Source organism: Lottia gigantea, assembly GCF_000327385.1.
Source record: "Lottia gigantea unplaced genomic scaffold LOTGIsca_10, whole genome shotgun sequence".
Lineage (NCBI taxonomy): Eukaryota > Metazoa > Mollusca > Gastropoda > Lottiidae > Lottia > Lottia gigantea.
Window position 1 is genome coordinate 4,024,421 of NW_008706747.1, and position 114,343 is coordinate 4,138,763.

At 34.7% G+C, this 114,343-nt stretch overlaps 9 protein-coding genes across 9 annotated transcripts; 5 read left to right on the top strand and 4 right to left on the bottom strand.

Moving 5' to 3' along the window:
- Nucleotides 1-2,261: 2,261 nt before the first annotated feature.
- On the bottom strand, nucleotides 2,262-2,582 carry LOTGIDRAFT_109255 (hypothetical protein; the record flags this gene model as incomplete). Its single annotated transcript, XM_009046256.1, has 1 exon — nucleotides 2,262-2,582. The coding sequence occupies one exon, from the start codon at nucleotides 2,580-2,582 to the stop codon at nucleotides 2,262-2,264; it is 321 nt and encodes a 106-aa protein (XP_009044504.1).
- A 4,051-nt stretch (nucleotides 2,583-6,633) lies between these two features.
- LOTGIDRAFT_156243 (hypothetical protein) lies at nucleotides 6,634-9,061 on the top strand (the record flags this gene model as incomplete). The annotated part of the gene is made up of 2 exons (XM_009046257.1): nucleotides 6,634-8,692; nucleotides 8,997-9,061. 2 exons carry the CDS (start codon nucleotides 6,634-6,636, stop codon nucleotides 9,059-9,061), a joined length of 2,124 nt encoding a protein of 707 aa, XP_009044505.1.
- Nucleotides 9,062-16,085: 7,024 nt separating this feature from the next.
- On the bottom strand, nucleotides 16,086-16,499 carry LOTGIDRAFT_98720 (hypothetical protein; the record flags this gene model as incomplete). Its single annotated transcript, XM_009046258.1, has 2 exons — nucleotides 16,086-16,180; nucleotides 16,232-16,499. Coding segments are annotated over 2 exons (363 nt in total), but the record flags the coding sequence as incomplete, so codon positions are not given.
- A 537-nt stretch (nucleotides 16,500-17,036) lies between these two features.
- LOTGIDRAFT_230044 (hypothetical protein) lies at nucleotides 17,037-22,559 on the top strand (the record flags this gene model as incomplete). The annotated part of the gene is made up of 10 exons (XM_009046259.1): nucleotides 17,037-17,295; nucleotides 19,095-19,118; nucleotides 19,276-19,431; nucleotides 19,779-19,946; nucleotides 20,316-20,470; nucleotides 20,738-20,850; nucleotides 21,170-21,270; nucleotides 21,466-21,559; nucleotides 21,810-21,905; nucleotides 22,402-22,559. Exons 1-10 carry the CDS (start codon nucleotides 17,233-17,235, stop codon nucleotides 22,557-22,559), a joined length of 1,128 nt encoding a protein of 375 aa, XP_009044507.1. The 5' UTR covers nucleotides 17,037-17,232.
- A 40,157-nt stretch (nucleotides 22,560-62,716) lies between these two features.
- LOTGIDRAFT_109415 (hypothetical protein) lies at nucleotides 62,717-72,803 on the top strand (the record flags this gene model as incomplete). The annotated part of the gene is made up of 11 exons (XM_009046260.1): nucleotides 62,717-62,797; nucleotides 64,281-64,331; nucleotides 64,700-64,783; nucleotides 66,283-66,465; nucleotides 68,686-68,809; nucleotides 69,257-69,388; nucleotides 69,638-69,731; nucleotides 70,106-70,285; nucleotides 70,995-71,143; nucleotides 71,868-72,103; nucleotides 72,531-72,803. Coding segments are annotated over 11 exons (1,587 nt in total), but the record flags the coding sequence as incomplete, so codon positions are not given.
- A 5,704-nt stretch (nucleotides 72,804-78,507) lies between these two features.
- LOTGIDRAFT_177746 (hypothetical protein) lies at nucleotides 78,508-87,555 on the bottom strand (the record flags this gene model as incomplete). The annotated part of the gene is made up of 12 exons (XM_009046261.1): nucleotides 78,508-78,612; nucleotides 78,834-78,942; nucleotides 79,250-79,421; nucleotides 80,946-80,949; nucleotides 84,882-84,992; nucleotides 85,233-85,341; nucleotides 85,574-85,641; nucleotides 85,882-85,962; nucleotides 86,489-86,509; nucleotides 86,745-86,855; nucleotides 87,035-87,098; nucleotides 87,458-87,555. The coding sequence occupies 12 exons, from the start codon at nucleotides 87,553-87,555 to the stop codon at nucleotides 78,508-78,510; spliced, it is 1,053 nt and encodes a 350-aa protein (XP_009044509.1).
- A 2,530-nt stretch (nucleotides 87,556-90,085) lies between these two features.
- On the top strand, nucleotides 90,086-92,986 carry LOTGIDRAFT_230045 (hypothetical protein; the record flags this gene model as incomplete). The annotated part of the gene is made up of 2 exons (XM_009046262.1): nucleotides 90,086-90,344; nucleotides 90,752-92,986. The coding sequence occupies 2 exons, from the start codon at nucleotides 90,086-90,088 to the stop codon at nucleotides 92,920-92,922; spliced, it is 2,430 nt and encodes an 809-aa protein (XP_009044510.1). The 3' UTR covers nucleotides 92,923-92,986.
- Nucleotides 92,987-105,553: 12,567 nt separating this feature from the next.
- LOTGIDRAFT_109768 (hypothetical protein) lies at nucleotides 105,554-106,182 on the top strand (the record flags this gene model as incomplete). The annotated part of the gene is made up of 2 exons (XM_009046263.1): nucleotides 105,554-105,710; nucleotides 105,986-106,182. Coding segments are annotated over 2 exons (354 nt in total), but the record flags the coding sequence as incomplete, so codon positions are not given.
- A 1,638-nt stretch (nucleotides 106,183-107,820) lies between these two features.
- On the bottom strand, nucleotides 107,821-108,954 carry LOTGIDRAFT_109541 (hypothetical protein; the record flags this gene model as incomplete). The annotated part of the gene is made up of 3 exons (XM_009046264.1): nucleotides 107,821-107,964; nucleotides 108,235-108,315; nucleotides 108,841-108,954. 3 exons carry the CDS (start codon nucleotides 108,952-108,954, stop codon nucleotides 107,821-107,823), a joined length of 339 nt encoding a protein of 112 aa, XP_009044512.1.
- Nucleotides 108,955-114,343: the final 5,389 nt, after the last annotated feature.

The following is a 114,343-nucleotide window of genomic DNA, read 5'->3' on the forward strand; positions in this document are numbered from 1 at the left end:
CCTGTAGACAGCCACAAATAGTTGTACTCTTAAAATGGGCACAATATAAACGTTCAGCTGAAATAAAGGGGAAAATATTATATCCTCTAGGTTGGCTTACATTTATCTTTATTCTAACCCTTTACAACTTCAAGACATGAAGAAAAGAACCTCACCATCACAATTATGTAGATCTTGAGCCAGTCTAAAAGCGAATTGTTTAGCCTCGTTTAACATAGTCTGTTTCTCCTCTGCTGATAATTGTGGTCTGGGTTCTGGAATTCGAACTGGATTCAGGAGAGCAGCTGAAAATACAAATTCATAGTCGATTTTTAATCTAGCCAATCAACAAGCTGGCATGTAGACATTTTAACAGTTTTGTAAATTTGAAGACATATAGGAATTTTTTGAGTAGGGGTCACAGAACTGTCAAAGGGCGTGGCTGGGGGCACAAGCAATTCTGTTCTCTATGGAATAGCCTTAAGAAGGGCAAGTCTCAATTTTGATTAATGACTCACCACAGGCATTACAAATTTCTATTCTGTTACCAGTTGTTGGGTCGAAATGAATCTTCGGACTTGGATTGTGTCTACTTTTCTTCGTTCTACAGCCTCGTTTTGATTTCATTGGGTCAGAGACGTACGGTGATTTACAAAATCCACAGCAAAATGGTGGTTGTTTTGGTACAGCTGAAAGAGTTTGGACAAAATTATGGTAATCCAAAAGCCTTGTGCCATTGAACATGACATGAGACCATTTTAAAATAACAAAACAAACTATTTGAAACTGCTTTAGAAGCAAGGCTGTGACTCAATATAAGGGGTTCTAGGTTGAATTGAAAAAAAACCCACAGACTTCAAAAGTTTGGGCATTGTTTCAAAAATGAGGCATTTGTCTTCATTATGCTATGGTCTTGTGTTTTGATCTAGCTGTAAATGGGTATAGATAATCCAATGAAAGATCAATGCCAAGAGGTTTGGCTAAGTTCCAGCTGGTAGACAGGATCTTCGAGAAACAAAGTTGTTATTTGGGAAAAATGAGAGCCAAGAGATTAAGTTAAGAACCAGCTGGTGGACAGGATTCTGATGAACCTAAGTTGTTATCCTTGTAAGGTCAATGTCAAGAGGTTTGGCCAAGGACCAGCCGGTAGAAAGGATCCTCGTGAATCTAAGTTGTTATCTTGTAAGATCATTATCAAGAGGTTTGGCCAAGGACCAAGGACCAAGGACCATACTTGTTAAATATTGTTTTTTTCTTTTCTTACCTATGTGGAACGAGCTTGTTGCGTGTGAATCTTTGGTAGTAGATGTTTGTCTTTTAGTAGGAGAACTATTTTTATTGGATGGTTTTGATTTTTTACCAGAAGATCTTAATGGGTCAGGGGAGAAAGATTGACGTCTGCGTTTTTCTCTGACGCTCTTTCTGGGTGAGGAGGTCATGGTTTTAGTCTCCTGAAAATTGACAGAAAATTCAAAGTTAAAATCCTGGTTTTATCCAACACTTTCCTAATAAACATCAAAACTTCCATGTAATGCTAGGTTGGAACACTTTCTTTTTGTAACTCAGTTGGTAGTTGGTTGAATTGTCCTCTGCTAGGACAGTGGAGTAGCTCAGTCAGTAGTGAGTTGAATTGTCCTCTGCTAGGACAGTGGAATAGCTCAATCTGTAGCGAGTTAGATTGTCGTCTGCTAGGACAGTGGAATAGCTCAGTTTGTAGCGAGTTGAATTGTCCTCTGCTAGGACAGTGGAATAGCTCAGTCAGTAGTGAGTTGGATTGTCGTCTGCTAGGACAGTGGAATAGCTCAGTCTGTAGCGAGTTGAATTGTCCTCTGCTAGGACAGTGGAATAGCTCAGTCGGTAGCGAGTTGAATAGTCCTCTGCTAGGACAGTGGAATAGCTCAGTCAGAAGCGAGTTGAATAGTCCTCTGCTAGGACAGTGGAATAGCTCAGTCAGTAGTGAGTTGAATTGTCCTCTGCTAGGACAGTGGAATAGCTCAGTTGGTAGTGAGTTGAATTGTCATCTGCTAGGACAGTGAAATAGCTCAGTCAGTAGTGAGTTGAATTGTCCTCTGCTAGGACAGTGGAATAGCTCAGTTGGTAGTGAGTTGAATTGTCCTCTGCTAGGACAGTGGAATAGCTCAGTTGGTAGTGAGTTGAATTGTCCTCTGCTAGGACAGTGGAATAGCTCAGTCAGTAGTGAGTTGAATTGTCCTCTGCTAGGACAGTGGAATAGCTCAGTTGGTAGTGAGTTGGATTGTCATCTGCTAGGACAGTGGAATAGCTCAGTCTGTAGCGAGTTGGATTGTCATCTGCTTGGACAGTGGAATAGCTAAGTTGTAGTTAGTTGGATTGTCATCTGCTAGGACAGTGGAATAGCTCAGTCTATAGCGAGTTGGATTGTCATCTGCTAGGACAGTGGAATAGCTCAGTCTGTAGCGAGTTGGATTGTCATCTGCTTGGACAGTGGAATAGCTCAGTCTGTAGCGAGTTGGATTGTCATCTGCTTGGACAGTGGAATAGCTCAGTTGATAGAGAATTGGATTGTCATCTGCTTGGACAGTGGAATAGCTCAGTTGGTAGTTAGTTGGATTGTCATCCAGCATTGTTATGGTCTCTTTCTATCTTGTTCATATTTTTATATTTACCTCTGTTTTTGACTGCTGTAGTTGTTCTGCTTTGATCATATCTTCTTCCATATTTCATGATAACTCTATAACTAAATAAGAAATTTGATCTTGTTATTAGGAAAGCCTTTAGTTGAGGTGTGAACTAGTTAAATCTTAATCCTTCAATGGTTCCAAGTTAAGAGCACAACTTATAAATCAAACAAATATTATGGATAGATACTTCTAGAATAATTATTTCTTTCAACGTTTCAGTGTGGTTATTACACCCATTAGATATATAATGTAATCTAAAAAAAAAGAAAGCCTTTAGGAGGGGTGTTCAAAACTAGTTTTTTTTATTATCCAGTGTTATTAACATTTATTTTTGTCTTAAAATGAAATTCTTGAATTAAACTTTTCAATTTCTTTTGAAATCATAGTTTACAGCATTACTTTGAAATTTTCAAACTAATTCTTATGTGACAAATGTTAATTTGGAAGTTCATATTTCGGCCGAAAAAGAGCGCAAAAGAGCGACAAAATCGAGAGTCGCGAAATTGGACAATTTGTTGGGAGAATTTCTTACCGGATGTTTTGAGTAGGGAGATTTGAATCCAAATTTTTTAACGTTTCGTGTGTTTTTTGGCAGTGAATGGTCCAAATACAAACTCCTATGTGTTCTCTGATCATTGCTCTTGCATGTTGCATAGAATAAAATGGCTAAAAATGTTAGAAAAAGGCTGAAATTAATACAAACCCTTTGTTCACTGTTCTACAAAAGCCATGTTGAGTTTAGTCACGTGACTGAATATATTACCAGTTATCTCCACCTTCTTTAGTCGCAAACTTCCAGGAATTTTGTACTCTGCTTAAATTTTGGCAAAGTTTTCGTCAAATTAAATAACTAATTCGTTAAAAATTTGAAATAATTTCATAGCTTCAGTTGAATTGAGCTCAGAAATTGCTGCATGGATTGGTTATTCAATAGAAACAATATATTTTGTCTTTATAGACGTAATTTGTACATATTGCCCATAGTGATGTTTGTTGTAAGTCTTTTACAAATCCATTGGCCCAAGAATTTTCATATTTTCAAGAGCCTATCTCAGTTGCCGGGTATTTCTGATACAAAATCCTCATCAGGACAGCTAGTTTTAAATTTCCCAATATAGGACTTAATGTTAGCTAATTGACTAGAGCTCATCTCATACTGCTGACACATATCTTGGATACACAATCTTCATCAGGACATCTAGTTTTGGAAATGCGGAATAAATTTCTTATATATATGACTTAATTTTGAGTCGAGGTGAAGTGCTGCACCATTATAATTTATCAAAAATGGCCCCGATATCCTCCTTAAGTTTCAGTTTAAGTTAAAGCAAATGCAGCATGACACACAAACGCAGTGAAGCCCCCTGTGACCTCTTATCATATCAATACCGGGGCGTATATCGTACCTATATCTCGCCTGAAATTCAATATAGAATCTTCCTTGTTGATTTTGATCGTAATCCATTAAAGGAAATGTTTGGTCTAATTTTATTTTTACAGCTGATTGTTGTTGTTATCGGGGTTGAATTTCTTAATAGCTTCTTGAAATAGAAGATGTCTGTAAGTTCAGACATTTCTCATCGTTTTCTGACCCCAGAGATACTACCCTTAACTGAAACATCTACCTCTGTTCCAGCCTGTGATGAATTTTAAAGCTGTCGACAACCCATAACTGTCCAAATATTTTGGATGTTTCGGACTAATAATAAACGTGTGTGAGGCATAGTGCTAAAGTGATCTGTTGGGTTTTATATATGGGCATCCCCTCCTCAAGAACGTAGATTTGTTATAAACGATCTATGAAGAATATAAGTATGTAATAAATCAATTTTATAACTTATCTGTCGTTCATTAATATACATATTACATATTATCTAAAGTTCAGAGACACGCCTTTATTAAGACAGCCGTTTTCCTTTATTACAGAAAACTGCCAATAATGTCCTTATTACAGCTCGACAATATGGTCCTAACGGTTCCTCAAACGTAATAGACGGATGGGTAAACGGCCTCCGTGTAAGTTAAGCTTGCGCTCCGCTGACGTTAAGAGATCTTTGTCTGTCCCAAAGTAGATTCAAACCCACGGCACATAATCACTCTGGTGAAAACAGCCCAACTCGTTACTGGTGGAGCTCTCCCATTAAGAGTTTGACTTAAATATATTCCCACCCCAAATGAAATATAAAGCTGTGACTTCTGGGAAATACCGTTATTATTATTTATTGTATATATTGTAAGATGATAAACGCAGATAAGAAACTGATATTGGCCCACTTACCCGTTATAATCCGATACACCAGATCTTATTGGACGAATGGAATGAAATGTAGTTTAACCTCCTTTTTGCGCCTGGCAGAAAAGTCTTACCTTTCAGCTTCGATTTTCGTCATCCAAAACCCTGAGTCTGAGACTCGAAACGACGATTCTTTGTCATTTTGATCAAAGGACCAAAGGTTGAGATAAGTTCAGATATCTCGGACTAATTAAGATAAGGGAATAAAATACTATTTAAAATCAATTGATCTTGTGTAAACACCTCCTGATAGCATATTGGGGTCGGTTGGTCAAAAATACCAAGTGTGCCCGAAGTTCCAAAATGGTTCAAGTGGTGATTAAGGATTCGTTAAGAATTGGAAACAAAAGAGTTCCACTGCCCCGACAAACTCCTTTATACTGCACTGTCCAAAATTTCCGTTAAATTGCTATTTCAACTTTAGAATACATTGGGAAAATCGGAATTGAGTAGGCTGATACCGCTGTCGTGACAAAATTTCCCTCATTGCACACTTCATGCCGTTCATCTTAACCATAAGGCGCAGAAAGGTGATCTTAAAACTCCATTCTTTTTAGAATGCTTTGGACAGTGAGACATTCCACACTCTTTTTCGACAGGTGTAAATTTACAATCGCGGTTGGGGTTAAACAGACCTGAATATTGCTGATAAGAGAAGTAAAATGGGCGTGTGCAGACGACATTTTGTCTTAGAATGATTTGTACTATCACCTGACGTAAGGTGTATTCAGACGACGAAAGAGTTGCGAAAGGATTGCGAAAGGACTAAACGTTCAATTCAGAGGATTTCCTAAGGACTATTTCAAACTGAAGGATTGCGAAAGGACTAAACGTTCAAACCGGAAGACTTCCAAAGGACCGACTTTTAAAGGAAATCTGTGAATAAACGGACTAGTAGCTTCAAAGCGAACGCTAACGTTTCAAACCGTATGGTGTATTTAGACCCTCGGTACGGTCCTCTTGTCTGATAGAAAGCACCCTAGATAGTTAAAAACTAGCTAACCAGAGGAACAGTCCAGTCATGTCCAAGATCACCAAAAATCTTCAAAAGATAAGAGCGATATTTTGGATTTTTGTGTTTTAGTTTTTAATACAGTACCCTTCAAAATATCTTCATTGTCTAAACTAATAAATAAGTTCCATTTAGAGAGAACCATATCGAACGTTTCCACACGATTTCTCCAGAACAATTTTAACTTTGGTTTGGTTTGTGAACTCAACATCATCTTTTGAGAGTCCACATACTTTTAAGTGCAGTATTGTTAATATTTCGCAAGGATATTTAGCAATTTTTCACATGAGCTTATCTCTTGACGACATAGATATGAAAATAACCTGACCCAACTTCTGATAAGAAAACAGACCCTTCATTTGATATACTTGAATCGAGCGTTTGCTCGTCTTGCAAGTGTTTGGTTAAGATACCGAAAGACGCTTTGGAATTCGAAATTTGTGTGAAAGGTCAATGATAGGCTCAATCTGACCTGTGCTTGATTTGGAATATATCGCCGAACCTCCAAATAAGCCTGAAACACGTCTGAAATCGAAGTAACGTCCGAATTGAGAAAAATTATCGTTTGAAATAAGCGGACGTATCATCTGAAATAAACTGGAGGCAGCTTTGGCTAGACCGGAAGTAACTTTTGTAAAACCGGAAGTAACGGTATAGATTTACCGGAAGTGACATATAAAGGGATCAAGATGTATCGATCAGATCGAAGAAACGATCATCTTCAATTGGAATTAAATTCTAGAATCAACAAGCCTCTCAGAGGACAAGAAAGCGCAGACGAAATCCGTCAGGACAGGCGAACCAGACGACATGGACGACAGGAAGCATTACCTCCCTTGAATTTAGCAGACGACAGAGAAGGTCCTAGTGACTACTATGGCGACAGAAGTCCAAGATCGAGAGATCAATATGACGAACGAGATGAAGCCTCGAACAATTATCATCAAACGGAGGAACGTCTTGATCGTAGACGTCCGAACAGATATTCTGCCGCTGAGCGTCAGCGACGTCCCGATGAAATATCAGAAAGTCCAAGGTACAAAGACTCTGATGCATATGCTAACGATTTAGGTGTGGACAGAAGAGTGTCGGATCGCCGCCAAGAACCTCGTCTGCCGATAAAAATCGACAACGAAAGACGTTTTGAGCACGACATTGCAGAACCATCGACTCCGGAGTCAACCGTCGATACTTATCCACGAGGAGTGGGGAGGGTCATTAATAAATTCGAAAAGAAGTTGGCAAATCCTGGCGGGAATCCGTCGTTCAGACGACAGGAGCGACATGCAGACGATAGTTTTTCTCCGGAGTCCAGCGGAAACTTTTCTCCTCGAAGCTTCGACATCCGACAAGATGATGAGTTCCGTGGGAATCCAGTCCGACGTACAGACAGTCGCAACCGATACAACGATGTAGGTAAACCAAGAGATCAGGCAATAGAGGCTTCAAATTTTTTGGACGTTGCCACCCGGCTTCCGAAACGGGAACCCAGCATCATTAGAGAGGAGAGTCCCTACAAGCATTCCAGACAAGACTCGGCAGCTTCGTCAATTGTCTATCCCCCAGTGGAAAAGCGACTGTATCAAGAACTGAGACCTCCCGGAGCTATTAGAGTATATCCAGATCGAAAACGGGATTCCGACCTCAGCGAATTGGATGAAGCAGTAACGGAATTCCCGGGATATCCTTCCACTGATAACAGACGCATGCGTTTGGAAGATAAAGCCGATCTTTTGCGAAGGGACATCAGACCGTATGGATCACCACAAACCCAAGTCAATCCAGCTTTTGATGGCTACATCGACGAAGACGTTGAACTGGATATCGATCCATATCGTGAGAAGACCAAACGGGTTTCCCCACGAGAGGATTCCCCAGACTGGAAAATCTATTCCGGACGAGAGGATCAACCTAGAGAATATGCAAACACAGGAGATAACTATGGTACCAGGGAATTTCCCAGACCTAGGTCGTCCGAGTACAGCAATTCTCCCCGAGAAGCAATACAAAACTACGCACCAGTAAGGGTCCACAAAAATTCCGAGGTGCGAGCAATCGAGGAGCTTGATAAGGTCATTGATTATGCGGATCATCCAAGAAGTAATTTTACGATGTCTTCTACTAAGGCTAACGGATATTCCAACATCCCAGAAAACTACAAAGTCTACGGACCAGCAAATGATGGACGTAGCTCGGTATATTCTTCAAGATTGGATACCAGCGTGGTCCGAAGTCGCAAAGAAACGCGACACCAGTCGCTTCATCCTTGTATGGTATTTTTACTCATTGTGGCTGGGATGTTCATCATTTGGGACGCGGTGAACGATTGGCTGTTTTTCATACGGAATCAGAATTGGATTTGCAGCTCTAACGTCAGCCTCTCCAGAGACCCATACAACTTAACATTCGGTAATTTGTCATTGGTATGCGATGAGAAACGTGAACTTTTTCGAGTCCTTGTCGTCATCGCAACAGCTTGGGGCTCCCTGATTTCAGTTCTACAAATTATCAACATTATGGTTACTATGGTTACCGGATTGCGTAGCGGGAAAGTTAGAGCAATGTCCGGTCTTTCGGAACTTCTGCTAGCTATTATTCTTCGAGAGATTCCTCAAATGCTTCTGGTCCTGTTCTTGAACTTTCCTTGTGACTGTGGAGAGGATGCTCGGCTGATAACGACGCTTGTGATCGGAGGCGGATTCCTTAGCTCAGTGGTGCGATTCTTGACTACGTTCCGTTCATGTCTGGGTAAGAACGGACTTGACGATTCTGACGAAAGCGGTGATGACGTCAAAGAACGTGTGTGTGATATTCCATGCCCCACGTGCTGTTTGACCCTTAGAGTTCAAAGTTCAGGGTGCAAATCGAGGTGTTGGTGCTATGAACTGATCAAGTTTCTGCCGTGTTGCCAGACGTGTCAAAAAGACAAAGAACAAAAAGGGCTTAGACTGACGAATTTGTTTGGACTATTCTTGTTACTTGTTGCTTTGGTTGCTCAAATTGTTGTATTGCTTTTATAACCCCGAATGATTTTAACCCTTGTTGATTTCAGTGGCTCAACAACCATCCCTAAGGGGGCGCCATTCCCTGAAACATATGAAGAAGAGCATAGCTTAGAAATAATTTCCCCGATGAGGGGCCTTAAACAGTCCACGGGCCCTGATCCATCTATAGTTTCAGAGATATCGGCCCCCATTCCAAATTGTTCCATCGCCGATCCGTCCACCATAATCCGTCATTAAATGATGGGTCGCTGGACAGCGGTATTCCTCATTAGGTGAGGGCATAACAATACAATTGTCAAGGGGAGCAACAGCAATTTTTTAATTTGTACTATAATACATTTGTATTGAAAGTGTGTAATGTAATGTGCAATATAGAGTTTTGATGATATTCCAAATGATTTTATTCATAACGTCTTTGTGTTTTTTACTCCATGTGTATTTCGGAGGGTGGGGTGGGGCGTAGATTAGTTTCTTTGTGGATGTTCGTTAATAAACTTAAATAGAACCATGCTGGTGCTGGGGCTGACAACCGGTCGACTATCGTAGGCAGTGACCGTGGTATAAAAATAATAATTTTTCTTATCATGAGGAGGATTTGAACCCATGGCATCTAGCCCCCTTAGCAGACGACAATCCAAATCGCTAAATATACCCAAATATACACAAATTGTTTGAAATGTAGAGTTATTTGGCCTCTTTTGCCAGCCTAAAGGGGCTTTTTCTAGTTTCTACTGTATTGATGAGCCCGCAACGCACACCTTCACAGATATCCAGATCCGAAGCTACAGAGGACCAATGCCTCCCTGGAAAAAAAATCTGACAACTAGCCAATTCCATTACTGCAACTATTCACTTTACACCATTGCCCCTTCCTGATATATTACTTGCCCCTTCCGGATATATTACTTGTCCCTCGGGATATATTACTTGCCCCTCAGACTATACTGTATTACTACTTCCGATCAATCAAGTCTGGCTACGGACTCGTAGATATCTGACTGAAAATTTGAATACTGTAAATTGATGATATAAGTGTCCCTGATACACATACATGTATAAAGTTTAGAAAACCTTTTTACAATCCCTTTAAATTTTAGACATAAATAACGATCCGATCTTAAAGATGATTTAATAGCTACTAAGCTGATAAACTTCGACTTTATGAGTCAAAACATAAAATAGAGAACATTACTTGTACATATCACGCAGTGTGTTATCTCATTTTCATTTAGGTAGGAGCTGTTTATAAAACTTGGCTAACGTTCAATTCAAGGGCAATAACTCGAGTTGGATTAGCCGTCGTGGTAAACGGATTAAATGATATCTTGGTAACGTATTAAGTGAATGTTTACTGTCGTTACGGATCATTGAAGGTTGAATTGGTTGACACAGATTTCTATGTACAGTGATTTCACTCAGTGACTGACCAAATGTCATATGGACCTCAATAACGGTACATTTTCACGAAATTTCGTACTCGGCTTAAAATAGTAGGTTTATATCTCGTGTCGAAAGTTCGTGTAGTGTATTCTTCTTTGACACGATTCCTGCAAATGTATGTTATATTAGAGTGAAACTTTGAAGAAATCAGTGAATATTTTGGTTAAAACTTTGGATTTTGGACTATCTACAAGAAATTTGTGAATTCGGACAAGGAAAGGGAGTAAAATGTCTCGAAGTAGAGTTGGACATGGGATCGAAGAAAGTGTAGAGATGCAGAATTATCGCGAGGACCTAGATAGAGTAAGTATTGAGCTTCTATTTATCACGAAATGGGGGTGGGGCGGTGAGATATCACTGAGAAATAAGGCGGGGCTAATATAGTGGGGATCTAAAACGCCTGGATATAGAGGAATGCGAAGGTAACAATGTATCAAAATAAGGAGATTGGTTTACAGGTCGGACAAATATCAGTGTCAAGGTTTCGGTTTACTATAAAGGACACCAATGAATCACTACTCTTTTTTGATGAATGCCTTTGGGATGTGCAACAATGTTGTAACGATATTCATTTGACGTTCGTAACAAAAGTAAACATTGTTGCATTATAACGCATGTAATATTTATACAATTAGACCACAGGTATTGGTTAATGGTCATATCCGGATATGCTGATCCCTTTAAATGGCTGCATTCCATGTTAACAAACGAAATTGAACACACTTAAGTCTCATATCCTAACTTGTTTAGTTACGTGTGTTAATTCCTTTACATATTGACACTCACAGTTTAGTGTTAAAGTTTGTTTGCAAATTCGTGACTTTTCCGTTTAATACTGTCTTTATTCTGTCTTCGTGTTAAAAATCAAATAGGAAATGAATGAATGAATGAATGAATGAATGAATGAATGAATGAATGAATGAATGAATAAATTGCATCCATACTATTGTAAGGGGAGGAATGAATAAAAAGTATATATTTTGCAGTAAGTAGATAAATTGGCTTGTTATGGAATAGGTAATAATGTTTCACAGGTTCGAATCTTCTAATGGAAGAAATTCTCATACCACAGGTTTTGAGTTGGAAGTAGTATCATGAATAATGCATGAATATAAATATCCAACATATAAATATGAAAATATGAATAATACAATAAGTCATATTCAGTATTTATAAATCAACAAATAAATAGAATGAACAATATAGACGAAAATCATATGACTACATATACAGTTTTATACAGCGAGCGTGTTATTCATAAAACCGGCATTTAACAGAATGCACAAATGAACTAATGAATGAATGAATTGAAGAATGAATGAATTAACGAATGAATGAATTGAAGAATGAATGAATTAACGAATGAATGAATAGAGGATGAAAGAAAAGGAAGGAAGAAATACTTGAACGAATGAACTTCATAATAGTGTTGATTGCACTATATGTTATATAAATCAAGTCTCGTTGCATCTTTACAATGTCAAGCTATAATTACCAACTTCATCTGCAATAGCGACTTTTCTTTTGGGGGATTTGATTGGCTGTATTTTCTGGCAAACAATCCAATCAAATCGCTGAAAAGTTGCGTTTAATAAAACTCTAATTTGTAATATAGACTACCATTAAAATTGTGTCCGTTATTATATATGAACTTTATTGATATGACCTGGTTTCAAGTGCAGTATTTAATTAACTTAATTACATGGTTTATAATTAAACACATTCCATACGACTTCTAATATACACCAAACTATTTACAGAGTAAGCCTATATACTCCATACAAATACAATACTTGGTGAAATGAATTGGAGTTTTACGCCCTATCTTTCTGTACATGCTTAGAGCTAATATGGGCAGACAACCTCCTACAGGGGATACAGACATTTTTTTACTATATGAAATAATAAAAAAAACTGAAAGTAGGGGGCCAAAGCCGGTCCAGCCATTTTTCTGGAGAAAAAAAGTTTCCATAGAAACGCCACTGTTTGGATCAAATGTGGGCGGAAGCTAATGGTTTCTAGTATTAAGGATATATGTGTATAATTTGGTAACTTATTGCCTAGAAATTAATCTTATTAATAAGATTTATGATTACCATCTGTTCGTATCCCAAGTAGAACGATACATGACCACCCTCTCACCGTTGGGCTCTCTGCTTTTGGGCTTTCAACATGCCCGTAGCAATCCCAGGGGGATATTTTGAAGGGGCCCCCCTCTGGGCCTGGCTTTCACTGCACTTTTAAATGATTAGGGAAGCATTTAACATCCTCGAAAACAGCTCAACCACGAAGCAAGGAAGGGTAGGCGGTTTTTAGCCCATGCTGTTAATATATCTTTCTATTCAAGCATACTCAATTTAAAAAAATTCTATTCAAACTAATGTGTTTACATAAACTCTATCTGTTGCGTGAAATCTTGTAATTTTAATAGACTACCATTATATATATATTTTTTTAAAATTTGAAATCATAAACCATGTTCTTCACATTCTGTTTATTATGTTCACAGCTTGATCGACGGCGTTACATTTATAAGGGTATTTTTTACCCTGCGCTTCTTGCTCTTAACTAGAGATCGCAGTACCCACGCCCTTATCAAAAAATAAATTGACTGTGGTTCTCTTTAACCAAACAGCTTCGTGTGAAGTCTTATTGAGGCTACCTTTCCTATACCAGAAGTTAAAAATTGACACTTAAGGTGAAAGTGGGTCAAGAATTTCGTACCTTGAAGGCCAAAAATGATTGATGATGGGCCGCTTTCTCTTTTGTATTTTTCTTTTATTTATTCATTCAAGCAAATCAAATAGACATAAACGTATACTAGTTTATATAGCCTAAACTAGTGATATATTTCTGTAGTATTTTAGATGACATTTTCTAGGTTAAAGCTACTGAATAATACACCCACATACCGAAAATATCTTCTTTTTTTTTTTACTTTCTTATATATAGTTTTAGAATATTGGAAAGGGGGGGGAGGGGGGGGGTCAGAGAGTAACTGTCATCCTCAAGTCTTGGAGGAATGAGTTCACCTTTCTTCTAACCAATTGATGCCCTTCGGTTTGCTGTTGGCCCAACCATTCCCTTAGTGTATGTCGGATATTAAATAAAGGAGAGGGAGGTGGTGAGCTTGAAGTTCAAGACTACCTTGAAAAGATTATAACATCGTCATCGCGGGGTCCAGTCTACGATGGTTGGGAAATCTGAATGGTGGAACTTGGCATATTGAACGCCCAAAGCCAAGAAACCGTGTATGCTTCCCTTAAGTACCAAAATGGTATTTGAAACCTTAACTCCAGTCCTTTAAAGCAACTTTTACATATTTTGTTCGGGGTTAAGCCTATTTTATAATCATCTTAGGCTTAACCTCGGCTTAGCTTATCATAGGCCTAATAATAGCCCAGCTTTAGACCAACTGACTGGGCAGTTCTGAGTTGATAAGACATTCAGTCTGATTTTTAAGTAAGCAAATTGGAAAGGAGACAGGCGCAGATATCTTAGATCATAGCCTAATTCTGGACAGCTCTGGATCTTTAGCAACACAAAAATTAGTCATTTGAAAAGAAGACAGACGGAGATAAGTGCAAAGCTGTATAAATTATAATTAGGGAAATTAGTTGATCAGTTTAAAAAAGAGACAGGCAACAGACTTGGGTTGTTAAAGTTTTCAGCAAGTAAAGGGTGTAAAAAATTAGTATTGGTTGTATAGTTGTGTGCAGGAAGTGTTTCAATTCTTGGATACAGCTTCCAAGATGAACAAACAACCAAAACGATATGGACGAAGGGTAAGGCAAGCTTAAAGAAACTTTTTTTTTTTTTTTTTTTGCTTTTTAACCAGTGAATTTCCTTTCAAGAAGTGTTTAAAGCTTTCCACTTTTGTTTGAAACCTGTCATGTTGCCGTTTTGGTGAATAGTTAGAGAGCAAAATCTTGTTTGCGGGTCATGTTGGCATTTTGATCTCCAACAAATCAATTTATTAATTTAGCTGAAAGTGTGATCATTTCAAAGTAGCTTGGTGAGTGATAATCATTATGGCTGATAATCTGGAGTAGTTGACAATTTGATGATCTCAATTTTGACGACAGTGACGATCTTAAATTTGCTGACAGTGGCGATCTCAATTAAGCTGACAATTTGGTGTCACGATCTCAAGACAGCTGACAGTGTGACAATGATGTCTAAATGGCTGATTAAGTAACAAATCTCAAGTAGGCAGACAGTGGGACAATCTCAATTTTTGCTGACAGTGAATCCATCTCAATTTTGTTGGCAGTGTCTCAAGATGGCTGACTAAATGAGGATTTTCATTCTGCTGACAGTGTAGTGGTCTCAAAATGGCTGACTAAGTGACAATCTGCAAGTAAGACTATCTCAAGGTGGTTGCCAGTGTAGTGATCAAGGTGGTTGACAGTAACAAATTGGTTTTAAGATATCAAGATGGCTGACTGTGATGAATTCAAGCTACGTGTGGCGATATCAAAAGGGCCGACTAGGTGGAGATCTCAAGATGGCTGACAAAGTGACGATCTTAAATTTGCTGACAGTGATCTCAAAGGTCTTAGTTTTGCTGACAAGTGTGCCGATCTCAAGATGGCCGACTAGGTGAGGATCTTAAGATGGCTGACAGTGACAATCTTAAATTTGCTGACAGTGATCTCAAAGATGGCGGAAGGTCTTAGTTTTGCTGACAAGTGTGGCGATCTCAAGATGGCTGACTAGGTGAGGATCGTAAGATTGCTGACAGTGACAATCTTAAATTTGCTGACAGTGATCTCAAAGATGACGGAAGGTCTTAGTTTTGCTGACAAGTGTGGCGATCTCAAGATGGCTGACTAGGTGAGAATCTTAAGATGGCTGACAGTGACAATCTTCGTGTGACGATATTAATTTTGCAGACAGATATCTCAAGATGGCTGACAATCTCAATTTAGTGGCAGTGACGATCAAGATGGCGGACAGTGTAGATCTAACGACGAATAATCGGTGGAATATTTTGATGTGGCGTTGCAGTCAATGTTGTGACGAACATCGCACATTTACACTGTAAAGTAGAAAGAAAAAATACGTTAAAAATTATCATAAATATTCAGCTACATTATTTACATAAAATTTATTTTACCAGGGCAAAATACAGCGAAAAAAACATTAAAAACTCAGAATGTCATGAAAATATTAAAATCTTTCTCAAAGTGAGCACTATAGTCAGATTTGAGACACCAAACTAATAACAAACTTGAACAGTAATGATTGCTGTATCCAAAAATATATTCTAAGCTTTTGCCATTTTCATTATGAATAATAAGTTTTAGATTTGGTTATAAATTTGAATGGAAATTTTGAAATAGTTTTGGACTATGTACAGAAATGATCACAGATGAGAACACAAATGAATACATAAAAACAAAAGTGGCAATATAATGTATTTACATTACTAAGTAAGTTGCGACGAATTCAAACGAGATTTTTAGCACATGTTGGATCAAAATGGCGATTGTCTTTTGATGTCAAATCTCATTTGGAGTTAATTCTCTATGTTGGCAACATTTTCTGGATCTATATTTAGCTGCACATTTCTTCAGAATTCAATGTTTCGATGGTGATCGGGATCTACTTCTGCTGTAAGTTGGTGACCGTCTGGATGATCTACGTCTCTCGTAACTTCTGCTTCGTTCTCGGCCCCGACTCCTAGATCTGCTTCGTGACCTGTAACTTCTGCCACTGCGTTTTCGACAATCATAAGCATAATGCCCTCGTTCATTACATTCATAGCATCTATCTTCTGGATTGAAGCCTTTTCCTCCCCCACCTCCACCTCGACTGCCGCCTCTGGGTCCGCCACGACCACGACTGTAACCACCTCTCAACCAAGGTTTAGGTCTGACTTTACCGCTAGAATGTTCAACACGTACTCGAACACCGCACATTGTTGTTCCGTCCAACCCACGCACTGCGTCCTCGGCGTCCCTGTGATCTTCATATTCAACAAAAGCGAAACCGGCAGGATTTCTCGCCACCCAAACATTCCTCAAACGGCCATACGAGCTAAAATGGCTTTCTAATTCTTTCTCTGAAGCATCACTCGGCAGATCGCCGACGTAGATTTTGTTTTCGACATCTCTATGACGTGACATTTTGGACAATAATACTGAAACTGTTCACTATAAATAAAATTTTGTCCAAACTGATCGAAATGAAAATGGCTTCTTAATTATTTCCGGTTGTGCGCACGATTCTAAAACTGTTTTTAGATTATCCGGGCTTAAAACATTTTGATCTAACTTGAGCTTTTCTTGTTAATTTTTGTTGCGTTGGTAACATAATCTGCCAACAAATGTTTTGATTTTCATTTTCCTGAGCTTTTCGGAAAGTTTTGTCAAGAAAGTGGCACAAATTGATCGACAGATCAAATTTTAATATTTCAACTATACTACAAATTTCCAAATTTTACAATGGAAATTTGCGTCTGGAAAAGAAATCTACGTTTTTGCTATGGCCATAAGCGACATAAAGTAACCAATCAAAATATAAATTAAATATTTAACGTCATCTGATTGGTTTACTTAAGCCGGCTAATTTACATAATTGATTGACAGGTATAGAATGTTATTACCTGAAGGAAAGGCAGACGGGCTTCCTCACAACAACAACAACAATTTATTTTATTGATTTCCTATGACCTGCTTATTTATTTAATCATTATGAGTTCAGGTGGCAACGGCTTGAAACAGAAAGTGCCATTAATGTGGAATTAGCTTCGGATTTCTGTAAATTTTGCGAGTTTGATCGATTTGTAATTTGTGAAATAAGAAAAGCGAAAGTAGGAAATAAGGAGAAATCATCAAAATGCAGTCACGATCGAGTATGGAAGAAGTCGATCTTTTGGAAACAACAGGCCCAGTTGGTTCAGTGAGTAAAAACATGTGTCGCAGAGTTATTGCACTGGCTTAGTCAGCATGGCAAACAACCGCAGGTGCTTGATTTCGAAAACGTTCGGTGCATAATTAATGCACAAGGTTTTGAATTTAAATCCATTGCCATTTTATGGATGTCATCCAAATTTCCCATGTAATTTTACTAGGGTAGGGTAGGGTAGGGTTGTCCCTGGGCATGGACAAGGGGCTCAAAATCTGTGTGTCAGTGGAATGGAATGTGGGTGTGGCACATTAATACACTAAGTCTATTATACATCTAGACCTAGAAGATAGATCAAAAATTCAATCAAGGACATTTGGTCACATTTTGATCTACCCTAGTAGGGTCCTTAAGTCCTTAGAGACATTGAATTGATAGGTAAAAATTGCACATTTGCAACGACAGTTTGCATGGAGAAGAAACAATCAGATAGGCCATTTTTGTATGAGTTGTGAAATTTTAGTCGGTTGCTAGAAAGAATAAAGGATATAAGGATGATGAGGCAATACAAACTGTAGATGTGGGGGGAAAAAGTAGTGATAAGATTTTTTTTGTGGGTAGAGAAAAATTGAATGGGGGCTAGAGAGAATAATAGGGTCAGACATAAAATCCATTTGTTATTCAGATCAAGATGATATTATCAGGGTTTTAAACAGTTAAATGGAGGTAGTGAGAATACGTATATGTAAGCTTATCTTACAAGGATTGGGCAATAAATTATGTGGGAGTTAGGATCAGGTATTTGTGTGAGGTAATTAAAATTTTATGGGGGCTAGCAAGAATATAGCTTGGGCATAAAACGAAGCGTGTAGAGTAACTTGTAGCAATAGGTTGACTTTAATGAGATTAGCCCTGAAAAACTTGTAAGACAGGAGCATCAAAAACTAAGGGGAGGACATAGATTTTACATTAATTTGACTTAGTGGCCCTAACATTAAAAAATCAAGACTTGATTTCCCCTTAATGTAATTAGGAATTTGATTAACAAGATCCAATTTGGCTTTAATCTGTTACTAAAGAACCCATTGCCTTTCGATTAATCCAATCTTGAGAATATTTGCTTAGTGACCCTACATTCAGAATCAACCCTCCCCCCTAAGGATATCTCCCCCTCCCCCCTAAGGATATCTCCCCCTCGCCACGTCTATTTGATTAACAAGAACAAGGAACCCATTATCCTTTGAATTTTTGAGCTTAATTAGCTTAGTGTAACCGTGCACTGAAAAAATCCAAAATTTTGACTCTCCTAGAAAAATCATCGCCCGATCATAGCCCAAGGTGAAATTAATAAACAAGTTTGAATTTTTGAATGAGTAAACACCTTAATTAGCTCAAGTCAACCATAACGCGAATAAAAATAATAACTTGACTAATAAAATATCTTACTATTCAGACAACATACTATGTCATGCTTCAAGAAACACGTTATTCATTTACACTCAATAAGCTACAATTTTTCTTTCTTACAATTTGAAAGTTCATTAAAGTACTTGAATATTAAAGTCCATAACTTTGCTTTTCTTTGACTTTTTTTGTTGCAATATCTTTTTTGTTGAATGCAAAATTCGTGCACTTATTCACTTTCATTTTAAGCGCAAATTAAATAATGCAGATGCAGAAATATTTTCTATACACTTGCACTTTGTGTTGGAATGAATTAATGCAAGGATCAGTTTTTTTTACTGTACAGCTTAGCAAGTCATCTTATATAGAATTTCTCTTACAAATCTTTAACCTGAAACCATCTGTGTGTTTATTCACTTTAACTATAACTTTCTTTTTTTTTTTTTCAGAATTTCAAAAAGATCTTTGACAGAGTGAGTATTATTTTGATTTTTTCTTAAAATAGAGATTAATATTCCACTTTTGTCCGCATTAATTTCCACCTTTATAATATAAATCGGCGGTTACTACCACCTTTACCTGGAAACCTTATCTCCTTTCTGTATTGAAATGTTATGATTCTATTTTTAGCATGGCCCTGAAGGAGTTCCACTACGAGATTTACGAACAGAACTGGAAGAGGAAGGAATTGCTGACCATATTTCAGAACAGCGTCTTCAATACATCCTGAAACAAGCTGATAAAAACAGAGATGCTCATATTACTTATCCAGAATTCGTTAGATTGGTGAGTCGATTCATCACTCCTGATCAATGAAATATATGTTTTGGATGAATGGATTAATTGCTTTTCGATTTGAGGCATTGTGACATTAAGTACTCCAAGAACAGTGTAGATATTTGCTTTACCAGATGATAAAGCTTGATTAAAAATGGTCAAGTGTTTGATGAAAAAGTTAATTTTTGATGAAAATGTGTAGGAAACCTTTTTTAGATCCCTTTGAAAATGATATTTATTTCTGGATCTGTATCTAAATACTAAAAGCTTATACACTTATGGTTACAACAAAATTTTAATTCAGAAGTATAACATTGTTTTACGAGATAATAATAAATATTTTGTGTGTATTTTAGATGACCAGTGATGAGAGCGGGGTGTCGAAGTCAGAACGATCTAAATTCCAGAAAGTGATGAGTGCTGCCATTGATAATATTGTTCCTAAATCAATGAAACAAGATTTTATAGCTAACTACAACTGTAGACCTCCACCATTGTTTATACCTATTATTAGTATTACTGAGGTAAGAAACACTAGAGTAGGGTAGGGGAGGGAAAGCCCCTGTGGTAGGGAAGGGGTGGCTCCTGCGGTAGGAAGGGGTAAAACAAGATTTTAAAGCAAATTACAATTGTCAGCACTTAAAGTCCTGTATTGGAATGTTTGACACCATTTCCACCAACTGCGAAAGCTGTCCAGATGAGGATAGTGTATCCAAACCATATATTGGCAGTATGAGATGAGCTGTAGTCAAATACATAATCTTACAATGGTTACACCTTGGAGGTGAAATTAGGCAGATAGTAAAAAGGCTGTTATTACCATTACTTGACCCCCCCCCCCCCCCACCAAAAAAAACCCCTTCAAAATATAATGTCTAATATTTTTATTACAGGTGATAATATTTATAGTATATGCTGTAGAACTACAAGAAAAAGGTATAGAAACAACTGCTACATCTGGTGTAGCCATGTACAGTCCTTTAGTTTACCGACCAACAAGACGTTATGAAGCTTGGAGATTCTTAACCTATATGTTTATGCATCAGGGGTACGTGTAGGAATTTGAATTTTTTTTGTATAACAAATATTTTTATTCAGTAACTCAAAGGAATTGAGAAACAGGCCTCTCATAGCCTTTGTCATTTCCTATTTATTTATTTACTTATCTCCTCATGATAAATCTAAAGATGGGGCAACACCATGCAGTGTGCAATGAGGAACAGTGACATTAGTCAACTCTTTTATTTTCAACTATCAAGGAACTTTTAATGTGCACACTATTAGTATTATAAATTGTGTTCTATTATTATTTCAGATATCTACATATAGTATCGAACATGTTATTTCAACTGGTATTTGGTATTCCATTAGAGTTTGTTCATAAATTCTGGAGAGTCATGACTGTATATTTACTCGGTGTTATCGCAGGTTGTTTTTTTTAGCTTTTGTTTTGAAATTTTTTATGATTTAAGCGGAGGAACCCTGTATTGTCTGTGCATTCAGTTACTAGCCTCGTTAAAACAGGTTTACATTATGTTCAGTGTATCAGAACAGTGGACAGAAGGAAATAAACATCCATCCATCATGGGTTACGAGGATCCGGTTTACCATGTTGTCTTTAACAGAATCTCTTGGCATTGATCTTTCCTGGATTATCTGTATCCATTTACAGCTGGGGCAACTATAGTTTTCACTCTTGCTTTGTTAATTGTATTAGAAGCTGATATATATATATGTATTTTTCTAGGATCTCTTGCCCACTCTATGACAGATCATGCTGTATCATTAGTAGGAGCCAGTGGAGGAGTCTATGCTCTATTAGGGGCTCACGTAGCTGCCATCATTACAGTAAGTTTTCTTTCACAGTACTAAATATGCTTTTTGTTGGTAGTGGGGAAACCACCTGATTATATGTTTAGAGACAGAAAGTGGCATCGGGTGTTTTGTAAGAATGAGCAGGTCACATGACACATGATAGTGTTTTGTAAGGGGAGCTAGAGATTGAAAGGTAATAAAAATGCTGATAATCTTTTTTTTCTCTAGAATTGGAAGGAAATGAACTATCAATGTTGTGGTGGAAGTATAAAACGTATTTTATTAAGTGCTCCAGTCAGACTCATGGTTATTCTTATGTTAGGTAAGTTGATTTCACCTCGTTAAAGGCTTATTAAATAATACTATAGAACTCTTTTCATAAATAGTCTTACAGAATGTAAGTACTCTTGGCTTCAGGCTTTACAATCCCTTTAAAGGTTTTCATTTGTTGTCAAAATATTAGTTATATCTGGCGTTGTTTTATGAATCAGACAAGCTTCTTGTATGTGTATTTATTCGTGTTCCAATAAAGGATCATTGAGCCCTTAATTTTATAATTCTAATGTTTCCAGTGGTACCAGATACGAGTATAGCTATTTACAGAAGAATTACTGCCCCTGATGAATTTAAAGTAGGAGTCACTGCTCATATTGGAGGATTTTTATGTGGTAATTTTTCTTTTTTTCATTGCTAGTCCATCTTCAAAAACTGAATTAACTTTTTGGTTTTGTTTTGTTTCGATAATGTCAGTATCTTCACTGAAATTTCTTGCCGACTGCTGTTTCATCCGCATTTACAACAGGCCCCATTATCAATATATAAATAGATGGAACTGTGGGTCACTTTATCCAAATCACTTCGTATAAGGCAGTTATTTTAAACAATCAAAACAAACTTGATCATACAAGTGGAGTTGTCTGTATTCATATAATATTTAAGAGTTTTGTGTGTAACATATTTTACAAAACAAACTCAAAATTTGATTAATGTAGAAGTTTGTTGATTGGCCAGTTTAAAATCATGTGATATAAATTTTCGTTATCGCAACTACTAAAGAGAAACGCAGTAGAAGTATGTAAAAGAGCTATGTCAACCCAATGATAGCTTTGCAGCCCAAAGATTTTAAAAATTTTGATTGTAAATTGTGGTTTAATTTAATTTCAGGCTTGTTGCTAGGAGTACCTGTATTAAAAAATATAAAAATGTTACCATGGGAACGAACTCTAGGATGGGTGACCTTAGCTATATATCTAGCCTTTGTAGCTATAGCAGTTTTATTTAATGGTTTCTATGACGGCTATCCAGCGACAGATTGGAGTTAATTTATATTCGTGGATCTCAACTGCTCACGAACGTTAATATGAATATTCATAAGTGTTTTAAGAACTATCATCCAACCAGAAGGAACAAAATGACATTATGAATATTAAGAGTGTTTTGAGGCCTATCATCAAATCAAATGTCTTTATGAATATTCATGAGTGTGTTTAAGAACTATCATCCAATCAACTTTAGAACCTAATTTGCATATTATGTGCCATTCATTTTGGTTTCAAACTTTTGTTAATTTTCGTCAATAGTTAGATATATTAGTTTTTGACACGAATATTAAAAATTGGATGTTGGTTTGCATGTCCAATGACGCGGACACGAATATTAAAAATTTGATGTTGGTTTGCATGTCCAATGACGCGGACACGAATATTAAAAATTGGATGATGGTTTGCATGTCCAATGACGCGGTGAACAAGGCTTTGGTCTTATTATGGGATAGATTTTTGACCTTGTGAACAAATATTATGCCTATTCTTACCTATGATTCCATTTTTATATGGTCGCGATTTTACACCACTTTTCAATAAATAGATAGGAAATATGTAATAGTTTTGGACGTGTTAAAGAAATGTAAAGACGTATGTCTCAATAAAATTCAGGGCTTGTTCTTTCGTAGCCAGTATCAGATTAGTCCCAAAATAATTCTTGAAATGAAAATATTAACCAATACATCAGTAATCATGTCCCACGAATAAAAGAAGCAGAAAGATTGAAGAAATTTGGTGCCTATGAAAGTGTAGGACTATTTCATGATATCAAGATTTAAATTTGTGTGAAAAAGTTTGGTATACGTATCTGTAAAATATATTGATTTTATAAGTGTGTTTTTATCTTTTTACTATCATCTGAAATTTTTACGTCATTTTCTACATTTCATAACTTTTTCAAACGGCAGCGACAAGAATTATGTCATCTATTAACTCAATTATTTTAATATGTATGGTATTAGAAGTTGTAAATAGTTCAAAGCAACAGTGTATAGTTATGTATAGATATTTTTACATAGCCTGGTCAATTCAAAAAAATGAAATCTTAGCAGTTTTTAGAAAGAGAATGAATAGTACGAGCCTTTTTCTCAAAAACTTAGAGATGATTTTAGTGTTCCAGTCATCTGATTGGTCAATCACTAAAATTGATTCTGAATGTAGTTTTATTATCCAATCAGATTACTGTATTTCTTAAAATCTGGACTTTATCTTACTTATTAATAATTTTTGAAGAATAAGGACCTGATTGAATAATCAAACAAGATTTAAAATCAATTTTAAAACTAATGAAAGTTTTTGTGAAAAATGCTCCACATTTATTTTGTTTAAAGTGAACTGCTTGGGTTTATGTTTTGAATCTTCTCTGCATTTTCAAAAATTTATATGCATGACTTTACCCACTCCTGAATAACTTTCAGATTTCAAATTATGTTATAAAGGCGCTCATTCGATGTTTCATTTCAAAATATTTTCATCTTCAAAAATATATAAATTAATCATTTGAATATTTAATTATTTTTTTTAAAAAGATTTTCAAATATTTTGGAAAGTATTATAAAAGTGTGTATTAGTGACTTGGATTTCAATATTGATTTAAAATAGTGATGCAGGTCAGATGGGCAGATATTGAGAAGTGTCTAGTCTTTCAGATGGGGCATTAAACATAGGCCATGTCTACTACAGGCTATGCATGTTACAGATCCCTCAACAGTTGGAAATCAAAAGACAGTAGGCTAATGTCGCTGTCTTGGCAAATTCCCTCATTGCACACTGCATGGCATTGCCTGTCTTTATAGCCCAATCAGGACATTTAATTTTATTTTATTTTCTATCAAATATTGAGGTCCATAGTCACTCTATGAAATCAGGTAGCCTAAAAATGGAGTATTAATTTTACGATGTTATCTGCAATATTTTGTGTAATATAAATGATATTTGAATAATTTTTGATATTAATAAATTAAATTTAAAAAGTGTCTCTTTTGGTTTTGATCATGCAATTAGGGAAGAAAAGTTCCAGTTCAAAAAAGTTCTCAGTTGCATTAAATTAGAGTTCACTGAATCAAAAGGGATTCGGATTGTCGTCTGCTAGCGCTGAAGGCCTACTCCCATTGTCAAAGCAGATTTTTTGCTGAGCCTCAATTATTATTGTGCTTAAACCTATAGACATAACCCTGTGGATTTCAACTAATTCCATTGCAAAGGTGTTCCTGAAGGCGCTCACAGTTGCTTTTAGTATGCCAGAGTGATCTTCAAGATTCTATCCTTGGAGCTGCCTTTAGGCTTCTCCTGGAACAGACTAGGAAAATCATAGCTATGATGACACAAAACCCATATTTGTCAATTCTCAGTTCATTTCTGTCATGCAATTCTTGTCAAATTTTCACGGTGTTCCCAGTGAAAATATTTCGGTAGGAACTCTTGATATGTAATGTCACAAAAAAAATGAAATTTTAAATGGGAGACAACTCGTGATCTCTTCAGTGACTCTTCATCTTTAGAAACTACAAAAAGCTGAACCAGCAACAACTGATGATGTCATCAAATTCTGTGTACACCGAGTCTGGCGCATTTCGTTGTTTGCAGACATCAGAACTAAAAATCTTCGAGAAGAAAATCCCATTTCTGCGAATATTTTGTGATTTTACTGCTTTCTGCATTTCGCTGCGAAGCCGAAGTGTGCATTTTATTTGGTAAGTTTGAAATTTTATTCGAATTCAACCGCTAAACTCATAATTTATCAATTTTTCACATTTCATTTTCGCAGCTTTCCATTTCACGGCATTTGCAGAAAATCGTATTTCTTGTTGATGAATGCTGTGTGACAGACGACAAGCTTTTTCAACGCAATAATTTTGGACGACATCGAACAAAGGATGTGGAATAAACTTATTGATTGATTGCTTTATTCAGCTTGGGACAAAATCAATGCAATTGACAATGTCATGCCATGAAGAAAAGTAGGATGCGATACTGCATTCATTTAATTTTCATGGCAATGGCATGGCATGGCTTTGAAGTTGGGAAAGGGTAAAAGCATGCTTGAACTAACTGCAGTAGAAGTCCTGTTGTCTTTTTTACCAAGTCAAAATGCCTTATAACTTTAACTAAGCCCCGAATGGCTCAAAAATGAAATGATTTTGTCTTTGTGATTTGAAATGTAGATGTTGACAGTGTACTGCTAATTAGTAATTTACTTACATTTTGAACTAAACTAGAACTAAACTAGAACTTAATAGAAAACTGTTCTAGATAAAATAAAGTTATACAGATATTCATCAAATCAAACATTACTTTTCAGTAAACAATTAAGACATAAGGTCAAAGTTGAAATTATATCTTCTATTTACATATAGATTAACCTCTGATTGATGTTTATATATTGAGGTCAAGGGTCACAAGATTGGGTTTATTTGTCAATGGGATTATAGTAATTGTATCAAGTACCCTCTTATAATGGTAATCACATCTTTGTAAATGGGTTTGCTAACTATAGACCCAGGTTTTTTTTGGCCTGCTCAGTGTCAGATATGGTAAATCTTATGGTATTTTGCTCGAAAGATTACATCTCAAGTCATATGTAACTTGGAAACTTACTACCACTTGCGAAAGTAGCTGTCCTGATGAAGATTGTGTATCTGAAACACATGTTTGTAACATGAGATGAACACTTGTCAAATAAGAGTCTCTGTTTGCCACACAGTTCAGAATTGGAATCATCATGCACTGTGCTTGGAATAAAGCTTTCATTTTGAAATTAATATTTTAATGTCGTACAAGATCAAAGGCAAATAACAGTTTATTATTTTGAAATTTGAACCATAATTGGGCATGGCTGAAATTTGCAGCATTTATATACCAGTAGCTGATAAAAGTTGATTTAAGATGATTGATACAAGGCCAAGGGGTCAAAATTTGATAAACATGATATCACACCTTGAAACTTACTTAAAGTCTATCTATTTACTGTGAAATGCACTTGTTTTTTTTCACAAAAGTATGTTAAGTTGGTAGTGATGGCCACTATCATGTTTGACTTGAAGATGTTGATATGTTGTTGGTTCAATACTCTTGTAAATCACAGTAGGTCAGTTCGACCTTTCTTACACTGGTTGTAAAGCTTGAGGTTTTTAAGATATGTCTTGAAGAGAAATTGATTCGTAATGTACCATGTACTTGACATTGATGTTATTTTTTCACCCACTGTCCTCGTTAGCCCACATGGTGCAGAAAAGTAGGACGTAGAACTCCATTCATTTAATTTCATTTCATATATCTACCCTGATCCGTTGTGAAAAAATTTCTTGCGTTGCACCATGACATGATGCTAGTCTTCATTTGTCCTATTGGCTGCAGAAAAGTAGGACATATAACTCCATTATAATTCATTTGATTGGTATGAAAGAAGGAAGTTAATTTCAGTCAAGCACCTGTTAATCTGTCCCCTGTTTCTAGGTTTTAGACAATAACACTATATCAATGTCATATTAGTATAAAGATTAAAGTAATGATCTAGAGACATGTAAAACTGTCATTGACTTGTCTTAACAATGTCTCTTATCATTAGACTAGACATTTATAGTATGTCACATCATTGGTGGTAATCCAACTTTGTCTGCCAAATTTCATGGCCATGATAAGGCCTATAAAGGATTCCAATCTTCATGGTCATTTCTCAAATCTGTGACTGCAAAGTAAATGTTGTAGCTTCTCACATGGTCAATGAATGTTACAAAATGTAACAATAATTGTTAGTTATGCCCCAAAATTTTGAATGTACCAAATTTCTTGGGAGCCAATGTGAGTAAAAATGATGAAAGCTTACCCCAAATTACCAAAAAGGTTGTATGGGACGTGCTCCTGTATTTCAAAGGGATTGTAAAGAGTCTTTGAGCATTTTTGCGTGTTATCGGGACACCGAGGGCATCTATTGGCGCCATTCCATTCCTCTTTGGAATCCCTTTATAATCTTCTGAACTAATACACATCAAAATTTAGAAACCCCTTCAGCTGAACTATAGTAAGCAACAGGTTATCGTTATTTTTGCTTATCAGTTAATGATCAAAGAATAATGCGTGTATGGTGTAGCGGACATGAGTTCTTCCGAACTATAGCAAGTGAAAGTAATGATATTATCTATCTTGTTAAAAGGTTATCATATATTCTGTTTATCTATTCATGTTATAAAGGGAAGCTAGAAGATTGGTACAATGTAACACAATAAGATAAACAATCTTCATTATCAGTTATCATTGACTTATTATTACTTTCATTTGTTTATCACAATCTTTCATAACTTTAGCCTTATTGTTTTGGTGGGTCGCTGGACATATCCTTGACCAAAGTTCCAATTGACTTATTATTACTTTCATTTGTTAGTATTATATCAATATCTTTCTTTACTGGACATGAATATTACTGTGACCAATTTACCTTTGTAGCCAAGTTTCCTCTGGCCAATTTTCTGTGACCAATTTGCTGTAACCAGTTTTCAGTTACTCTTTAGTCTTTACATAGTGACCAATTTACCTTGTGGCATTTCCGACCAATTTTCTGTGATTCATTTACTTTGATGTGATCAATTAGGCTTTTATTGAACAGAGCTTTTGATAGGATGAATCTGAAATGACCTAGAACATGAGATGCATAAAAATTTCATCAGATCGTGGATGGTAGTGGAGTAAACTCCAAAAATAGCAGGGAACGAAACTTTCAGTTATCATTTTCATCAGTCCCAAATTTTGCCTGAAAATTGTTCTCTGTAAATCAAATTTTGAAGACATAATCTGTGCTCACTCATTCTTATATTTTTATCAACTCAAAGACATCCAAAGACTAAGTTCAGTACTATTTAGAGGTGCCTGATATTCCAAATCACTTAAAACTAATCAGTTTCAGTAAACTTCAGATAACATGCAAAGAAACTAGTAAGAAGTATGAGTTATAGGTATAAGTAATGTTTATGTATACGAATTGTTATCTATTAGTAACTTTCCATTTATCAGTTTCTCCTCTCTCTCTCTCTCAAAATAGACCTCCACTATCTTTCATACCTTCATTATACTAGGCTACTTTTAAGAATCATTGCTTCTGATGCCGGTACCTGTGTCTTGGTAGATTCTACTCTCAGTCATAATACTAAAATGCTTTTTATAAATTCATTAGTGCTGGCGCCATGGTTGGCATTAGTTTTACAGTTTCAATTAGCATTATATTCTATACGATGTGACTAGAGCTCATCATATGCTGCAGACATGTGTTTTGGATAAATAATCCTTATCAGGACAAGTAGTTTAATGGATTTAATGTTAGATAATTGACTAGAGCTCACCTCATACTGCTGACAGATGTTTCAGATACACAATCATCATCAGGACAACTAGTTTTAGGATTGGAGTTTACTTTCCAGAGCTGGACTTTAGGAAGGAATGTTATCTATTAAGTCTTTGCTGTATATATAGCTCAATGTATATAACAGCTGCAGTTCACTGTATGTATTATTTTAATCCCCCCTGACTTCTTACCCCTCTCCTCTCCCCTTTTACCCCTCCTCCTACCTAATCTCCTGTAGAGGAAGTTTTCTATTCTGTCCTGAAATCGTATGTTGTTTATGAAGGTCTTACCCTACCACCTCTCTCCTTCTTCTTTCTCTCCTCTCCAGCCTACCCTACCCTACCCTACCACCTCCCACCTCCCACTGTTCTTCTTTCTCTCCTTTCCAGCCCTCCTAGCCTACTGACCCTACCCCTCTTCCTCTCCCCCACTGCTCCCTACCTAATCTCCTGTAGAGGTAGTTTTCTAGCGTGGCCTAAAATCGTATGTTGTTTATGAAGGTCTTACCCCTACCACCTCCCCCTCTTCTTCTTTCTCTCCTCTCCAGCCCCCACTACCCTACCCTACCGCTCCCTACCTAATCTCCTGTAAAGGAAGTTTTCTAGCGTGGCCTAAAATCGTATGTTGTTTATGAAAGTCCTGATGTTTTTAACTGATACCTCTACCTGGCAGATGTTACTATAAATAACATTTCTTGCCACTTTCACTTCTGGCTTTTTATTCTCAATCTTGACTCTCGATACCACGGACTTGACAAACCTTGTAGGAGCTGTGATTTTATTTTTCGTACTGACTTTAAAAAGGGTTTTTGTTTCGAATAGTGGATGAAGTCCATTTCTGATTTAAAGAATTTATCCAATTGGTTTATAATTTGTGAGAAGATTCTTGTGAGTTGAAATCAGTTCTGATTTTCTGTGGATCTTAAAGGTCTCTGACCTTAACTGGTGGCCATCTTGGCTTTCTGGCTGAAACCAACAACTGTGAAGGATCAACAAAAAGAAGAAAATTTTGCAAAGTTACTGCTTCTCTGCGAATTATTTCATCTTAAAACTTTGTTGTTTGACGTGAAACTGAGTGAAATTTTCTCAAAATTTGAATATTTTGTTTTCTCCATTTTACAAAGAAGAGTTTGTAAAGTTACTGTTTTACCTGTTTTTTGCTGTAGATTTTGCAATTTTATCCATATATTGCATCTGTGGTTTAGTGGAATTGGGTGAAAATTTTCAAAAATTCATCCATTTGATATTTTCTGATATTAATTCGAAGTGATATACCAAAGGATTTTGGCACATTTTAGAAACTCTGAGTTATATTTAGACACCAAAACTCTGATTAGTTCAACTGATAAGATAAAATAATTTAAACCAGAATTTTGCTCTCATAAAAATTCACTTGACTTGAAGTTTTAAACCAAGTTTTTCACAGAGTTAAGTGCCAATTTTAATACTTATCTTCAACTTGTAAATTCTTAGTTCATTTGGCGAATTTGAGAAACTGTGGAAGAAAGCTTGAAATTGTGATTTTAAGCCAGTGACAGTTGCCCATTCAATTAAGAACTGTGATTGAAAGCCAGGATTAAAAAAATTTCTAAGCAAGTGAAAGAGATAAGGATATTTTAAGCTAGGAATTGGCATTTTAAGCCAGTAACTGCTTAACTCGTGGCCTTCAAAGATTTTCAAGTGCCTAGGAATGATTGCTTGCCAGACATAAAAAGGAAAAATTGTGAAAATTGCAAAATTAGAAGATTGCTGATTTTTGCTGGAAATTTGCAAAAGTTGTTGCTATAGCAACTTGAAGAAAGATTTGCAAAATAAAGAAAAATATTGAGGGATGAAAATTTTTCTATGAAAATTGGATCCTCAAATATAATTGAAAGAAGAAAACTTATGCTGGATTATCTAAGATCCAAGTAGAGGAAATTTTGTTTAAAATTGGATCCTCTATGGATGGATTATCAGGATTAAAAGATTAATGAATTAGGATAATCCAATATGTCTGTTATGGATCTGGATATCTTGATCCAGTCTCTGGATGGAGTCAGAATTTGCACACCGCACCCTTGTCGAAAAAGAAAGGTATTGATTTTTTGCTTGTTATTTTGTGATTGCTGTTGCCACTCTGCTCCCTTTAAATTTGATTTAAATCAGTTCATTTTTGGTTCACATTTTGCAATCTTATTCTTTGTGTTTTGAAATTTGTTTGTAGATACGTCTTTTCAACACAGAATAGACTTGCCTATATATTCCTTTTGCCAGCTGATACAACTTGATTTCATTGACCTACCCTTATTACTTTTCAGATTTAAAATTTGACATTCTGTTCATCTATTTGCATGTTCCTATAATTTCTATAACATGTACATACTTTCATATACATATTATAGAAAAAGTTGCTATAATGCAACACTTCTTTTTATTAAATGTCTATAGTTATTTTCAAATATGATCTAATTCAGAGCTCTGACTATTTCAAATTGCCAACATCCTTGAAAAAATTTGAATTAAAGAAAATTTCCATCAAACCAACAGGTGTAGATTCTAAATCGTTAGGTTCAAGTGTTTGACCAATCAAACGTGTCATCCTTAACTCAAATCTGAGTTCAACACTTCATACAGACGGTTCGGTCGTAAAATCAACAAAAATTCCACTCCAAATTTTTGAAGTTTTGTTTAAAAAAAAATGTCACCTTTCAAACCATTATAACTGAACAGTGTCAATATTTGTTAATGTCATAGTTTGGGTCCTGGATTTTTTTAATTTTTCAAGTAGTTCTTTGTCTTTTTCAAATTTTCAATGACTTTTTCCCAAAGTCTTCCAAGGACCTGTATGTTTTGATTTTTTGTTAAATTGAATAAGGGTAAAGTAAATTTTCAAAATAATTTTTGACAATTCAAATTTATCAAAATAAAACTATATCTTTAAACCACCATTGAATGATGACAATACACAGCAATATTGACCAAGATCAAACACAAAATTTGAATTTTCTGTCTTGCGTCTGATAAAGACTTAAAAGGCGGTAAAAAGTGTATTTTGTCATAATTAGTTTTGGTGAAGGATTACCTATGGTATTTGGTGTGTGATTTTTGAAATCTAGTCGTGAATTGAATTTGGAATATTTAGAAATTTTGAAGAAAATTGTGTGAAAAGGTCAAGTTATTTATTGCGATTTTTTTTGATGGTGTTTTGTTGTTATGGTGACCTTGAATCAGTCATCTTTCCTCCTTTTTCATCCTGGAAAGGTAAAGAGGTTTCAGCAAGGAGAAGCTGGTAGACAGGATCCTTGTGAAACTAAATTGTTATTCATGTAAAATCCTTGGTATTAGTATTGGTCAAGGACGAACTGGTAGACAGGATCCTTGTAAACCTAAGTTGTTATCCTTATAAAATCAAGTTCAAAATGTTTGGTCAAGGACCAGCTGATAGACACAGACGCTTATGAGCCTAAGTTATTGAATTATGTCTTTAATACCATCCATTTACTGTCAAAGTTTTTTCCTCTTAGTAAGTTGGGAATGATCATTAAGTACCATTTAGAACTACCATGTTTATATAATAGCTGATATTGTGTAGTTGGATGGAAGCCAAGTGACAGAAATCAGTGACTAAAACCTGACCTTCACTCAATAACCAGTTCAATATACTTCTACAGATTATATACACCAGTCAATTATCAATATACTTAGCACAGATTACAGAGATTGTAAAGAGGTTTTCTAAATTTACTATTGATATCGGGAACACTGAAAACTTCTATTTGCACCATTCAAATTTTCAATCAGACGTCTGTGATTCCACAAGGAACTTAGCTAAAGCAAAATCTGCCTACAGATATACACCAGGCAATTGTCAATATTCATACCAACCTACCTACATATCCTCAGTGAATAACACGCCTGCCTAGTCTGAAAGTGTTGGATGTGCATAATTTGTATTATTTATTTCTGATTCCCATCCATGATCTGATGGAATCTATTTCATGTCTTGTTCATTTATTATTCAACCAATCAAATGCTCTGTTTACATTGTTTATGATTGGTGGGCAATTGGGTATATATTAGGACAATTTTGGAGTTTAAAAATCGACAGAACTAGAATTAAAGACAAATCTGATCAGAATCTTGAATTTAATCACCTGCCATTGAATTAGAATATTTCTGGAACTGTTTGTCCATCAAATGACATTATGATAGAATGAATGTAGATCAGGTATTCCAAGAATGTGATATAGATTATGATATGATATTATATATATAGTAATTAAAACAACCTAGTGTTACATAGTTCATTATAATATTACATACTGTCATAGTGTCATAGGTCACATTTCTAATTCTTACTCATAGTTTGAGTTATTAGGTGCTGTGAGTTAGAATCTCCTGCCAGCGATATATTATTACATACTGTCATAGTGTCATAGGTCACATTTTTAATTCTTACTCATAGTTTTAGTTATTAGGTGCTGTAAGTTCAAATCCTTCCTGTTCCTATAGTGCTACATAGTTAGATGATAAGTTTGAGGTAATTATGTGCTGTGAACCCCCAACAGGACGCTCACAACTCATATACCTTTCCATGCCCCTCCCTACCTACCTTACCCTATGGCATCTCTCTTACCCCTCCCCTAACCTACCCCAACTCCACTCTACCCCTACCCTTGAGCTTGGTATTAGTGTACTAATTTTCAGTCAGTTAAAAGACACAGCTCTTACCATGAACCTCCATCCTAACCCTTACCCCACACCCTATACCCCACTCACCTCCTACCCTACCTTTCCCTCACCTAGCCCCACCCCTCAAGCTAGATATTAATCTATAATAATCTCTATATCTTACAGTCAGTTAAAAGACACAGCTCTTACCATGAATCTCCATCCTAACCCTTACCCCACACCCTATACCACACTCTCCTCCTACTCTACGTTTCCCTCTCCTAGCCCCACCCCTCAAGCTAGATATTAATCTGTAATAATCTCTATATCTTACAGTCAGTTAAAAGACACAGCTCTTACCATGAATCTCCATCCTAACCCTTACCCCACACCCTATACCCCACTCTCCTCCTACTCTATCTTTCCCTCTCCTAGCCCCACCCCTCAAGCTAGATATTAATCTATAATAATCTTTTTATTTTACAGTCAGTTAAAAGACACAGCTCCTACCATGAACCTCCATCCAGATCTCGAACTGTGACAAAACATGGATTTACATTAAGACGCCAGTCAGGATCTTACGTTTATGTCAGGTAAGACAAGAGTTATTGCCCTTGATTAATTTTCAGAACACATGCAAACAGTTTCTGTACATGTCATTCATTTGATAGATTTTGATAGGCGTATATTTTAACGTATCAGCACAGTTTATAACTTATGAAATATTTTGATCATACGTTGTTTTGAAAAAAAGGGGTGTAGCTTATCAATGGTCCAATGAAATGGCTGGTATATGATTTTATCCATCACATGTCCGTTAAATCGATAACAAAATGGAACATAAAAGATATTACAAAGTGTATTTTGTCCAATGAAACACCAGAGTTGAGTACACATAGAGCATTATATATCTGTTTCAACCTCATTGCCGTAGGTTACAACATCTGTACTTCAGATGCAGCTTAAGGCGCCATGCATGCAGCCAATCTTCTAAAGAATAAGAAATTCCAAATTCTATCAGCTTGTAGAATAAAAGTGGTTGTTTATGTATATAACAAGTATCTTGTAAATATTATGGAGAATTTCAAGGTTTTTTTTAAAAAAAATCTCATTTTTATAGTTTTACACCCACATAGAACCAGGTGTGATGTTTATATTACCTGATATTTGAATTGGCATCAAAGTTCTGAAGTTTTTAAGGTGCCAAATATTTTTTCCTGTGGCTATTTTGCGAGGGAATTAAAGAAATTGTAAAGAGGGTTTCTGAAGTTTGTATGTGTATCGGGGACACTGATATCATCAATACCATTACAATTTATAATCAAGACATCTGTGGTTCATTCCACTAAAACTATGCGTTTTATGACTTCACTTTTATTTTGCAAAGGTCCTTAAATATTATGAGCAATTTTTGAGATGGTGACATCATAAAACTGTTAAGTTCTGGTGGAATTTCTGGAACCATCAACCAAACTTGTTTGAGTGAAAATTTGATTTGAGTCCATTCTAGGTAAAGTAAAGAATTGGTGAACTTACTTTCAAAATAACATAGCTCACTAAAGTAAGAAAATTAAGAAATTCAGCTGAAAATTTTGGCATGGGTCCATGGAGTTGATAAAATTTGTCCATTTACTAACAGCTGGGGGTATTAACATACTTTCTGGTCTAAAGTTATTTTAGTTAAAAACCAGAAAAACACCACCGGAAACAGACTGAAGATATATACTTCTGGTTCTAGTTATATTTAGTAACTGTCAGAACTAACTTACGCTGTTTTAAATTTTAAATAGCAGTTTGACGTCATGGGGTGATATTCTATTATATTGTTACAACCAGATGGGCAATATGTTTTACTCCTTTACACCCTCTAGGATGTCTTATTGCTATAATATTTGTTAAACAAACCTTTTAAAATTGACACCCTCTAGATTGGCTTAATGGTGTGATGTAGTTGAATGATCCTTAGCACTTGGTTTTGGCTTAATTATATGACTGAAAATACCATTTACACCCTCTAGGTTGGCGCTTTACTCTCCAATTATTTTTCATTTTACGTTGAGAATATGTGGTGCTTAGAGTCCTGCTTGGCAGTTCTGTGGCTCTTACTTGTCGCTCCCCCACTCCCACCTAATGATTTATAGAAACATGTCTGGGCAGCTGGTCAAACAATTTAAGGCACTTAGACAATACTCTTATCTGACCTCTTTGTACCTTTTAACTAAGGTCATTCAGACCAGAGGTCAAAGATCAGAGGTCAGATTAAGATAATAAAATCATTTCATTGATGATTTGATGGAATCTTAGATTAAAGCCTGGAAATTCTCAAGTTTTTAGTCATTGACCTTGGTTTCACTTCTATTCTGCCATTTTGATAATGAAAATGATTTAAAATTCTTAAATGTGATGTGGAAAGCAGAAAATAAGCTGTATCAGCTGGGCAAGTATAAGCTTATATTTAGGGAGCTATCCCTTTAAGAGAAGTAGAATCTCCCTTCCACTCCTTCACCCCTCTATTTCTTCTTCCAATCAGCAAATAAAGCAAATATTTTGACAAAAATTATGAAATGCTGATGACTTTCCCCTACTCCCCCTGCCCCCTCCCAATAACTGCTGTTTCCCCTCCCACACTTCTCTCATCACACCCTCCCTCTGTTCCCACCCTCTCATTTTCTCTGTATCTTGTTTTGTCTTATCAAACTAAACCTTGACTCAATTCTCAATGAATAAATATTTACAAGGCGTGATGGTCTCAGCCAAGTAACCTTTGACCTGTAGTTTTGGGAAACACCTTCTAGTATGTTGCAGGAAGTACTTGGAGAATACTTGAATAGTGTTGCCTTTCATAGAAATAAACCCTTGAACCATTTCCTACATTGTAGACTTTATCTTCCATGTCAACATGTCTTCATTCTAATGTAGTTCAAGTAGGCTAACGCCGCTATCCTGACAAAATTTCCCTCATTGCACCCTGCATGGCGTTGCTTGTCTTCATTAGCCCACATGGTGCTGAAAAGTAGGATGTAAAACTCCATCCATTTCATTTTTCTACTGTAGTTGATTAGTTTAGTCGGTAGGGAGTTTGATTGTTGTCTGTTAGGCAATAAAGTGCCTTGGGTTCAAATCCTCCTAAGGTTAGAAAAATTCTGATGCCATAGCCAGTGCTTCTGAGAGTCAGTCGGGTGTTGTCTTTCACTACCTTATACCTAATGCAATGATAACGATAATTTGAGTCTGTTTGATCAAGACTTCCAATAAGCTTAATAAGTGTCTAGTTTAAAAAAAATTTCTCATGTGCACAACAAATTAAATGTTGTAGATTTTGTTTGATATATGACCTTAAAAGTTAATTTGTTTTGAAGTCAACATGGTGGTCTTTGATAGTTTCCTATCTTTCAAAGATTCAGAATTTATACTGGCCCCTCATTGCACACTGCATCAGGACAAATCTTTCATTTCTATTTTCTCCTATATTTGATGTAACAATAAATAATGAATGATCTTTGTCTGAGAGTAGGAGAGAAAGAAAGACGGTCCCTTTGCATTGTGTTGATCTTCCTTGGGATGTAAAACTCCATTTCAAGGAAGTGCTGTTATAATTAAATTAATCCGACTGTCTTCTGCACAAGTTAACATAATGAACTGTTGTAGTAATTTGACTGAGAATAGAGAATGAAAATCAGGAAGATGATAAAGACAATAGATCTAGTCTAGACTGTGATATTGATTATATTGTCATCAGACAGAAATCTTATTTTATAACATTATACACACACTTCAATTTCATTAACTTCTAATTCTTCTCAACTACACTCTTTGTTGACAGACTGACAAAAATTTTAATGAACATCTCAAGTGTACAAGACTGACCTGCCTATACAGTCTGGCTCACTCCGCTATTTATTATATAACAACTTTATTTTGTAATAAAGTGAATAGTGGTCTAGAAGACAAAATTGGTTGCATGTATGCGTAGACAAGTTGTCCATATGATTTGACATCGTCCCAAAATCCTTTGCTTTTCTGTCTAACAGATTGTTAGTGTGCACCACTCTGGGATATTTTTTAGGTACCAATTATGTAATGTTATAAAGTGAACAGCAGTAGGAGAAAGATACATTTTCATTTCTCCAAATCCTGAGAGGTTCTGTCAAAAGATCGCTAAGTGTGCACCAAGCTTTATAAAATGGTTTTAGATTTGGAATTCCGAGCTCTTTGCAGTCATACAATGAGCAGAATCTGGAAGCAATCTGAGGAAAATAGAGAATTTTGGAAAAAAAGAAAGTTCAAAATGCCCTCTCCCCCACCCCCAAATTTAATTGAAATAGTTTAAGGATTTCACAGTATGAAATATTATTATTATATAGTTATTATAACAGGTACATGTGGTTTCCTGATGTCAGGATTATACTTGCTGGGTAATCCTTCCTAATCTTTTAATCCCTTCATTGTTTTTCACTGTTGTTCATTTAGTTTTTCTTAAACATTTCAATATTTTGACAGTTTTAAAACTTAAAAATATTTGGAGAAATACGTCCATTATTATTTATGCTTTAGGATGTTTGTTTAAGAGTTTTATCAGAATTATTATTTGTAGTAATACTTGTATTTATAGAATGTAGAATATTAATACTTGATCTTGAAAATTATTATTTAAAAGTGATTGACAAAAACACTGGTCTAAATGATGGTTAAAGTAATGGTTTGAAAATTTGTTAATTAATTAATTAAGCAATGACAGTAATTAGTAGAAGTGTTAAAATATAATGAAGTCTACCTCTGTTTTAATTGTTTATTTATGTAAGAATGAAGCCAGATACAAACATTGTGTCATAATGTATTATTTGGCTGTGATTTAACTTCCTCCCTTTGGAAATTTCATTATTGTGTTGAACTTCTGATAGTGCTAATTGTGTGAAAAAAATTGTATTTTGTGAATTTTTTCTTTTAATTTATTTAGCTTAGTGCTATTTTATTCCTGACTTTGATAGTGTTTAAGTGACCATTTTATGGAACATTTTAGACAAAATTGTACATATTTAAAGGAGATTTTGTTTTCATTAATTCACCAAGTGCTGTTTTGTGTTTAACTTTTCTAGATTGCTAACTTTTTCTAGAGTGCTAACTTTTCTAGATTGCTAACTGTTCAAGAGTGCTAAGAGTGCTAACTTTTCTAGAGTGCTAACTTTTCTAGAGTGCTAACTTTTCTAGATTGCTAACTTTTCAAGAGTGCTAAGAGTGCTAACTTTTCTAGAGTGCTAACTGTTCAAGAGTGCTAACTTTTCTAGAGTGCTAACTTTTCAAGAGTGCTAAGAGTGCTAACTTTTCTAGAGTGCTAACTTTTCTAGAGTGCTAACTTTTCAAGAGTGCTAAGAGTGCTAACTTTTCTAGATTGCTAACTTTTTCTAGAGTGCTAAGAGTGCTAAGAGTCATAGAACTTTGACAGTATACTGTGTCATACCAAAATTTGAAAAAAAAATATCTAACTTTGGAGTAAAGTGCTATATATATATACGAAGATTTTATGAAAATGAAGTTATTATGTGAGATGTTTGGATGTAATGATATAGATAACGGATGGTAAGTGTTTTGCCTTTTCCTAAATCTTTGTTCTGGAGGGCGAGGGATTGCGAACCATCCTGTATGTCCATCAGCACTGCTAGTTCAGTTGGATCAAAGATGTCAACACTCTCAGGGACTGAGCTACAGACCTGAAGTTATATTAATAGAAACCCAGCTTTTATATTGCTGTTATAATATATGATATAAAGATTTCAACATTCTCATGAATTGAGCTACAGACCATCAACGTTTTTCCCCAGTCAGCCAGTAAAATGCAGTAATGTGCTAGATTGTGATGATCAGATATTAACTGAAGATATATTAATAGAAACAGAGCTTTTATACTGCAGTTATAATATATGATATCAGCTGACTAATCTATATAGGTATAGCTGTAACATCTGGTACAGTAAATAAACAGTTACCTTCAATATTGACAATTTAACACAATAACATCTAGATTGCTTGCTCCTGTATAGTGAGCTCTCTTGATAAATTTCCCTCATTGCACACTTCATGTGGGACATCAACAAATGCCCATTGTTTTGTTGAACACTATACAATCCATTGTGTGAAACTTGCTTGATTTTATCATGATTTTTTGTGAAATTTCCAGTATTTTTGGCTAGATACCAAATGAGATTTAAACAATAGAATCTTTGTGGACTAAAAGAAATTATTTTTATCTGGTAAAACAATTTGAAAGAGTAAAATATCATTATTTATAATAAACAAAGCCAGTGTTGTGTTTTATATTGTTAAAATATGACAGGATTTTAATGGTGCACTCTGTTTTCATTATTTCAGGTTTGAGGTTTTGTAAACTTTTTATAGGTATCAGGGACTCTGATATTATCAATTTGCACCATTCTAATTTTCTGTCAGACGTCTGTGGTTCCTGTAATTATAGAACAGCTAAACCACATTATGTCACAATATCTAAGGTTCTGTGCATTAGCTAATTCGTAAAACAGTTTCAGAGGAATTGCAGGAACCACAGACGTCTGATTGAAAACTAGAATGATGCAAATTGATGCTATCAGTGTCCCTGATTCAGATAAAAACTTTAGAAAAACTTTTTACAATCTCTTTAAAGGTGACATCCGAGATATATGAGCATACAACAGGACATGGCTCTCATTCTCAGGACTGTTTGATACAGAATCGTACAAAATCTTGGTATTTTATATTAGATATTATAAACCTCAAAATATGACAAATTAAAATTGGGATGACTACTTTAAGAGATTAAAAATCAATCAATAATAATGAATAAATAAATAGAAAAGGTTTGTTTACCAGTATATTACAACTGACTGTGTTATATGACCAAAGCTGGTCAGATATTGACCATAGTTTGTTTATTTACTCACTTGATTATCAATATCAAGCCAAAAGTTCAAACTTTCATTTTTCAATATGGTGTATTTTTGAAGGTTACAGTTGTCATTAGCCAAGAGAAGAAGGAAGTAAAACTCCACTTCATCCAGTCTGACTCTAACCTTCAATAATAAGACTTGACCTAATTATTAAACAAAGACAATCAATACTAGAAAAGTACCATACTATTGTTTAGTTTGACTAATGGAACTATGAGAAACAGTCAAGATGTGTTTGACATTCTCTTATTCTAAAGGAATTGTTAAAATCGGTCTATCTTTCTACCTATCTTTCTCTCTTTCTTTCTGTGACCATCAGAACTAATAAAACTGATTTTAATAATATTCAAAAATTTAAATTATGGCGGTAAAAATGACTGACATATTTGGTGTCAGATTTTTGATGGATGATTTTTTATGATTGATCTATTTCAACAGATTTATCTTAATTTAGTTCTCAACATGTCTTATTGATAGGACTTGTCATTCATTCATTCATTCATTCATTTATTCTTTCATTCATTTGTTCATTCTGTCAATTGTTCATTCATTCATTCATTCATTCATTCATTCATTCATCAATTCATTCTTTCATTTAATTATTTACTCATTCATTCTTTCTTTCGCCATCATTTATTCCTTAATTTGTTCATTCCCCTAATCATTCATTCCTCCTTTCTCACATTAATTCAATCATTCATTTATTCATTCGTAGTTCCTCAATATATCACATGCTAAATCAAAGTCTAAGTTTATTTTAGATTGGGTGTGTCGTTCAGTTTATAATTGAAAGTTTAATAGTTATTTTAGTCCCGTATCTTCCTGGTATAATCATTAATAAATTATCAAATATAGAAAATAATATTTAAATTTATATTTCTTATTGTGGAAGAAAGTTCATCATAATAAAATAAGTGATATTTTTACAAGGAAGTTTTGAAAATTAAAACGCAATATCTCAAAATATTGAAGGATCTTTTTCTTAGAGATAAGTGTGGTTGAAAGGTAAGGAGTTATTATTCAACAGAAGGGACTGGCACAGGATTCAATTTTTTTTTAGAGAATTTGTTGTCGAAATATTGTTCTTTACCATCTGATAGACTATCGTCACAATGTCAAGCTATTTCTACCAGCTTTTACCTAACCCTTCTAGCCAATCAAATTTCTGCCTTCTCCATAGCTGGCATTTTGTGAGAGAGTGAAGGAATCTGATTGGTGAAAGCAGATGTCATTAGGTTAATTTGATGAATGTTCAAGAGAGCTGTCTTTAGACCCTAACTGACCCTGTTAGATTCGTTTTCTTGCAAAATTGTAAAAGAAATATTTCATTTAGTTGTACATATATAGCTTGTGCAAAAGTATTTAGAATTTCATACTTTCAAAACAAAAGACAGACATCCAATTTGTTTAGTCTGTGTTATATAGTGCCTGAGGATAAGATTTTTCATTTCTATTCCAGTCATAACAATGTGAATAGCATACCCTTGAAATAAAGGGTCACCATAATGACCTTTGACCCGATGACCTTTTATTCAAGTCCTCTAGACCAGAACATCATGACAATAGAATAAGAAAACAATAGAAACATCAATAGGGTATTTCTTATATAGGGGTGTCTTAACATTTGTTCAATTGTATGGACAAAAATTTGAGCGATTTCCCATTTGACTAAAAGTTTATAACAATTGATAAGAAATAAGGTATCAAGTTTTGGGTTGAATGAATCTAGGAGTTATTTCAATTTTTGTGGATTTTATGGGTTGTTCATGTGGGAATTCAGATAGTGCTGTAGAGTTTTTGTCCAGCCTAATGATAGTGACTTGATCATCAAGCCCACTTATTTGCAATTATTAACCAGCGAAGGCGTGAAGCTATTTGCTACTATTGATGAAGATTGTCCAGCCTTAATGACCTAGACTCCATCGTCAAGCCCATCAATTTGCAGTTAATGATAAAGATCGCCAAGTCGTGTGACATAGACTCAATCAACCAGTCTTGTGACATAGACTCAATCAACTAGCCTAAGAGTTAATAATAATAAAAGGCCTAGAGCTATAGTCTAGAGTATTTCTGATCAATATGAGTATGTCAACTGACTGTCACTGACAGTGATAATACTAAGAGAACAGTTAGTATATTATGGACTGTCTGATCGTATCAGTAACAGTATAACACAATGTAATAAACAGTACTAAAATAGTACTAGTACTAGTAGTGTAGTAGTTAATGTGTCTTGGCTTGGCGTTAGATACACAAAGTGTTTGTGGTACTATTATTCTAGTGGATTTCAATAGTTTGTTTCATGAATTTCTATGAGCAGACTGACTGACAGTGTCTGGTACACAACACTCTGTTACACAACAATTTTGGATTTAAGTGATGGCATCAGAGTTCCAGTGTATGGATTTAAGGATTGCGTTTATATTTTGATATCTGTTGAACCGTTAAACTTTGTGTGTGAAATTATAAGGTGTTGAATTAAATCAAAAAGTACATTTGACCATTTATATTGTACACCTACGATCATTTACTTTGTCTAGATTTGTAGACTGTAATTTATGCTTTTTCTAATTGTGTAGACTCATCACTGTTAAATGACTACATTGGATTACTAAGTATCAGTGTATTTTAAGAAACTATGGTAATATTAGTAACTTATTGACATTATGTAATGTCATAATGAACTTGCATAGAAGTTAATCTTTGAACAGCACTTGCTAGATGTGTTGAAGTCGTAGCTGTAAAGTTACGCCATCAATGGTTTAATAATCGGTGAGCTGTGCTAGATTATTCTTAGAAACTATGGTAACATTAGGAACTTATTTCCATATGATATATCACAGCGAACTTGCATAGAAGATAATCTTTGAATGGCACTTCCTAGCTGCTTTAAAAGTGTAAAATCACCATTGTAAATTTTTGTGTGAACATAATTTCAAAACAAGCTATTTGCTATTAGTGACTTCTTTCCTTATAATAATGACATGATAATGTCTTTCAAAATTGCATAAAAATCGCAACCATAATTTTTTCAGGGAACATAATTACACGACAATTTCAATTTATTCTTGGTAATTTGATTCCTAGTGATCTAGACTACAAAATGACTATTGAGCTATAATGTCAAAAATAGAAGCTAACAAAGGACTGGATGAGTTATAGTGAACCAATGAGGTGGAACCATTGAATTAGTTAAGATATTAATACACATTGTAGTAGATTGTATCACTTTATAGGAAATATACTGAACAGGGAACAATGTTGAAATTCTGAAGATATTTTTAGTGTAATTTGGCAATTTGATTAATATTTTTGATGAAACACTGACAGTTATTGCCTGATAATTTTGAGTATTTGTTGCAATGTTGAGCAATTTGGTGAATATTTCAAGATTAAAAGACTAATAGTCTAATTTTAGAACTCTCTGGATGGAACATTACTATTTACTAATCATTGGCTAATAAAGGAATGATATTTTGACACTAAATTTGGATAATTTTAATATTTTTATTGGAACATTTGGAAACAGTTGATAATCTTTTGTATATTGATATTGATAGTGATATTTGGATTTTTTCTACTATGAAATCTGGTAAGTAAGAATTATGTTAAACTGATAAAGACTAGGCTAGTGCTTCTGTTGTGATAAATTTGCCTCATTGTCCACTGTAAAGCATAGTCTGGTCTTTGCAAGACCTAGCAGAAATGTAGGACATTACATTACATTTTATTACCTCAATAAGGTACAAAACTGTAGGATGTAAAATTCTGTTTCTTTCAGTTCATTTTCACAGAGTTAAATAATAATGTTAATTTGGACGTAATTAAGGTGTCAGTTTTGACCTACTATTTTGGACGTACTATTAACCTATTACTGTTTATTACAAAAATTATACCAATTTAGTTTGTCCTCATTTGAGATTCATGATTAGTACATTTGTAATTTGATCCCTTCTTGAATTTGGCTTTAACATTGGCGGCGCCAGCCTCCCGAGACTGAGGGTACAAATAGCGCCCCAGGGAGCTTACGGACCCTATGGGGGAACAACTGTCGAGGTTTAATTCAAAATGTGGAGAATTACATAGATGCATAACTATGCCTCGTCTTTTTATATTTTCAATTGCATCAATAATCTTTGCATTGTTGACCCCATTGAACACTGCTGTATATTGGAGTATATTACTCTAACCTAATGTCATTGTATTGTAAAATGTGTAATATGGCCTGAATGTCAATATAGAATATTTTAATAGTGATATTATGAACACCATATGTTAGAGAATGGAATGTCAACTATGTCAATATATATATATATACCACTAGGATATGATATATATAAATATAATATTCACTGGTAAAGTGATTTGTATCAATAATGTTTATAAATATTGAAATATCAGCCTGAAATAGTACTGTTTTACCCTTAGAATGAGTTTGTGTTAATGTGCACACATTATCTCTTTGAATTTGAGGAGAGTTTTCAGTCAAGATCTGGTGTTTTCACTTGAAATTTGACTCTGCTGGGAGAGTATTGTGAAGTATATGTCTGTTTTCCTTGACCACATTGTATTTGATGGGTGGGTATGCATTGATCAGCCTTCAATTCACTTCTCAGACACCAGAATATGTAACGTTATGGCAGGACTCGTTCATACTAAATGGTTGGGGGGATGGGGTTTGATTAGCTTTCATGATATTTTGCGTACACAAAAATATGTAACATTATAACAAAGCAACTCGTTTGTTAGTCAAAATAATAAAACTGATTCATCATTGGTTAATCATAAAAGCTTGTACGTATTGAGCGTCAGTAAGTCAGATTCTAGGTTGATATCTGATGATTCATGAGAATCTAGTATTAATAACAGTGATTATTGGTAAAATACCATGTTAGTGGTTGTTAATGTCATGTTAAATCAGTATTAAACACACAGGAAATAGTACCCATTACCTCCACATTCATCTTATTTCTTACTATATTATAGTTGAAATAGACCAAGACTCTTGTAGTATTAGCTTTGTTTATCAGGATGATCAAAATGTCGTTCAGAATTAAAATGACTTTAGAATTGTTGTCCAGGGCCTGTTTTCTCGAAACGATCTTATTACAAGGATGTCCTAAAAACGGTATTAGAAGTTAAGACCATAAGACGTCTTTGCACTAAGATCGTTTCAAGAATACTGGGCCTTCCAGTGAGTTTTGTTAACGTATGCTTTTTTTTTTTTAAACAATATTTATTCAAGAATTACAAATATTACATACATATATATAAACATATGGTTTTGAAAACAAGCTTTAAAGCTTATATAAATCCATTACCAACGTATGCTTGATATTCTGATTTTGGTAAGTTAACCCCCTTTGCTTGAACTAGCTGTCCTGATGAGGATTGTGTATCTGAAACATGTCTGCAGCAGAAGCTGAACTTAATAAGTCAAATAGCTAACCTCCATTTCTAAAATTAGCTGTCCTGATGAGGATGGTGTTTCTAAAACATGTTAAATGGATTGAGTCTAGTCAAGACTTATATTGAAGAGTAGATCTCCATTTAAAAAACTAGCTGTCCTGATGAGGATTGTATGCATATATCAGAAACCTTGTATTCTGCAGCATGATGGTTTTTGTCTAGTGAAAGATGTGATTTGGTAAAGATCCAAGTTCTATAAGTGTAATTAAGAAAATGTTTTAACGAAGGGTAATTAATTACTGACAGATTTATTATATTATCCTTAATTACCCAAGTCTTCATTAATTTCAGTTGAAACTTCTTACATAAAGGTTGGTTTTTATTGCTAAGATTTTTTTGTGAGCTTACTAAATATATATTTGGAATATTTTCTTTCATATGGTTGAAAACTTGCTTTCATTATGTTCAGATTATATGCTAGTGGAATAAGTGTACATAACTTTTCATTTGACCAGTAAATCTTTCGTTTTTGAACAGTTACCCGCAATTGACTGTATTTGATAGTGAGACTCTTAACCTTGACCTTTTTGCCAAGAACTCCTGCTACTGTTGAGAAGTGTTTTGGATATAAAATCAGTCATCAGGATGGAAATAAATATCAATGAAGGTAATAAAGTTTCTGATTTCTGCAATAAATTTTGGGAATTGTATCTGCGCTTTTGTGTACGTCCGCCATCTTGCAATGTGCTGTTCATTACACTTCGTATAAATACTCTGTTGTTTTAAAAGTATTTTGGATTTCCCCAAAAGCTAAATTTTATTTTTTTACCAATTTTATGACCTGTTTGACCAATTTTTTGTGTTATTTGTACTCACAGCCGTTTTTTTTTAGAACTACGCACCCAATTTTTTAACAAATGCACCCAATTTTGCATTTACACCTATATTTTTCAACTCATTAGTCTTGTATTCACTGTTATGTCATCCATTTGTAATGCATTAGGTATTCAACCACAGAAACTTTATACTAAATAAACAACTCTTTGTATTTGTAACAGTCAAGTTCTTGCACCAATTCAAACCAAAATAAACATTACATTTAATTTTCTTTTGAAATCATCATGTATGGCGTAGGTCTGGAATTTTAATCACCTTTTGAATTACACTTTGTCAATATTGCACTTGTTTATTGGTATACTTGATGCATTCCAATTTCTAAAGTTGGGTTGAGGTAGATATGCGATACGATCTGTTAACATCAACTTGAGTAAAACATAACTTCAAGAAATTACTAACGATCAAGTTCATTTGGATTTCTCAATTTGGGTTGAGGTCGATATGCGATCTGATCTGTTGATAACTCCCCCTTTCCTTCATCTCACCTTCTCTATCACTCTCTCAATGAACCAAGGTCCTGATTGCTTTAGGCTGTGCACGCTAAAGATCCCTCGACAGTTGGAAATTGAAAAATAGCAGGCTTATGCCGCTGTCCTGACAAAATTTCTCTCATTCTACCCTACATGGCATTGTCTGTCTTCATTAGCCCACATGGTGCAGAAAAGTAGGACGTAAAACTTCATTTATTTTTTACCACTATCTCTCCTTCCTCTTCCTAAATCTCTCAGTGTAATTAGTACAGTTGATATATTATAATAATAATTATTGTCATTAGAATATTTTATTGTATAGTATATGCGTATATATATCAATGACTAATATTATCCCTCCTCTCTCTCCCCATAGCACCACCCTGACCACCCCCACTTCCTCTTCCTAAATCTCTCAGTGTAATGAGTACAGTTTAAATCAATGATAAAGAATAGTATATATTATAGAGTGTATATCAATGAGTCACTGTATAATATAAAGGTTAAAAAGATAAGAGATTATTACCACTAGTAATACTATATAATACTTGATGATTCATTGTTTGATCATTATATCCATTAGGCGAAGGATCCCCAAATTTCTTTAGGGTGTCCTAGTAGCAGAGCTAGGTTTACGTCCGAGAGGGGGCGAGATATCTTAGATTGCCCGAATCTCTAACCTAGTTATGAGAATCTGGAATTCGATTAACTAATGATAAAACATTGAGAATGGAATTTAACTTCTATTACTTATCAAAGTGAAAAGTAAATATTAATATTATCTTGGGACATGATGTAAGCCTGAATAATAAAGTAAATTTTAACTTGAGAAAGATAAAACTGACAAGACAAGTAAGTTTAAAATATACAACTAGATAAAAAATGCTTGTACCAACATCTACCTTACTCTAGTTCAACTAGGACAACCTTTATCTCTAGACATCTTCATATCAGTCAGTTGATACAAGTCTTTCATAGAGTTCACATTGTTTTTGTGGAGAAGTGTGTTATCATTTTAGAGCATTCACAACTGTATTTGGATTTACCTTACTCTTGTTGAACTAGGGCAACTTAAGATAACTTTGTCTGTCAGTTGATAAAAGTATTTTGGAGAGTTCACATTGTTTTTGTGGAGTTCTACAATGTGATTTTGTGTTTATGAAGAATAGTATATCACAATTTACAATGGAATAGCATGTAGTGATTTTAGTGTGTTCACATTGTTTTTATAGAGAGTAATATATTCAGATTTTGGAGTGTACACAATGTCAAAAAAATAAATTACAAAGTACATTGAGTTATTTTGTGAACTATAATGACATAAATTCCTAGATAATTTTTTATTTTGAGTATTTTTAGAAACTTACTCACTTTGAAGGAAATATTACCTATAATCTTACAAAAAATCACTTTAATAAGTAAAAATTCAAAGTTCGAAGTTCATTTTGCTGAATATTTGTCAAGTAGACAAGAGAATTCCTGGAAATATGTGTCACTTCTTTAAAATGATGGTCTAACATTCTGTAATATTTTGTCAAGTGAGTTTCTTCAAGCTTGCAACACCTTATATCACACTGCAGCTGAGTTTATCAACTCTGCGTCATTTAAGAGAGTTCACAGAGCTGAAATATTATTCTGGAATGAATTTAAAGTATTATGATGAAAAAAAAATGACAAAATTTCAGAGAAAATTGTGTTATAAAATGGTCATGAAGTTATCTCTCTGAATTTCATTATAAGATTTAATAAACATTAAAGATTTAGTGAAAATTCTTTAGAAAATTGTTTTCATTGAATTACTTGAAGGAGAATTGGATTTTTTTATTTCTGGAAAAGTGGAATTTGTTGATAATTCTTGAAATATTTGGATTAAAATTATATTTACAAAGTAGTGCCATGGTTAATTTTGTGTAAAAACTAGGAATCAAAGATTGAAATTATCGAACTTGTGGAAAATCCCCCCCAAAGAAACGAAAATTTTTTTGATTGTCTATGGATTATGATTTATAACTAAGAAAATGGCAGTAAATTTAGGATATGAGAGTAGAAGTATTTGGTGTCTGAAATCATGTTCTCTTGAAGATAGGTAGGATTGCAATTTTATTTTACCCTTAACCCTTATAACATTAGTGGCCGCTCTACCCGAGATATGATTATAATGCAATATATGGGCCTTGGGACCGGATTGAACCCAAATTTTATGATTGTATAAAACAGGATTTACTAGAAGTATTCTAGAGGTACTTATTAACAGTGTATTTCATTCAAGAAATGTATGTTTATAATTGCAGAATATAGGTGTAACTTTTTGACTAGAATCAACCCACATTTTACAGCTGAATAAAACAAGAATTACTTGTTAGAAATATATTAAGCGTATTTATTAATATTTAGTTAAAGTACAAGATATTTATTATGTTTTTTGGGTGTATATATTAGCCTGAAGCTATTCACTATGATAATCATTTAGTATTTGATTTAATTGTACTAGTTATAGGTTGATAACTGTCATTGTTATAAACTCTACTCCTGGTTAACGAGTTCCTTTACATTGCTTATATTTTAGATAAATCTCCTGATTTTAAACTGTTATTAAGCCAAGTGGTCTTATCTTATAAATTTTGTCTTTGTTATAATTCTTCTCCTGATCAACGAGTTCCCTTATAGTTTAAATAAATCTCCAAGTCTAAATAGTAATATAGCTTAAAGCTAGTCATTATGATAAGTGTTAAGGGTTAAAAAGAAGATCATAAATGACAAAGCACAATCATGACCCCTTATGCCTCTTGGGCATAGGGTATTCTGAAAAATATGTGATGTAATGGGTTTTTAGGAGTGGGTATTTTGTTTATATATGGCCTTTAAAACTGTAAAGTTAATGATGACCAAGCTTTTTTTATTAACTACGTAATACCTAGTTGTTTACTCTATATATTAATAGGGGCTTACACTATATATAATTTTTATAGAACATACTGATAGCTACTATAGGCAAGTATGATTTTCAGTTGCCAATTAGATCTATTGTAACTATTCAATGTTTGCTTCCATATCACAGCAAGGGCTTGCATTCAATTTTACTATTCAATATGAGTAATTGGTTAGACTTGACTCTTGATTGCCTTACTGTGGCTTTTTTCTTGTTTACTAATTTATGCTAAATTGTTTACCAATCATAAGCATATTCATTGATAGCCTCAATTGACCTCTGTTTATTTACTGATTTATGCAAATTTGTTTACTAATTAGCATAAACCTTGATATCCATGTTTGACCTCTATTTATTTACTTTTACTGGTAAGGAAATTGTTATTTGTTTACCAATATATGCAAATTTGTTTACTTGTATAGAGTTAACATGCAAGGATTCATGTAAGGAATACTAATTAGCATAAACCTCGATATCCATGTTTAACCTCTATTTATTTACTTTTACTGGACAGTGAATTAGTATTTGTTTACTACATTATGCAAATTTGTTTACTACTTTATGCTTATTTTTCCTGAATCTGTTTTAAATTGGGAGTGGATCATCAAAATGACAAATAGTGACCAAACTTGACCTCCTGATTCGCTTGTTTTTATAATTGTTTACTACTGTATGCTAATTTGTTTATGTTATGCTTTATTGACCAACCTGTACAAGTAGCTTTGTTTACTTGTCAATCTGTTTACCAGTATAATTGCTTATGTAGGAAAATTAATTGAAATCAGCTGATGAGGGTTTTTTTAACGGCTGATATCATGATTGATCTAAAGTATTAGTAATATTTATTAACCCTTTATCAGTCTTATCTTATTACTCCTACATCTACAGCTATTACTATAATATACTTCTTAATACATGAACATAAGGTGGTAATGTGGACCAATTTTCAGAGCATATTTTGGAAATATCTATACATCATAGTTGTAATAAAGAGTTGGATTTATAAAGCAGTGACTATCATATAGGTCTTCTTACTTTAAGTATTTATAATTGATATACTAGTATTTGATATGATATTATGCACTGATTGATATAGTATATGTTGAAATATTTATATTGTTGTAGTGAAGAGTCGGATAAAGCTATTGAAGTATTAAGCAAATCATTATCTTAAATGGTAACAAAAATTGCATCAGTGGTTTTTCTTCATTCGTTCATTTATTCATTCATTCTTTTGAATGAGTCAACTATTGTATAAGAACATAGGATGAAGAACTTTCCTTTAGGACCAACTTGATCTGATGTGTAATATATTCAGACCTGGCTGTACATAATTATCTTAGCATGATTATAATTCATTAATTCTAGATAATTACCAGTTCTCATTCATTCATTTAATTTCTCCTATCTGTCTATTTCAGGTGTGACGTATGTAAGATGAATATACCTCACCGAATTCTCACCCCAGATGATGGGGGTGGGGGAAAATCAATCGTCAAATCAGTGGAGAGTGATAGCAGTGGGGAGACATTTTTATCACCTCATAGAGATACCATAGATGTAAGTTTCTTTTATTTATGCACATGCATTCTAAACAGTGACCTACATTCAGTATTTCATGCACATGCATTTTCTACAATGACATACAATAACTTTTTATCATCCAATAGAGATACATTAGATGTAAGTTTCTTTTATTTATGCACATGCATTCTCACCAGTTACCTACATTTAGTTTTTCATGCACATGCATTTCATTAGTCAGTATGACATATAATGAACATAATTTCACTCGATTTAAAAATATGTTTATACACATGTATTTTACCAGTGACCGTTTCATACACATATAATAAACATATAAATATTTTCAAGAGTATCAACACAATACATACACATTTATTTTTCATTACAGCTACATTTTATGCGCATAAATATACATTCATGAATAAATTACCTACAGATAATGTTCTTTATTCAAATGACGGGATATATATTTGAATAAATGAAAATACAGATACCCATCTTTAAGTGCTATCAGGTGCTAAAGTAGGTTAAATTTCGTGCAGGCATGTGTTAATATCATCAAACAGAAGAGATAGAAAATAAGACAAAGTGCTTTTATGTACCTGAACAAAAAACACAAGATTTATTAGTTTTCATGGTAACATGCAATTAAAATCTCTAGCAGATGTTCAGGTTAAAGGTCAAGGTTGTACACACATTAGGGAAGGAACATTAGTATTATGAGAATGTTAACTCTATAATGTATTTTGACATGTCAGGGTTAAAAGTCTGTGAAACTAGTTGGTAAGATCTGGCAAAGCTTTTAATGTTACTAGTATTTAACATGGCACACGCCTTACTTGAACACATCTGATAGAAACAGATTTGTGTACTGGTTTTGTTATCATTTTAAATGGATGTTGATTTGCATTTTTTTACCAGTCATGTTTGCCTAGAGCTCTAAGACTTAAAGTTTTTCTTGAAAAAGAAACAAAATAGAATCAGTTAGAGGCTCAGATTTTGGCTAAAGAAATCCCTCAAATAACAATATTTTCATTATGCACTTCAACTTCTGTCCTCTAGGGGCAAGATTGAGATTAAATCTATTCAAAATATTTTTATCCCTGAAAGGCACATATAATAGGCCACTAAATAAACCTTTGAAATCCCCACCCTAGGTCGTGACTGAGGTTAAATTTACAAACATTACATACCCTCTCCCCCTAAGGGTTTAAGTATTATACTATCATATACAAACATTATAACTCCTCACCCCAGGCATGTTTATGATTTAACATTAGGGCATGATTACTGTTACAAACATTACACTATCATATAGAAATATTATAAATCAATTAGGTAGAGTTATCTAATCTTGATAAAATCATTACGGTGAATGTTATTAACCCTAGGCAAGGTGTAATTAAATTATAGGTTATTTCATTACTGCATTTGTCCCTACCCTGGGGCTTCATGCACTATTTGCCTTTACTTGTGGATCATTGATAGATTTCCCTCACGTTACACTGCATGGCTTTACATGTCTACATCAAGTACGATGTAAAACTCCATTTCCTTAATTCAAATGTATATATGCATTTATAATCTTTGCCAAAAAATATTTATGAAATTTTTTAAAAATTGGTCGAGATATTAAAGTACATTATAATAATTGACTGAGATATAAACAGATTCTATCAGGTCCTGGTGAAATTTTCCTCATTGCTCACTGCATGGCATTACCTGTTTATATCGTGCCTCTCTAACTTTGAAAAATTTAATAAAATTAGCGGAGATATTAAAGTACATTATAATAATTAACTGAGATATAATTCTATTAATATTGTTTATATTATTATACGTGTGGGAGAATCAGCAGCGAAAAACAAGTCTATATTTAGACCTTGGCACCAGTTCAATTGGTCTATTACAAACCACAATTAAAGGAGTTATTCTGATGAGTTTAAGGTTATTGAACTGTTGACCAATACTGACTACTTACACAGGCCAAATAAAAATCGATACAAGCAAGACAATTTCGTTCACCAAAATCCTGTCCAAAGTATGGCAAAATCGAGAGTACAAGTTGTATAGTAGTGGACTCATCCAAAGAGAAGTACCATCAGTTGTTCGAAAGGAGAAACTACAAAACAGGATGACTTTATTCTAGCCTTTGATAGATTTTTTGATGGCAAAGAGAAATGCAAATCATGATGTTTCATTGCATATTTAAATTCTGTGAGTAACTCCACTTGCCAACCATGATCTGACAAATTTGTCATGCATCTGTTGTACTTGGTAATTTAACAACCAACCAATTAAATAAACTGGTCAATGAAAAATTTCCTTACACAAGGAATTTGAAATTTGCATTCATTTGTTAATCAATTTTATTGTCTAACAATCTATCAAAGTGCTTTTGTTAAGTTAGCATAAACTAGAATAAACTTTTACGCAATTGGACAAAAGTTACTCTAAACTTTATTTCATGAAGAGACATGTCAGATCATGACTGGCAAGTGTAGTAACCCACCAAAAAAAAAATAAAATGAAACATCCAGATAAGCATTTTAATCAGATTTGTCTAAGGCCTTTAGCAAAACCTAAAAACTATTTGAAAACAACATTCTTTAGGCCACAATCTTCACCTTGAATTGACATAAAAAAAAAAATTACCATTTAGGCATTATTAACCCAGTTGATTTGTAAAGATTGAATAGACAATAAAACCATTTTTACTTGTTCAGCAATCATAAAATATGACTTAATTATTCATGCGTGACCTTAGGGTCAATAACTCTCGGTTATTGAACGTGTTTGATTGTTGGCTTCATGTTTGATACATAGATTAGATTAATAGGTCTTACAATATCAAATGTTATCTTCAATCTGGTAATACTGAAGAAGACAGGAAAAAACAGACACACAGAGACACGGATAATAATTTAGGTTTAGGGAGATCCTGTCTATCAGCTGGTCTTTGGTCAAACGTCTTGGCATTGATTCTGTCTACCAGCTTCTGTCTAGGGAACTCCTCCAGGAATCGGGGAGCTCAATATGTATTATGAAACTATAATCTAACGATAATATTTTGTTAAACATAATGTTTGTTATTTAACCTTATCTTCTGATAACTTTTACAACGACCTTCAACTTTGACCTGATATTTCGACTGTTACATTACCTTAGTGTCGAATTTCTCAAGTAAAAAGTTTAACGGTATGTTTTGAATTATCAGTATTATTTAGATTGTCGGTTAATATCAGTCAGTGCGTAGGAGATAAAATTGGTGTGTCTGATTTGCCAACTGAGTAAGAAATTCATTTAAGAAATACCATCCAGTTTGTTTGTTTACAAATTTCAAAATATTCAGAGGGGGTTCAACGTGGTACGTGGAAAAAGTATCTAGTCAAAAAACTGAGCCCCTGTGAGCTACAGGCTGATCACATTTAAGATCCCTTGTCAGTTGGAAATACTTATAGAGTAGGCTGATGATTAAATTAGCGAGCCCCACCCTCAAAATAAGCTGTGCAATACCAGGTCATTGTCACAATTCACACCAAGAATTGCACTTAGCTTAACTTAGAAGTTTTACTGATTGAACATTTTCAATATTAGTGTGACAAATTAGTCACCCCACCCCCAGTCACCCCACCCCCAAAATCAACTACGAAAACCAAAGCTTTGGAAACCCAAATTCCATCAATTCTTAAGAAGATTTACACTTTACTTTACAAGGTATATTCACTGATTGAACCTAGGGAATATTAGATTATAAATATAGATTAATTTGTTACATATTAATTGATGGATAAACCATGTTATCAATAAACTAATACAACTGTAAACTATGTTACCTAGAACTTCTGACATAAACACCTAAATCCTGGTATTTATCATTTCCTGTTCTTGGATGAAAAAATGTTAAGAGGCCACAAGTCTACAGGTTGAAAGTACCAGAAGCTGCATTTGCATCTTGGCGTTCGGAACTATATTTAGGAAAGACTCGTTTAAGTTGCTTTGATTTTTGTCGTGATTTTGTCTTTGCATGGATTATTACTTCTGTTACATGATTTGAACAAGTTATCAATGACGCAAAAAGTGAAATAGTTATTAAACATTATCCAAATATTGTTTTGGATTTTCTCTCTGTCAGGATTCTGTGTGTGCGTGGATTGTTATTTCTGTACAGGAAAATAAACCAGAATCTGATAATTAATCTGACCGAGAAAATAGAAACTGTTTCAAAAGATTAATCCTATCTGGATTATAAGACAGGTATCAGTAAGATCAAGAAAGATCAAGTAAGATTAGTGAAGCAGAGAGGTGGAAATAATGTTATAATATTTTATAGAGTAAACGGGTGACCGAGATAGAGTTAGTTAGGTGTTAAATTCTAGGTTATATAAAACAAGGTGTTGGACTGAAAGGTTAGGTTATTTAACTGTAGTGTTAATAAATTGGTTTCCTATCTAGATTTAACTTGTGAAAATATTATTAACTGGAATAACACACTGTATTACGTTGTAATTTTAGATCTAAGATGTTTCAGTGTTTGATATCACTCTTAACATTCAAAGGAAAATATCTAACTTTTAGTGAAAAATTTAATTTGCCCTAGTTACGGACTTAAAAAAAACAACCCGAAACTGTTTGCTACGTTTTAGTTTTGGATCTAATCTTATTTTAGTGTTTGCTTTTGGTGAACTTTAAATTTGCCCTAATGACTTAAAAATTCTCAAATTATTGAAACATTACATATTTGGTTTATATTTCTGATATAAATGTACCAAAACGTGTAAACGAATAACCAATTTTGGTGAAGTGGTATAAGGTTTTATAAGAGAAACTCTGTTATAGAAGCACTGGCCTAGGAAGTGGTATAAATAAAGAAAAGTAACTCAGTGTTGAAATGTCCAGTAGTAGGCAGAAATAAAACATATTGTGTTATATTCAAGGATTGTGTTGTATTGTGTTGTATATCTGACTGGTTGTGGTATAGTTATTATTAACAATGGCCGTCGTAGATGAGGTAGGACGTCTTTTTTAATAGTTTTTTGTTGTTTAGAAATTGAGTCTTTGAAATACATTCGGAAATTTAGATAAAGGAATGCTTTTTTGGTTGGATTTGATAAGATTTCTTCTAAGAATTTTTATTGTTTTCTTTTCAAATTTTAGTATATAACTAATTCATTTATTCATTTTTGGATTCATTCACTCTTTCTTTTATTCTGTCCATCTTAAAGCGTTGTCATTTAAACATATCCGTTTAAACATTTATTAATACATGAATTAATTTCTTTCTTCATTAGTTCATTCATTCATTTCTTCCTTCATTTATTCACACATTCCTTCATTCATTCTTTCTTTGAGCTCTTCTTTTATTAATACATTCATTTATTCAAAACCTGTTCCCTAGTGAAAATTGTTAAAACACCTACATCACTCTACGTCTTTATCGCAATAACCTTGAAATATAAAAGGTGTGTAAAAAGAAATAAAAAAGGAGGTGAAAAAGACTGGTTATATTTTTTATCAAGTGACCTACTTCTATATAATAAGATGTGATGGGAATTATTTTAATAAAACACTAGGTATATTAGAACAGATGATAAAAATCGCAGTATATCCTTAAGGTCTAATGAGATCAATTTTTATCCTAATATGTAGTCTATCAAAGTTAAATTTCTGTGATTTTTGTGGGGCCCAGAATTTTGATATATATATTTGTTTCTTTAGCACAAGTAGAGCTTATGTGGGTCCAGAAACAAAATTTTGGATATATCTTTTAAGTTCTTTTTTTCTACTATATCAAGCCTGTACCATATCTCCCACTGGACACATTTCTTACATTTATTTTTAGTCGACCAGCCATGATTTAAATATAAAAAGAATATTTATGAATGAATAAAAAGTGCCAAAAATCTCATTAGGCAGAAGTACAAAATATCTATCAGATTTTACGACTTCTGAATGAAAGCTCTAGTAGGTACTTAAAACAAAATGATACAAAGTAGACGCTTATTGTGTTGGCAGGTAATATCATTAATTCACTTTTACAACTTTTTGGCAAAACTTAATGGCATAATGTTAATTCAATTCAAGACATAAAGCTTTTGATGTAAAGTCGTTAAGATATTTGGAAATTATAATTTACAGGTAAAGTGATAAAACAGTTTTACTTCGTGTAAACGAGAAATTATTCTATAAAATCTCTGGAAATAACCTGACAATGAACACAAAATACAGTTTATTATGAACTCTGTTTTATTATGGTGTAGACAGACGGCCAATAAAGTTCAAGGTCACGTTTTGGCATCTCTTCTGCCATTTATAACCTGATAATTCTTGGAGATTAACCTATAGTTTTGATGGTAAAACAAAGAAATGAAACGAAGCTTTGCATCCTATTTTTCTGGACCTGATGGTGCTAAAGACTTTACAAACTCTTGGAAGACTTGATTTGGTAAAGGTGAAAAAGTATAGACAGATGTTAAAACTTTACACCCTGTAGGTTGACTTGATTTGGTATTGTTTACATAATATATAGGTAGATTTTAAGACTTTGCACCCTCCATGTTGGCTAATCTCAACAAAATTTGTTATTTGATATTCTTATATGTCTTTGGTCATCCTTTCAAGAGAGTCCACATAATATACTCCTTAAGATATTTTTTATGTGATATTTGTTTTTGTCAATTCTGCATCGTTTCAGAGAGTCCACATATGTCCGTGTTCTATTTAATTGAATCATTACCTCTTTCCAATTTCCTGCTCTACTTTTTACGCCAATCATCCTGTTTTTTATCTATATCTATCTAAATTCGCAACATTTTTAAGTTCAATAAAACAGCGATAAACCAGAAGATGAAAGCTATAATAAACCTCAGGGATATATTTTACCAATAAAATTCATTGAATCTGAAGATTAGATGGTGGCCTACTTTCTTATTTCTTTTATTTCAGTCATTTGGGCCTCATTCTGAAAAATCAGTCGTAGAAAATAGCTTTTATGGCTCTGGGGTCAATGACTGGTAACTTAAAAAAGACTGGTTGATGCAAACGTAAAAAAAAGTGGTTAAAGGAATGGTGGGATGGGACTTTTCAATTTTTGAAGATAAAACTGCGAAAGATCTTATACTATTAGATATTTCTATCATGTTTCACTTTAGCAGGTTAACCTCGAGATAATATATATTCATGGTGTCACATGACTTTCAAATTAGCCAATTGACGCGCTTGCTTTTATCCATAAATACTCTGTTTTGTAAATATTTAACTTTTCTGATTTCACTTGCAAAGCCACTGGGAATCAAAATGCTTTCGCTTCATTTTCTGTTTTCCATCAAACCTTCCCATCTTTTGTCCCAACAGCTCAATTTTCCATCCCAAATTATATCAATTGTCAAGCAAACCTTCCCAAGGATAAATTAGCCCACAAATTTATACCTGATCACCAAACAACAATATGACAATGTAAATATTAGGTTTAAAAGTTCACAGATCTACCTTCTTTTTGTACTTGAATGATTTAAACCTATCCTTTCATTTATGAATTACTTTACAAGATTGGTCTGGCTTTATTCATGAATGAATAATACTACTGAATGTCCATCAAACCATTTTCTCCCTGTCAGTGATACAGGTCAAAGGGGCTGACATTGAAAAAGCGTCTAGTCGTTCAGATGGAACAATTAGTATATATCTCTTGTGGTACAGGCTATTTTTTGTGAGAGTACAAATGTCAAACCCTTACCCCCACTGCCTGTCAGTGATGTATATGTTAAATATCCTTCGACAGTTGGAAATACAAAAAAGATATGTTAATGCCACTGTCCTGACCAAATTTTCCTCATTGCACACTGCATGGCATTGCCGATCTTCAGAATAGTGGGATGTTAAACTCCCTTTTATTTCTGATTTCTTCACAAGTCTATTTTTACCTCCCAATGCAGAGAGTCCTTGAAGAGAGTAAACAGAGAAGCTGTGAATAAGGCAGAAGAATTTTGAGATTTTAACCCTATTAATGTCAAAGATTGACACTAGCTGGTGTTAATGTGTGGGAGGTGAAATTTGATCTGTTAAAGGGTTAATGAAAAGCCACATTCTTGGAATATTTTGAATTTATTATCATAATAAGTAGGGAAATAGTTTAATGGGAGGTAAAATATAGAATTAGATAGTAGTGTGGACTCTCAAAAGGAAGCAAACTTTGCTCAGCTTCTATATGGACTCTCTGAATAATGCTGACTTATCAAAACTACATATCAAATGAAAATTATTAGCTATGTGGACTCTCAAAATTATGATGCCAAGTTGACAATGCCTTGGTACCATTTTGCTATGTGGACTCAAAAGAGGCTGACAAGCTAGAATTGATCAAGAAGTTTTATTTTCTATGACATTTTCATGGACATGTGTTCCATATGAAGTTTTCGAGGAAAGGCATTGTAATTCCAAAGCTTTTTATATTGAATTTGTGGACTATATTGATAGATATAGTCGTATATTCTATAAAAACGTGTCCACTGGGAAAAGTAGAAGTAGAGTAATCTAGGTATAATATTACTGAGTTGAGTATTTATCATGTAATATTATACTCCTTATGGAACAGGGATAAAGAATGGTTGTAGGTTAGGATATATGATATTCTCTAGGTATTATAGACTAACTTATATCATACTAGGAAGCCCACTGACCTAAAACTTCAGACAGCCCCTACTTGACTAGAGCTCATCTCATGAGACAATCCTCATCAGGTCAGCTTTTACTGGAGAAATAGTCCTTATGAAATCATTGCTATGAGGTTTGGTCAAGGACCAGCTGGTAGAAAGGATCCTCTTGAACCTAAGTTGTTATCATTACCAATAGGTTTGATCAAGAACCAGCTGGTAGACAGCATCCTTAAGAACCTATATTGCTATGCTTTTAAAATCAATGCTAAGAGGTTTGAGCAAGGTCCAGCTGGTAGACAGCATCCTTAAGAACCTAAAGTGAAAAATCATTGCCCAGATGTTTGAGGGAAGGATTGAACATTATAAAGATGTTTTGGCATTTGAAAAAGTCCTGGCGTTACCCTCCTTTGAAGAAAATAAGTAGTAGGTTAAAACTCTGTGTTATTTTCTATCATTTAAAGACATGCACAGACACAATAAAACTGTTTAAATACACCTACATCTCTTTTGATAAAAACTTTCACTGATATAAAACTAATGAAATGTCATGTTTAGATCCTGTCTAACCTTTTAAAATATGCATCAAATATTTCAAGTGTGGGCACTGTACGAGGTTAAAGGGGACATGTTTGCTAGCTGTCTTCATTAGCCCACGTGGTGCAGAAAAGTAGAACGTAAGACTCCATTCATTTCATTTCATTTCATTTCACACAGGAATTGTGAGTTAATCCTTTCTCCCAGTGTTCAAAATATATGAGTTTTGTATTGTGTTGGGCACTGTACAGGCATTAAAGGGAACTACTCATATAATGTTGATTGTCTATCTTCAAGTCAATCTCTTCTTGACAACTATAATATAAATATTGCAAAATATACTCTGTAAATTGGTGCAGACCTCCACTTTAAAGAGTTGAATTCAAATGTGTACGTGTTAAACTTCCATTTCAATTTCTGTTGACGCGTTAAAATTGTCGTAGGAGGCCATTAATGTCATCTAAACCTGGTCAAATTTGATAAAAACAAACGTAGGCAGTGATATCGGGGTGTGGAAATCTTATTGAAGTCATTTCTTGCAGTTTTACATCCTTTTGAATTCATTTATAATGGACTATATAAAGCAGAGATCATAAGGTTAGGTCAAAAGGTTATTGGGACGAATGTTAAAGGGCTGTAGTTAGATCCTAACTGAAGTGGTTGAATTAAAAATAAAATGAAATTTGATTTTACTACTACAATTATGTTCTGAACATGAAGATAGGCACGTTATGGAGTGTGCAATGAGGGAAATTCGGAATTTACTGTGGATATGAATAGAACAATTTATATGTTCAGGGTCAGGGTATATGATGTTTTCAATATTTTTAATTTGAACTTACTAACGCTTTAAATGTAGATATATAGCAGAGCTCGTTAAAAACTTTCATTGTTTCTAGTTCCGTGCAATAAAAGAGTCAACATGTTTCAAACTACTCATCAAATGTTTGCCATTTCACTCTCTAATCTTAAAGCCTACATTATTCAATTTGTAGGACGTCTGATAAATGTTTACTCGCGTATTAGAGAATTGAAATTTTTTATAAACGGTAAATTAGTTTTGAGTATGACATGTTAAATAAAGATTACAATCTTTTGATAGAAATATTACATGATTGCTTGTACTAACTCCTCTCAAGATTCTGATTACAAAAAATCAAATGTACTTTAAGGTACGGATGTGCCATTTTGGGGAGTTGATTTGAGTCTTGAAAAAAAGTAAATAGTTAAAAATTCTTTCAAAAATATCTCAAACTATGAATTTTACACTCATTTTCTATATATATGTCTTTTCTATCACAGAGTGAATGACAAGTCATTTTGTTGATTTTTGAAATGAAATGAATTCAAAATGGCAATTAGTTGAAATCAAACCATGCTTTAGACTGTCTGGTACCTAATTATTTTTATGGCTATAGCTAACTGACATCTGCTGAATACAAACAACTTCCTACCGTATCAGTCACAAGTACAAACACATCACTCAAACTCACTGATTTATCATGTATTTTAAGTGATTTAGTGTGTTTTTCTGGCTATAGCTAATTGACATCTGCTAAATGTAAACATGGAAACCAATATCAGAAAACAAGATAATGATCTAACTTTCTACCATAGAAAAATATTATTCACATATATAACAAATCAAAAACATCACTCAAAATCACTGTTATTTGCTGTTTTATCTTGTTTTACTGGCTGTTGCAAATGAACATCTGTCAGCAAGTTTGAAATAACTCCAGGCAAACTGATAACTAATGTAGAATTATTGTAATTTCAGGGAGTTAGCCATGGTAGTGAAGAATCTCTAGAAAAGCGTTCCAGTCTACCCCGAATGAAAAGTTACGATGCTGTTGTTTTTGATGTACTCAGAGTCTCTCCTGATGATTTTGCTGTAAGTTTCAAATCTTTAATTTTCTCATGGAGCTGCATTGGCTAAGTGAATAAGACACTTGCTCGCTAAACTGAAGGTCCAGGGTTCAATCCTGACATAGGTTGAGATAATACCTTTGGATTTTTCAAAGAGTTCTGCCCGTGTCAATGATGCAGCTAAGAGAGGCTGACCTGGAAAAGAGTCTTGTACCCTGCAGATGACAAAAAAAACAAGGCCCTGTGTGCTACAGGCTGTGCTCGTTGAAGTGTAGGCTAATGTCACTATCCTGTCAAAATAACCTTTATTGCACACTGCATGGCGTTGGATGTTTTTATTAGCCCATATGGTGCAGAAATTTCATTTCGTATTTCAATGTCTCAATTTCACAAGGAAAAAGAGAAGATATGGCTTTTGTTCATTACTTTTCATGATAATAGCAAGTTTTCTTTCTTTCTCTCTAAAAACAGAATGTAAAGTTTGTAACATCATCAGTCAACCTAGTTAATTATCTTTCCTTTATCACATAAAAAATTCTGGCTTTAAATATCATTGTTGATTGATGAATGAATAACTGAATGAATGAATGAATGAATGTATGAATGAATGTATGATGGAATGAATGAATGATGGAATGAATGAATGAATGAATGTATGAATGAATGTATGATGGAAGGAATGAATGAATAACTGAATGAATGATGGAAGGAATGAATGAATGATGGAATGAATGAATGAATGAATGATGGAATGAATGAATGAATGATGGAATGAATGATGGAATGAATGAATGAATGATTGTATGAATGAATGAATGATTGTATGAATGAATGAATGATGGAATGAATGAATGATGGAATGAATGTATGAATGATGGAAGGAATGAATGAATGATGGAATGAATGAATGAATGAATGATGGAATGAATGAATGATGGAATGAATGAATGATGGAATGAATGAATGATAATATTTGAGATTAAGTTTGTAGTTATGACAAGCATTCCTTCAATCATCCAATTCTCTTCATTCACTTGACTCATCAATAAAGGTCAATTAAGTCGCGTGACATTTGCTGATGTTGTAATAAACTGATAATCTATCTAGAGATCGTGTTAGTCTGACCTTCATCAAGTTTCAAGGTCGTCTACTTACTTTATTCTTTTGTTTATTCATCCTTTCATTCATTCATCATTCTAACGATGTTTCTGACAAATTCAAATTCATTCCTTTGCTAATTTATTCATTCATTGCCCCTACTTCTCTCTTGGAATTCATGCAGTGCTTCAGACACATTAAAGATTTCTAAATACCAATTGACATCAAATATTCAAATTCATTCCTTCTCTGACATTTCTTACTTTCTCTCGTGGAATTCATGTTGTACCTCAGAAAGATTTCAAAATAGTTATCAGTACCCAAAAGGCTGATTGTGTGGTGAGAGAGAGAAGGGGGAAGTCTGCCAACATTATTTCTTACCATTAATGAATTTTTTTACATTTTTTCAGAGTCAAATAACATTAATGGATTTACCAGTATTCCAAGCCATCCAGCCAGATGTAAGTAACTTCTTTATAGTGGCACCAAAACTCCAGGTATTGTCATGGCAATGCTTAGGCAGGGGTTAGCTTAGATGAAAAGTTTTTGGAGTTTTCAGCCTGGTTTTCCCATCATTGACATTTGGACATGGGAGAATACAGCTGTAGACTGCTCCTTAAAGATCCATTCACAGTATGCTAATGATGCTGTCCTGGCAAAATTTTCCTCATTGCCCACTGCAAGAAATTGTACAGAAATTGTACTGTGCACGAGTCTAAACTTGGGCGTTTTATTTCATGTGGAAATTTGAAATTCACAATAAGTGAAATACTTTAGGCAAGTTTTCTTAAAATTATTTATGATGTAAAATTTTATATATATTTTTCAGGAATTAACATCGTGTGCCTGGACAACCAAGACTAAATTAATTCGAGCTCCGTACGTGGTAGCCTTTACTCGTAGGTTTAATCATGTAAGTATATTCTACAATTTTTACATCTTCCGTAGCGAAAGTTTTCAATAAGATGGTGGTCCAAAAAAATTACAGGGAAAAACTATAATTGGGCAATGCAAAAAAGTGAGGCGTTTAACAAGGAAATGAATTTGCTGTATCTTGATATCAAACTTTTAATTTTCTGTTCTGATTCTTTAGCAAGGTTGAAAAAGTTAGTGGCTCAAATTAGTGAAAAAAATGTTGTTATTTCTTTGAACTAGAAACTAAATTTTTAAAAAGTGATAATTAATATGTCCGTCTGAAAGAAAATGGAATTGAAACCCTTGTCAGAAGTCAGAAATACAAATGGCATTTATTTTTATCTGTCATAATTGCAAAAACGTGTAATTTCGTTGAACAAGAATTTAAGTTACTGAAGAATAATTATATACATTCCTCTTTCAAGAATATAGAATTTGACATTCTTATGGCCTTTAATAAACACAAATAGAAATGACATTCCTTTAAACTATATATCAAGAATCAGAAAGTATTATTTAGTTTTTAAAAGCTATAATTAATATGTCAGTCATTAATATTATATAATTGCAAACTCTTTATGGCTTTGATAAAAACAGAAATAGAAAATGAAAAAACTAGAGTTTTTGAAAAGCTATGATTAATATGTCAATCTTTAAGAATATGGAATTGGAAACTCTTTATGGCTTTGATAAAACAGAAATAGAAATGGCATTTCTTTTTATCTGTCGTGATTGTCAACTAAGTAACGTTATCTAAGCCTAACAGGCTATATTTAAACCTGTGATACAGAGCAGAACAATGGGAAAATATTGACTAACTGTCCTGAAAATAGCAGGTTATTTTTCAACTCTTCAATGAATATCAGGGAGATAGAAAAGACAAATTTTGTTCTTGATAATTGAATGATATCGTAATGTTATATTAGTATGTTTTATTACTTTGAAAACTCTTCAGTTGCTTGGAGAAAAGTGCAGTAAACTAAAAACAGTAGGATATAAAACTGCAATGTTTGCTTACAGGCATTGTGTAAAATTAGCCTATTTTTATTCTATCAAGATGTTGAAATTTGTATGGTTTCTCCAATCAGAGACACTTTTAAGGATTCTTGAAAATTGGATATTAAAAAATCACAACACTTCTAGAACTTGTTATTAGAAGCCTTATTAATTATGTAGGTAGATTTTATCTCGGTTAGGATTTAGACCACATTCAAAACTATTATATATTTCTATCGTGTTTCACTTTAACAGATAAACCACATATATGGGCTAAAGGGCATGATGTCGCATGTGATCTTGATCTTAACTAGCTAATCAACACATTTCTACATACAGTTTGTTTTGGAAATATGAACAAAAAAACTTGCTACAATAGAAAAATATTTTTGAAATATAGTTTTGAAGAGACAGTTAGAATTCAGATGTTTTTGCCAGTCAAGATCAGTGGCCAGTTTCAAAATATCTGTCCTTATCTCAGACTTTTCTTGTCCTTTTCAGGTGAATTTTTGGGTGCAGAAAGAAATTTTAAATTGTCAGACGCTGAAAACAAGAGCAGAAGTTTTATCCCATTTTATAAAAATAGCCAAGAAATTACACGATTTAAACAACCTCCACGCTGTCATGGCGGTGATATCTGCGTTGCAGAGTGCTGCCATCTTCAGGCTGTCCAAAACATGGATGGTAAGTAGAAGTTTTGTCCAGAATGGTGACGCAATTTGCAAGTTGAAGGGACTGACAGGAAAAACAGTCATTCGGATGGGACAATAAACAGAGGCTCTATGTACTGAAGGCTGTGCGCGTTAAAGATCCCATGACAGTTGCAAATCGAATACATGCCTGTGCCCTGATAGGTGGAATTCTGTCCTACAAGAACGAAAGACTAACTATCTTATGGTTATTTTGATGTAAAACAAAATGGCTATTGAATTATTGAATAAAATGACTGGGACAGCTATTGCTACTGAGAATCCAAAATTCATAGGAAATTGCATTTCTGTCCGATAAAAAAGAAAAAAACCAATTTGTTCCTATCATATGGATATTATGATAAAAAACAAATAAAAGCAATGAACTTGAAGTAAAATATTTTGAAAACGAAACATGTGTTTAGTTAGATAACATTGTTTGATTAAGTAATTGATTAAATACTTGATAATCTAGTCTATTAAGCTTCCATTAACCAGTATTAAGAAGATTATTGATTTAGGTATTGATTGGATTCAAGGAATCATAGATTCTTTTATCCAGTACTTCTCGCACTAAGATATTGATTCGTATGACCTAAGGAGCATTGATTATCAAGTATTCTTGCTGTTGAAGTTAAGGTGGCGAAAATTTTGAAGTTTTTATATCCAGTCTTCTTTGCACTTAAATAACAGTTTAAACATTTTGAAGACTCTGTTATCCAGTACTAAACTTGAATATTGACCTTCAAGATGTAGCTTTAGTTATCAAGTACTGAAGATGCATTGATCCAACATACGCGAAATTTGACGACGAACTCAGCTGTCAATCTTTTTATCCAGGCTGTTAATCTCTCGTTGATGGTTAATTTGAATTGAATGTTTCATCTTACCGATGAACTGGACTGTATTTAATCTCTATCATCAAGCCTTACTCTCTTTGTGAATTGCTACAGATCAAAAAGTCTTTACGATCATGCCTGTGAATATTCTAGATTCTTTTTTCCAGTCCTATTGATTGCTTATCGATTTTCTACTCAGGAACGTGATCTATCATAGCCTCTATCATTAAGTCATTTAATTGCACCAACCTGAATGTGACGATGTTAATTAAGTTTCTTTTATCCAGCCCCATAAGATATTTTGATTGGTTATCGATTTAAACCACGAAACTGGATCGGTCTATAGCCTCTGTTGTCCAGTTTCAACTGTATTACAACGTGCATGATTGAACCATGAAATAGATAAAGCTTCTTTGTTCTTCTATCCAGACCTGAAATTGATTTGGTCTTAAACATATCATTCATTTTAGCCTCGATAATTGGTGCGAATTTAAAACAAAACGTAAATGGCGTTCTAAAATTGAACAGCAGACTTTCCGTTTAATACTTTTTTTAATGCAGTCCTAAAATTAATTTGAAGATTAAGAGTTGATATTTTATTTAGACTCCATTTCCCAGTTTTAATTCGATCAGCCTTGCATGTCCAATCATGAAATAACAATCTTGTCAATTTTCTGTTATCCAGTGCTTACATCGATTTGAAAACTATAGGACATGATTTATCTAGAAGACACCATTAACCAGGTAGATTAGCTAACTAATTGCTGATCAGTTATTCATGTCAGGTTTTTAGAAAGCCACACGTATTGTATTGCCACGATAAATTGAAAGTAGACCTCTGTTATTGATAAACGAATTAATGAACGGAATTAGATTATCAGTATTGATCTCATCAATTTACGTTATATTTACGTAAATGTATTACTTCGTTTCGTGACTTGGTTATAAATGTTGATGTCATTTCATACGTTTTCTGATGCAATATTGTTAAATGTACTTTTGAAAAGATTTTTTTTATGCCTTTTTCGAAATTGCATGATTTAAAAGATTAATGGTCATTATACAAACTTCATGGCTAAATTTCTCAAAAACTAAAAGTATATAATCATCTTCAGCAGGTAATTTCAGCTATCTGTTTAGTCGTCTAAATATTTACTTATCTAGTTCATAGAGCTTCATTTCAACCATCTGTAACATTTTTCATAATTAAAATCTAACTTCCAGTTCTCCTACAATTCAATGAAATAAAAACATGCAGTTGGTATGCAATGTTTTAACAAACCAGAAACTCGTTGAACAGCATGATTTTATCAGTGGAATCGGCAAGATGAACTTAAGCGCCATTGTTATTGATAATTTGACTGTCTTTATTCCAGATGCTATCAAAGAAAGATAAATCTATCTACGAGAAGATGGCTGATCTCTTCTCAGAGAATAATAATCGGCAGAAATTACGAGATTACATGGACAACGTCAAATTACCCTGTATTCCTTATCTAGGTAAGTGCTGCCACCTAGATAACCTGCCCTTGTGACCTGAAAATCCAGTCTCATCCTGTTTTATTAAGTCGCTGATATTAGCAGCTTTTGTGATAGTGAGGCCATTAAACGCTTCTTGTGGAATTGCAGGAATCACAGACGTCTGATTGAAAATTGTAATGGTCCAAATTGATGCTATCAGTGTCCTCAATCTCTCTTTATAATCCCTTATTATTTTGATCACATCCCTTGGTCTTAATGTGAATGGTCTCACTAAGCAAACAGTTGTCAAAAAATAGGATTCAAACCCACAGCACCCAATCTTCTAACAATTACTACCATCTTATATATGTATGGTCTATATTTCAGGTCTCTATCTAATTGATCTGATCTATATTGATGTGGCTCACCCCCATCATGAAGGATTCAAACCCACAGCACCTGATTTATATATTGTCTATATTTCAGGTCTCTATCTAACTGATCTGATCTATATCGATGTGGCTCACCCCCATCATGGAGGATTAGAAAGTCAACCTAGAAGACTACAGATGAATAATATACTCAGAGTTATTGCCGATTTCCAACAGTCTAATTATGGTAAGTGCTGTGACGCTATCCTGATGAGGATTGTGTATCTGAAACTTTTTTCAGCAACATGAGTTGAACTCTAGTCATTTAGCTAATATTACCCTATATTTCTAAAACTAGCTGTCCTGATGAGGATTGTATATCTGAAACATGTGTAAGCTCTTGTCAATGTTAAAGAGAAAAATATACCCCTTATTATCTGCTGTAGATTTATGTAATTTGTAAATAATTTTGTATTTAATATTATTATAATTGTAGAAAACCTAACAGTATTAGAACATGTACAGAATTATCTGAAATCTGTTCGATATATTGAAGAATTACAGAAATTTGTCGAGGATGATAATTATAAGTAAGTTACACTTTTAACATTTTCTTATTTGAATACTCCCAGTTTCTTAGTGGGATCCACGGTGGCTCAGTGAGTTAGACGCGTGCTCGTTAACCTGAAGGTCCAGGATTCAATCCTGGCATTGGTCAAGATAATACCTTCAGATTTTTCGACCCGGTTTCCTCCTGTCAGTGATGCAGGTCAGAGGGGCTGATATTAAAAAAGTGTCTAGTATTTTGGATGTGCTACAGACGCTGTACATTAAAGATCCCTTGGCAATTGGAAATTTCAAAAGAGCAATTATTCGTTAATCTCCATTTCTTTTCACATTCCTTCGTAAGACCTTAATCTCCATCTAATTTCATTTTTATCGTAATTTTTCCATATTTTTTCAGATTATCGTTAAAACTGGAGCCAGCTACTAGTCAGGGTGTACCGTCAACGTCTGGAGAAGACATTACGATCAATATCCTACCTCCCTCTCCAGCAACCGAGCCTCGTCCTGGTTGTCTCTCCGTCGGTGGTTCGTCTAGATACGCCCCTGGTCATCGGAAATCTCGTAGCTTAACGGCCAAGTAAGTTATTTATAAGTTGAATTTTTGTGTTTTGGGATATTGGAGTTAGTACTGAGAATTTGGTGTTGGGATATCAGCGTTGCAGGATGGTTTTCACTTTGTTGATAATATACCTTATAGGAGCTGATCTCCATTTGTAGTAGAGATCATTCAGGTGTTTGGAAATAAAAAAAAATGGCTCTTGTTTGAGGTTCCGTTTAAGTTTAAGTTTAAGATCTCTCAGCTGTTGGAAATATAAAAATAAGAAGCAAATGCTGTTTTTCTGACAAAATTTCCCTCATTGCATACTCCATGGCCCTTCAGACATTAATTTATTATTTCACTTTGTGCATTTTTTAATTCATTTCATTATGTGTCATTTCATTTCATTATGTGTCATTTCATTTCCTTATGTGTCATTTCATTTCCTTATGTGTCATTTCATTTCATTATGTGTCATTTCATTTCATTATGTGTCATTTCATTTCATTATGTGTCACTTCATTTCATTATGTGTCACTTCATTTCATTATGTGTCATTTCATTTCATTATGTGTCACTTCATTTCATTATGTGTCACTTCATTTCATTATGTGTCATTTCATTTCATTATGTGTCATTTCATTTCATTATGTGTCACTTCATTTCATTATGTGTCATTTTATTTCATTATGTGTCATTTCATTTCATTATGTGTCACTTCATTTCATTATGTATCTTTTGATTACAGTTTTATGAGTTGTACTCATCCTCAAGTTGAGAAGAGCTACAGTCTTCCGTCGAGAACGACAGCACCGTATGTCCAGGGTATCAGACATCTTTTAGATGATAGTGTATTAGAAGAGGAATCACCGTGTGCCTCTAGTGATGGCTCTGTTTGTAGTAAATTTACTTCACGTAAGTACATTTCAAGTTTTTTTAAAAGATAGGACAATAAACTGAGATTGTGTGTGCTACAGACTGATTAATGATCCTTTGTCAGTTAGAAAAGTGTCTTGTCGTTTGGCATGGACAATTCATTAAGGCTCTGTGCTATAGGCTGTGCACATTGAAGATCTCTTGACAGTTGAAAAAAGGGTAGTCTGATACTTCCATGGAAACATTTCCCTCATTGCATACTGCAGCCAGGTCTGAAGTGTATCATGATTCTAGATATCTGCCATAGGTGCAGATGTTAATTAGCTCAATCGAATGCAAAAATGTAGGATGTAAGACACCATTTCCTTTCATTTCATAAACATTTTAATTTTGGGTGTTTTGGGCAACAAAGCATGCATCAGTTGTAACAGAATATTTCTGTATTTTACAGTAGAACAACGTGAACAGTTAGATTCAACGTCCAGTGAACAGGAGACATTCTGGCCGGCCAGAAACGAGTAAGTTAATTTATTCAACATGACCTATTGACCTCAGACCTTACTGTCACTTCTCCTGGCAAAATTCCCCTCATTGCATACTGCATGACTTTTAATAACTCCTTGAGATGCAGTCATACTGGATCAGTAATATTCAGAAAGTTACGGTGTTAAACTAGCTTTCAGTCATTTACCATGATTTTGCCGAAAGTTTCACTTTCAGTTAACCATTTTGAACTTCCAGCCAGACATGACCGGTAATAAATGTTATCCCTGTTTCAGGATGCCATGGGGAACGGAAGAAACAACAGGAGAAATTTATCAGGCTGCGTTTACGTGCGAAGGATGTCTACGTCGTAAAACTTTGCTCAAAGACGGGAAGAAACCAACTGTATCGTCATGGTCACGATACTGGGTTGCATTATGGGGAACAAATTTATTATTTTATCCGGCCAAATCACTCAGGGGCTCCGATAGAACAGCGGTGAGTTGTAAAATATTTTGCTTTTGAGGGTGATCTGTAGCACAAGAGATTAGATGGTTGGAACCTTTACATGACATCATTTGCTTGGTTAAAGTGAAGTTTTCAAGAATAAGACCACAGTTGTAAAAATGAGTTTTATGTCCTACTTTTCTGCACCTTGTGGGCTAATGAAGACAGGTATCACAGTTGTAGAGAAATAATTTGAATTATTGTTACTAAGTATCAATTAGATTTGAAAAAAACGATATACACTCCCATCTCCCTAATGTGGTCAAAGGGAGATAATTCGTAAAAATCACAAACCGAAATTGCTGTGTAAGGAGGCAAATTGTCAAGCTGTATCTTAAGTCTGACTCGAAATAAAAAAAAAATAAACACCCATTACTTAAAATATCATCCCATGTTTTTTTTTGCCGTTTATTTTCAGTTTAAAACTAATCCAAGTAAGATGACGTCGATTGTTGGTTGGATGGTCGTATTAGGTGATAACCCTCTACACCCAGACGCCTTCCAACTCACTGATCCTAATCGAGGAAATGTCTATAAGTTACGAGCTGGCAGCCAATCACAGGCTTTACAATGGTGTAGAAATTTGAGCGAGGCGTCGAAACGATTTAATTCTAGGGTAGGTAACTTTGGTGGTTTTTTTGTAAAGTTTTTTCAGCAGAAATTAGATTTGAATTTCATTAGAAGGAGTTAAGAATTTTAAAATTCAATTTTTTCACGTTTTTCTCCCTTTTTTATTTCAGACCCCAGTTAATTTGATGTCTTTCGACTGAACTGTAAAACTGTTGGGGAAAGATAAAGGTGCTCAAAGACTACTTAACTATAGCCATGTGATTGGTTTCTAGTGATCACATGACTTATATTGGCCAATCAGCTGGTCTGATTATAATAATAGCCAATCAGAGATAGTGATATCATCGGCCAATCACAGCTCAGTATTTATGGTAGATTAGCCAATCAAGACAAAGCAGATAACACTGCTGTGATAAATCAACCAATCAGCATAAAGCTGTGGATTTTAAATGGAAATATTTTGTATTAGTCATCATTCCTTGACAACTTTTAGACGTTGTTAACGTGATGTTGTTACCGTGGAAACGTGTTGCTCAACATGGATTGGTCAAGATAAAATAATGAATTTGTGTCGTATTTTTATAATGAATTCAAGATTTTTAGCTAATCGCTGTGCTTAAATTTCATCATGTGCTTCCAGATCTCCTATGCAATGTATTTCGTTGTCGTTGGACACTCGCGCTCCAGATATTACTAGTTTTCATTGGTTTAAATTTAACCAATAAAATCATTGCGTTTGCCAGTAAAAAAGTTGCTTTGGCAAAAGTGATTTTTCAATATAATACTCAATTCAAAAACTTGAAAGTGTGGAAATTTGAGACATTATAAAGCTCGGAAACTAAAGTTCATAGAAATAGAAGCTTGGAAATGTCAAAATCAGGAAGTTTTAAAGCTCGAAAACTCAAGTTCGTCAATATATAAGCTCGTAAAAGTGATTGGAACTTCTAGAAACTCAGAAATTGAAAAGTTTTAAAGCTCTTGAACTAAAGTTCGTCAAAATAGAAACTTGGAAATATGGTATTGGGTTCCCTAAAAGAATTTCTGAACACTTGAAGCATGAGATTGGCAGAGAAGCTTGATTCAATGGAGAAAGATATCCTATAATTCTGAAATTTGGGTTCTGCTTCCGCTAACCGGGCTTATTTCAAGCAGAGGAAAGCTTCAAAGTGGAGGTAAAAAGGCTCTAAATGAACTTAGCAAATTTAAAACCCCTCTGTTTATTCGTGAATTTAAAACAGAGTTTTTAAAGCATTTGGAATTGGAAAAGAAGAAAATGTTGAATTATGGAACCTCAAAATTTATAAATTGTCATGGAATTAACCAAGAAAGTGTCTACATGGAAAAGTTGTTTTTGTAAATCCTCCAAAATTTTAGCTATCGATATGGATTTAAACCTCAAATTCTGAGGAAAAATTGTTTTGTGGACCCTCCAAAGTAAATCTTTAGTGTATGAAATTCCTGACATGGATTTAGAATTCTGAGTCTGAGATTGGAAGAATTATTTTCTGAATTTAATTAAAAATATGCTGAAATCAGCTGTAATGAAATTAGATGATGAATTGTACAAAGAAATGCACTTGTTAAAATTTTCAAAAACTGTAAAAATGTTTTAAAATTGTCAAAAAATTGTAAAAATTTCACTTGTTATTAATTACACTGAAAGCTGATTTTTTTTTTTGGCGCCGAAACATGGCTGCATTTTGAAGTGCTAATGCCTTAAAAGTTTTTTTGGTAGATCGAATTTCTGTCCAATTTTTGCAATTTTAGTCTTTGAAATTGTTCCATCCAGTGGAAGAATATAAAACAGACTTTCATCTGTACTGCGATTTTTTATTTGGAATCAGAATTTTGTTCCTTCAAAAATCTTGCGAAAAAATTTTGTAATTATGAAATTTTGTAATTATGAAATTTTGTAATTATGCATCAAAATTTGATCGTAAGATTTTAAGAAAAACAAGATCCTTGCTTGGTGATTCGAAATTTTTGGTTTTAAATTTCCTAATTTTGTTTCGTTGGCTTAGTTAAGTTTTGTTTCTTTTCTTTTTCGTTTTTTGAAACTAAGTAGAATAAATTGGGACAATCTTGAAATTTGAATAAAATACAAGTTTTGAAAATTAAAATTCACGAGTGAGATAATAAAAGTTTATCATGTCCAAAGAAATAGTAAGATTAGAATGGTAGATTTTGGGGATCTGATTTATCGTAATTCTGGAAATCTCTGACTGCGTTACTCTACAGTAAGACTTACAACTTCATTGCGTTTTTGAAAGATTCAAAAGAATAGATCAGTTCATCATTACGAAATAATGTTGGGAAAAACGAGATACAATTCCATGTTTAATTTTAGAACAGTACCAGCTCAAAGAGAGCACAATTTCGCTCTATTTGAATTATCAATTTTTACGATAATATGTATGGATATACGATTTAAAATTCCATTGTTAAGAGCAACATTAACGAACTTGCTGAAATAGACACAATTGCCACCAAGTTTGTTTTAAAATCCATTATGTGACAGTAGGTAGGATTCCATTGTTCCATAGAGCGATATAAACAAACTCGTTGAATAGGAGCGTTAGAAGTAAAATAAAGGGAGATAATAAGATAGAAACGAGCGTACGATTTTTTTTATTTTTGTGCAATAATTTTGTATAACAGTTATATTATCAGTCAGTATTATTATTATTATTATTATAATTTATCTTCAAGTCTAAACTATGAAATATAAGGATTAGGGGCTTGTCTAGCCTTTATATGCTATCTGTATCATTTATCACAAGTCAAATCTTGCATTCGGTTTTCCTTAAATTCTACAAAAACAAGTGTATCTGGACACTGATAGCATCAATTTACACCATTCCCATTTTCAATCAGACGTCAGTATTTTATGACGTCACTATGGCAATGACCGTTGAATATTATTAGCAGCTTTTGCAATAGTGACGTCATAAAACCATGAGTTTAAGTTGAATTACAGGAACCACAGATATTAGATTATTAATTGGAATGGAGCAAATTGATTCTCTCAGTGTCTCAGATACACATATAGTGTAGAAAATCTCTTTAAGTCATCAAAATTTATACTTTATCCAGAAAAATGAAAAAAAAACTTGTCTTGTACAATCTGTTTGATAATAAATTATAAATTATAATCTAAGAATGCTATAAGAGTGCTTTATATACAGTGTGCTAAGTTAATTAAAAAATATTAATTAAAAATATAAATTAAGTGAAAAAATAAATATATATCTCTAATATAATATAAGGTTAAAAATATAAAAAGTTCCACTGAATGAAATTTCTGAAATTTGAAAGTTTGAAGCCAAATTCAAAATGCCTAAGCATGAGACATAATATATATTTAAAAGGTTGAAAAAAATACTAAAATATCATTTACTAAAGCCTCATCTCATGCTGTTGACACATGTTTCAGATATACAATCCTCATCAGGACAGTTTGATTGATATAAGAGTTGACTTTCAAAAATTGGACTTTTTTGAGCAAAGTAATCAAGCTCGCTAAGATATGACATTTTAAAATGTGTGCTTTATCCTTCTGTACTAATATTTCATCTTGAAGTGTTTTATTTCGTAACTGGTATAGGGCATTATGGGTATTTTACGAGACGCAGAAACAAAGTTTGTATGTTCAAGAGATAGATAATTATTGTATCCCATTTGTACTTATACCTCGACTGCAATAGCCACTATTCTTGTATAATGGAATGCAGTGATTTGATTGGATTGTACTCCAGCGAATACAGTCAATCAGAACCCTGGACAGCTAGTCTGAAGCCATTATGCTCACAGTTTCTGTCAAGGGTTCTGATTGGCTGTATTCGCTGGCCTACAATCCAATGCCAATCAAATCACTCATACCTTGTAGTCAAGGTATGAGACTAAGTTCGTAAAAGCTTGACATTGAAGATGACTTGACACAAACCTCTAATGAACCAAAATCCAAATTTTCCAGTTACGCTTTAAAACAAAAGACTTGCTGAAAAATTCTACAATTCCAAAAGTTTTGAGAAAATTTTTCAGCGAGTTTCTCATTTCATCCATCTTTTGCTTGTTAAAAATTTCATTTAAATTTATATTTTAATAATTCAATGTTCATAAATTCAGTTTTTTTGCCAAAATATTTATTTTTGTCATCATTTTCCATTACATTTCTGATATTATGACAATTTTTAAGGCTAAATCTGCCAAAATGTATCTTAGTAAGTTAAAATGCATTAAAGAAAAGGGTACTTTTTGCTGGGAATGATCTGAAATATTCTGTGATTGTCGTCTGCTTGGTATATTGACGCTATGGATTCAAATCTCTTCAAGAACATTTCTTCACTGTTTGGATATTCTTTGGTTAGCTTAATCACCAATTGCAGTCAGAACCAAAATTTTATTAAAGTTTAGACTTAGATCATTCCTCTTTAAGTAAAAATGTCCGTCTGCTTGGCCTCCATTTTGAAATGATAATTTATAATCTCTGTTATGATTGTCAACCATTTTGTTTCATCCACCATTACTGATATTAAACTGTTATTTTTCAATCCAGTTTTCTTTTAATCCCTGGCCCCTAGAGATTTCTAACTGCTTCCTGTCCCCCTGGGTCGGCAAGAGAGTGACAGGGGTAGAATTGTCTCGAAAATTTCATGCCATGTGTCCTATAGTGTCATTTATATTGGGAATCGGAGGGGTCGGAACAGTGACACAATTCACTGAGTCCCTGTATGCAGTTGCTGTCCTGGCCAAATTTATAAGTGGTCAAGCTTTCAATGATGTAAAACCATGGCTCAGAAGATCAGTCTGAAATCTATGGGAGAAACAGGACTGAGAAAGCTGAAGCTACCTGTGTGTGGGGACAAAACTAATGACTCTAAATGAGGTAGCTTTCAAAAGAAGTTGTTCAGATGGGACAATTAACCGAGACCCCTTGTGCTACAGAATCACTCGACAGTTAAAAATCTTTCAAGAATAGCTGCTGTCATTGCACACTGCAAACCGTTTCCTGTCTTTAGAAAAGCAGGATGTAAATATACACATTGGCACAATTTAAAATAGCAAAAAAATGAAGAAAAAAAACAATATAACAATTTATTTGTAAATGAAATTGCATAGAAAAATACAAAATTACTGTCTTTTGATTCTATTATTAAACAACTTTCTGAATTCTCCTTTAAACTGTCTATACCTTATCAAAAATGCGTAAAAACTTGTTCTTCTAAACAGACAATATAACAACCCACAAATAAAATTTTCCACCAAAATTTATAACAAAGCCCCAAAACCGTAAGCAACAAAAAAATTACACAAATATGTAGACACCCTAAATATAAGAATGAAATTTTAGGTTTTGATACAAAAAACAACTTGAAGAATTCTGCGATTTTAAGGAGATTTTTGTCGGTAAAATGTAATTATATACATGGTTTCAAAAAAACATTTATAGAATTCCATGTCCTTATAGCCCCACCCCCTAATAATAACAAAATATACCAAGTATGAAATTTTAAATGCGTAGTTGAAAATATATAAAAGATTGCAATTCAAAAATACTTGGAATATATGTATGTACTGTGTCTATTTGCTCCTATGGCCCCCTTCGCTACCCCACCCCCCTTCTCTACCCCACCCCGAGATTTTGGCACCCTAACTATATAAGTACCAAAAGCACAATAAGTTTTACAAAATTTTTACACTGGAAATTCATATCTATATATATGCACTGTGTCTATTTGCAAAGTTCTGCCCCACACCCCCCCTTCTCTTCCCCACCCCCAGATTTTGGCACCCCCAGTGTCTCTCTGTACACTATGGGATTAAAGTTATGTTTTGCCGTTGAGTTCTCCGTGACATTGTGCCAACAGTTCAGATAAAGTGCGGTAGAGATTGTGTTCGGTTCCATGGCTCACTTTTATTCCAACTCCAGCCTGTAAAAAAAGAGATAATAGTTCGCTGGATTCCTGGATATCTTGAGGGGGAGTGGCATTGACTCACGGAGGTGAGATAATACCCTCAGATCCCTTGACAGTTGGAAATTCAAAATCTGATTAAATTCCACTGGAATAACTCTTCCAAGTGCCACCAGTTAGTCACAGAAATGCTTATGTTCTCAATCCTTTTTGGAGAGTTCACATAGCTAATTTCTTACCTCTTGTAGTGTCTTCAAGGCTTTGTCGGTTTTCTCCAGAAATAATTGTAACTTTCCAACTTTTAACAGTTGTAGAGACAGGTTCGGTGTATTAGTAGGGTACAATTTCCTAAAATTATGGAGAATATTTTAATCAAATAAATGAATCTCAAAAACAAATGAAAGAGATTGTAAAGAAGTTTTCCAAATTTTTTATGTGTATGTGGAACACTGTTAGCATCAATTTGTACCATTACAATTTTTAATCAGATGTCTGTGGTTCCTGTTATTCCACTAAAACTAAGCTTAACCATCGCAAAAGCCCTCAGATATCATTAGAAGCTTTTATGATTAGTGACGTCATAACACCTACTTGAAGTGGAATTGCAGGAACCACAGTTCACGTTGTTCGCCTCCTGATTTTCTCCAAAACTTACCTATATGGTGCCAGAGTTTGCAGACCATATTCCAGACCTTTCTTCCAGGATTCCAAGTTAATGCAGGAATCAAACGCCAGATCTAGCAGTCGAACTCGGTAGATGTTGTATTCAGCCAAGTTGGAATATTTTTCTAAATTCCTTTCACATTGTGACAAAATGTCAGTAAACTCTGAAAGTAACAAGACAATAGAAAGAACCATGCCAGATTTGGATCACTCACTGAACCACCGCGGCTCCAACACATGATTTTATAGAAGAGTCTTGTAGAAGCTCATCATAGTGATGTTTGTAGTAAATAATTTAGCCTATCTTTAGCTTATCTTAGCCCTGTGTACAGGTTAGAGTGATGTTTGTAGTAAATAATTTAACTTGGATCTTGTTAGTGAAAGCTGAAGACCCTGGTCTCAGAATTAGAATAAACTTTAATTTTGACAGTGATTGTGAAGAAAGCACTGGCTGAGGTCTGAGATTTAGTGATGTCTGTAGTAAATCCTGTAGTTACCTTAATCTTTCTTTAGATCTTTTCTGATCCCAGTAGTAATTCATTTAGTGATCTTCTTTAGCTTTGTGATTGATATTGGTAAAGAGTGCAAAAAGCACTGGCCCAGGCCTAACAGTTATAGTGATGTTTGTAGTAAATCATTTACTCACCTTTATTTTTTCTTAGATCTTCTAAATCTGTGATAGTTTTATCCACAAGTTCAATAGTTTTTAGAGAGTTCACAAGATATTCAGAGTTACTGTTTTCTATCTTACATTCACTACATGCCTTAAACCTATCTTCTGTAATACAAAGTTGCATTTCATTACAAACTCATTCAGAGAGTCCACATATCTTGGCATTTAGGATTAGTCAATTTAACAGTCTTATGACAATGGGAATTCCATGTAGTCTTTGAGCCAAGTGGAGTTTCTGCCATTAAGATGTCATATTTGGTCAAATATTTATTAAATCACAGGATACACCGTTGTTAAACAGAATATCAGAATGATGCAATGGAAGCCAGGAATGAATCCTATACATATTAAAATATCTTGTTTTTGAGAACCTACCTGTAGTGATGCCAAGGAAACCAGAACATTTCTTCTCTTGACATTTAAAACTATACATCAATTCATCCTGTAACAGTAAATATATAAAGTTTTATATCCTGATAGAGCTAATGTAGACCTGCAACGCCATGCAGTGTACATTGTTTAACTTTTTTCTGGATTGAAACCCTGGACCTTAAGGTTAGTGAACAAGTAACAGGGGTTCTCTTGCAGCTGAAAATACTTTGCAATGTGGCTATCTGTATGAATTAAATGGAAATTTCAGCTGTTTGCATTAGATGGTATAAAATTAGTGTGTTTTTGGTAAAACCATTGCCTGGAAAGGTATTAAATAAGTGCGTTTTTGAGAAACTATTGCCTATATAAGGTAATTAGTAGGTTTTAGTGAAAATATTGCCTGGAAAAGTATAAAATTAGTAGGTTTTAGTGAAAATATTGCCAGGAAAAGTATAAAATTAGTAGGTTTTAGTGAAAATATTGCCAGGAAAAGTATAAAATTAGTAGGTTTTAGTGAAAATATTGCCAGGAAAAGTATAAAATTATTGATTATAGACTGCAGTAATAAATTTATTTGAATTTGAATGAAGGTAACATCTGTTTAGTATATTGTCAACTCTTGTCACACCTGGGATATTTCTACCTGCCTGTACCAAGTTAATAGATACATTTGATGAATTTAGAATAGCTTTGAATACAGTTGTGTGATTTTGCTGTATTTGTTCATTGGACATTCTCTGTACTATATTGCAATTAAATTTAGTGGTCTAAATATAGTGGTTTTCCTGTAATTGTTTAAAGGATGTTCTATGGCAGATGTAGGAGCGAAATTTATAAAAATGTAAACATATTTCTGTAAGGAAGTTGTTACAGTGAACTAAATTACTGAAATTTTACCATACAAGGAAAAGAATATCTTGTTTGATCTGTGATCAAAATATTTAAACAGAAGTAATATTTTAATTGCGTAGAGGTTAGCAAGACATACGGACGAAAGTTTTATCAATTTAACGGCTGAATATTAATTCAATAAGACCCAAGTATCAGAATTTTTATCAGTTTTAAGGATTGAATTTTAAGGCCAAAGTTTCATTATCAAACAAGTTTAAGTTGAAAAGTTATATTGGATTGTGATTAAAATTCAATTTTGTATATTATCAGTATAAGGAGTTAAATTCTAAGGGCCAATGTTTGATTGACGATCAAGTTATCGAAAAGTTATCTATAATTTTATCAATTGAAACTTGGTGTATTATATCTTCAGATTATTATCAATATATATCAGGATTAATCAGTATCATATCTGATTGCATCCATTACAAGTCTGGACAAACTAGAATACTTGTCGTCTCAGGACTGATGAACCATGCTCTTCGTCTAAGGAGGTGTGTTTCTTGAATATCGGAAATGATTTTGAACTAAGGACTGCATTTTTAAAGAAAATATTTACCTTTTGAATAGGAATGTGTAAATGGAACATTATTACTAAATAAATTAGTTATCTTGGATTTTAAAAAGGGACAACAAAGTAAGATAAATACGAGATCTTTTATTTTGGATTATAAATTGTGAAACAGTTATCTTGATTACAATATATCTTTTGAATTTTGAAAATAATAGCGTTCATGAAAGAAGGAAAAAGGCACAGTATTTTATTTAAGATTATGAATTGTGAAAATCATCAAGGAAAATTTTCAATTTATGGACAAAATTGTTGTGTTTTGAATGGAAAGGTATCTTTTGAATTTTGAGATGTAACGATTTTGAATGTAGACAGCATTTCATCTATCTTTTGTATTTACAGACTAATTGTGTTTTTATCAATGAAAGTGTAAATCTTTTTATAATGAATGGACAATTATGCAAATAATTCTAATTGAGTAATTTTGTGTTGAATTGACAGAAACAGACGCTTAAAGAATTAAAGCAGAAGTGGAATTTTTAGTTATTTAGTATTGAATGGAGGGAAAAGATTTGGAAAAGCAGACGTCAGATTTTGTGTTGAGTAGATGGTCATTTCTGGTGAAGAAAACTGTTGGAATAAGCTCCAGTCAGACATTTTTGTTAAATTTTGTAGTAATTAAACAAAAGCAGAAGTAGGATTTTTTAAAAATGGTGTCAAAAATGCCAGTTTACCAGTGAGACGAGGGTTTGAAAGTAAGATTACATTTTCGTCAGTCATTGCTGTGGTTGACTGACTGGATTTTAAACATCAAATTTTCAAAATGGAGTCCAAAATACAAGACTTGCTACAGTGTCCTGTCTGCTTGGGTCAACTGAAGCAGCCGAGAATTCTTCCATGCTTTCATTCATTCTGTGAATCGTGTCTAGACACTCATATCCAGACGTCATCTCAAAGACATCAGAGTTACTTCTCTTGTCCATCTTGTCGCGTCGACACTATAGTGCCGTATAACTCCACTCAAGGATTCCCACGAGACTTTCGATTAATTACCTTCATGGATGTTTTGAATTCAGTGGCTGGAAGCAGAAATGCTTCAGTATGTGACGTCTGCAGTTTGGAATCAAATTTTGAAACTGCTGTGTCATTCTGTGCCGAGTGCAAAAAGTACTTCTGCAACATTTGCACCAAAACTCATAAACAGAAGCCATTTTTGGTAGAACATTTGCTCATAAGTCTTCAATGTAATGAATCATCCAATGAAATTCAAGAAAGATGCAAAACTCATGTGAACGAGGCTGTTCAATATGTCTGCCGAACTTGTGACCTTGAACTATGTGTCATCTGCATTCTGAAGGATCATGAAGGTCACAGTATTATTAAACTACAGACGGAAAGTATGATAAGAAAACGATGCTTGACAACCGCTTTCAAAAATGTGCACAAAAAAATTTGGAAAACTCATGAAGAAATGTTCAACCTAACGTGTCTGGATGGACGTCTAAAAGGACATTATGCAGAATCGAAAACTCTAATCCAAAAACGATCACGTAAACTAGTGCAAAGGATTCTGGGTGATGAAAAGAAATTCTTACGAGAATTGGACACAGATTTTTTCCAAAAACGGCAAGAAATCGACCAATTAAAAGACATATATCGTAAGAATCTAAAAGATTTTGAAATCTTCCAATCACAGTTGAGACATTTGATGACGTCAGAGCAGACGGACTCAATTTTATCGAAAGAAATTGTGGAAAAAATTAGGTCAGTGGAGAGCCAGACACAAACTATGCGCCCAAAGTCTTTGAAAACTGTCAAAAAATTCCAGCCAGGCAAACTTTTTGAGATGGGAGCATTTTACTACTTGACCATGGATGACGGAGACATGACAGATTTTTCAACATCAAATGATTCTGGGATTGAAAATTCTGTGTCGCTACCAAATCTTTCCGAACTTGACAAAATTCCAATTGAGCGAACAATGGAGCCGAGAGTTTTACCAAAATTGCCAAACCCTAAATACATTCTGAAGGTTCAACTGATTTCTAAATTTGGTGGCAAAGAGAAATCTAACAGTCAATTAAGTCTTCCATACAATATCTCTTTCTCGCATAATGACGAAATCATTGTGGCTGAAAATGGTGCCAGACGGGTTCAAATTTTTGACAAATATGGACATACAGTTAAAACCGTCCAAAACAATTCCATAATACCAAGAGGAATAACTCTTATTAACTCCGACACCATCGCAGTAACTGACGAATCATCGCGGGGCGTTAAAATATTCAATATGGCAGGCACACTGGAGAGAGATTTCACCCCTGAATGTATGACACTGCCTTATGGGATTGCTGCGACATTAAATGGTGATTTCGTCTTTACAGACATGATATTTGAAACTGTGAGCGTTGTGAAACAAAATGGCGAACTACGTTATCAATTTGGTGGACATGGATGTTCCGACAACCATTTTGACAATCCAGGATATCTATTGGTTGACTCCCGCGATCGCATCTTCGTATCTGATTGCGGAAACCACTGTATCAAAGTTTTCACCAAACACGGACACTTCTTATTCAAATTCGGAGAATATGGCACAGGCTCCGGAAAGATTCGCTACCCAAAAGGTATCGCAGTTGACAAATCTGGCAATATTTTCGTAGTGGATTCTGGGAATGATCGTGTTTTAATGTTTTCAAGGGAGGGAACCTATTTAGGTATAGTTCTAGACCAGTCACATGACCTCTGTCGACCAACCGGATTGGCTGTTACTTCAACCAATCTAATGGCTGTATCTATGCCGGATTCTGGTGAAATTTGTGTTTTTGCTATTTCCTCTTGAAATTGTATTTTCATTTTTTCATATTCAAGACATATTTATCACTTAGCTTTGGGATGTAAGGGTGAATTTTTACTAACTTTTCAAAATCGTTCTTTCACACAAAAGAATCATTCTGTCCTTAGGTTTTTCTTAGGGTTTTTTCTCATTTGGGTTTAAAAAAATTTATTTATATATGATTTAAATATATTTAATATCTGTTTTTATTTATAAGTTATTATTTAATAAATCTTAAATTACTGTAGTCTGTAATGTTCTTGTCATAAATAGAGTTAGTTCCCTTTGAATGGAGTTTGGCATTGGTTGTAAAGCTTCAATAAAAGTTTCTCTGGACTCACCAAATCTGTATCAAGGCATCTAGAGCATTCACAAGAAAAATAATATTGTTCTTCCAGCTCTGCCAATCTTTCTACGGAAGGTTTAAGTTGGTCTATATAACTTATAAACATCTGAAATACACAAAGTTGTATAAATATTGCGAGAAAACATTGATTAATTTTGGGTAAACGGTCAATTAAATGTGCAAAGGTTGTGGAAGAATCTTTCCACACAGTGGCTAAGGTACCTAGTTCTTCTTTTCCTGTTTGTGACATTTCAGAACCAAACCACTCAATTCACAACCAGGTTATGCCCCTTGGTGTCCGTCACAAACTTCACAGCTCTACACCAAATATGAAAAATATTTTTACCTTATTTGGTGTGGTGTCTGGGATATCTTTCAACGCCCGAATAAAAACCGTTTTACCAGAAAATATGGCCACAGCATTGGGGTCACAGGAATGATCTAGCATTGAGGGGCTGAAATAAGAAGAATAAACTTTTATTAATATTTGGTTATGAAAATCTTTTCTATTTTGTGGAGAACACATTTTTGGTAATTGCTAAAAATTGGCTTGATTTTCATGAAACTTAGAAAGATGGACAGAAACTTGAGCTATTTTTTTGTATTCTGGTATAATTTTTTTCCCCCTGCTCAGTTATTTCCTAAATACGCCTCTGATGGCTAAAGGGTTTGGTTTGAAGGACAAACCTGGTATAAATTCCACTACCAATCGGTTGTAAGTCATCATTACAAATACTAAACGTGTTGATCACCATCTGAAATAAAGATAGCATTCATTTTTACCTCTGTTTATAGAGAACATAATATCTTTCCAAAACTGAATTGTGGTTTAAAAAAAAGTCAACGAAAAAGTTTGACCAGCCAAGACTCACTTGGTTTTATTTTGCTATTCATTTTTGTTCATTAATATTAAGTGTAAATGTAAGTCATTTTGATATCACTTTTTAGAATGCCAGGCCCTAAAAAAGGGTCGCTGTCAAATATATGTTACGTACCATTCCAAAAAATGAGAACAGTGTATGGGCTGGTGGGAGTGTCATGTGATCCTTCGTCAGTTCTGTTACCGTTGACAACATCTGCGTGAAAATTTCTGATCTTTTTTCATCTCGTTGAATGTCTATGCTATCTGTAATATCAATTAAAGCTTTAATTAGAGGATCAGAAATTGATATGAAGAGAGCATTTAGTTGAAATAAAATATATAGAAAACATAGATTCATATCTTACCAGAATATCCTAGGTTCTAAAGAATCCTTTCTACCAGCTGGTCCCCTGGCCAAACTTCTTGTCATTGATTTTACAAGGATAACAACTTGGGTTCATGGAATCTTGTCTAACAGCTGGTCATTGGCAAAACGTTTTTTTTTTCATGAAGAGAGAATCCAACGATTTCTTGAATATATTTCATCTACGTATTTGTTAAATGATTTCAATGGTGTTATTGGAAGAGCCTTTAGGCGATATACTGATAGTTTTGAAAATATTTCTTACGTGATTCAAGTTCTGAGAAACATCTCCAACCAGGGTCATCTGGGGTCAACTTTTCATCCTCGCTTTTCTACAAAAAATAAATGATGTGCATGTGCTAAGGGCGGGACTAACCATGTCAATCATCTGCCACTCCTCCAACAAATTTGGAGGCAATTTCTAATACACCCCTCTGTCAGTCTTTGCCAGCAGTTAGCCTAAACAGGTTCAGAAAAGCAGGATGTAAAACTCCAGTTCGTGTCATTTGGAATAAGACTAGATAAAGCCTAGTTATGGTGCTTCCCAAGAAATTACATATTGGTCTTAATGACAACAATTTCTAAGTCTTTCTGTTTAAATTCACCATCTTGAAAATGTTTTTTCTACATACCATATGTCTAATGATAATCCGCAAAAAAAGACGAACTGAATCTGTGGGTATGATTGGTTGAGACTCTTTAAAACATGGACATTCTGTTTTATGGATTGGCCAATCAGCTTTCTGAAAAATAACAAAAAATTTTTTAAAAACTAGATATCTGGCCATCTTGACTTATAATTAATTTCATATTATTCCCATACATTCTCCCTTAAATATAATACACTACAGAAATAACTGAAATTGCCTAAACAATATTTTCAAAGATTTGATTATTGATATAGGCCTACATATATTTTTACCTGACAAACTACTCCACAATATTTCACCAAACCACATGCAGCACATTTCTTTAACTTTTCACATCTAAAATAATATAAACTGGTTGACTTGTTGACTCTAGACTTGGTTTGTGTCATTATTTTTGCTTGCCCATCCAGTAACATTTCTATGGATATGCCCTCTCACAACCCCCCCCCCCCCCCCCCCCCCCTCCCCCCAACTTCTTTTTCTATCCCTTTTCATTTTATCCCAACAATCTTGCAGCTTGACAATGCACCCCTAACCTTTATCGACAAGTTAAATGCCCTGACAAAATAGAACTGTCTGCAATCATGACTCAAAATGTTTTCTCAATTCAATAAGCATGGCGATTGCGAATGAACAAAAAAAAATAAAGGCGGGCAGTTTGTCTCAAAATAAGTCAAAATTTCTAATCAACTAACGGTAGGAAACAAAAACTACAAAGTTTGTCGATTTCCTTGTAAGCCAGGACATGGACATACGGCTCAGCTTTCGCAATCAATTCCCCCTTTTTGCTCATTTTGCGATCAAAATGCGGTTTGTAGTTTGTTTATTTTGGAGAAAGCGAAAGTAAACCGGAAGTGGAAATAGCCGTGCAAGGGGACGTAACTCTTGCAGTGTATTGGATCTAGACCACAACTAGTTTTTTTCAGACTTCGTTTTACTCATTTTATCTTGAAGATCTTTTTCATAGCATATCTATATTATGTATATTTCAATTTTGCATTTAGTTTAGCAAACGATTTGTGTTAGCTTATGGCATTATTCTTTTCATGGAAACGCAAATCCTCACGGAATCAACCCCCCCCCCCCCCCCTCCTGGACCACCCCTTAGCAACTTCAACTCTATCAAAAGTAAAATGTGAGAAAGTCTCTAGAATAGCGTTTAAATAGGTCAAGTCACGGAGGAAGCTTTCGATTCAACTTTAACGACCCCGTCCCGAAGCCGAAACTTGGACCCATGCCCTGACTTGTGTTATGACGTTGACGTCAAAAAATGTTGACGTCAAGTTTCTTTATGTTGGTAAAGTCACCAAGCAATCCAAATTTTGCAACTGACGCAGACAACATGGCCGCACACGGAGATTTTCTCCATTTTTGAAACAAAAATGGTGGGTGAATTTAGTGATCAGGTGGCAGAAATGGAGGCGCAGGATTCGAGAACTTGTAGAAAAGGTTGGAGACGTTTTGTCGCTGATGTTTTGAGCTGTTTTTCTCTGGTCGGAGTTGCCTTACGTCGCGTTTTTACCTGGCGGAGAAACGAACCGGAAGCGTTTGAATTGCAAAATGAACCCATTGAGTCAGTTTCTGTGATATCCGCCGGTGCATCGACGAACAGTTCCTTCGATGTCCGAACCTTGGAAGATTCTTATTCAGCTTTCCATGATTTCGGAGAGACTGAATTTAAGTCGAAAAATGGACGAAAACCGAATTCTGCCAGAGGAAACGCATCACGCAAGAAGGATCCGACTAGAGACCGCATCTGTAATCCCGACGGGAAATATGCTACAATCTCTGAAGAAGTAATTCCCACGAATATTGATGTCAGGGAACGAGGTGAACCGAACTCTAACCAGAAGGAAGAAATTCCAAAAAGTAAGTTAGGATTTTATCCGAACTCTTCTGAGGAAAATGGTACTGCTCTACCACGAAAAGCTGTGAAAGTGGAACACAAAGCTCTTGTTCACAGATCTGAAAATGAGCTCGCGACACAGCACCTCGATAGTCTGGATGTGAAGCTAGAAAGTCTCAAAGGGAGCAAGAAGTCCATAGAATCAAATGCTCAGCGTCCTGATAATTTGACCAGGACCCCCGATCAAAAACCCTCGAAAGAACCAGAGGTGAAAAAGAAGATCGCAGAATCCGTCGTTACTGTACAGAACTCAGAAAACGTGGTAGGTCTAAGGGTCTCAGACCATGAACTCTCAAGGACTTCAGTGGAGAAAGCAGAAGCAGGTCCAAACCATAAGCGTTTCACTTTCAGGCCTAGCAATTTGCTTAAATTAAAAAAATCGGGATATAAAAATTACCCGAACGGTCAATCTACTGGCAAAGACTCCGAACCCAAGCAACAAGACCTATCACAATTGAAACCAAGAGATGAAAAACCGGAAGCCAATGAAGGGGATCCGAATCCAGAACTGATCGAGAGACCGATTAACCATGAATCGACCTCCAACAAAACAGATGCATCGTCCAAAAGCGACAACCAACCATCCACGGAGAGGTTAGATGCTAAACGAAAACCAGTGCAAGAGAAGACATACAAGGATCATAGAGACAAAACTACGGATTCGTCAAAGGCACCTATTAATGTCAACCATCCATCCTCGGCAAAAATAGAGACCAAACCAAAAGACCCAAGAAACCAAAACCACAATCACCAGAAGGTCAACACTGAATCCAATGCTGAAGCAGAAGATTTAAAAAACCCGCCACAATCAGAGGAAAAGACCATTAGACTCACAAGCAATCTTCCTTCCAATCAAAGGAAGGAAAACGTCGGAGCTCAACCAAAATTAAAAGACTCTACCGTCACGTCAAAGAATTTTCCTTCAGAAGAAAAGGCTGAAGATTTGAGGCTAAGTAAGAAGCTCCAAAAGTCTAGAATGGAATCACAAACCGTAAATAAAGACTCCAAGGGACCTATATCGGATGATCCAAGCTCATCCAGTAACCAAAAATCTAAACCGAAAGAGAAGGATGAGATGACCAAAGATAGATCTCAAGCCAAACCTAAAGAATCAAAATTTATCTCGGATAACCAACAATCAAATCTGAAAGAAACGACCAAAGGCGAACCCCAAACCAAGACCAATGATTCTAAAGCCGCGTCACAACCGAAAGCAGAAGTAGAATCTAAAGCCTCGAGTAACCAACACTCAAATACGAAAGGAAAGACCAAAGGCGAAACTCAAGTCAAAACCAAACCGAAAGCAGAAGCGGGGCTTAGCGCTTCAAGTAACGTACAACCAAACCAAACAGACAGGGAAGAGACTGAAGCCAAATCTGATACCCAGGAAATCAAATTCAGAATTGATCCGAACATAATGCCGAGGATGGGAGACGACCTTATAACCATGAAGTTCAAGATGTTCCAGCAGCTGGCCAGTATCGAGCAATTTGAACAGCACAGAGCCGAGGAACAGGGACTACCTGCCGGACCAAAATACCCCTTCTCTCCACAATGGCTGCTCGACAATCCAGATGAATTTATGGCAATAGATGCCACAGTGGAATATCCAAGCCAAGAAGAAGGTTCTTCTGAAGACGAAACGTCGCCGAATACGTCCAAAGTTGAATCGGAAGGTAAGATTAATAGTCAGTTGGGTTTCTACGGGTGGGGGCAGCGTAGTCTGGTTTTGCCATCCACTCCACTTTCACATTTCTTTAGAAACTACTACCCCCTCCCCTCCTCCCAGTGTTATAAAAACGCCCGAAGAGTACGAATTTGACCCCCAATACACAACACCCCTTATATTAAGTAATTCTTCGTCGGAATTTACAATCCCCAATTGGGTTTGAGGTGAGAATGGTTTGTATGAGTTTGTACCATTCTTTCCTATTATAAACAGGCTGGAAAATCTAGACTAACATCACTCTCGCATAGATTATATGAATTTGATTGTAGACGAACTCGACATCGCGGTATTCATTTTGAAAATGTTGCAAAGCATACATTTATTTTGCATATCATTCAAACTTCCCAATTTCAGACACCAAATCTTACGAAGATGATTTTACATCCGAAGATGAGTCAGAAGACGACGAAGATGGTGATGATGATAGTTATGATGATGACGAAGATGATGATGATAGTGATGATGGTGATGATGATTCGAGCTCAAGCACACCACGATCCAGCTCAGACGAACAATATTCGTCATCCGACGATTGTCGTACCACGGTTGAGGAAAGTCAGGAGAAGAATTTGGAAGCTGAGCAATCACACAATGATAACCTGACCCCAATGCACACGAATTGCGCGTGTGGTAAGCGTTCAGACACTGAAACATCTGAGGAGAATAACGGCTACGAACAAAACGTAGTAGCTCAACCGTGGGATTACGAAGAAGACGTAGACGAAGGAGAAGATCAAAAGGAAGTTTCGGAAAGGAATTCAACGACACCATCCGATGAAGTTTTGTCAAATCAGAGACGTATCCTCAAAGAGGGTAAAGGTTTAAATGAGAAAGATGTGAGCGAAAGGCTGATAGAAATGCACAAGTGTTGGAAGCGAGTGAAAAAAATTGAGGTTGTGTCAACGAAATATCCGAGGAGACGATCAACATCGCCTGTATTACCAGTCCAAGAAACTTTACGGGTGGAAGAGGAACAGAGGATTCAACGCGAGTACGAATATGACTCCGAAACTCCGGTCATTTTGAGAGTGGCCTACGGTCAGAAGGTCTACCACCTCAAACTGAAAAACTGCACCATCTGTAGCCTGGAATTTGATGCTTTTGTGCCTCACCAGGAAAGCCTGAGAACAGTTGGTGCAGCTGCGTCAAAGATCCCGATCCGAACGAAGTTAAGCCCCGTTCTACCACGCCATGATCGTGGCTACACCAAAGACGATTATGTTTTCGGGAAGGGCCTCAGTCACTTGGCGTACAGATATCTCCGAATTGTCGTCAAGATCCATGGAAAGCGGTTGGCAATACCTATAGACCTTGAAAAGGATCGCAAAATGGTGCGCGACTTCATAAGGAACCCTCGATCTTCCTTGTTGACGGATCCGCCGGGTTTGGGACAGTTCATATTGGATAAAGCTATGGCTATATTACAAGAACGGCCTCAATGGAGGTTCTGCGGTAAACACGTAGACGAGCAGCTGAAATATCATAAATGGTTCTCACAGTGCAATGCGTCCACGGAAACGGAAACGTCCTCTCCAAAGACCCAGGACGCAGCATCCAATGTATCATTTGGAAGTGAAGGTGAGGAAGATCACATCGAGGAGCAGGGCGATGAAGAAGAGGAGGATCAGGAATCGGATGAAGAACCGGAAGTTCAACCAGCTCGACCTCAAAGGATGCCTTTACCGGACGAAGAAATGCAAGAACCGGAACCGTTCACCGACGATCTTTATGCAGAAAGGACTGAACAACTTTTAGCTGAGAGAGCGGAAAAGGAACGAAAAGTGAAAGCTGTCCAACAAGCTGGCAAAAGCAACCATCACGTCCGAAAGACTTTTGCAGACAAATTCACATTTATACAGGAAAAATACTTCTGTCCAAATCCAAGCAGACGACAATTTAACGAAAGGAAATATAACATCGGATTCGTCCCGAAGAATGAAAAATGGATCCAGGTGGACGTCGACGCCGATCTTGCCAAGGAACATATCCGGAAAGAAGATCTGATAGATGCGCACGCGTATCCAATACAACCCGAAAACTATGACATCGGTACGTACCGGATGGATGAATGCGTCGCTGTCCAGAAAGCCAAAAAGGGCCACCTGGAAGGTCTTGGGGGCAAACAGAAGGTGAAAACTCGGGGAATTCCCAACAAACATCTGGAGAAGCACTACTTTGAGAAAGAATTGAAGAATCTGGAAAAGGACGAAGAAGAAAATGCCGACGAAGAGGAAACAGTTTTTGGAAATCCAGAAATTAACGAAATAACAGAGCCGAAGCCAATCTTTGTTGAAACTGGTTCACCGGAATTGGACATGCGACACATAGAAGACAAGCCCTGCAAAGTTCTTCAAAAACGCCCAACCGCTGCCAATCCTCCAACTCCGTCCAAAAATAAAAACCGTAAGAAGAGACATAGAACCACTTCCGGGGCGAATCCTGGAGCGGCGATCGCGCCCACCAATTTAGCAGAATCCCTTTTTGATTTTTCCCATTCTAAACCAAATCGTGCCAAAAAACGATAGAACGAATTTTTTATATCAAATTTTTTAATGAACTTTTAAAAAAAGAAAATGTATCTACATCTGTAAACGAGTTTTACTTTCTTGTCAAACCATTCCTGCCCCTTGCCCTTTAAATATAACCCTTTTTTCAGAAAAATAAGTCGAGAATGGCCTAGAGTTTGTTTTGGCACAGATGCCCGTCCATAATGCTTATCAACTTAGTCTTGATCAATTAGAGTCTGGAAACACGAGACTAGTTAGTTTCATGTAAACTTCCGGTTTGAAATTCAACCCGCTGGACTTGAAAATGTGTGATTTTATGTGAATTTTCGATTTTTCGGGCTAGAAATAGAGATCAGACGTTATAGGTAGGTAACTAAATATTTTGGGGATGATTCAACGATTATGTTCAACATAGTTGACGTTTTCCTCCACACTTTATCAACGATTAGCAATAATAGTGATCAAAAACAAAACGATAAACCAACAAAAATGCAAAGAGTCAAACTGCACAACAGCACACTACATGACAAGCCTTATAATAACTAGTGATAGAGCTTAATATGTGCTGCCTTGCATTACAAAACCGCTTGTACCAGTAGTAAGACAGCACTTGGCTAGCAATAGCACCAACCATCACTATACCCATGCAAACACCAGATCAATGACGGGTAGAGAGGTAGATGGTGATCTCTCAATGCTTTCATACTAATAGAGCCCTTCTATTTAGAGTTGTGGGGAGGGGGGTGCTGGGTGCTGGGAGGCTTTGTGATAAAAAATTAAGCTAAGCTTGCACTCAGGAAAGGAATTAATTTGAATGCTAATTCTTCCTGATAGGCTACTGGTATGCCAAGGGCATCTTAAATGATTTAAATACAGTCTTGTAAAAAAAAATTCCTGACACTTTTAGGAGTCTTTCACAAGGAACATTTTTTTACTTGTCTAACAGGAAAGGAAGCTAATATTTTCCTGTCAAGGTAAGGGTATATGAGTAATATTTGAGATATTGTAATAAAATACCTGAGAGGATTAAGGCCTGTTATTAATCCTGTCAGATATTCACTAATCCTATTATTATTATTACTATTATCCTCTTGTCTTAAACTTATGATACCCTCTCATATCATTCATTCATTCATTCATTCATTCATTCATTCATTCAATTAGTCTTTCTGTCTATTTATCATTCTTTTATTAATTCCTTTGTTTCTTTTGTAGTCATTCATTCATTCATTCTCATTTGTGCACCTTCATTCCTGAACTTTACTCTTCTTTCTTTCTGTTTTTCCTTGTCTCTATTTTATCATTCATTCATTGATATGGGAAAATAAATCAAGTTGGAAGATTTTGAAACAAATAGTCAAGATATCACAAACAATGACCCCCTAAATACTGAAGTATATTTTTAAACTATTTGTCAAGTTTTTGAGATTGTCATCACTCCCCATTGATTGCTTTATACTTCATACAAATTAAATGTAGCGTAACCATCAAATTTGGGTGTTCAAATTTTACAACTCTAGTCCCCGTCTAACCCTGTTTTATTACGGTTGGTGAAATTTGTCATCATTTCTATTGCCTTTATGATAATGATAGATTTATTTTACCTGAATATTGATATAATGAATAGGTGAGACAGTGGTTCACTTTGTCCAAAGAACTTCATATGATTAATTTTAACCAGTTAATAAAACATACAAGAGGGATTACCTCACACAGGAAAAACTTAGTACATTGGATTACACCCCCTGCAGAACTTAAACATAGGTGGTGGGGGAGGGGGGCATTTTACAAAACTGTGATATATGCACTCAGGAACTGACTATCTTAGTTTTTATCGTTATGGTACCCCTAAAAAGGTGAACATCCCCTGCTTACTTCAAGGAGAGTGTGTTGGGTATTTTACACTAACCAACCTATTAGTTTAGTAGCTATAATACACACTTGAATTCCTTTTCAAAATGAATATCTCAAGACCAATTTTCCTTTGACAAGAAAAGTTTTTAATAAAGTGGATAAATACATTATAAATATTAGCTTGATTGACTGAGGAAGAATATTTTTTTCAAAGTTTTTTTTAGTTAACTTTACATCTGTGAATGTTTTTTTTTTAAATTGTTTGTAAGGTAAAGTAAATGAATGCAATGATGATGGGAAAACTTTGGGCTTTTGTGTTATACATGCTATTTGAATATATGGGGAAAACTTTATTTCCTTGAGAATATATTGAAATAAAAAAGATGTTACCAACCACTTTATTATAAAAGGATAACAATTTTGTTTCACAAGGATCCTGTCTACCAGCTGGTCCTTAGCTAAACCATTTGGCATTGATTTTACAAGGATAATATCTTGTTGACTGGAATCATGAGGACATATTCAAGGTCACCAGGCTTTCACACGCCAACCAAGACTAGAACCCATGACCATCAATTGTTTGATGTAACCAAGAAAATAAGTTACATAAAGTTTTCAACTCTCTTACTGACTGTACTTAAGCCTAGCTCAATCTGTACATTTTAGGGCTTTTTCTGCGAAAAAAACATAATCTCTCACATTGATTGACTGGAGATCAATGGTGGCTCACGGCCATCGTGTCACAATCTGCTAGCTAGGTTAACATGAAAGATTATATCAATGGTGGCTCACGGCCATCATGTCACAGCTATAGCTATATATCACCTAATATTATATTTGTTTGAAATGACAATATTAAAGTGCTAATAACAAGTTGTCAAACATATTAATATCTAAATATTGATGTCAGTTAGATTCGTTAATTATCTTGTTTATATCACTGGTGTTAATTGATTATGATTTCATGGTCAAGAACCTTTTTTAAAATTATTTTTCCTCATTATAACAGTCAATACATCAATGCCAAGGGATAGGAAGTTTTTTTGAATGATTATTTTCTCATAATTACAATTGGTGCAGTTAGTCATTTATATATTTCCTCATTATTCTATATAGACCCAGCAGTAAAGGGGAAAGCTTCCAGATAATCAGGGAAAGATCAAGACTGAAGGATTAAACCATGACCATTTAACCAATACTCGTGTACCTAAGTTAAATATATTTCATGTTTGGCCAGCTGATAGACAGGATTCTAATGAACCTAATTTGTTTCTAACAAAAATTTTATTTGTGTTTTTTTTGATTATTGAGTTAAGTTTTCATAAAGTTTCAGGTATATACCCCATCATCAGTGATAAGCAATTACAAACTGTTCCTTTCTCTTTCAGATTGAAGTGATGATTTAATGTGGAAAGTTGTGTTGGCAGTCAAATGTTATTCTGTAGTTTTGGATAGAAAAGATTCTTAAAAACTAGGCAATATTTAGAAAAGTTGTGGAACCAGTGACATTTTGTCAGTCTTTCTTGAAATAAACATCAATAGGGACAGAACATATGATATGATAAAGATATTAGATATAAGTAAGTAATATTGGAATGGTGCGAGACTTAGAAATGAAAATAAGTTTTGAATGTTAACGACTGTATATTTGCAGACAAGTCAGACGACAATGGAAGAATTATGGAGATAAATAGTAAAATGTCATGTTACAAAAAAAGATAATTGAAATGAAATATTGAGAGGAAACTGAATCCATTGGTTTCGTTTTACTGATTACAACTAAATTAACATCTTCACTGCCGTTAATTAGGACTCACCTGTTGTTACTATGGTGTTGCCATGGTGATATATGGGTGCCAGAATGGTTGATATCAAGCAGACACAATGTCAAATGTCTTTGGGTTACAGTCAAAAAATACATCCATGTCGAAGAGTCGCACAACTTCAGACTTGAGGCAACGTTTGCAGGAAAATCCAAAAATTTAAACGATCTTTTATATGGACATTCGCCTTTCCAGAAAAAGTTCAGTCGGAACAATTCCAGAGAATCTTCGGAATCATCAAATTCAGGAAAAGATGGTCACCAGAATGGAATTACAGACGCTAAGAATTGTGGTCAACAAAATGGTGTCGCAGATGACACAAAGTTTGAGTCAAAAAGTCAAAGACAAAATTCTCAAAATTTTGAAACCACCTTAAAGTTATTTAAAGAAAATTGCAAACCAAAAGAAGGAATTAGAATTGTGCCTGCAAAATCTGTAATTACTCGTCAAACTGTGTCTGCTTCCAGTTTACAAAATGGTGGAACTTCCTTGGATACCAAACAGCCATTGACTGCTGCTGAGAAGAAAAGACTGAACTTTCAAAGCACCAGAGAAAAAGGAACTACTTCTAGTTTTGCAACATCTTTTTTAAGTTCTTCTGCTTTGCAGGCTGTGACATTTTCTGTTGAGTCATCTCAAAAGGATTCTGGGAATTTAACAGATGTCAAATTGCATTCTTATCATGGAGAAGATTCTCAAAGTCTGCTGACTTCTGCAAGTGATTTGAATCATTCTGTGACCAACACTGCCAAAAATGTGTCTGCTGCAAAATCGGCCAATTCTCAAACTGCTGGAATTTTAGAAATGCCACTTATTCATTCCAAAGTTTGGGACGCTATTAAGCATACTTCGACCAGTCATATGACAAATGGAGCAGAAGTATCCAATTATATAACTGCTGGAGTCGAAAAGTGCGATCATGTGACAAATGCCAATGAATCATCCAATCGGGTGGCTTTAGAAATCAAGGCATCTAATCAGAAATCAGAGGAAGCAGAATCATCCATTCAAAATGTAAATGAAGTGCAATCAACGAAATCAAGACAAGACAAGACAAATCAAATTAAATCAAATGAAAATGTGCAATCAAGAAAATCAGATTTGGAAAAAAGTCACAAGATCGTTAAGAAAGGTCAAAATCAATTTAATTCTAAAAGTCTGGATAATTTTCATCTCAAAGCTAAAGAATCATCAACCAGACTTACAAAAGAAACTGCAACCAAAGCAGATGGGTCTTTTCCGAATGAAAAGTCGCATACGAAAAGTTTTGAAAATTCGGCGAGAACACTTAAGCTACTGAATCAGGATAATGAACGACTGTCTGCCTTTTCGCCCTATCAAGGTCAAGGATGTACCGAGGTTGTGGAATCTGCGACTGATAGTGCCGTGGAGATGGATTTGACAAATTCATTCAAGTCTATAAAATCAAGTGACGAACATCCAGATATGAGAAATGGTGTACGGAAATTCTGTGACGAGAAAATTGAATTCAACCAATCAAAACCTTCAAAAGGTAAGTACAATATTTTTTGACTTCTATGAAAATGCTGCTCTTTTGAATTTGTGACGTCTGTAAAATATTGTATTATTTGACTTGTGGAAAGTTATTATACCCCCATGCTTTTGGGGGTATTTTGTGGTAAGAGGAAGGGTGTGACCCACCGCTACAGGCTTGTTCTTTTCTGATCACATGCAGGTCTACTTCAGTTGCGTTTCTAAAGAGGCGTGGTCTGTCTTTGCCCCCACAAACAACTTTCAAATTTCATATCATTCAAAGAATTGCCATTGAGCTCCCCTGACAAGTTTGTGGCCCCTTCTAGGTCCCCTCTCTTAATGGTTCATAAAAACGGCACTGGTCTTCTTTCCTTGGAATGATGTTATACCATTACTTCATTAATACTTATTATACTTTCATTAAATACGGATTTGGTATTAGATTAATAAAATAATTAGTTATTTTGTAAAACTTCATTATACCAAGTTAATAAAGGCTTTATTCTGTTGCCATGGTAATAATTTGAAATTGACTTTTGTCATAATTCCTTCTTTGTTAGATTTTTAAGTCAGCTCAAGTTTTAACCAATATATTGTTTAATCAAAATTAGGGTGACTTATTTTTCTGTTTACTGATTTATCAATAATATACAAAATTTTCCCCATTGCTCACTGAAAGGTGTCTCTTAATTATCTCAATCAGAAGCCAGTTCATTAGTTCAATAAGATACAGAACAGTAGAATATAAAACTCTATTTCATTTCATTAGTTCAATAAGATACAGAACAGTAGGATGTAAAACTCTATTTCATTTCATTAGTCCAATAAGATACAGAACAGTAGGATGTAAAACTCTATTTCATTTCATTAGTCCAATAAGATACAGAACAGTAGGATGTAAAACTCTATTTCATTTCATTAGTTCAATAAGATACAGAACAGTAGGATATAAAACTCTATTTCATTTCATTAGTCCAATAAGATACAGAACAGTAGGATGTAAAACTCTATTTCATTTCATTAGTCCAATAAGATACAGAACAGTAGAATATAACACTACATTTCATTCCATTAGTCCAATAAGAAACAGAACAGTAAGATATAAAACTCTATTTCATTTCATTAGTCCAATAAGATACAGAACAGTAGGATATAAAACTCTATTTCATTTCATTTCATTAGTCTAATAAGGTAAAGGAAATTTGGATTTAAAACTCCATTAATTTATTTTTAAAAAGAAATGAAAAAATATCAAAATAAAAAATCTTTAAAAAGGTGGAATTTATCTCAGCAGACGACAAGCGTGGTTAAAATTATTGATTTTTTATTTAACTGAGTAGAATATTACACCGTGTGTTGTAATTCACCATGCACATGCAATGAGCGGAGAAATTAGGTCACTCTCCCATTCCTTGACAATTTCATTGATTTTTTACGTGTTTTTCTCGTTTTTGTCGACTAGGGTTGGATGGTTGGAATGAGTCACCAAGATTACGAACTTGTCTCCAGAAGTTAGAAGACACCAGTGGCTTGGACTTTACATTCTTTGTTCAACAAAATTCTCATACAAGGTAAGGAGATTTTTGAGTGGCAGGGGGTAGGGATTTTTAGGGGGAGGTGGGTGAGGTCAGAGTTTAGAGTTGAAGGGGGATGTGGGGAAGGCATAGGTATGATAGGCATGGGTTGGATTCTGTAGGGGTAGGGAGCCATTGAAAAGGATGAGGGGTGGAGCAAGGTCACAAGAAGTTTTGAGGGGCAGGGATTATTTGTAAGGGATCAAGAATTCTGTGAAGAGGGGATGTGTTGGACAGGAAGTAAGGATAAGAGGAATCTTTAGGGGTAAGGGATTTTTGATTTGATTTGACAAGTTTTATTTTAAGGGATGAAGATTCTGTAGGAGGTGTAAACAGGCTGTAGGGTTGACGCCAGGCACTCCTTGAACTTACTCTATTGTATTTTCAAGGGTGGAGGAATATTTACTTTTATTTGCAAGGAAAATGCAGAATTTATAGTTTCATGTAAAAATTTAGAAAAATCATTTATTTTGTATTTTGATAAAACTATATCAATATATTTCTACAAAATTTGAAAATTCATGAAAATTTCAAAGTTGTATAATCTGATAGTACAGTTAACAACATTCATCAGTTGACATTCTTTAAAATGTCATTCTGACATTCTGACATTTTCCTTTGTTACAATCTCTTAGATAATAGCATGGTCTCTTCTAATTTGCATCAGGGATGACATGTTTATTCTGTTTGACTTTTCCACTTACGCTAGGGGCTACCTTGGGGCCTTATTCTTGGAAAACTTAACTTATTATCCAATCAAATTTCTTAAAGCTAGATTTAGATTAAGATTTTTAAATCTTAATTTTGAAGAATAAGGGGCCTGATTTATATCTGGCATCAGTTTAGTCCGTGTGAATGATAGAATCCAAAACAGTGATGGTAGGATATTGAGTTGCCTTTATTTGCCGGTCATGTCTGGCTAAAGTTCTAAAAGCTGGTTACGATTATTTTCCTGAAGACAATTTTTTTAAAATGTGGCAGTTTAATGGAAGATTGTATTCTGTTCTTTTTTTGATGAAATAATAAAATTTTGTGCCATTTTATTCAAGAATTTTTATAATTTTCTTCAGAAAAGAAGAAACTAAGAATGAAAATGTTTTGTCTCCAAATAAAAGCGCAACAGAAGAGCAACTAGAAAGGTATGGTGCTGTTAAATACTTTGTTTTCGGTCTATAGATATTTGTTTAAAATTAGTAATGGAGTAGACTCAGTCTCCACACTATTTGGTTTGACGCGCCAGTTTTAATTTACATATATTAACCAGTCACGACTGACTTGGACTTCGAATGTTTGAGTGAAAGATTGGTTTAAAGGCAAAATTATTAATTGATTTTTCACTTCACAATGAAAGTGAATGACAGATCTGAATAATATTAATTATTGATTAAATTGTAAATAATATCCCTTGTATAGCAGTTTTCTTTCCAAGTTGGAAAATGTTTAAAATTTTATCAATTTGATCTGTGAATTTCAGGGAATTAGCCGGTATAAATTGGAGACAACGAAGAATTTCAGGAAGGACGAAGATTACATCGGGAAGTCTGTCAACAACTGTGATTGGTCGCCATCTTGTTATAACGCCAGATCTATTTATAGACGATACCGTGCCAGACACGACATCTCACGCCATGTCTGAACTCGAGAAAATGATCGCTAAAAAATATCAACAGAAGCGTGCGGCTTCACCGCATCATCGAAAACAGCTGCATATTATTCGACGCCCACAAAGTGTGCCTGCTAAGGGCAGAGTTTTATATCCCACTGTTGCCTCCTTCGATCCTGTGCAGCCCGCGGCAACAACAGAAACAACAGTCCCGAACACTGTGGAATCAAAATCCAGCGAACCTATTTATATGAACGCCATATTTGGACATGGAAACTCGCAAGATGTGATCACCAAGCCTCCACGTCCAAATAAACGTTGCTATGTGAAACGGAATTCCAAATTAAATCCTGAAGCTATATATTCTTCAACTACTTCGAAAGGATTTCAAATTTATAAAAGAGATGGCTGTGACAGTAGCGTGGCTTCCGAACGGACCTCCCGGAAAGATCACATCAAGAACATTCAACGTCTTTTTGAAAATAGTTCCAAAGATGGACAAAACACGATACGAAAATCTCCCAATTCTCATAAAAATCAAGAACAATCGTCTTTGAATTCCTTTATCAAGTTTGAATCACGCTCAAATAATTCTATCAACGAAAAACAATGCCTTGGAAAAGATGCTCAAAATTCTCAAAATGGTGGTAACTTACAGAAAAACATGTCCATAAGATCAAACTTAAGTCAAGTAACTATGAGGTCTGTTGCTAGCCAAGTATCTGACCCGGAAAATTTAGCAGAAAAACAAAATACACCACCGAAAAAATTCAAATTTAAAAATATGTGGAAACATAAAAGAGGCAAATATCAACCATCTTTGGAAGATCTTACGAACTTAAATGCGTCAAAAATTCATTCCAATTTTAAATCTTTGCCGAACATTTCTTCAAATAAAGATTTTGAGTCGAACACTTGCATGAGTTTGCCAAACTCTCCAGGAGTGAAAAACAGTTTGAGTGTGGTTGATATGGGTGACATTGCAAAACTGGACAACATGTTAACGAAACAATATTTCGGAAATACGAAATTCGATCAAATTCGGAAAAGCAAAAATAAAAAATCTGGTGCTAAGAGTTTGGAAGAGATGAAAAAACAGTTTTATTCAGAACCGTCAATATCTTTGAAGAGGTCTCATGAGGATTTAAAAGGTTCCACACACTTTTCATCAGCGACAACAGAATATCACACTTCCTTAGTTACAGGAATCGTCAATGACGACACACTATCCGATATCAATCCAGATATATTTGACAGCGATGCCGCAGGATCCACAGACAATGGACTGTTTCCGTCTTCTAAGTCTCTAAATCGGGACAAAAATTCAAGCCGAGCTTCATCCCATTCTGGCTCTCGATCGCCGTTTGTGCATAGTTCAAGTGTTGTCCCAGAACCAGAAATTCCGAAAGCGAATCCAACCATTGAAATTACGCGAGTTCCTGATAAAAATCCAGAGTTATCGGACAGTTTTACAATCAGTGAAGTTGGCGTCAGTCAAGTGGACAGTCTACAACTCAGTAGTTGCTACTACAGTTCCACGCAAAGAGAATCCGATTCAGACACTGAACCAATCAATGGAATCAATTACTCCCGAACCAAAAGTGCGTTTCACCCAGTTGAAGGTCATTCAAAAGTCCAAGGTCAAAGTTCAAAGAAAGTTGATGATGACATCACATCTGTTTCATCGTTATCTGTTTCCACGACAACTCGTGGATTCTCTGTGACCGAATCTGCTCATGATACAGAAACGGACACTACATTTCAGCCTTATTCAAAGACAAACTATTCCAAAAAAGTGTCAAAAGATTCTCTTGCCAAAAGTTCAAAAGTATTTTCAGACAATCTTGCCAAACGTCTTTCATATAGTGCAGAAGATTCTGGTCAGCCATCTTTGATTCAGAGTCAAATGAAGAAAAATGAAACGGCAGAAAACAAATTAGTTGTTTCTGGAGCAGAAGACATTGAAATGTCAACATTTTCAATCCAGGCTCAAGATAGTTTTGATTTTGCGGGAAATTTTGATGCAGACTTACTGAGAGCCAAACGTAAAAGACTGACCAAAATGGCTTCTGTACAATCGCCAGTCAAGCAAGTGTATGACTCCGCAAATTTGAAACCTGATGAACCAAGCCATTCATTGAATGCTTCTGAATTTTCTGAATCAACTAAGAAAACAGAAAGCGAAAATTCGTCACCTCATAGGGAAGTAATTGCCATGACAGAATTAACTCCGAAGGCTTCATCCGTAGATCCGCTATATGCTAGGGTGAACAAAGGAAGAAAGGTGAATGAAATGGACACCATGAGTGACAAAGTAAATGGAGGTTTGCCACTTTATGCTGCCATCAACAAAGAAAAGAAACTTCCATCACAGACGTCCGATGGGTTTACTCCAAGAAATTCGTCAACTTCAACTTGTGAATTTTCTCCGCCATATGCAACTGTCCAGGATTCAGTTGCTGGTAACAATTCAACCAATCGAAATCCATCTCCACCATATGCAACAGTTGAAGAATGTACGAAATCTATAACCAAGGTAGATAACTCTGCAGATGATGAATATTTCGCGACGTCGCCTCCGTACGAATCTTTAAACGGATGCCGCGAAAATGTAGCAGAAGTGAATTCCATTCAAACTGCTGAGAAGTCAGAAAATATTACAGAAAATGATTTAGTTATTTCACCGCCTTATGCTTCCGTCGAAGACTGCAAATCAGAAATTACCCACAATGCACATCCAATATATACATCCGTTGACGAATGTCGAATCGAAACAAGGGACATTACTCTTGGTGAATCAGCTTTGAACGAAACTGAAAGCTTCACTCATTATGAAAGTGTGGTAGATTTGAAAACAAAAACGCCTCAAAATTCTGTAAATGAGACTCAGCTTGTTCCTGCAGAAAATTTTGACATTCCGAAGTCGTCTTCTCAGTGTTCATTGTATCAGACTATAGATCAAGTCCGTGGACAAATCGACGAGGGCAAGAGTGATTCTGGGATACAAGTTGAGGGTTCGGAACTGGAAATGCCTCTCGGTGAATCTGCCTGCTCTCAACGAAGAGAAGACTTATACGCCAAAGTTGGAACTTATCGTAAGAAAAGTGTGAATGGTGCTGAATGTGTCGTGTCTAATCGGTCGTCGTTAGATGGAGATGAGATGGAGGTGTTATCTGACGAAGATCAAGGTCCGCCCTTACCCGCCCGAAGATATAAAACAGAAAGGTAAGTTGGTCACTTTGTTTTATTTGTATGCCCTACGAGGTAACATAACTTTTGAATTTGCTATCTCTCAGACGCCAAGTGGTAGCACAAATGGTTATAGTGTTGAAATCTTTACACACTGTCATTTGCTTGGTTACGTCATATAAATGGTGGTTGTTGTGGGTTCAAATTTCGGTCAGTGTGTTAAAGGGGAACAATTGGCATTTTCAGGGATGTGCTTTAATGTGCTTTAATAGTCTTAAGAAGTACTAAAACGCACGAAAACCGCATAATCCCTTCAAATATACCTATTATAGTTGACCATGCTATAAGTGGGTACTGATAATAATTTTAATTCTCTGTTGTTGTTTATTTCAGTACATCCAATCTGACAAAAAACAACAGTTCTTCACGGCCCTCCTTACTCAATAAGATGGGATTGATCAAAAACTCAACCAAGACCAAAATTAAATCTTTCCGTAAAGCTGTGAGTTTGGAGAGAGGATTGGATGATGTTGGAAGCATAAATACTCCGTCAAAAACAGAAAAACTGGAAAAGTCAAAAACTAAGATGAGAAAAGCCCCCTCTCTGAAGTCTTTAACGGCCTTATTTGGGAAAAAGTCGAAGTCTAAGAAAGAAAAAACTGACAGTGTTTTGAGCGTGTTTGATGATAGCCCTGACAAGTATGTTATCTTTGTATTTAATAATAAAGTATATATTACAATACCCTTTTTGTAACCTAGTTTCTCCCTGTCAGTGTTGCAGGTCTGGGACAATAATTCAAAATTTGAAAGAATGGGCTAAAGCTGCTTTCTTATCAAATTTCCCTCATTACACACTGCATGGCATTGTCTGTATAAGCTCAATATGGTGCAAAAAAAGTAGGACATAAGAATTGATTGAAAATAGTCAGACTTTCAAAATTTGTGCACCATCAATTTTAACTCTTCTTTTAGACTCTTCTTTTAGACTATTATGTAAATCCATAGTTCAGTACCTATATTGGTTTTTAAACACACTTTTCTATTCTAGGCTACCAGTCAAAAACTCAACTCTTTCTTTATCTAAGAAGAAATTATGGAGCTCAGCTAAAAACTTGGAAATAAACAGCGTGGAGCCTCCAAAAATGTTACGTTCCATCGGAAAGTTGTTGGAGATTTGTTCAGACGGCAGTAAGGTTGTGGAATTACGGAAACCCCCTGACGGACCCATAGGGTTTTATATTGGTAGGGGCACAGCTAATTATGATTACGGTAAGTCTATGGGAGTGAGGGGGGGGGGAGCGGTAATGTGTTTCGAAATAACGTTAAGGAACTTCCACTCATATGCCAAACTGTTGTGGCATTGATCTTTCCTGTATTATCCTTTATCATGGGTAGACTGGTATAATGAGGATGACCTATTCAAGGTCACTAGACTTTTAAACGCTGATCAAGATTAGATGCTATGACTACCATTTGCTTGACGTAACCAACTGACTGTGCTATAGCCCTTAATCAGTCTTTGATTCTAATATAATTCATTTCAGGTATATTTATATCAAGATTTTCCGATGAAAGTTTGGAGAAGTTATTTTCCGGGTTGATGTCTGTGGGAGACGAGGTGATTGAAATAAATCAACGACCAATCAGAGACCTGTCCCTCGACGATGTTTACGGATTAATGGCCGACAAGAGTAAACTAGTGCTACGAATCTTTCCCATCGCCTCTCGACGCGACTTATAGCCAAGGGAGGTAATCTTTCAGATGCGACTTATAGCCAAGGGAGGTAATCTTTCAGATGCGACTTATAGCCAAGGGAGGTAATCTTTCCCATAGCTTTCAGACGTGACTTTTGTAATTATAGCCAAGAGAGGTAACTTAACTGTGATGCAAATAGATAAGTTTATCAAAGGGCTGTAACTCATGATTTCCCTCATATCTCTATTTAAAAATCAAATAAAAATGTGTTCGTTAAAATTGATTGCCAATCGCTTGTAATAGTTAGACATTTTGAAGATAAAAACAATCATGAATATATTCTTTGCCAAAAAAATCAAAGTGTCACATTCCATTTTGAAATCCTGCAATCAAACAAAGTGCATTTATTTCAATTTATTTATTTATTTACAAATCTTATTTATTGTACATTTATTTTGTTCATATGTATATTTATTATCTAATCTAAGATGAAGCTCCATATTTTGGAACTGTCAAAGACTTTCATGCACATTCACAGATGATTCCAAACATAGGGAATTTTTCCACAAAAAAATTATTGTTCTTCTAGGACAATAGACCTTATTCACGCGTAGGCCATGTTGAATCCAGAATGAGGCTTCTGACGGGTAACAAAGGTAATGTAAAATCGCCACATTGATGTCTTTAAAACCTCTTTCTCCTATCCCATTTTTTAATGAAATATGCCATTATATTAAATAAATTAATTTGCACAAAAACAAACTATACAGTTGAGAGTTGTCTTGATCACCAACATGTTTCAGGTTCTGTTTTACTATTTCTGATATGCATAATATATTAATTATTTTTAAAACACAAAATATTTTGTATAAAATTGTGATAAAGTAAAATTTTAAACTTATTTCATGAGCATAATCAAATTTATAAAAAGATTTCTATATTGTATGAGTTTTCTTTTTCATTTTGAATATTTTCTTAATGCCCTTTGGAATATTTGGGGTATAACTAGATATTTTTCTGTGCTAATCCAAACTTTTTCAACAACCTGTGAAATTTTAACTCAAATTCCTCAGGAGAGGATCTTTTATATTTGACCTGGTCACGTATTCTCGAATCGATCTTAGCGCCAGGATGTCCCAGGTTCTTATCTTCTTACATTGATTCTAGGATATCCTAGGTTCTTATCTTCTAACATTGATTCTAGGACATCCTAGGTTCTTATCTTCTAACATTGATTCTAGAACATCCTAGGTTCTTATCTTCTGACATTGATTCTAGGATATCCTAGGTTCTTATCTTCTAACATTGTTTCTAGGATATCCTAGGTTCTTATCTTCTAACATTGATTCTAGAACATCCTAGGTTCTTATCTTCTAACATTGTTTCTAGGATATCCTAGCGCTAAGATCGTTTCCAGAATACGTGACCAGATTCTCAAAATCCCCCAAAAATCTCAATTAGGATGTACCGTGTCAATTGACCATCTAACTTGCAGTTATAAACAATGATTACATCAAATCAAATATAATTGCACAAGGGAAAGTAAATACTGCCCTGGGTAACAAAATTTAGTTCCTATAAGTGATACAGAGGGCTGAAATATCAGCTGATAAAATATATAGACGACTGTCCTGTCCTGCGTTCTAGCACTATTGTAATTCTGTATCTAAAATTAGGAGTAAGTTAAAACAGCATAGCAAGCCAGGCACATATTAACATCATTCCACCGTAGGGGGTGATCCAGCGTACCCTGGGGTTCCCTGTCAGGGCGTGATAGTAACAACTTCCTGAAAATATGACCATTCCTGTAGACATTAAGGCACCAACCTGAAAAAATTAAATTCATTTAGAAGTCCTTGGGGTCCTTGGAAAATTCTAGGTAGTGCTTACTTGGTGAATTCTGCATGTTCAGGACTCATGTAATCAACCATAAGTACAATATAACATTTGGATGTGTTCAATCAGTGCCGGAAAAAATTTCTGAAGCCAGATTTGGATCAGGCCCTTTGATGTTCGACCCACAATGGGGCTGAGACCTTTCAACCCCAAATTACCCAGAAAATACAAACCATCTTGAGCTTCAAAACTGATACCTACCAAATATGGTTTCCTCATTAAAGGCATAGATAATAAAGCTACAGAATGAACCAAATGCAGCTTATAACCTGTATCATATGTCTGTAACAAAAAAAAAAATTCAAGACAATTTTAGATTATATAAGCTCCATTAGACTTATATTTTTTAGAGTCAAAATTAGCCTACACGGCTCAAATGAAACACTTAATTCTAACCCAAAATAAATTGAAAATTGAAATGACTTCAGCTCCATTAGACTTTAAGAGTCGAAATGACAATAGCAATTACAAATTCTGATCCAAAATTAGAATAAAGAGAAAAATCAAGGCCTTGAATTAGTCTGATACTCACAACTTTTAATTTAGCTGACTGTTCTGTTTCTCTGAAAGCTACAATTTAATTTTTTTTAAATTAATCAAAATTTCAAGTATGGAGGGTGGAGAAACCATGTGACCTTTGAACTCTAAATTGACCTCATGTCAGCCACGTGACCCAGAAAAACATGCACGTGCATTCTGTGATCATTCAGAAATAAGATAAGACAGTGTAAGGACTGCTGTTATATCGTCTGCTTGCTGATCAAAATGATGAAAACTGAATGCAAGAAACTTCGAAGGAGGTTGAACCCTACATAAGGTTAGAATTTTAAATTTACCATGTGCGCCATAGGCCCCCATTGCAATCGCTGTGGCTCCTGACAATCCAGCAAATCGAATAAACCCTCGAGCCGGTACCGCCATAGCGACCCCCTTGATGATTACTCTCTCGGCTTCCTTAGCTTGTCCCAATGCAGCCCCAATCGTCCAATTTATCAGTCGGTTCACGTCGTTAATCAAATTGCCCATGTCAGTACAAAACGTTTCCTAAAATGCTGTAGTTCAAGTCAGAAATTGTAGAAATCTTGTGCGAGTTTCTTTACAATTTTCGACTTCCGGTTTGACCATGGACGACTTTCTTCGCCTCACAGCTTAGAGAGTTATTCACGGGAATTAAGTATGTTAGAATCCGGACAACAAACATTTTATTTAGCATCTGTCTAAGCTTATGGGAGACACACAAGTCTGTATGTCTTGAATTGATAAAGGATACAGTAATCTGAAATACTAGAATATTAGCCTACACCTGTAACAAATATCTAACAGGGAAGTGTCTTAATCTCGCTACATGGGAGGCAACTCCGTATGTCTTTAGAAAAATAAGACTACAGTTAATATTTATTATTATACCATTGTTAAAGGAGGTTTTCTCGTTCAGCCTACGATTTTTAAGCAGTAATTTTTGAGTCGGGAACTCGAGTGTTTCGGTTGTCAAGTGTCCATTCATACAAGATGGGAGAAAACTCGTCACACTTCATTCGGACTGAAAATTCGCCTGTGTAAAATCAAATTTCCAAATGATAATTTTGTTATTGGTGGTCATTTTCTAGGACTCTCAGTAGTGACGAAATGAGACTGACCCCTCTTCTGTCCTCAGTTTCAGATTTATCAACGATCTCTTGAATGCCCTGTACTGCCCCCCGGCAACGCCCCTTTTATGCAATTCAAAATATGGTCTACGTGTTTTCGACATCTGCTGAATGCATCGACATCGACTTATGCCATGATACATCAAAGGGGGGTTTTAGGGCAAAGTATTCTGCGCCCCTCCCCTCGGTAAAATCTTGGCTCTCATTACACGTCCGTTACCTAACACAAGCCACAGAAAAATAAAACACAACACCTCCTACCCCCCTCCCATAACCTAATTGATAAAGTCTAAAGTGATAGAGAAAGAATGAGTTAAACAGATTGAAAGAAATTTTACTAAGTGAATAAAGGTGTTAGTCGTTTTCTCACATTTAGAAGATTTTCTCGCGTTAATTCAAATGTTATAACGTTTCTGATTGTGTCATCAGCGCCACCAAGCAGGCTTTTCACGCCGGTACGTGTTAACCTTCCTTTCCTTAATTCATTTAATATGCCTAATCAAGTCTTAATTGTATTTCATTCTTTTAAAGTCTCTAAAAGCTCGGAATAATGAGAAAATTAAACGTAAGCTAAATGAATTATATTTGATAATAAGAAGCCACTCTTACACAATCGAATCAGTCCCAAGGGACATAACTCGAATACAGAATAATTACTTTCTTATTTCTCTTTTATTGGCGCGAAATTACAGAAATATTTCTCAGAGAAAAAATATTCATTTAGTTTTAACTGTCGATTAGCAGAATGGATCTTATTTTGCTGCATGTTTTTTTTTCTTTTTGAGTATTATAGCTCTGTAAACCTCTGTCTCTGATAACAACAGTCCGTCGCGAAAATTCCGCGAGCGCTCTGTAGTTTTACGAACCCGAGTCGGAATTAGTTTCTTGTCTTTTTCTTTTTGAACATTGTGGCTTTGTAGACCACTGTCTCTGGCGCAGAAATCGTCCGCGGGCGCTCTCTAGTTGTTCTTTTTCATCATTGTGGCTCTGTAGACTGTTCGATGGCATTCGGACTTGCAGAGAGCAAGCGGAGCCTTCACGATAGAAAGTTTGCCTTGAAAGTTAAGCTTAGCGTTTTATAAGCGCACAGTAATGTAATGTCTGGTGTTCAGACAAGAGGAGGTATGTTAGCCTTGACCGTAAACCAGCCTCGCCTCGATTCGCATAGCTAACGGCTTATTGAAACCTCTATTGCGCCTTAATTAAAGTCAATGTAAAAGTCGCCATTATTGAACTGTAAGAGCGGGAAGTTAATAATTCTGATTAAAAACTTGACATTGATCACGTGATAAAGTAGGAAATAATCCGTCCGCACTTCTGGCCAAATTACATCTTCATCACCCCTTTATTAGCGGAGTGATTTATTACAAGGGTGGGCAAACAGTAATCACTTGAACAAATTTCGGTGCGACTCAAATTAACTAAACAAATGATAATAACCGGACGAGTTATCTCCTTATACTCAATAGGGGGCGCTCGAATCAAAGATTCCTAATGATCATTAAATGGTCATAATTAGAAGACAAAGCACGAGGCTTGCACGCGACATGTTTTTACAAATTGATACAATGTTCTCAATATTTCCATCTTTTCATTACACCAGATGGCGCGTGCATTTCATGTCATTTCATGTCCACACGCAAATATGACACGAATCCATGATGAGTTTTTAGAATTTCTTGACCTTGAACAACGCTAATAAAAAAATCTAATAAATATATGACTAAAAAATTACCCTTGAGAGTTTTTGAAACTAACAGTTAATTATTTACTACAATCGTCACTATAACTTTACATAATTTTGACCTATAGTAATATTAGTTGTATATATTATCACTAAAAAAGTGAGCGTTTGACGCTGAAAATACATTATGAAAAATGATTTACTACTAACGTCACTATAACGTTTTGTAGTTTAAGTGATATCAATAATTAACTTACATTATCACTACAATGATGCATGTCTACATAATTTTTAAATGATAAACATTATAACTTATGTAATGTTCAGAATTTGTGAAAATATTTGTAAAGAATGTGAGAATACTAAATGATTTATTACTAACATCACTATAAGGTTACGTAATTTATTTTACGAATATTCAAAATAAAATTTTGTTAACTGTATTAAAAGTATACAAAGAAAAGAATATTGTCGAATTCTACTTTAAATATTTTTTGATTTTCACTTAGTTTTTGTGTTCCATTTCATATTCATTCCCTTTAACTTTCATTGAAATTCATGCTGAAAATTTATTATTATATCTAAATATTTTGTTGTGTTTATATGAAGCCTACGATGCTCTTTTTATAAGCCCGCCCAGATATTATTCTATATCGTAGCGTATCGAATGTACGGTTTGAAGTTTTGTCTCCCATCAAGTCGATAAATTCCAATTGTTCCTGATGAGCGATTCCAATAATAGACCGTATCATAATATTATGATATCAACATGGTTCTGCCTCGTGCCGAGCTCGCGACTTACAATCACTGATATAATTCGTGTAAATCATCTCTCGAGACTGGCGCGTGACAAATAGCCTCATTCTCACATCAGCACTGCCCTATACCATGACGTCACTTGTCATCATCCAATGAAATTGTTGATGTGATCGTCTCGCTGTTATTTGAATTGCCAATTACCACCATTTTGGGAAGTTGTAATTGAATTTATTAATTGGAATCATTCAAAGACTTTCAGCCCAATCTCTTTATTAACTGGCCTGCCAGTAATCTCTATCATTCCTGCAATTCCGTTTATTGGCACCGAGTCTTGAAATCGGATCATAATATCTTGGCACTTCCAGGAATTATTCTACAGAATATATTCTACGTCTGTTTTTGTTTATAATAATAATTCCAATATATTGCCTGTGTTTTGTATTGAAGCTGAAAAGTAGGACGTAAAACTCCATTCATTTCTGTTTTTTATATAAACCACAAAGTTAGAATTTGACCGAGAATAATATTGTGAATTTTGGTGGAATTTTAATTTAAAGAATAATTTTTGAAAAGGATAAATTTGGAATTATAAAAGTTATGAAAATTATTATAGAAAATATAAATTTCTAAAATGAAATTAAAAATTTTGAAACAATCTTAGCTCCGAGAATTTTTGAAATAATTTTACTGCCGAGAATTTCTAAAGATTAAAAAAAATCTCTGCGAAGAATGGAAGGATTAGCTCAATTTGTATCCAAATCGTTCGAAGATTGTAAAGAGGAGGTTTCATATGTGAAAAAAGGACTTTCACCGATTGCCAAAGACGTTGAATTGGACGTTCGGTCAACTCCGACTAAAGTAACAGACAGTAAATTGCCTCTGCAAATTTCTACCCCGAACGTTACAGACGACGAACTTGATGACGTCATTGATGATGATGAAAACGTGTCCCTGTCGTCACCCAAATTAGGTAAGAAAATTATTTTTTTTATTTAATAAATATTAATTCTTCGTTCTAAATTTTGGCTTTAATTTCACAAAAATAATTGTTCATGTTGAATTTAAAGTATAAGATATGAACATGGTAATATTAAATTTATTTCAAAAATAAAAAAAACCACATTTGTTGGATAGTCTAGAAATTTCAATACAAAACGTGTTTATTGTTTGTATTCTGTGAAAAACAGAAAGATAGGCAAACAATAAACGAAAAAAATCCTTGGTCCATTTATTCTGAGATATATTAAGGGTTTTTGTCGTAAAAGGACCTTTTTACCTAACCCAAGACACTGTAAAACCAAACGGTATTCACATGAATTCAGTATTTGTCAAAGTTCTGAAGAATAAGTAATAAAACAGATGAAAATTATTGTCAAATATGGCTAAAAATTTAGAATCTAAGAGATTTTTATTCTCATCAAATATTTTTTAATTGAGAAAAATTAACCTCATGATCCCGAAACCTACGAATACGGTTTAAATTGCATCTTATGGACTTCGGTTACCTGTATAAAATATATTACAAAATACTCAGTTGTAATCATTTTAATTCAGATAATACTTTTAGTTCAAATAATATTTGGGTTGTTTTGACAATTCCTGAAATCTATGGAAGCAATTCATTTTTTATCAATTGATTTATTCTCATAGTCTCTACTAGCGACCTTGGTCAGTGCTTCTATAGGAGACTATCTAATAAAACACCTAATTCCAGGAACTGTCGTAGAGTCTCAGAAACCTGATTTTCAAAGGATTTAGCAGTTGTAAAGAGACCTTTCATTACAATCATTGGCTTATTAACTCTCAATCTTTCACTTGAATCAAATAATGATAAAATTATAGACTAGATTAGCTTTAACTGGCCTCAAATTATAGGTTTTATGGTCGTCATCGTTAATGGGGGGGAATGACGTTAACTGTAACAGCACAATTAAGTCTGAGGAACAGACAGTGGTTTGTAATTTGCTGTGCCGTGTTCTAATTCTACCCCCTAATTTTTGAGTTAATAAAGACGTGGGGTAGGGTATAATTTGAGAAGGGTTAAGGGGGGTTATTTCTGAAAGATAATTATTTAATGGTTTCCTAATTAGATAATTCCATTCCCTCATTTCCAGTTCTTGTCACTTAGGTAACTCAGTCACTTGGAATCGTTCTGACTTTTTCCTGGAACTTCCTGAGTGTTCTTTGACACTCTTTGATTAAGTCTCTGACTAGAAGACTT